This window comes from Phyllobates terribilis, unplaced genomic scaffold (genome assembly GCF_046119375.1).
Source record: "Phyllobates terribilis strain yellow unplaced genomic scaffold, ASM4611937v1 Scaffold_1__5_contigs__length_1240528914, whole genome shotgun sequence".
In the NCBI taxonomy this organism is placed as follows: Eukaryota; Metazoa; Chordata; class Amphibia; order Anura; family Dendrobatidae; genus Phyllobates; species Phyllobates terribilis.
The window spans coordinates 594,764,814-594,884,048 of NW_027362761.1; the positions used below are offsets into that span (position 1 = coordinate 594,764,814).

Genomic DNA, 119,235 nt, shown 5'->3' on the forward strand with positions numbered 1-119,235 from the left:
CACCATCGTATGCAAACCTCTTCCTTGGTGCATGGGAGAGGGTAATTTTTGGGGATGATGGTGTCCGGGGCGCAGACCAGGTCGTGGCATGGCTCAGGTATATTGATGATGTCTTATTTTTTTGGCGGGGTTCGGCGGAGGAGCTCGATGATTTCATGGGGCGGCTTAACACCAATGAGTGGGGTATCAAATTAACATATACTCACAGCCTTACACGCTTGGACTTCCTGGACGTCACTCTGGTGGTGGACTCACACTCCCTCATCCAGACTGACGTCTACAGGAAGCCCACGGCCGTGAACTCTTTGGTGCACGCTGCCTCTGGCCATACTCCTTCTACTATTAGGGCCGTCCCGGTCGGACAATTTCTCAGGATTAAGCGTATTTGCTCGACGGAGGCCAACTTTGAAAAGCAGGCGGCATTTTTGACACAACGCTTCAAACAGAGAGGCTATAGTAATCGCTGCATCGGCCGTGGCTATGGTAGGGCCCGTTGCACCCCCCGCAGTAGTCTATTATACCCCCCTCCGAGATCACCCTCCTCTGGGTTTCCTGAGAGGACCCGCTTCATTTCCACTTATAATCATGAGTGGGTTTCTATGAGGCGGGTCCTCTCACGACATTGGAATGTTCTTGGGGCGGAGCCCTCTCTGAGGGATGTGGTGGGACAATTTCCACTCATGACTGCCAGACGAGCTAGAAATTTGGGTGATCTGGTTACTTCAAGTCACTATGTCCCACCAGCACCTAACCATTTTGGGTCGCGCGGTCCTAGGGTTGGATCCTATCCATGTGGCCATTGCAGGGCTTGCGCTAATGTGCTTCGTTGTTCGTCTTTTATGAATTCAGATGGTTCCCGCACATACCGAATCCTCAGATATATTTCCTGTAGTACAACACACGTGGTTTACTATGCCACGTGTGGCTGTCAGAAGATCTACGTGGGTCTTACTACACGGGAATTGAGGATTCGGGTGCGGGAACATGTTCGGGACATTAGCGCAGCCAAATCTGTGTCGGACCCCCGAGAGCTCAGAACTTTACCACGACATTTTAAACAAGTTCATGATTGTGATCCACGCAGCCTGATGGTGCGTGGAATTGATGTGGTACATCTGGGCTCTCGGGGTGGTGACTACAAATTGTGCCTTTCACAAAAAGAGGCCAGATGGATTAGCACCCTGGATACCCTGGTACCGCGCGGCCTTAATGAAAATTTGAACTTTTCCTCATTTTTATGATTGGGCCCTCTGGCTTGGTGATGTTTTCCCTCAGTGCTGACTTTTTCTGATCTTCAGTCCGTGCTTCAGTTTTTAGCCTGTTTTTAAAAGTTTTGTTCTTAACCCGTTTGTTCTTTACTTTTCTAGATTCGTGGCTTCTAACTTATTATCTATGTGCACCTTATGGACCTCTCTTAACCTACTGTTCAAGATATCCTACAGCTGATAACTTGGAGCATCCCTCAAGAGCCCTTTGATGATTATCACCTTTCCTGTTTTTGTGGGAAATGGTTCTATGTTGACTTGTATCCATATATATATTTTGATTTATATATATTTATTTTTTGGGAATTTTTTTTTTTTTTTTAATTATTTATGTGATTGTATATGGATCCCTGCTATATTGATGCTCCTTTAAGTTGTCCTATTTATTTATTTTTTTTGTGACTGAGAGCATTCTGCCTTATGGGATGTTTATTACATTACTTAGTTATATGCTCTCTGTCCTTTGTTCGTATCTCCATCATTTACCTTCTTTCATATATTGGTGGTGCGCGTGTCCTCTGGTCCCTGGCCGTCCCGCGCCCGTGTCCGGCTGCCTTCTGTCCCTGGCGCGCTCGTGGGGGCGTTTCCTAGGCGCGCCCCCGGGCGCGCGCTCGGGACTTGGCGGCTGTGACGCGTGCGGCGGGGGGCGCGGCTCCGAGTACACGCGCCGCTTCACACCAATGGGCTTTGTCCCTACCCACCATGTGACTAGCGGTGGGCGTATATATTCAGGTCCTGTCGGGTACACTTTACAGCGCCTCTTGAAAAAGAAGAGCGAAACGCGCGTCGGGGCGCGCTTTCACTTGTAGCACCTTCTGTGGCTCCCCTGGCATCCTGCGGGCTCCCTGTCACCCGGGTTTTCTGCAACTGGGTGAGTGCTTTTATCCACTTCTTGGGTACTCTTTATACATTTATTCATCTAATATCATGGGCACAGGGTAGTTAGTACCTCTTATTCCGGCTCTGCATTTCCCCCTTTGTTACTATTTAACATTTTGCGATTTTTGCACATGATATTGTCTATTATGTCTATTTAAATGACTGGTGTCTTATAATGGGTGAATCTTTATATTAATGTACTGCTACCATTTGTGGTTATACATTTATAGAGTGTCCCTCTGTTTGTATATTGGATTATACCCTCTCTTCTTGGATTGCCCAGCAGTCTTATTGCCAGGAGTTGCCTTGTTTCTGGCACTGCTTTTCCTGATCCCCTTGCCTCGTTACTATTACTTTTTGTATTACCTTTTATCTCTGTGATGATGAATTATAAATAAAGATTCTATCCTTTTGCTATACTACTCTTGCTTTCTCCGGTTTTTCAATATTTGGACGAGAGCCAGACTTTATCTCCAGGACGGAATTGTGGAGGATCCAGGCGTTTCTTGTCAGAGTGTTTTTTCATCCGCTTGGACGACTGAAGGAATGCAGATCGGGTACTCTCTCAAATGGAGGAGAATTCACTAACGATAGATTCCGCAGCCGGATTGTCCACCGAGGTGGAGACGGGAAACGGGATCCGAGGATGCTGACCGAAGACTACAAAAAACGGGGATTTGGAGGAAGACTCGCTTTCGTGATTGTTGTAAGAGAACTCGGCCCATGGTAGGATATCCACCCAGTCCGAATGGTGGGCATTAACGAAGTGCCGGAGGTAACTGGTCAGGTTCTGATTGATCCGCTCCACTTGACCATTGGACTGTGGGTGGTAAGCGGAGAAGTCCAGAGTGACGTCAAGCAACTTACATGTGGCTCTCCAGAAGCGTGAGGTGAACTGAACCCCACGATCTGACACGATGTGGAGGGGCAGGCCATGGAGACGGAAGATGTGGCGGATAAAGTCTTTAGCCAGTTCGGGTGCAGACGGGAGGCCCGGCAGGGGAATGAAGTGCGCCATCTTGGAAAAGCGATCAGCGACCACCCAAATGACCGTACAACCGGCAGAGACAGGGAGATCCGTTATAAAATCCATAGCTATATGCTGCCATGGGGCAGCAGGTACTGGAAGAGGAAGGAGGCGACCGGCTGGCAGGTGTCTCGGAACTTTGTTGCGGGCGCAGGACACACAGGCTGAAACAAAGTCTATTACATCCTTGTGCAGGGTAGGCCACCAGTAATGCCGGGTAATGAGCTGGAGGGTCTTTTTCTGACCGGCGTGGCCAGCTAGCTTAGACGAGTGACCCCAGTGTAGGACCTTCTTCCGATCAGGTACTGTTACGAACGTCTTACCGGGAGGGAGACGATTTAGATTCACGGGAGCCACTTGCATTACTCTGGCGGGATCAATGATGTGCTTAGGTTCCTCCTCTAGATCAGATACCAGGAAGGATCGGGACAAGGCGTCAGCTTTGATGTTTTAGTCTGCTGGGCGAAAATGAAGAACAAAATCAAAGCGGGCAAAAAACAAGGACCACCGGGCTTGGCGCGGGTTAAGTCTCTGGGCGCTCTGAAGGTAAGCCAAGTTCTTGTGGTCCGTGTAAATTATTACCGGGTGAAGAGCCCCCTCGAGCAGGTAACGCCACTCCTCCAGTTAGCTTAATGGCTAACAATTCTCGGTCTCCAATAGAATAATTGCGCTCAGAAGAGGAGAAAAGTTTGGAGAAAAAAACGCAGGTTACCATTCTCCCGGAAGATGACTTTTGGGTTAGTACCGCCCCGGCTCCGGAGGAGGAAGCGTCAACTTCTAGGAAGAATTGTTTATTGCCGTCCGGACGATGCAGCACCGGGTTGGAGGAGAAAGCCTGTTTTAAGGAAATAAAGGCCTCCTCAGCTTCGGGTGGCCATCTTCTGGGATTAGTGCCCTTACGGGTGAGCGCAGAGATAGGGGCAGTCCGGGAAGAGAAGTGCGGTATGAAGAGGCGGTAATAGTTGGCGAAACCCAGGAACCGCTAAATAGCCTTCAACCCCTCTGGTCGGGGCCACTTCTGAATGGCAGACAGTTTCTCAGGATCCATTTGTAGGCCGGTCTGAGAAATTATGTAGCCCAGAAATGGAAGAGAGGTCTGCTCAAAGATGCACTTCTCATATTTAGCGTAGAGGTGGTTCTGCCTGAGCCTGAGCAGGACCTGACGAACATCCCTCCGGTGAGTAGGAAGATCCAGAGAGAAGACCACGATGTCGTCCAGGTACACCATCACGCAGGAGTAGAGAAGGACACGGAAGATGTCATTGACCAACTCTTGAAAGACGGCAGGAGCGTTACAGAGACCGAAGGGCATTACAAGGTACTCATAGTGGCCGTCCCGGGTGTTGAATGCCGTCTTCCACTCATCCCCCTGACGGATACGGACCAGGTTATACGCCCCACGGAGATCCAGTTTGGTGAAGATTCTAGCCCCCCTCAGACGGTCAAATAATTCAGGAATGAGTGGGAGGGGGTATTTATTCTTCACAGTAATCTGGTTAAGGCCTCTATAATCTATACATGGACGGAGTGAGCCGTCCTTCTTTTTGACGAAGAAGAAGCCTGCTCCCGCCGGGGAGGTAGATTTCCGGATAAATCCCCGGGCCAGATTCTCCTCAATATATTCTGACATGGACCGGGTCTCTGCAGCGGACAAAGGGTAGATACGCCCACGGGGAGGAGTAGAGCCGGGTATCAGATCGATTGGGCAGTCGTATGGTCTATGAGGGGGTAATGTCTCTGCTTCTTTTTTATTGAAGACATCCGCATAAGACCAATAGGGAACCGGTAGACCGGGTAGATTGACTGGGGTAGGAGAAGGACGAGCGGGATGAATGGGAACTAGACAAGTCTTATGGCAGTCCTGTCTCCAGCGAAGGACTTCTCCGGTCTGCCAGTCAAGCACGGGTGCATGTTTCTGGAGCCAAGGTAGACCTAGCAAGAGTGCGTGAGAGAGTCCAGGCAGAACATGAAAGGAAATGCTCTCAGAATGCAGCATTCCCACCTGTAGAGTTAAGAGATTCGGTGATGAGTTGGATGGGATGTGGTAAGAGGCCCCCATCCACGGCGGCGACAGATAAAGGTACGGCCAGAGGTTTGGTGGGAATGCGGTATTTCTCTACCAGGGATTGAGAGATTAGATTTCCAGCAGCTCCTGAGTCAAGTTGAGCCAGTTCGAAATAGCGGTTCTCTCCGCAGATGATAGAGACTGACAGCATCAGGGATGGAGAGGGTTTACTTTTGTCTAGGGCGACCTCTCTGAGCGATCCTAGACACAGGCGTTTCCCGACCTCTCTGGGCAGGAACGGATCCGGTGCTCCTTACTGCCACAGTAGAAGCAGCTCCCCTCAGCACGGCGTAAGTCTTGACGGGTTTTGACCATCTTGGTCTGGTCGACCTGCATAGGCTCAGGTGAGTGTGCCTGGGGAGTAACGGAGGGAGTGACGGGTTTCTGGAAAGTAGGGGCTAGACGTGGAAACCTCCTCTCACGGGTGACCTCTTTGGCGTGCTCCTGGAAACGGATGTCAATCCGGGTGGCAAGTGGTATTAAGTCGTCGAGAGTGGTAGGAATGTCCCGACCGGCGAGTTCATCTTTAATACGGCCGGACAGACCCTCCCAGAAGACAGAAACCAGGGCGTCGTTATCCCAGGCCAGCTCCGAAGCAAGGGTACGGAACCGTATGGCATATTGGCCCACGGTGAGATTCCCTTGATGGAGGAGTAGCAGAGACGATGCGGATGAGGTCTTCCGTCCGGGTTCGTCGAAGACTTTCCAGAAAGCCGTGAGAAAGGCTGGCAGGTCGGACACCAGGGGGTCTCCTCTCTCCCATAGAGGATTTAGCCAAGCCAGAGCCTCCCCCGTGAGGTGGGACATGATAAAGGCTACTTTGGACCGGTCGGATATAAACTGGTGGGACAAGAGTTCAAAGTGCAGGGTGCACTGGTTTATGAAGCCCCGAGCTTGAGCGGAGTCACCTCCGAAGCGAGGAGGTGCAGAAAGTCGGGGTCCGGGGCAGGATACCATGGTATTGGTGGGCAGCGGCGCTGCCGGGTTGCGAGTCATGACACTAGCGGTGGTTGCTGGTGGAGCAGTCAGAGTGTCCAGACGAGAGTTGACACTCCGCAGGTGACTCAGGATGGACTCCTGTTGGGACCTCTGACGGGACAGTTCATGACATAGGTCCGAGAGCGAGGGAGCTTGGGTGCCACCGGGTTCCATGGCCCGAGCAAACTGTAACGGGTCTGGGAGGCGGAACCTCTGAGCAACTATACAAGGGGGCGGTCCTTGTAAGGAAGCGGGTGGCTCCCAGGGAAGACGGGCAGGTAGTCACGGCAAGTGACAGGGACAGTCTCTGGGTGGAAGGGCAGGTAGTCACGGCAAGTGACAAGGACAGTCTCTGGGTAGAAGGGCAGGTAGTCACGGCAAGTGACAGGGACAGTCTCTGAGTAGAAGGACGGGTACTCACGGCAAGTGACAGGGACAGTCTCTGGGTAGAAGGACAGCAGGCAGGTGGCTGGTGAGCGCTCCCAGGTGAGCGGGCAAGAGTCTCTGGACGGGCAGGTGGTCACGGCAAGTGACGGCAGAGCCTCCGGGTAGGCTAGCAGGCAGGTAGCAGGTGAGCGCTCCCAGGTGAGCGGGCAAGAGTCTCTGGACAGGCAGGTGGTCACGGCAAGTGACGGCAGAGCCTCCAGGTAGGCTAGCAGGCGGGTAGCAGGTGAGCGCTCCCAGGTGAGCGGGCAAGAGTCTCTGGACAGGCGGGTGGTCACGGCAAGTGACGGCAGAGCCTCCAGGTAGGCTAGCAGGCAGGTAGCAGGTGAGCGCTCCCAGGTGAGCGGGCAAGAGTCTCTGGACAGGCGGGTGGTCACGGCAAGTGACGGCAGAGCCTCCAGGTAGGCTAGCAGGCAGGTAGCAGGTGAGCGCTCCCAGGTGAGCGGGCAGGCTGGTCCATAGACAGACTGACAGGTGTAGGAAGGCAGACCTTCGGACCGCAGGCTTGCAAGCAGGTAAGCGGATATCAAGCAGGTATCAGGCAGAAATCTGGCAGGTGACTGGCAGGTAACAAGCAGGAATCTGGCAGGTGACTGGCAGGTAACAAGCAGGAATCTGGCAGGTAACAAGCAGGAATCTGGCAGGTGACTGGCAGGTAACTGGTAACGGGACCTGAGAGCTGAAGTAGAGTGAAGGCTTTGCAACAACATTGCTCGGGCACCTCCATTTTGGAGGAGGTGCCTTATATATGGTGAAGTCCTCCGGCCATTGGCCGGGGACTCCTTAGGACGGCGCGCGCGGCCCCTTTAAGAGAGGGGGAGCTCGCGCGCCCTAAGCACCGTGGCCGGGAAGCAGCGCGCGCTGCCAGCAGAGCGGGAGGAAGATGCCGGACACGGAGCGGAGAGGTGAGGGGAACAGCGTCCCTGCCTAGCAGGAGGCAGGGACGCCGACGCTACAGTGTGGCTGGGGCTGTGGGGGCATTGTACATTGTGTGTGAGGGATGTGTTGACATTGTACAACAGACACAACAGAAAAAAAAATAGCGACTGAATATTTAACTCTGCTCATCCACACCCTAAGGGGAGGTAGGGTGAATGACTTCCCACTCGATCTCTATGCCATTCACACAAAACCACACCCTTTGTAGGTGAATTAACCCTCCCAACACATAACATGCTGGAGAATAGTTCATGGTTCAGTTCACACAGGCCATCAGCTGGAGTGACACATACCTCCCCTCGCATATAACACCAGTGACTCTGTCACAAGTATAACATGCCCAATTCTAACAGCGTGTATTATACGCACTGTCAGGATTTGGCTCTTCTTGCCGGTTCCAGCGGTCATCACATGATCACTCATATGCGATTTTCATACTTCCCAACTCTCTCAGTGAAGCAGGGGCTGTAGTATTTCACTGAACATTGAGTCACGAAAACCAGTTCATCGTTCCGTGACTAAGTATGCAAATCACATAAGTGGTTACATGACAACTCAAACCGCTTGAGCAAGGGGGTGGACAAATTGAATTCTTGCCCCGGAAAACCTAGATACACCTCTGATTAATGTGCTACTTTTTGGTGGTTGATACGAGAATGACAATAACAAATTAATTTCGATTTTTCAATGTTTTTATTAGAATACATGACTTTTTTTAAAATTTAAAAACTTTTTTTTACAATATTTATTGGTCCCACAAGGGGACTTGACAAGATCTGTTCCCATTAATAATATTCTGTAGTACAAATGCAGTATAGAGCATTACCCATCCTCTCAGTGTTGGGGTAGGTTCACACGACAGTTTTCTCCAAGTCTGAGAAAAGCAGTCCGATTATTCTCATCAATCAGTTTTTGTCAGACATGGGGAGAAAAAAGTTTCTCAACTTTCTCCATTTTGTTAGTCCGTGAAATTCGGACTGCATTAGGATGTCGTCTGAGAGCGGTCCAATTTTCATTCACTGACCCATAGACACTCGGTTCTAAATCGGACATGTCTGATTTTTTCCATGGCCCACTCGGTCCGAGGAGAAAATCGGACATAGAATATCATGGGACCAAGTGCTATTCGTGAAAACCATGGAGATGAAAATCGGTTGTGTGCACGAGACTATACAGGCTGCCTAACAAACCGTGCCTCAGCATAGTATATTAGGCTTTGATCTATGGCAGACCCGGAGGTCATCCTTAGGTCTCCAGTAGTCCTAGCAATCATTGGCTTTCTTAGCTCTGCGGAAAGCCAATGGAAAGATAAGAGGAATCGATCTCCTTCTGTCTCACTCTATTCTTGCTGTGATCACTTTAATTGCATCAAGTAAAATGTTAATTAAGCAAACACTGGCAGCACTCAAATTCCTGTTACATCTCTGCTAGGAGGAGGAATTAAAAGCTGCAAAGCAGTAATCACCCAAGGATCAGGATTCCTGAGTGAGTAATCACTGCCCTTTCACATCCTAATGGAAAGTGGCAAGTCTATAAGGACGTGAAAGGACAGTGCAGTGATGAGAAGTGGTTAATTGTTATAACTTCCTTCATTCTGAACATGAATATGGCTTCTCCCCAGTGTGAATTCTCAGATATTTAACAAACTGTGATTTATAAAACATTCTGGGCATGTATACGGCTCCTCCTCTGAGTTCTTTGATGCATCACCCTTTCTGTGCCTTAAAGCCCAATGAGACGAGTAGATAATTGTAATTGTGATTTACTATACGATAATCAGAAGTGAACTATCGTTTAAGTCGGTTAAAAATTTACATGTAACGATTATTGTGTACAAATAATTGCTTATTCTTTCGTCATTTACAGGTGTTGTTATGGAAACAACCTCCATCTCCATTGCATAATCAATGAGCGTAAAATTATCAATGATAAATCATAAAAGGTTGTCCCACGAACCAAAGGATATATTAATCAATAGATCTTGGAATAAAAATAAGTTCCACAGTTGGATGTGTTAAAAAAAATGTTCCTGTGCCGAGATAATCTGTAGCATTGTGTCTCGTCTCTGCCTTCTGCCGGGCAGAGACACCGTTCCCCTCACCGCTGTGGTCCTGGTTCGGCATCTTCCGGCTCCCGTCCTGCCGCTACTGTGGAGCGCACTGCACGCAGCTTCACGGGACTGTGCTTAGGGCGCTCGCGCGCTTCCTCCCTCTTAAAGTGGCCGCGTGTTCCGTCCTAAAAAGTCCCCACCCAATGGCCGGAGGACTTCCCCTATTGAAAGCACCTTCTCCAATATGGAGGTGCCTGTCCAAGGTTGTTGAACCATGAGCTAACACTTGCTCCAGCCCTCAGGTCCCGTTGCCTGTCAGTCCTGCCCGCCAGTCTTTCTGTCAGTCCAGCCCTCCAACCGGTCTAATAGTTCTGTCCTCCAGTCTGTCTACAGCCGTGCCCGCCAGCCTGCTTACCTGGAGCACCTGCCTCTTACCTGTCATGCCCGCTAGCCTGCTTACCTGGAGCACCTGCCTGTTACCTGTCGTGCCCGCCAGCCTGCCTACCTGGAACACTTGCCTGTTGCCAGCCTACCCGGAGCACCTGCCTGTTACCTGTCGAGCCCTCTGGCCTGCCTACCCAGAGCACCCGTCTGGCTATCTGCCGTACCAGCCTGCTCATCAACCCGGACCACCTGTCTGCCTTCCTGCCATGCTCATCCGCTGTACCTGTCATCTGACCCGTAGGAGCCACCTGCTCTCACATAAGGCCAGTCCCAGAGTGGCACCTGGTCCACCGGCTCGGTTCCTCACTGATTCACGGAGTCGACTGAGAAGCCATGTGACCCTCTGGTCCCTCCTTGCACCGAAGCACAGAGGTTCCACCACCCAGACTCGTAACAGTTTGCACAGGCCATGGAACCCAGTGGCCCCCAGGCTCCTTCGCTCTCTGACTTGTACCAGGAGGTCTCACGTCAGAGATCCCAAGAGGAGACTATCCTGTCCTACCTGCGGACTGTCAACTCCCGCCTGTAAACGATGTCCACTCCATCTGCGTCCGTCTCTAGCCGAGCGGCACCTGCTCCGGCGGCACCTCAACCCACTGGCGCTGTGGCACCCGGCTTTGGACCCCGGCTCTCTGCGTCTCCACGTTTTTGTGGTGACCCCATCTTCTGTCGGGGCTTCTTAAACCAGTGTACGCTGCACTTTGAACTGGCACATCAGTTCCCCTCCGACCGGGCCAAGGTGGCGTTCATCATGTCTCACTTCACTGGGGAGGCATTTGCATGGCTAAACCCTCTGTGGGAAAGAGGGGATCCCCTGGTGTCCGATCTTCTGGCTTTCCTTGCTGCCTTCCGGAAGGTCTTCGATGAGCCCGGACGAAAATCTTCTACTGCCTCCTCACTTCTCCGCCTCCGCCAAGAGAATCTCAACGTGGGCCAGTATGCCATACATTTCCGTAGCCTCACATCTGAGCTTGCCTGGAACAAAGAGGCCCTGATCTCCACCTTCTGGGAGGGTCCTTCCGGACGGATCAAGGATAAGCTAGCCGGTCGTGACATTCCTTCCACCCTGGACGACCTGGTGTCATTAGCTACCCGGATTGACATCCCTTTTTTGGAACCACTAAGGAGACTACCTGGGAGAGAAAATTTCCGCGTCTCGCTCCCGTATTCCAAAGTTCAGCCTCACAACCAGCAATTCCTGGGGCACGTTCCACAGAGCCTATGCAAATTGACAAAACCAAGATGGTCAAGTCTTGCCTGGAGACGTGCCGAGCCGAGGGGAGTTGCTGCTACTGTGGCAGTAAAGAGCATCTAATCCGTTCCTGCCCGGTGAAGTCGGGAAACTCCAGTGTCTAGGACCGATAGGAGAGGTCGTCCTAGGCAAGAGTAAATCCTCTCCGTCCTTGACTCTGTCTGTTTCTATTTCCAGTGGTGAGACCTGCTTCTTCGAGATTACCCATCGGATTCCGGAGCCGCTGGGAATCTCATTTCACAGGCTGTTGTGGAGAGGTATCAGATTCCTACCATACGTCTGGCTGAACCATTGGCGGTCCCTTCCATGGATGGCAGTCTTCTTCCAGAGACAATCCTGCTCGTCTCAAAGCCTGTAACCCTTCAGGTGGGAATGCTGCACTCGGAGATCTCCTTTCATGTGCTGTCCGGTCTCTCTCACTCCCTCCTGCTTGGTCTACCCTGGTTACAGAGACATGAACCCATCCTGAAGTAGAGATCTGGTGAAGTGCTCCATTGGGGTCAGGAATGCCATGAGTCCTGTCTGGTTCCGGTTCGTCCAGCTCGACCCCTGTATATTCCGGCTAATCTACCTGGTCAGCCGGCACCCTACTGGTCCTATGCGGACGTCTTCGACAAAAAGGAAGCAGAGACACTACCGCCTCATAGGCCGTATGATTGCCCTATCGACCTGGTACCTGGTGCTTCTCCTCCCCGCGGGAGTATCTACCCCTTGTCGTTGGCTGAGACCCGGGCTATGTCTGAGTACATAGAAGAGAATCTTGCTAGGGGATTCATCCAAAAATCCACCTCCTCGGCTGGAGCAGGATTCTTCTTGGTCAGGAAGACTGCTCTCTACATCCATGTATCGATTACAGGGGCCTTAACCAGATTACCATAAAAAATATGTACCCCTTGCCTCTCAACTCAGAGCTGTTCGACCGCCTTAAAGGCGCAAAGATCTTCACCAAGCTCTATCTTCGTGGGGCGTACAATTTAGTCCGGATCCGCGTGGAAGATGGCATTCAACACCAGGGACGGTCACTATGAATATCGCGTGATGCCCTTTGGTCTCTGTAATGCCCCAGCCATCTTCCAGGAGCTGGTTAACGACATCTTCCTTGATCTCCTGTATTCTTGCGTGGTGGTGTACCTAGACGATATCTTGGTCTTCTCTCCGGATCTGCCCTCACACCGGAGGGATGTTCATCAGGTTCTGCTAAGGCTCTGGAAGAATCGCCTATACGCAAAATTCGAGAAATGCCTCTTCGAGCAGACCTCTCGTCCATTCCTGGGCTATATTATCTCTGAGACTGGTCTGTGGATGGATCCCGAGAAGGTCTCTGCCGTCTTAAAGTGGCCCCGATCGGAGGGGTTGAAGGCGATTCAGCAATTCCTGGACTTCGCAAATTATTACCGCCTCTTCATCCCTAATTTCTCCTCCCAGACCGCTTCCATCTCCGCGCTCACCCATAAGGGAGCAAATCCCAGGGAATGGACTTCCGAAGCGGAGGATGCCTTAGTCTCCCTAAAACAAGCTTTTTCCTCCACTCCTGTACTGCACCGTCCGGATTGCAACAAGCAGTTCTTCCTGGAGGTTGATGCATCCTCCTCCGGAGCGGTGCTCACCCAGAAATCCCCGTCCGGGAGAATGGTAACCTGCGGCTTCTTCTCCAAGCTTTTCTCTTCGTCTGAGCGCAACTACTCCATAGGTGATCGTGAGCTGCAAGACATCAAATTAGCACTGGAGGAGTGGCGCTACCTGCTGGAGGGGGCTCTGCACCCGGTGGTCATCTACACTGACCACAAAAACCTTGCCTATCTACAGAACGCCCAAAGACTAAATCCACGTCAGGCCATGTGGTCTCTAATCTTTGCCCGATTCTGCTTCACTCTACATTACCGCCCGGTGGACAAGAACATTAAGGCTGATGCTTTATCCCGCTAGTTCCAGTCCACCGACCAAGAGGAGGAGCCTCTACATATCATCGACCCCTCCAAAGTAATGACTCTGGCTCCGTTTGACCTGTCTCATCTTCCACCAGGTAAGACCTTTTTAGCGCTTCCGGATCGAAAGAAGGTTCTATTCTGGGGCCATTCATCCAAACTAGCCGGTCATGCTGGTCAGAGGAAGACCCTTCTGCTCATCGCCCGACATTACTGGTGGTCTTCCCTGCGCAAGGATGTTGCGGACTTCGTCGCGGCTTGTTCCTCCTGTGCCCATAACAAGGTTCCCTTCCATCCGGCCGTCTCCTTCCTCTTCCCGTGCCTTCCGCTCCGTGGCAACACATTGCAATGGACTTCATTACGGATCACCCTGTTTCGGCCGGTTGTACATACATTTGGGTGGTCGCTGACCGTTTTTCTAAAATGGCCCACTTCATCCCTCTGCCTGGTCTTCCGTCTGCATCTGTGCTGGCTAAGGACTTCATCCATCACATCTTCCGTCTTCACAGCCTACCCCTCCACATTGTGTCTGATTGCTGGGTTCAGTTCACTTCTGGAGAGCTACGTGCAAGCTGCTGGATGTCTCCTTGGATTTCTCCTCTGCTTACCACCCTCAATCCAATGGTCAAGTGGAACGTATCAACCAGGTCTTTACCAGCTTTCTTTGGCACTTTGTCAATACTCATCATAACGATTGAGTTAAGCTCCTGTCCTGGGCCGAGTTCTCCTAGAACCATGAGAGCGAGCCTTCTTCTAAATCCCCGTTCTTTGTGGTCTACAGTCAACACCCCCGGATTCCGTTTCCCGTCTCTTCTTCAGTGGACAATCCTGCCCCGGAGTCTCTTGTCAGCAAATTTTTGGCTATTTGGGAAGACACTAGATCCGCACTTCTTCAATCCTCCGAGCAGATGAAGAGGCATGCTGATAAGAGACGTCTGGATCCGCCTCAGTTCCATCCGGGAGACAAGGTCTGGCTTTCCTCCAAATATATCAGTCTCAAGATACCTTCCTATAAGTTGGGTCTGCGGTTCATCGGTCCGTTCGAGGGTCTGAACCAAATCAATCCCGTGGCCTACAAGCTAAAACTCCCGGTCACCTTACAAATTCCCAACTCCTTTCATGTATCCGTCCTCAAACCTGTTGTTCTTTATTCCTTCTCTGACGATCCAGGTACCTCTCCAGCTCCAGTCTCCGCTGAGGACGTCTTTGAGGTACAAAACATTTAGGCCACCAAGAGGGTAAGAGTAAAGACTTTCTTTCTTGTGGATTGGAAGGGGTTTGGCCTGGAGGAGAGGTCTTGGGAACCCAGGGAGAACATTCATGCCCCTCATCTTCTTAAAAAATTTCTCACGGGCCTAAAGAAGAGGGGGCGTAAATGGGGGGTAATGCCGAGCAGAGACGCCGTTCCCCTCACCGCCGCGGTCGTGGACTGGCGTCTTCTGGCTCCCGTCTTGATGCTACTGTGGCACGCACTGTGTGCAGCTTCCCGGGCACTGTGCTTAGGGCGCACACACTCCCTCCCTCTTAAAGGGACTGCGCGCGCCGTCCTAAATAGTTCCCGGCCAATGGCCGCAGGACTTCCCCTTGTTAGAACCCTCCTGTCAGTTTTTTCTATTTTGCTGGTCACATTACTTTTTGCCTATATAATCCAGCTCCGCCCTCCTGGCCTTGCTGGACTTCAGTGTTACATTTACTCTTAAGCTAGCCAGGTGCTTTGTACCTTACTCTGTAGTTTACTTGGTCTTTGACCACTTGTACTTTTGTTTGTTTGTCTTTGCTCTGCTACAATTTCTGCTAGGAGGTGTCCAACTATATCCCAGTCCTTAGTTCTTGTAGGGACCCCTCCCTTATATCTATAGGTCTGTGTTCAGACTAGCCGAGGACTTAGGCGGGTCTGTTCACAAGGAACAGGTCCCCCGGTGCATCGTAGGGAATCAGCTTAGTCCTATTGTAGGGACAGTTTTCCTATCTTTCCTTAGTGTTTGTAGCAGTTCATAACACCCCTATTTAAAGCACCTCCTCCAATATGGGGGTGCCTGTGCAAGGTTGTTGTACCTTGTGCTAACACTTGCTCCAGCCCTCAGATCCCGCTGCCCGCCAGTCTTTCTGTCAGTCCAGCCCGCCAACCTAACAGATCTGTGCTCCAGTCTGTCTACAGCCGTGCCCACCAGCCTGCTTACCTGGAGCACCAGCCTGTTACCTGTCGAGCCCTCCGGCCTGCCAACCCGGAGCACCCGTCTGGCTATCTGCCATACCAGCCTGCTCATCAACCCGAACCACCTGTCTGCCTTCCTTCCATGGTCATCCGCTGTCCCGGTCAGTTCCTGTCATCTGACCAGTAGGAGTCACCTGCTCTGTTCTTCCCTGGTTCTCGGAGTCGACTGAGCCGCCGTGTGACCTTGGTCGGGCCATGTAGGCACTTACTCACGCCCCTCTGGTCCCTCCTTGCACCGAAGCACAGAGATTCCACCACCTGGACCCATAACATAATCTCATAAATGTACCCCTGCTATTTACTGTATAATGACTGTGTCTAAACGTGTAGGAACATGGTCTGATCATACCACAGCTCTTGGCAGAGGAGTAAATAAGAGTATACAGAGAGGACAGAATGGGTTTGTAGATTCTGCTTGTGAGGCAAAACATTTCCTTGCCTCATAGAAAGAATCACCTGGGATCCCATGTGTCATGATTCCACCATTCACTGTCCTGGATGCAGTGGGTGAAAGCTCAGCTGCCCTGTTAAATCAGGGTCGTGCGGAGCTGTAAGTATTGTGAATGACAGCTCATCCGTCCATTCTGAGGCTTTGGCATGTTGAGCTGTCAGTATTGTGACAGTCCAGCCGCTTAATCAGGGCAGGGTCGCAGTAGGTGTCTCCCATTTTGTGCAACTACCTGCATATTTAGATTGCTGTTAGTGTCTGATTATTGCTAGTCATAGCTTTAGCTTGGTGGTGTGTGTGCCTTGTTTTCCAGTGCGGTTTCTGATCTTTTGCTGCCCAACCTTGGACCTTGTCTTTGACCATCCATTTGCATAGTCCCTTTATCTTGATGAGCTACCTTCCTCGAATTCTGACCTTGAACTGTGACCAGACTACACCTTTGTCTTACCCCTCTGTTTATGATGAGCTCTCTATGTATTGGACATTGAACCTTTGGACAAACATGTCTCACGGCTTGTCCATGAGTAGTGACTCAGCCCCACACCCTGCTGTCTTGTCTATATACTCTGTATCTCTCTAGAGTAAAACATAAACATTACTTTAACCCTGTGGGAGTCCTTTGATGTTCAATCCTACTTGATTTAGAGCTATAATGTTTTCCACATTCTAAACTTGAAAGTGTTTTTCCCTTGTAAATTGATTGATGTTTAACAAGATCTGATCTAATAGTGAAACATTTTCCACATTCTAAACATGAAGCTGGCTTCCCTTTCTGTAAACGCTTTCGTGTCTAATAAGAGCTGATTTTTACTAAAAACATTTTCCACATTTAGGGCATGAAAATGGCTTTTACCCCGTGTGAATCCTTTGATGTCCAATGAGATTATTTTTCTGGTTGAAACATTTCCCACATTGTGAACATAAAAATTGTTTCTCCCCTGTGTGAATTCTTTGATGTCTAACCAAGTGAGATTTCTGTTCAAAACATTTCCCACATTCTGAACATGAATACAGCTTTCCTTATCTGTGAATTCTCTCATGTTTTACCAGATTTGATTTCTGGTTAAAGCATTTTCCACATTCCTCACATGAAAATGGCTTCTCCCCAGTGTGAATTCTCTGATGAGTAAGAAGATATTGTTTCACGGCAAAACATTTCCCACATTCTAAACATGAAAATGGCTTCTCCCCTGTGTGAATTCTCTGATGTTTTTTAATATTATGTTTCCGGGTAAAGCATTTTCCACATTTTGGGCATGAGTATGGCTTCTCCCCTGTGTGAATTCTCTGATGTGTAACAAGATCTGGTTTCCTGGTAAAACATTCTCCACATTCTGAACATGAAAATGGCTTCTCTCCTGTGTGAATTCTCTGATGATTAAGAAGAACATGTTTCACAAAAAAACATTTTCCACATTCTAAACATGAAAATGGCTTCTTCCCTGTGTGAATTATCTGATGTTTAACAAGCTGACGTTTGCTGGCAAAACATTTTCCACATTCTGAACAGGAAAATGGCTTCTCCCCTGTGTGAATTCTCTGATGTGTAACAAGATGTTGTTTTCTGGCAAAACATTTTCCACATTGGGAACATGAATACGGCTTGTTCCCTGTGTGAATTCTTTGATGTCCAATAAGAGTTATTTTTTGGTTAAAACATTTCCCACATTCTGAACATGAAAATGGCTTGTCCCCTGTGTGAATTCTCTGATGTGTAACAAGATATTGTTTCGTGGTAAAACATTTCCCACATTGTGAACATGAAAATGGCTTCTCTACTATGTGAATTCTCTGATGTCTAACGAGATATTTTTTCTTGGTAAAACATTTTCCACATTCTAAACATGAAAATGGCTTTTCCCCTATGGGAACTTTTTGACGTCCGTCACCCAGTCGGTCTTTTCTATTTTGCATTACAGTCTGTGATGAATCAGGAGATAGGATCTGTGTAAAAGGATCAGATGATACATTTTGGATATGAGGGGTGGAGGGTATATCTTCAATATTGGTATTCTCCTCATAGGCATATTGAATGATATTACAATCATCTGCATTAAAATGTGAAGATACCGAATGTTCCTCTGGGTTCCTGGTACAGTCATCTACAAAAATAAAACTAATTAGATTATCTTTTAGCAATATAACCTCCATAATTATATTGATGTTTTATGACATTATGAAGAAGAGATTTATAAAAAAAAATCACTTAACTGACTAAAATAATTGCAAAATTAATTGCAAAATGGATCACAATTTCAGAGCAGGGACCACTAGGTCACGATGTTACAGTTATCTTGTTCTGTGTTGAAGACATCTTCATGTCTCATATCGGTCACCGCTCTTTTCTAGTAAATTGTCCGGTAGAGAATCATAAGTGAACCTGTAGGTCAAAGCTGCTGGGGGCGTCCATCTCACACAATCCCTGTCATGTCTGCTACATTTACTTTAGCAGAGAGCATAGCAAAGGGGAGGAGAAGTATGGTCATGTACAAAGAAAACCGATCAAAGGATCTCACTGAGAAGCCCTGTGATGTACACACCTGGATAAAGGGTGTATAATGAAATGAATAGTCATGTGACTGGTAACACGGGCATATACAGTGGGTACGGGAAGCATTTAGACCCCTTTAAATTTGTCACTCTTTGTTTCATTGTAGCCATTTGGTAACTTCTAAAAAGTTAATTTTTTGCTCATTAAAGTACACTCTGCACCCCATCTTGACTGAAAAAAAGAGAAATGTAGAAATTTTTGCAAATTTAATAAAAAAGAAAAACTGAAATCTCACATGGTCATAAGTATTCAGACCCTTTACTCAGTATTGAGTAGAAGCCCCCTTTTGAGCTAGTACAGCTATGAGTGTGTATAATGAAAAGTATACACACGTGGTCAAAATTGTTGGTACCCCTCGTTTAATGAAAGAAAAAAACACAATAATCACAGAAATAACTTAAATCTGAGAAAAGTAATAAATTAAAAATCTATGAAAATGAACAACTGAAAGTCAGACATTAATTTTCAACCCTGCTTCCATAGAATTTTTTAAAAATTAAACTCATGAAATAGGCCTGGATTTTTATTTTTAAGCAATTTTTCCTTTATTTGGTGCTGGATTTTTTCTCTTTTTGATGTGTTCTGCTGTTGGGGAAACCGGCCCCGCTATATCCGAGCATCAGTCCTGGTACTTCATTTGTATAAGCGGGGACTTCATGGTGTGCTGCCAATCAGAGGTGGGGCAGGGTTATACAGAATATGAATATCATGAATACGCTGGACTACCTGGCAGCAGGTTTACTAGTCCTCTAGTGATAATCCCCGTGATATTATCAAAACTACAGCAAGCAGCCCAATAAGATACACATCATTGGAATCAGGGTCTCTGACTGTTATGGATATTTATTTTATTCTTAATTCTGAATTCTGTAAGATTGCATCAGCCTCGTGCTAAGAGTGTCTAGATGACATGCGCTATTTGTGTGTGTATTTTTAGTTCACTACCATGTACAAAATAACAGGGCCTATAAAAGCCCATGTTAGAGACAGGGGGGGTCTCTTTCCATTCCACAGGACACAGGACGAGAGGGTCTGTGTATAAACCAGCAGCTGATGTAGGCCCAAGGAAACACGTTCTTTACCCAGACACACGTGCTGGATCCCAGGAAAAGATAGGCGAATTTCAACTATTAAGCTAATTATGGACAAATGGACAAACACTCTATTACTATCTAATTATTGTATGTACCTTTTGCAATAATTCTTTTTAATGGACAATCCAAGAATAAATCGATACATTTTTTATAAGAAAATCTTGATATTGATACTTTGAGAAGTCCTCGATAGAGAAATATAATACAGAAAGAAGTATTAACATTGGCGAGCCTAGCCAGTCCTGATTTTTTGTGTATTTAAGTGAATTTCCTTCTTGAACAAAGGGGGGAGAGGAGAGGAGAGAAGAGACGAGCTGAACAGCTGTTGTTCACGTGTCAGGAAATCCACTAACTTTATCACAAGAATCAGAAAGAACCTACAGACTGAGGACTGATCTATTCTATAGATGGACTGACAGGCACCAGAGATACTACAAGGATCATGATCAGACGAACTGAGGATAGTACGTGCTGATCATCAGAAGCTAAGAAATCTGAAGGTAAGCAAAATATGGATATAATTTCTTCTTTTGTTAAACAAAGTAAGATTAACTTCAGAGTTAATGAACAAAATGACTTAGATGTTTTGTGGCTTAGTTTATATAGAGAATGTGAATTGCAGAATTTACAGTTAAATTCTAAGTTGGTATCTTTTCATACAATGAAAAAATTAGAAATATTCTACATTTTGTAGATTTATTTCATCGTCTGGTGCTTGAGAGGTCTAAGCAGGACAATAGTGTAGAAATAGTGTCAAAGAGTGATACTGATTCTGACTGTAATATGGAAATTGAGCAAGAAGTAAGACACGTGTCTGTAACTGAAGGTGACTTTGGGTCTGACGAAGAGATGGACATACAAAAACCTGAAAAGAGAGGAGACATGAGTGACATACGAGAAACTGACATATTAGGTGATTTGGGAGGAGACATGAGTGACGTAGGAGGAACGGACGTACAAGGGCCATTAAAAATAGCAGAAAATTCAGAAGCTAAAGAGACCCAACTTCAAATTAAAGTGAGGAAAAATTTGCTAAAATTATACAAAATCATGCCAAAATATGATGTCAAAATCCATGTCTGTAGATATTCAGAGATATTTGAGAGCTTTTCTGATAGGAGAGGAGTCAATTATTTAAAATGTGGATTCCTGTGACATTTTCCAGACGTCTAATTTTAATGCCCTGTGAAAATGATTCTCCTAATGAATGGAAAAATGATTCGGACAGATTAAAATATTTAATTTATTGTGCCACAAAGGATTTCCTCAACATAGATGATCTACAAAAATTAAGGATTGGTAGGAAAGAATGTACATATACATTCATGTCCATATTTGAACGGTTGTACAAAGTTCTCATCAAAAATGGAAAAATACAACAAATGATAACCACTTTTGTACAAAAATTCAAATTCTTAAATCCAGTATCTCGAGTTATTGCGTCACAAAAATTTCTCTATTTAAATGTGCGCAGTTGCTGGATTTTATTAGAAAACATGAGAATTGTGAAAAGAAAATAAATCGAGCTAAATTTATAAAACCAGAAAAGAAATCTTACCAAAAGCCAATATCAAACCTAGAATGAGTCATCCTCGAAATTAAATCTATGAAATACGCAGAAGATTTCATATATGTTATAAGCCATATCAGATGATTCAAAAGTCAATTTCTTCACAGAAAGAGTTAACACTCAGTCAGAACTGTGACTCTCTAAAAAGGAAAATGGCCGAAATTGAGGGCAGAGGCAGGTGAGACGACCAGCTGAGAGTGACATGGAAAGTGGACTGAAAAACAGTCAGTTATCTGAGCTTCTGAAGGATAGAAAAATGTTTTTTCTAAATAGGGCATTTCTGGAGATTTTTGACAGACGAAAGATTTGGTTTAGGGAGTGGCTAAGAAAAAACTGTAATTATATATTGTAGCAAAGTGTTATACAATGTATCAGTTATTTATAATCTTATACAGTAAAATTGTGTAGTTACATAGTATCTGCTAGTTCATATGGGTGTGTGTATATATATATATATATATATATATATATATATATATATATATATATATATATATATATACACACACACCCATATGAACTAGCATGTATATGTACAGTACAGACCAAAAGTTTGGACACACCTTCTCATTTAAAGATTCTTCTGTATTTTCATGACTTTGAAAATTGTACATTCACACTGAAGGCATCAAAACTATGAATTAACACATGTGGAATTATATACTTAACAAAAAAGAGTGAAACAACTGAAAATATGTCTTATATTCTAGGTTCTTCAAAACTAGCCACCTTTTGCTTTGATGACTGCTTTGCACACTCTTGGCATTCTCTTGATGAGCTTCAAGAGGAAGTCACTCGAAATGTTTTTTTTACATCACAGGTGTGCCCTGTCAGGTTTAATAAGTGGGATTTCTTGCCTTATAAATTGGGTTGGGACCATCAGTTGTGTTGTGCAGAAGTCTGGTGGATACACAGCTGATAGTCCTACTGAATAGACTGTTAGAATTTGTATTATGGCAAGAAAAAAGCAGCTAAGTAAAGAAAAACGAGTGCCCATCATTACTTTAAGAAATGAAGGTCAGTCAGTCCGAAAAATTGGGAAAACTTTGAAAGTGTCCCCAAGTGCAGTTGCAAAAACCATCAAGCGCTACAAAGAAACTGGCTCTCATGAGGACCAACCCAGGAAAGGAAGAACAAGAGTCACCTCTGCTTCTGAGGATAAGTTTATCCAAGTCACCAGCCTCAGAAATCACAGGTTAACAGCAGCGCAGATTAGAGACCAGGTCAATGCCACATAGAGTTCTAGCAGCAGACACATCTCTTCAACAACTGTTAAGAGGAGACTTTGTGCAGCAGGCCTTCATGGTAAAATAGCTGCTAGGAAACCACTGCTAAGGACAGGCAACAAGCAGAAGAGACTAGCTTGGGCTAAAGAACAAAAGGAATGGACATTAGACTAGTGGAAATCTGTGCTTTGGTCTGATGAGTCCTGTCATGAAACAACACCCACTTTTGGGTCAGACCTTGCAGCTCTCTGGCGCCCCCTTATCCTGCTGGTCCAACACGGTATCGACCGAGGATGAGCATGGGCACAGCTGCTCTAATTTATGTCGACTATTGTGGCACGTGATGTGACAGGACGTATATATACCACCAGTTCCTTCCAGGAACGTATATATACCTCCGATCAGCCACCCTCAAATCACAATATCACATAAATACTGGTATACTGCCACCACCGATCGCTTAACAGGTGGATCGGGTACCTGGTAGGTAACGTGAATTAGCGGGTGAGGAACGTGTTTGCTCGACATAGGACAAGAAGAACAAAGCTGGTAAATAATAATGATTTACTCCCAAAAGGGGGGCAGTGTTTACAAAATATATACAAGATATTATAAAAGAGACAATTTACATATATGCATAAACAGTTATTAAAATAAAAGGGATAAGTAATAGCAAAACCTGCTTCACAAGGTGATGGTCTCAGATTCTGTGTGTGTGTGTAGGGGGGGGGGACGGCTCCCCAGAAATTAGATGTGATTCTTCCACGCAGTGTGTAGGGCATGCGTCTGACGTCCCTGAGAAGAATGACTTGGAAAAAGGCCGTTCTGGTATTTAGCAAAGGGCCAAAACCTTAGGAGACACCCATGGTGTTTACCTCACACAGGGGCTCGGTTTTGTGAACCCACCCAGCTGCAGAAGACCTAAAACTCCTTCAGATTTCATATCTGGGTGTGGTCGGGTCTCACATCCAAGAAGGAGACATCATGTTTGCCGTCACCACTATTCATGAAGATGGATATCAAATATGAAATCTCTATGATGCTCAGAAGCTCAGAATCCATTTCCCCAGTTCCCGGTCGTTTCTCAGTTATGCAAGATATACTATTATAATGGGAAAAAGGTGAGCATTCCAAAAATGTGGTCCCTGTGTTTGTGACAGTCATGTGCATTATTAAAATCGACATTAAACGTTTGTAAAGCTAAACAATATAATTGGAGGGAAAAATTCAGGTTATACCAGTATACTTGCTCTGGGCTGAGGTTTTATGGCGTCATAAAAATTCCTGGGTTGGGGGAAGCTACAGTGAGTCCTATGTCTTACAAATGGACAGGGGGTGGAAATTTAGGACATCTCTCATTTTTAAAACTCGGACAAAAATACATTTTGCCTGACACCTCCCCCTTTTAGACTGCGCTATGGAGGTAGGACCTTCTGGTACTCCTCCAAGCGTATCTCTGGAGGCTCCCCTCGCCGGGAAAACCCATCGGCATTGCCATGCTCGCTGCCTTTGCGGTGTTGAACGGTAAAGTCGTACTGCTGGAGGGTGAGGCTCCAGCATAACAACCTTCCGTTGGCACCGGACATGGTGTGCAGCCAACTCAGGGGGTTGTGGTCAGTCACGACAGTGAAGGGGCGCCCGTACAAGTAAGGCTGTAAACGGTTGAGGGCCCATACAATGGCCAGGCACTCCTTCTCTATGGTGGAATAGGCCACTTCCCTCGGCAGCAGTTTCCGACTTAGGTACAACACGGGGTGTTCTTGGTTCCCCAAGTCGACCTGGCTGAGAATAGCACCGAGGCCAAACTCACTGGCGTCGGTCTGTACGAAGAGGGGCCGTGTGCCGTCGACCGCCTTTAGCACTGGAGATCTGCTCAAGGCAGTCTTCAAAGCCCGAAAGGCCACCTCGCATTTATCTGTCCATTTGACTGAATGGGGTAGGCTCCTCCTGGTGAGGTCTGTCAAGGGCTTCGCAAGGCTACTATAGTCTTGTACAAAGCGTCTATAGTACCCTGCGGTGCCCAAGAAGGACTCCACCTGCTTCTTGGTCCTGGGGGAGGGCCAGGACACGATAGCGTCCACTTTCCCAGGCTCTGGCTTCAGAGTACCCCCACCTACCCGGTGCCCCAGGTAGTGGACCTCGTTCATGCCCATCTGGCACTTTCCTGGCTTAATGATCAAGCCCGCCTGGTGAATGCACCCGAGCACCTGCTGCAGATGCTCGAGGTGATCCTCCCAGGTGGGACTGAAGACGGCAATATCATCCAGGTACGCCACTGCGTACCTCTCCAGTCCCTGGACCAGGTGGTTGACCATTCGCTGGAAAGTGGCAGGGGCATTTTTCATGCCAAAAGGCATGACCGTGGATTCATACAATCTGAAGGGGGTGATAAAGGCGGACTTCTCCTGGGCCCCGGGGCTCAAGGGAATCTGCCAATATCCTCGACTCAAATCCATAATAGAGAGACAGCTCGCACTGGCTAACCGCTCCAGCAGCTCCTCAATGCGTGGCATTGGTTGGGCATCAGAGGCTGTGATAGCGTTGAACTCCCTGTAGTCCACACAGAACCGGGTGGTCTGGTCCTTCTTTGGCACCAGGACTACAGGTGAGGCCCATGCGCTCTCGGACCGCTTAATCACCCCCAACTTCAGCATCTCCTCGACCTCCTGGCGCATGACATGCTGCACCTCGTCGGAGATTCGATAGGCTGTCCGCCGGAGTGGGGCATGATTCTCGGTGTCCACTTCATGGACCGCTGCCTCAGTCCTGCCAGGCATGTTGGTGAACACTGGTTGGAAGAGTTTCAGCACTGCTCGCAGCTGAGACCTCTGGTCTGTGGATAGCAAGGCGCTTATCTCTACAACCTCTAGGGACCCGCTGGCCTTCACTTGGGCGAGCATGTCCAAGAGGGGGTCATCCTCCCCAACCTCGGGCAGGTTGCAGACCGGTAGGACGCAGGTTCCACGTTCTTGATGAGCCTTCATCATATTAACATGAAACGCCTTCCGCCTACCCCGCTCATGGTCAAGTGTGATCACCTAGGTGACCGGGTTGAGCTGTTGGTGAATGACGTACGGGCCTTCCCAGGCCGCCTGAAGCTTGTCCTTTGGTACGGGGACCAGCACCCACACCTTCTGACCCACCTAGTAGGTCCGCTCTCGGGTGTTTTGGTCATACCAATGCTTCTGGTCAGCCTGGGCTTGCGCCATGTTGTCAAGCACCAACAGCTTCAAGGTCTGCATCTTGTCACGGAAGCGCATGACATACTCCACGATGGACACTCCTGGGGAGCTTGGCTCTTCTTCCCAGAATTCCCTTATCAACCCAAGGGGTCCTCAGACACGCCTGTCATACAGGAGCTCAAAGGGGAAGAACCCCATCGAGGCCTGTGGAACCTCTCTGTAAGCAAATAGCAGGTGTGGGAGAAAACGCTCCCAGTCGCGTCCCTGGGTCTCAACCAGCATTTTTAACATCTGTTTGAGGGTACCGTTGAATCGGTCACACAAACCATTGGTTTGGGGATGATACGCGCTCGATACCAGATGCTGCACCTGCATTTTCTTACATAGAGCCTCCATTAAGCGTGACATGAACTGGGTCCCCTGGTCGGTAAGCATCTCCCTGGGAAAGCCTACTCGCGAAAAGATGGCCAAGAGGGCGTCCGCCACGTTATCCGCCCTAATTGAGGACAGAGCTTTTGCCTCCGGATACCGGGTAGCATAGTCTACCACGGTAAGGATGAAATGTTTTCCAGAGCTGCTGGGTATGGCCAGTGGTCCCACAATGTCCACAGCAATCCTCTGGAAAGGCTCCTCTATCACTGGCAAAGAGATCAGGGGGGCTTTGGGGGCCGGCCCCGACTTTCCCACTCTTTGACACGTGGTACAGGAGCAACAGTAGTTCACCACATCTGTCCTCATTTTGGGCCAATAAAAGTGGTGAGACAGCCGGGCCTTGGTTTTGCTGACCCCCAAGTGTCCAGCGAGTGGAATTTCATGGGCGATCCGCAACAACTCATCCCTGAATTGGTAGGGGGCGACCAGCTGTCTTTCCCTCAGCCACTCCTGTTGGGGTGTATAGGGAACTGTCTCCCGGTACAACCTCCCTTGGTCCCAGAATACCCTCTCCTTATCCGACTCGGAGGTGGGTTTCTCAGCGAGGCTCCTTAACGTCTCCAGGCTAGCATCTGAGTGCAGAGCTGCCTGAAACTCCTGGCTGGAGGAAGCCAGAAGTGAGGTTAAGGCAACGTCCTCACGGGGACCGCCTCTGGGTCCATGGACCCTGTTATTCCTCTGTCCGAGGAGGGTCCAGAAGGCAGGGCGTTACTTGCGTTCTGGGCACTCTGACTGCGGGTAACAGCGGCTATATAGGCCGTCTCCCCGGGGAATAACACCGTCTCATTAGCCTGCGAGGCCATGAGAACTACTTCTCCATCATCGTCCATTACCTCAGGCACAGTGCTACGTATGGGACAGCGACTATCAGCCAGGTCACCTTCTGTTGTGACACTGGTCACTGGCACAGCACCACCTGCTTCATGGTCCTCGTGCCTCTCCCCATTACCCTTGGCACTGACATTTGCTCCTGCTAGGGAATCCTCAGCAACATCTCCCCGCAGAGTGACATGGCTGAGTTCTCCTGCACCTTCCAAGACATCCTCATCATCATCATCATCATCAGGTAAAGCATTGACATTCCCATTATCAGCATTAACCTTACCAACCATATCAGATCGGGGAGGGGTGTCAGGGACATAATAAGCAAACATCCTCCTCAAATCAGTTCCCAACAAAACATTTTCAGGTAGGTTGTCAGATACTCCCACTTCCTTCACCCCACTCCCCGCACCCCAATCAATAAAAACCAGGGCCATGGGCAAGGGGCATCGGACGCCCCCAATCCCGGTGACAGTCAGGGTCTTTCCTGAAATAAGTTCTTCAGTGGATACCAGTTCGGGTCGGATGAGGGTTCATTCGGCCCCATTGTCCTTGAGGACTATAGCGAGAGTGTTCCCCACCCTGACAGACTGCAAGTTTTCACAGGCCCTCCCAACTGGCCCACCCACCAAAAGAACTGATGCATTAGGCCCTGGGGCCTTGGATGGGGGGTTCTTCCTCTGCTTCTCTAGGCAAGTGGCGCTGAGATGACCAGTCTGGTTGCAGAAATAACACCTGCGGGCATCAGATGCAGGCAGGGCCTTGGTAACGGGAAAAAGGCCTCCGGAAGGTCGGCTGGCAGGGGCAGGGATGGTGGTTGATGGATTACCCCCTTTCCAGCTGGTGACGACCGACTTCCGCACCTCCGGTCTCCGGTTAGCCTCGTAGGTGTCTACGATCTGCGCTGCTTTATTGGCATCTGGTGGCTCCCGATCCATCACGAACTGCCGTACCTCAGTCGGACACAGATGCAGGAACTGGTCTTTCACCATCAGGTCCTTTAGCTGCTCAAAGGTGGTCGCTGACAGTCCTTGGATCCACTGCTCAAAGTTGGTTCGGAGCCAGTCTACCACATCGCTGTAGGTGTCATGTGGTCCACGTTGGAGGGCTCTGAACTTTTTCCAGTAAACCTCCGGAGTCAGCTGATACTTTTTTATCAGGGCGTGCTTGACGGCCTCATAGTCTCCATCTTGCTCTCGAGGGAGGGAAGCAAACACCTCCAAAGCTTTTCCTCGGAGTCCTGGGGTTAAATATTTTGCCCACTCGTCTGTTGGCAGCTGATACTGCCTGCAGGCCTTTTCAAAGCCTCGCAGAAATGTGTCCAAGTCCCCATCCTTTTCCATCACAGGGAAGTGCTCAGGATGAGGTTTAAATCAGTTGGCACTGTTGGACTCACGGGTCTGCGTAGAGGGCGACTCCTTCTGAATCCGGGCTAGCTCCAGCTGGTGTTGTCGGTCAGCAGCCTCTCGGTCAGCTTGGGCTTCTCGCTCCGCTTGGGCCTGTTGCTCTGCTCGCTCCTGGAATCTCAGGATCAGCTGCGGTCGTCCATCACGATAGTCTGCGGCGAGCTGCTCCAAGGCCATCTGCAGGTGGGGGTCCACACTACCCTGGTTGCGGGTATGGCTGGCAATCACAGGTGGGACCCCTGCAGCAGCGCCATCCGGGCCTTGGCTGGCCGCCCCATCATCAGTGCTCTGCTGTCGGACAGACTCTGCAGCACCTTGTAACAGTTCAGCAATCATTTGGACCTTGGTTTTGCCCGTGGGGTCAATCTGCCTCAACTCACAGAGAGCAGTGATAGTGTCCTTCGTCTGCTGGTGATACCAGGGCTCTCCACGTGTAGCCATTATTGCCAAATAAAAGATAGGATAGAAAAACAAGAGAAGGGTAGGGGCAACTGCTACACATACAGTAATGTCTCAGATCTAATAAACACGGAGTTCGATCTTCCAAAACTTTTGTGCAAGTTTTTAGTGAGAGGAATGATTGCTCAAACCAGATCACTAATGTCCTATGATCCCACCGCTTGCCACCAATTTGTCATGAAACAACACCCACTTTTGGGTCAGACCTTGCAGCTCTCTGGCACCCCCTTATTCTGCTGGTCCAACACGGTATCGAGGATGAGCAAGGGCGCAGCTGCTCTAATTTATGTCGACTATTGTGGCACGTGATGTGACAAGACGTATATATACCACCAGTTTCTTCCAGGAACGTATATATACCTCCGACCAGCCACCCTCAAACCACAATATCACATAAATACTGGTATACTGCCACCACCGATCGCTTAATAGGCGGATCGGGTACCTGGTAGGTAACGTGAATTAACGGATGAGGAACGTGTTTGCTCGACATGGGACAAGAAGAACGAAGCTGGAAAATAATAATGATTTACTCCCAAAAGGGGGGCAGTGTTTACAAAATATATACAAGATATTATAAAAGAGACAATTTACATATATGCATAAACAGTTATTAAAATAAAAGGGATAAGTAATAGCAAAACCTGCTTCACAAGGTGATGGTCTCAGATTCTGTGGGGGGAAAAGGCTCCCCGGAAATTAGATGTGATTCTTCCACGAAGTGTGTAGGGCATGCGTCTGACGTCCCTGAGAAGAATGACTTGGAAAAAGGCCATTCTGGTTTTTAGCAAAGGGCCAAAACCTTAGGAGACACCCATGGTGTTTACCTCACACAGGGGCTCGGTTTTGTGAACCCACCCAGCTGCAGAAGACCTAAAACTCCTTCAGATTTCATATCTGGGTGTGGGGGGGTCCCACATCCAAGAAGTAGACATCATGTTTGCCATCACCACTATTCATGAAGATGGATATCAAATATGAAATCTCTATGATGCTCAGAAGCTCAGAATCCATTTCCCCATTTCCCGGTCGTTTCTCAGTTATGCAAGATATACTATTATAATGGGAAAAAGGTGAGCATTCCAAAAATGTGGTCCCTGTGTTTGTGACAGTCATGTGCATTATTAAAATCGACATTAAACATTTGTAAAGCTAAACAATAGAATTGGAGGGAAAAATCCAGGGTATACTAGTATACTTGCTCTGGGCTGAGGTTTTATGGCGTCAAAAATTCCTGGGTTGGGGGAAGCTACAGTGAGTCCTATGTCTTACAAATGGACAGGGGGTGGAAATTTAGGACATCTCTCATTTTTAAAACTCGGACAAAAATACATTTTGCCTGACAAGTACAAATTTGAGAACTTTGGTTCCAACCACCGTGTCTTTGTGCAATGCAGAAAAGGTGAACGGATGGACTCTACATGTTTGGTTCCCACCGTGAAGCATGGAGGAGGAGGTGTGATGATGTGGGGGTGCTTTGCTGGTGACACTGTTGGGGATTTATTCAAAATTGAAGGCACACTGAACCAGCATGGCTACCACAGCATCTTGCAGTGGCATGCTATTCCATCCGGTTTGCGTTTAGTTGGACCATCATTTCTTTTTCAACAGGACAATGACCCTAAACACACCTCCAGGCTGTGTAAGGGCTATTTGACCAAGAGGGAGAGTGATGGGGTGCTAAGCCAGATGACCTGGCCTCCACAGTCACCAGACCTGAACCCAATTGAGATGGTTTGGGGTGAGCTGGACCGCAGAGTGAAGGCAAAAGGGCCAACAAGTGCTAAGCATCTCTGGGAACTCCTTCAAGATTGTTGGAAGACCATTTCCGGTGACTACCTCGTGAAGTTCATCAAGAGAATGCCAAGAGTGTGCAAAGCAGTCATCAAAGCAAAAGGTGGCTACTTTGAAGAACCTAGAATATAAGACATATTTTCAGTTGTTTCATACTTTTTTGTTAAGTATATAATTTCACATGTGTTAATTCATAGTTTTGATGCCTTCAGTGTGAATGTACAATTTTCAAAGTCATGAAAATACAGAAAAAGCTTTAAATGAGAAGGTGTGTCCAAACTTTTGGTCTGTACTGTATATATATGGTCACACTTGTATACAGTAGAGATTGTGCATAATTGTATTAATATATATATTCATAGTAATAATTAAAATATTAACTAATAAATTAGAACCTCATATATAAATTAAAGTAGCCACATTTTGAATTGCATTAGAAACAATATATGTATAAGATATTTAAATAATTATGTTTCAGTATGAATTTGATATTTAATATTATCTTTTATGTTTCCTTAGAGTTTTCATTCCAAAGCAGGATTTGATCAAACAACTCTAAAATGGATTTACTTCTTTATTCATACAGGAAGTTGGAAAAAAATAATAATATAACTAGTTGAACTATATTATGTGTAACACTTATTAATTATTTCTGTAATATTTTATAACTGAAGTAGCTTTACAGCATGACGTGTGACAGCTGCAGCCTTTGAACTTTGAGCAAATAGTATAGAATCCCATTCATTCTATTTTCAGCTGACGTAACTTAACACCTGATAGCCAGTAAAATATGAATCTAAGACATTTCTATTTTTGCAAGTCAAGAGTATTTTTTTTCAAGCGTCCTAAATTTCAGTGAATTATTCTCATATTACATTATATGTACTTGGGGAATATTCAAAGAAATATTAAGACATTAAATTTAATAGTTTACTACGCGCATTGATAAATTATACAAAAATTTTGGGTTAAATATATATGTATATATATATATATATATATATATACACACACATATATATATATATATATATATATATATTTCATATGTGGAAAGTTTGGGTTGAACAGATCTGAGAATGTCAGAGTGAATATGACAGATGAGTAAATGAACAGCTGCTAACTGTGACTGCGTGTGAGGCCTCATGTTTGGAGAGAAGAAAAAACAAAACCGTTTCTTTATGTGAGGTACACAAATATATTTAATTCTGAGAAAATTATGATACATAATTAAGTATTATCTACATTATATATATATTTCTATAGTAATTATGATTTCTTGATTTAGCTAATAGTGGATAAGGGCAACCACACATCAAAATGGTTTATAAAACAAATTTACATTTAGAATAATTTTTCCACATGATAATTTTATAATTATTCAAGGATATTACTTTTCTTTTAATGGTTACCTAAATAGGTACACACCTCTTCCGACAAATATATGCTACACATCAATATGAAATTTCTGCAAAATAGTTATACAAGAATAATTATTTTTAATTTGGTTCTGATCTTTACATAAATTATTTTATAAAATAATATTTTTTGGTATTAAGCGGGAAAATGTGTTTTTGATCCTGATTACATAATCACTTTTGATCAATACTTATTTTTCACACATTTTAATGAAGAAGAAATATTAATAAGGTACAATGGTATAATTAAGAAGGATATTACATGCAAGGTTGCATAATTGAATCATTTTTGGTAATACAAGGTTATGACAAATATGAAATCATCCAGATAATGGAAATATAAGTGTATTTTTATGAAGAATATACAGTTATATGAAAAAGTTTGGGCACCCCTATTAATCTTAAGCTTAATGTTTTATAAAAATTGGTGTTTTTGCAACAGATATTTCAGTTTGATATACCGTATGTAATAACTGTTGGACACAGTAATGTTTCTGCCTTGAAATGAGGTTTATTGTACTAACAGAAAATTTGCATTCTGCATTCAAACAAAATTTGACAGGTGCATAAGTATGGGCACCCTTATCATTTTCTTGTTTTAAATACTCCTACCTACTTTTTACTGACTTACTAAAGCACTTTTTTTTGTTTTGTAACCTCATTGAGCTTTGAACTTCATAGCCAGGTGTATGCAATCATGAGAAAAGCTACTTAAAGTGGCCACTTGCAAGTTGTTCTCCTGTTTGAATCTCCTCTGAAGAGTGGCATCATGGGCTCCTCAAAACAACTGTCAAATGATCTGAAAACAAAGATTATTCAACATAGTTGTTCAGGGGAAGGATACAAAAAGCTGTCTCAGAGATTTAACCTGTCAGTTTCCACTGTGAGGAACATAGTAAGGAAATGGAAAAACACAGGGACAGTTCTTGTTAACGCCAGAAGTGGCAGGCCAAGAAAAACATCAGAAAGGCAGAGAAGAAGAATGGTGAGATCAGTCAAGGACAATCCTCAGACCACCTCCAGAGAGCTGCAGCATCAACTTGCTGCAGATGGTGTCACTGTGCATCGGTCAACTATACAACGCACTTTGCACAAGGAGAAGCTGTATGGGAGAGTGATGCGAAAGAAGCTATTTCTGCAAGCACGCCACAAACAGAGTCGGCTGAGGTATGCAAAAGCACATTTGGAGAAGCCAATTTCTTTTTGGAAGAAGGTCCTGTGGACTGTTGAAACCAAGATTGAGTTGTTTGGTCATACAAAAAGGCGTTATGCACGGCGGCAAAAAAACACAGCATTCCAAGAAAAACACTTGCTACCCACAGTAAAATTTGGTGGAGGTTCCATCATGCTTTGGTGCTGTGTGGCCAATGCCGGCACCGGGAATCTTGTTAAAGTTGAGGGACGCATGGATTCCACTCAGTATCAGCAGATTCTTGACAAAAATGTTCAAGAATCAGTGATAAAGTTGAAGTTACGCAGGGGATGGATCTTTCAGCAAGACAATGATCCAAAACACCGCTCCAAATCTACTCAGGCATTCATGCAGAGGAACAATTACAATGTTCTGGAATGGCCATGCCAGTCCCCAGACCTGAATATCATTGAACATCTGTGGGATCATTTGAAGAGGGCTGTCCATGCTCGGCGACCATCAAACTTAACTGAACTGGAATTGTTTTGTAAAGAGGAATGGTCAAAAATAGCTTCATCCAGGATCCAGGAACTCATTAAAAGCTACAGGAAGCGACTAGAGGCTGTTATTTTTGCAAAAGGAGGATCTACTATATATTAATGTCCCTTTTCTGGTGAGGTGCCCATACTTATGCACCTGTCAAATTTTGTTTGAATGCAGATTGCACATTTTCTGTTAGTACAATAAACCTCATTTCAAGGCAGAAACATTACTGTGTCCAACAGTTATTACAAATATAAAACTGAAATAGCTGTTGCAAAAACACCAATTTTTATAAAACATTAAGCTTAAGATTAATAGGGGTGCCCAAACTTTTTCATATAACTGTACTTAGTCTGCATTTGTCATCAACATATAAAGGCCTTATTTTTATTCTCATTTTTACTCTTATTTTTCATTTTTTAACCCCTTTACCCCTGAGGGTGGTTTGCACGTTAACCCCTTAACAACATCTGACATACTAATACACGTCTGTGCCCTGGGACTTAAGAGCCAGACCCGTATTAGTACGTCATGGCGATCGCGCGCGCACACAGGCTGTGCGGGCGCGATCGCCGCCGGGTGTCAGCTGATTGTCACAGCTGACACCCGGTACTATGTGCAGGGAGCGGTCCTGCACCGCTCCCAGCACATTAACCCCCGCGATGCTGCGATCGAAGTCGATCGCAGCCGATCGCGGCGGCAAGGGGAGGTGATCGCCGATCCTCACCTCCTCTTCCGGCTTCCAGCGCAGTCTGCAAAGGCTTCCCGGGTGTTGCCATGACGACCCGATGTCGTCATGACAACATCCGGGTCACCAGACAGCAGGAAGATTGTTTGGACATGCGTAGTGCATCTCCAAACAATCTTCACACTGTGCACCGCTGACAGCCTGCATGGCATAGGGATGGTGCTGCATTCCTGTGCCATGCAGGCGATCAGAGAAAAAAAAGTGAAAGTCCCAGAGTGGGACAAAGTAATAAAGTATAAAAACTGTCTGAAAGTGGAAAAAAAAAAAAAAAATTGCAAAAATATAAAAAAAAAATAAAAAAAATAATCCACCAAAAATAAAATAAAAATATAATGTACCCATCAATAAATATTATTATAAAAAAAAAAAAAAAGACAATAAAAGTACACATATTTGGTATCGCCGCGTCCGGAACAACCTGACCTATAAAACTGTCCCACTAGTTAACCCCTTCAGTGAACACGGTAAAAAAAAAAAAAAAACGAAGCAAAAAACAATGCTTTATCACCATACCGCCAAACAAAAAGTGGAATAACACGCAATCAAAAAGACGCATATAAATAAAAATGGTACCGCTGAAAACGTCATCTCGTCCCGCAAAAAAACAAGCCGCCATACAGCTCCATCAGCCGAAAAATAAAAAAGTTATAGCTCTCAGAATAAAGCGATGCTAAAAAATATTTTTTTCTATAAAATAGCTTTTGTTGTGTATAAGCGCCAAAACATAGAAAAATGATACAAATGTGGTACCGCTGTAAACGTACTGACCCGAAGAATAAAGCTACCTCATCAATTTTACCACACACGGAACAGAATTAAAAAAAAAAAAAACAATTCCTGAATTGTTGGTTTTTGTTTATTCTGCCTCCCAAAAATCGGAATAGAAAGCGATCAAAATATGTCACGTGCCTGAAAATGGCACCAATAACAACGTCAAGTCATCCCGCAAAAAACAAGCTGTCACATGACTGTCTGCCAAAATCTGGAAAAATTATAGCTCTCAAAATATGGCGATGCAAAAACTAGATTTTACAAAAAATGAGTCTTTTAGTGTGTGACAGCTGTCAGTCATAAAAACCCCATATGATTCTGGCATTGCTGTAATCACACCGACCTGAAGAATAAAGTCGTCTAATCACTTATACCGCACAAGGAACGTCGTCAAAAATAAACTCTTGGGTTAGGATTGGGCTAGGGTTAGGGCTGGGTTTGGGGCTAGGGTTGTGCTGGGGCTAGGGTTGTGCTGGGGCTAGGGTTGTGCTGGGGCTAGGGTTGTGCTGGGGCTAGGGTTGTGCTGGGGCTAGGGTTGTGCTAGGGCTAGGGTTGTGCTAGGGCTAGGGTTGTGCTAGGGCTAGGGTTGTGCTAGGGTTAGGGCTGGGGTTGGGATTTTTTTCAAAAGTAAGAAAAAAAGATGACGATATGGCGACTAGTGTTGAGCGCAAGTGCTCGCTACTTGAGTTTGCATCGGGTGCTCTGGTATGCATTGAGTATCGTGGCTATTTGAGTGACATGCTCGAGTCTCTGCCCCATATGCTTCGCGGCCAAAAAAACTTTACGGGGATTGCCTGCCATGCACGAGCGATCCCCGCATGTTTTTTTTTGGGTGTCTAATAACCGTGAAACATGCGGAGCAGGGACTCGAGCATGTCACTCGAGCACACGCTGTACATGGTGCATACCTGAGTACCCGATGCAAACTCAAGTAGCGAGCACTTGCGCTCAAGAATAATGACAACTTATTCAATATGATGACCTAATGTAAACAAATTCTGTGCAGTACCCCTGGGTTCAAAATGTTCACTATACACCTTAATAAAATCCTTGAGGGGTATAGTTTCCAAAATGGGGACACTTGTGGGGGAGCTCCACTGTTTAGGCACATCACGGGCTCTCCAAACGCGACATGGTGTCCGCTAACAAATTGAATGGAAAATCGGCTCAAATTGTTAGCGGACGCCATGTTGCGTTTGGAGAGCCCCTGTGTGCCCAAACTTTGGAGCTCCCCCACAAGTGACCCCATTTTGGAAACAAGACCCCCCAAGGCACCTATCTAGATTCATAGTGAGCACTTGGAACCCCAGGTGCTTCACAAATTGATTCATAAAAATGAAAAAGTGGTTTTTTTTTTCACTTTTTCATTTTTACGAATCAATTTGTGAAGCACCTGGGGGTTCCAAGTGCTCACTATGCATCTAGATAGGTGCCTTGGGGGGTCTAGTTTCCAAAATGGGGTCACTTGTGGGGGAGCTCTAAAGTTTGGGCACACAGGGGCTCTCCAAACGCAACATGGTGTCCGCTAACAATTTGAGCCGACATTTTGTTAGCGGATATCATGTTGCATTTGGAGAGTCCCTGTGTGCCCAAACTTTGGAGCTCCCCCACAAGTGACCCCATTTTGGAAACTAGACCCCCCAAGGCACCTATCTAGATGCATAGTGAGCACTTGGAACCCCAGGTGCTTCACAAATTGATTCATAAAAATGAAAAAGTGTTTTTTTTTTCACTTTTTCATTTTTACGAATCAATTTGTGAAGCACCTGGGGGTTCCAAGTGCTCACTATGCATCTAGAAAGGTGCCTTGGGGGGTCTAGTTTCCAAAATGGGGTCACTTGTGGGGGAGCTCCAAAGTTTGGGCACACAGGGGCTCTCCAAACACAACATGGTGTCCGCTAATTATTCAAGCAAATTTTACAATCAAAATGTCAAATGGCGCTCCTTCCCTTCCGAGCCCTGCCGTGCGCCCAAACAGTGTTTTTTCCCCAAATATTGGGTATCTGCGTGCCCAGGGGAAATTGCACAACAAATTTTGGGGTCCATTTTTTCTTGTTACCCCTGTGAAAATAAAAAAAATTGGGTCTAAAGTAACATTTTTGTGAAAAAAGTTAAATGTTCATTTTTTTCTTCCACATTCAAAAAATTCCTGTGAAGCACCTGAAGGGTTAATAAAGTTCTTGAATGTGGTTTTGAGCACCTTGAGGGGTGCAGTTTTTAGAATGGTGTCACTTTTGGGTATTTTCTGTCATAAAGACCTCTCAAAGTGACTTCAAATGTGATGTGGTCCCTAAAAAAATGGTTTTGCAAATTTAATTGGAAAAATGAGAAATCGCTGGTCAACTTTTAACCCTTATAGCTCCCTAACAAAAAAAAATTTTGGTTCCAAAATTGTGCTGATGTAAAGTAGACATGTGGGAAATGTTATTTATTAACTCTTTTGTGTGACATATCTCTCTGATTTCAGGGCTTAAAAATTCAAATTTTGAAAATTGCAAAATTTTCAAAATTTTCGCCAAATTTCCGTTTTTTTCACAAATAAACGCAAGAGATATCGAAGAAATTTTTCCACAATCATGAAGTACAATATGTCACGAAAAAACAATCTCAGAATCAGGGGGATCCGTTGAAGCGTTCCAGAGTAATTACCTCATAAAGTGACAGTGGTCAGAATTGTAAAAATTGGCCTGGTCATTAACGTGCAAACCACCCTCGGGGCTTAAGGGGTTAATGACCAGGCCAATTTTTACAATTCTGACCACTGTCATTTTATGAGGTAATTAATCTGGAACGCTTCAATGGATCCCCCTGATTATGAGATTGTTTTTTGTGACATATTGTACTTCATGATTGTGGTAAAATTTCTTCAATATCATTTGCGTTTATTTGTGAAAAAAACGGAAATTTGGCAAAAATTTTGAAAATTTTGCAAGTTTCAAAATTTGAATTTTTATGCCCTTAAATCAGAGAGATATGTCACACAAAATACTTAATAAATAACATTTCCCACATGTTTACTTTACATCAGCACAATTTTGGAACCAAAATTTTTTTTGTTAGGGAGCTATAAGGGTTAAAAGTTGACCAGCGATTTCTCATTTTCCCAACAAAATTTACAAAACCATTTTTTTTAGGGACCACATCACATATGAAGTCACTTTGAGAGGTCTTTATGACAAAAAAATACCCAAAAGTGACACCATTCTAAAAACTGCACCCCTCAAGGTGCTCAAAACCACATTCAAGAACTGCTTCACAGGAATTTTTGGAATGTGGAAGAAAAAAATTAACATTTAACTTTTTTCACAAAAATGTTACTTTATACCCAATTTTTTTTATTTTCGCAGGGGTAACAAGAAAAAATAGACCCCAAAATTTGTTGTGCAATTTCCCCTGGGCACGCATATACCCCATATGTGGGGAAAAAACACTGCTTGGGCGCACGGCAGGGCTCGGAAGGGAAGGAGGGCCATTTGACCTTTTGATTGTAAAATTTGCTTGAATAATTAGCGGACGCCATGTTGTGTTTGGAGAGCCCCTGATGTGCCTAAACAGTGGAAACCCCCCACAAGTGACCCCGTTTTGGAAACTAGACCCCCAAAGGCACCTATCTAGATGCATAGTGAGAACTTGGAATCCCTAGGTGCTTCACAAATTGATTCGTAAAAATGAAAAAGTATTTTTTTTTTCCACTTTTTCATTTTTCCGAATCAATTTGTGAAGCACCTGAAGTTTCCAAGTGCTCACTATGCATCTAGATAGGTGCCTTGGGGGGTCTAGTTTCGAAAACGGGGTCACTTGTGGGGGAGCTCCAATGTTTAGGCACACAGGGGCTCTCCAAACGCAACATGGTGTCCGCTAACAAATTGAATGGAAAATCGGCTCAAATTATTAGGGGGCACCATGTTGCGTTTGGAGAGCCCTTGTGTTCCTAAACATTGGAGCTCCCCCACAAGTGACCCCATTTTGGAAACTAGACCCCCCAAGGCACCTATCTAGATGCATAGTGAGCAATTGGAACTCTCAAGTGCTTCACAAATTGATTCGTAAAAATTAAAAAGTGGAAAAAAAAAACTTTTTCATTTTTTGAGCGCAAGTGCTCGCTACTTGAGTTTGCATCGGGTACTCAGGTATGCACCATGTATCACGGGTGCTCAAGTGAAATGCTCGAGTCCCCGCCCGCATGTTTCACGGTTATTAGACACCCCCAAAAAAACATGCGGGGATCGCTTGTGCATGGCAGGTAATCTCCGCGAGGTTTTTTTGGCCGCGAAGCATATGGGGCGGAGACTCGAGCACCCGCGATACTTAGTGCATACCCGAGCACCCAATGTAAATTCAAGTAGCGAGCACTTGCATTCAACACTAGTTGCCATATCTTCATCTTTTTTTTTTTTTTTTCTTTTTTTTTACTTTTGAAAAAAAAAAAAAAAACCAACCCTAACATTAGCACAACCCCAGCCCTAGTGTTTATTTTTTACGCCGTTCCTAGTGCGGTATAAGTGATTAGACGAATTTATTCTTCGGGTCGGTGAAATTACAGCGATACCAGAATCATATCGGGTTTTTATGACTGACAGCTGTCACACACTAAAAGATGCATTTTTTTGTAAAATCTAGTTTTTGCATCGCCATATTTTGAGAGCTATAATTTTTCCATATTTTGGCCTACAGAGTCATGTGATGGCTTGTTTTTTGCGGGATGAGTTGACGTTTTTATTGGTGCCATTTTCAGGCACGTGACATTTTTTGATCGCTTTCTATTCCAGCTTTTGGGAGGAAGAATAAACAAAAACCAACAATTCAGGAATTGTTTTTTTACATTTTTTTATTCTACTCCGCGTGTGGTAAAATTGATAAGGTAGCTTTATTCTTCGGGTCAGTACGTTTACAGCGGTACCACATTTATATCGTATTTCTATGTTTTGGCGCTTTTACACAATAAAAGCTATTTTATAGAAAAAATTATTTTTTGCATTGCTTTATTCTGAGAGCTATAACTTTTTGATTTTTCGAATGATGGAGCTGTATGGCAGCTTGTTTTTTGCGGGACAAGATGACGTTTTCAGCGGTACCATTTATATTTGTCTTTTTGATCGCGTGTTATTCCATTTTTTGTTTGGCGGTATGGTGATAAAGCATTGTTTTTTGCTTCGTTTTTTAATTATTTTTTTTACCGTGTTCACTGAAGGGGTTAACTAGTGGAACAGTTTTATAGGCCAGGTAGTTACGGACGCGGTGATACCAAATATGTGTACTTTTATTGTTTGTTTGTTTTTTCATAATAATATTTATTGATGGGTACATTATATTTTTAGTGGATTATTTTTTTTCTTTTTTTTTTTTTTAATATTTTTACAATTTTTTTTCACTTTCAGAGAGTTTTTTTACTTTTTTACTTTGTCCCACTATGGGACTTTCACTTTTTTTATTCTGATCACCTGCATAGCATAGGGATGGAGCACCATCCCTGTGCTATGCAGGCAGTCAGCGCTGCACAGTGATAAGATTGTTTGGTCATGCACTGCGCATGACCAAACAATCTTCCTGCTGTCTGGTGACCCGGATGTTGTCATGACGACATTGGGTCGTCATGGCAACACCCGGGAAGCCACGGCAGACAGCGCTGGAGGCCGGAAGAGGAGGTGAGTATACCAATCACCTCCCCTTAGCCACCGCAATGCTGCGATTGACTTTGATCGCAGCATTGCGGGGGTTAATGTGCCGGGAGCGGTGCGGGACCGCTCCCTGCACATAGTACCGGGTGTTAGCTGTGACAATCAGCTGACACCCGGGGGCGATCACGCCCGCACAGCCTGTGTACGCGCGCGCGATCGCGATGACGTACTAATACGGGTCAGGCTCTTAAAGCCCAGGGCACAGACGCGTATTAATACGTCATGGGCTGTAAAGGGGTTAAATTTTACTTATTTTCTTATTTTTCCATTTTTCATTTTTCATTCTCAATTTTTGATTTTAGTTCAGTTCAATATCTCAATTGAGAAAACACAATAATATTTAATAAAGTAATGTCTAATACAAGAATATTGCTTCATTAAATATAATGATATGAATTAATATAAGAAAAATGTTTCAATTTTCTGAGTAAACACAACAATTTATTCATTAATTCATTTATATATTTATTCATTTTGGTTCATGAGTATACATTCTTTGGTATTATTGGTTTAATAAAGATATAAACACTTGTTGTTTCAAAACACACTGACACCTATGGGTTGGAAAAGGTAATTACACCTATGACATAAAAATATTCTATCACATGGAGACCTTCTACTATATAATTGGCTTATCCCGTCTGTCTGTCCAGGAAATCCAGAGTCGCTGATTGGTCCGGCCGCGGCCAATCAGCGACGTGGGATTTCAGAACAAGATGGCGGCATTTAGCGGCTCATCTGCCGCACGGAGGTAAGCCGCGATGCAGCCAGGAGATGACCGGCGCTAGCCTGTCATCTCCCGGCTGCTCGCAGCAGAAGTACCTGCACAGGCAGCGCCGCTCCCCGGTCCTCACTAACACAGTTCGCTGATTGGCGCCAAATTTAAACACCGCTCTGCTGATTGGTCGCGGCCGCCAGCTATATGATTGCTATGGTATGCTGTGATATTATAGGTTAGGAAAATTGCCAGATTTGGTATCAGATTAGGGAATGAAGACTTCAATCAAGACATTATGAATTCTATCTTAATAAAGACTTTTCTTATTTATAAATCAAAGATATTCTCAAAAGTTACACGAAGAAACAACCGATATCCCGAAATCTCAGAAGGTAAAGATGTTGTGAATGCTGAGTGTTATAATAGACTGTGTCAATTACAATTCTCACCACTGATCACCAGGACCGCAGAGGACGATGATCCTAAATAAACTGTGTTGTGTTCAAGTTTTCATCACGTTCCAGTGGTTTCTTATCACCTGTAACGCTTCAATGAAAGCTGGTGAACAGGTAATACCTGACATATGTGTCCTGTACATTAAGGACTGAGTACTGGTTATGGTGCTATATAAAGCAGGGAAGTGTCAAGTTAACCCTTGCTTTGCTGACCAAAGACATCACATCTGTTTCAAAAGTGACACAAGTCCAGTACGAACGACACGAAGGATTCCAGAATTATCCAAACACAATCCAACGTAAGTCCAGGTGACACTGCACAGATATTAAAGCTACATTTCATCCATGGACTTTGTTTTCTTATCAATTGACACACGTGATCTTTCTAATAGAGAGTACAGTTTATGGACTGCACAATAATGAATACAATTATGGACTGTACAACATCTACACGCTATAATGTATTTCAAAGGAGTTTTCATCTAAAGACTGTTATAAAAGAACCAAGAAGAAGACGAGACGAAGACCCGATGACATCAGATGATGATGATTGGACCTGGGATTACTTCGATTTAGATTTAGGGAAGTATAATTATACATGTTAAATGAATATTAGTCACGGCTTACCATAATATGAATTCACATCATAATATAACAATAATCCGATATTGATATCATTATTATTATGGAAATTAAATGATATTGCCAACAAGGAAGAAAAGGAAAATTATCCTGTTATCCTAATGAGGAACCTATCTTCTTTGAGGATTTCAGTTGATGTCTGTCATCCTCAAAAAGGGGGAATTGTTAAATATTAATTATGGATATTCATTTTTGGAGCATCAGCGTCTCTGCCCCCTGCCAGGCAGAGACGCCGTCCCTCTCACCCCCGCACTCCCCGCCCGGCGTCCTCCTGCGCTCCTCTTCCTGCTGCTGCCAATGCGCGGAGCTTCCCGGACACTGTGCTTAGGGCGCACGCTCCCTCTCTCTTAAAGGGGCCACGCGCGCCGTCCTAAGGAGTCCCCGGCCAATAGCCGGAGATCCTCACATATATAAGGCACCTCCTCCAAAATGGAGGTGCCCGAGCAATAGCTGTAGCACAGTATACTTACCTCTGCTTCAGCCCTCAGGTCCCGTTGCTAGCCTGACTACTAGTCCTGCCCGTCAGCCTGACTACTCTCCAGCCCGACAGTCTGTCTTCCGTTTAGTCCGCCAGTCTGTCTATGGGCTCTGCCCGCCTGCTTATCTGGAAGCACCTGCCTATTACCTGCCGTGCCTGCCAGCCCGCTTACCTGGAAGCACCTGCCTGTTACCTGCCAGCCCGCTTACCTGGAAGCACCTGCCTGTTACCTGCCAGTCCGCTTACCTGGAAGCACCTGCCTGTCACCTGCCAGCCTACCTGGAGGCTCCTGCCGTCACTTACCGTGACCACCTGCCAGCCTACCTAGAGACTCCTGCCATCACTTGCCGTGACCACCTGACAGCCTACCTAGAGACTCCTGTCAGCACTTGCCGTGCCTACCTGACAACCTACCTGGAGGCTTCTGCTTGTTATCTGCCGTACCTACCTGGAGGTTCCTGCTTGTTACCTGCCTTGTCTGCCAGTCCATCTACCCGGATCACTCGACAGCCTGCCTGCTGCGCCCCTCTGCAATACCGGTCAGTCCCTAATATCTGTACCGTGGGAGTCACCTGCTCCCTTACAAGGTCGTCCCCAGAGTAGCACCTGGTCCCTCTGCTCGGACCCTCCCTGGTCACGGAGTCGATTGAGCTGCCGTACGACCTTGGTCGCTTGGAGTTGATACCTAGTTACGCCCCTCTGGGTCCCTCCTTACACTGCAGCACAGAGGTACCACCATCCGGACTCGTGTAACAGTTTGCTCGGGCCATCGAACATGGTGGCCCCCAAGCCCCCTCGCTTACGGACCTGTACCAGGAGGTTTCTCGTCAGAGATCCCAACAGGAAACCATCCTGAACTACCTGCAGAATGTCAACTCCCATCTGGACACGCTGTCTGTCCCACCTGTATCCGCCTCGAGTCGTGCGACTCCCGCTCCGGCAGCGCCGCTGCCCACCAATGCCACGGCATCCAACCCAGGTCCCCGGCTTTCTGCGCCTCCTCGTTTTGGAGGTGAACCAGTCTCATGTCGGGGCTTTCTGAACCAGTGCACGCTGCACTTTGAACTTTTGGCACATCAATTTCCCTCCGACCGGGCCAAGGTGGCGTTCATCATGTCTCACCTCACCGGGGAAGCACTGGCATGGCTTAACCCCCTATGGGAGAGAGGGGATTCCCTGGTGTCTGATCTTCCGGCTTTCCTCTCTGCCTTCCGGAGGGTCTTCGATGAGCCCGGACGAAGAATTTCTACTGCCTCCTCATTGCTCCGTCTCCGCCAAGGGAGTCTCACCGTGGCCCAGTATGTCATACGGTTCCATACCCTCGCCTCTGAGCTTACCTGGGACAATGAGGTACTGCTGTCCACCTTTTGGGAGGGCCTTTCCGGCCGGATCAAGGACGAGCTAGCTGGTGGGGATGTCCCTACCACTCTGGGTGACCTGGTGTCGCTAGCTACCCGGATAGACATCCGTTTCCTGGAACGTGCTAAAGAGACTACCCAGTAGAGAAGATTTCCTCATCTTGCTCCTACTTTCCAGAGACTTGCCTCTCAAGCAGCAACTCCCCGGGCATGCTCGCCCGAACCTATGTAGGTCGACCAGACCAAGATGGTCAAATCTCGCCAAGAGTCACGCCGAGCCGAAGGGAGCTGTTTCTATTGTGGCAGTAAGGAGCACTTCATGCGTTCCTGATCGGAGAAGCCTGGAAACTCCAGTGTCTAGGACCGCTCGGAGAGGTTGTCCTAGGCAAAAGTAAACCCTCTCCGTCCCTGACTTTGTCTGTCTCTATATCCTGGGGAGATAACCGTTACTTTGAAATTGCTCACCTGGATTCTGGAGCTGCTGGAAACCTCCTTTCCCAGTCCCTGGTACAGAGATATCGGATTCCCACCAAACCTCTGGCTGCACCATTGGCAGTCGCCTCCGTGGATGGAAGACTCCTTCCGGTGACCATCCTGTTCGTCACAGAACCTATAACCCTGCAGGTGGGAATGCTGCACTCTGAGAGGATCTCCTTCCATGTGCTGTCCGCACTCTCTCACTCCCTATTGCTAGATCTACCCTGGATTCAGAGACATGAACCAATTCTGAACTGGCAATCCGGTGAAGTAGTCCGTTGGGGACAGGATTGCCATAGGACCTGCCTGGTTCCAGTTCGCCCGGCTCGTCCTCCACCTACCCCGGCTAATTTACCCGGTCTACGGGCACCTTACTGGTCCTATGCAGATGTCTTCGATAAAAAGGAAGCAGAGACACTGCCATCTCATAGGCCATATGATTGCCCGATCGACCTGGTACCCGGTGCCACTCCACCCCGTGGGTGTATTTACCCGTTGTCATCGGCCGAAACCCGGGCCATGTCAGAGTACATCGAGGAAAATCTGGCCAGGGGATTCATCCAGAAATCTACCTCCCCAGCTGGAGCCGGATTATTCTTCGTCAAGAAGAAAGATGGTTCATTAAGCCCCTGTATTGACTATAGAGGACTCAACCAAATCACGGTCAAAAACAAATACCCCCTGCCGCTCATCTCCGAGTTGTTTGACCGTCTTAAGGGTGATAGGATCTTTACCAAGCTGGATCTACGTGTGGCGTATAACCTGGTCCGGATCCGTCACGGAGAAGAGTGGAAGACGGCATTCAATACCCGGGACGGTCACCATGAATACCGTGTGATGCCCTTCGGCCTCTGCAATGCTCCCGCTGTCTTCCAAGAATTAGTCAACGACATCTTCCGTGACCTTCTTTACTCTTGCGTGGTGGTGTACCTGGACGACATCTTGGTCTTCTCTCCGGATCTTCCCACACACCGGAGGGATGTTCGTCAGGTCCTGCTTAGGCTCAGGCAGAATCACCTCTATGCAAAATTTGAGAAGTGCCTCTTCGAGCAGACCTCCCTTCCATTCCTGGGCTATGTTTTCTCCCAGACAGGTCTACGAATGGATCCCGAGAAACTCTCTGCTGTCCTAAAGTGGCCCCGTCCGGAGGGGTTGAAGGTGATTCAGCGATTCCTGGGCTTCGCCAACTACTATCATATCTTCATCCCGCACTTCTCTTCCCGGACTGCTCCCATCTCTGCGCTCACCCGTAAGGGAGCAAATCCCAAGGAATGGCCGCCCGAAGCTGAGGAGGCCTTCCTTTCCTTAAAGCAAGCCTTCTCCTCCGCCCCAGTGCTGCACTGTCTGGACTGCAACAAACAGTTCTTCCTGGAGGTTGATGCTTCCTCCTCAGGAGCCGGAGTGGTGCTCACCCAAAAATCTTTATCCGGGAGAATGGTAAACTGCGGCTTCTTCTCCAAACTCTTCTCCTCGTCTGAGCGCAACTACTCCATAGGAGACCGAGAACTGTTAGCCATTAAATTGGCGCTGGAGGAGTGGCGTTACTTGCTTGAAGGGGCTCTATACCCGGTGATCATCTATACGCTTCACAAATATGTAGCATATCTCCAGAATGCCCAAAGACTCAATCCGCGTCAGGCCCGGTGGTCTTTGTTCTTCGCACGCTTCGACTTTATCATACATTACCGCCCGGCGGACAAGAATGTTAAAGCCGACGCCTTGTTCCGGATCCTTCCTGTCCTCCGATCAAGAGGAGGAGCCTATGCACATCATTGACCCCTCCAAAGTGATGAATGTGGCCCCCTTGGATCTGACTCGTCTTCCACCCGGTAAGACGTTTGTAGCGGTTCCAGATCGTGAGAAGGTTCTTCACTGGGGTCATTCATCTAAACTAGCCGGCCATGCCGGTCAGAAGAAGACCTTCCTGCTCATTACCCGGCATTACTGGAGGCCTACCCTGCGCAAGGATGTGGTAGACTTCGATTCGGCCTGTTCGTCCTGTGCCCGCAACAAAGTTCCCAGACATCTTCCAGCCAGTCGCCTCCTGCCTCTTCCCGTACCTGCTGCCCCTTGGCAGCACATTGCCATGGACTTTATTACAGGTCTCCCTGTTTCTGCCGGTTATACAGTCATTTGGGTGGTCGCCAACCGCTTTTCAAAAATGGCCCACTTCATCCCTCTGCCTGGTCTCCCATCTTCATCAGAGCTGGCTAAGGACTTCATCCTTCACATCTTCCGTCTCCATGGCCTACCCCTCCACATTGTGTCGGATCGAGGGGTTCAGTTCACCTCACGCTTCTGGAGAGCTACTTGTAAGCTGCTTGATATCACCCTGGATTTCTCCTCCGCTTACCATCTACAGTCCAATGGCCAAGTGGAGCGTATCAACCAAATCCTTAAAAACTACCTCCGGTACTTTGTTAACGCTCACCATACCGATTGGGTGGAGCTCCTACAACAACCATGAGAGCGAATCTACTTCTAAATCCCCGTTCTTTGTGGTCTACGGTCAACTTCCCGGATTCCGTTTCCCATCTCCGCCTTGGTGGACAACCCTGCCGCAGAGTCTCTAGTCAGCGAATTCTCCACCATTTGGGGAAATACTAGGTCCGCACTTCTTCAGTCCTCCAAGCGCATGAAGAAACATGCTGACAAGAGACGTCTGGATCCGCCTCAATTCCGTCCGGGAGATAAAGTCTGGCTCTCTTCCAAACATGTCCGGCTCAAAATACCCTCCTATAAGTTGGGTCCTCGGTTCATCGGTCCATTTGAAGTCCTCAAACAAATCAACCCAGTGGCCTACAAGTTAAAACTCCCGGCCACCTTGCGGATTCCCAACTCCTTCCACGTATATCTCCTCAAACCAGTTGTGTTTAATTCTTTTTCCAACAATCTTGGTGCTTCCCCTGCTCCGGTTTCCGCTGAGGACGTTTTTGAGGTAGAGAACGTTCTGGCCACCAAGAGGGTAAGAGGAAAAACCTTTTTTCTGGTGGATTGGAAGGGGTTTGGCCCAGAGGAGAGAACTTGGGAATCCAGGGAGAACATTCATGCCCCGCTTCTCCTTAAAAAATTTCTTTCTGGCCTAAAAAAGAGGGGGCGTAAAGGGGGGGGGGGGGGTACTGTAGCTTCGGCGTCTCTGCCCCCTGCCAGGCAGAGACGCCATCCCTCTCACCTCCGCGCTCCCCGCCCGGCGTCCTCCGGCGCTCCTCTTCCTGCTACTGCCGGCGCGCGCAGCTTCCCGGGCACTGTGCTTAGGGCGCGCGCGCTCCCTCTCTCTTAAAGGGATTGCGTGCGCCGTACTAAGGAGTCCCCGGCCAATAGCCGGAGGTCCTCCCATATATAAGGCACCTCCTCCAAAATGGAGGTGCCCGAGCAATAGTTGTTGCACAGTATACTTACCTCTGCTTCAGCCCTCAGGTCCCGTTGCTAGCCTGACTACTAGTCCTGCCCGTCAGCCTGACTACTCTCCAGCCCGCCAGTCTGTCTTCCGTTCAGTCCGCCAGTCTGTCTATGGGCTCTGCCGGCCTGCTTACCTGGTAGCACCTGCCTGTTACCTGCCGTGCCTGCCAGCCCGCTTACCTGGAAGCACCTGCCTGTTACCTGCCGTGCCTGCCAGCCCGCTTACCTGGAAGCACCTGCCTGTTACCTGCCAGCCCGCTTACCTGGAAGCACCTGCCTGTTACCTGCTTGTCACCTGCCAGCCTACCTTGAGGCTCCTGCCGTCACTGTTATGAACTGCTACAAGCACTAAGGAAAGATAGGAAAACTGTCCCTACAATAGGACTAAGCTGATTCCCTACGATGCAGCGGGGGACCTGTTCCTTGTGAACAGACCCACCTAAGTCCTCGGCTAGTCTGAACGCAGACCTATAGATATAAGGGAGGGGTCCCTACAAGAACTAAGGACTGGGATATAGTTGGACACCTCCTAGCAGAAATTGTAGCAGAGCAAAGACAAATAAACAAAAAGTACTAGTGGTCAAAAGACCAAACAAACTACAGAGTAAGGTACAAGGCACCTGGTTAGCTTAAGAGTAAATGTAACACTGGAGTCCAGCAAGGCCAGGAGGGCGGAGCTGGATTATATAGACAAAAAGTCATGTGACCAACAAAATAGAAAAAGAACTAACAGGAGGGTTCTAACAGTACCCCCTCTTCTATGAGGATCCTCCGGATCCTCCAGGCCCAGGTCTATCAGGAAACCTCCTGTGAAACGCTCCAACAAGTCTAGGAGCAGAGACATCATCCGCCTTTACCCAGGAGTTACCCTCGGGACCGAAACCTTTCCAAGCGACGAGATACTGCAATTTCCCTCTATGCCATCTAGAATTAAGAATGCAAGAAATTTCATATTCACAGTCTTCCACCACCGGAGGAACTGTGACACTGGCATCCCTATCCGAAACATCAGCTTTTTTCAATAAGGAAACATGAAACACCGGATTAATCTTCCAGGAGGTGGGAACCTCCAACCTAACAGCAGATTGGTTAACTACCTAAAGTACCTTAAACGGCCCTACAAATTTCGGGCCCAATTTCTTAGAAGGAATCCTCAACCGCAGATTCTTAGAGGACAACCAAACCATGTCACCAACCGTAAACAAAACCTCTTGACTTTTCCTGTCAAAGTACCTCTTGGACTTTTTGTTAGCCTCTTGAAGGTTACAACGTACATCAGTCCAAACTCTCTCCAAATCACCGGAAAAATTCTCCTTCTCCGGCACAGCAGATACCAATTTGGAGAATGACCCAAAAGACGGATGTCTCCCAGTACAACAAAAAAAAGGAGAACACCCAGCAGAAGAGGATGTATGGTTGTTAAGAGCAAATTCAGCCAGTGGCAGAAACTCAGACCACCCCTCTTGATTGTCAGCCACAAAACAACGCAAAAACTGTTCAACATCTTTGTTTCTTTCTGTCTGTCCATTAGACTCAGGATGATATCCAGATGAAAATGACAAATGAACTCCCAACCTGTCACAAAAGGCACGCCAAAAACAAGCCACGAACTGAGGTCCCCTATCGGAAACAATGTCAGTAGGAACGCCATGGAGTCTGACAATTTCCTTAACAAAAGCCTTAGAGAGGGTCTTAGCGCAGGGCAGTTTGATGAAGGGAACCAAGTGACACATCTTGCTAAAACGGTCCACGACCACCCAGATGACCGTGAAACCCTCAGAGGCAGGAAGGTCAGTAATAAAATCCATAGCAAGATGCGTCCAATGTGCACTAGGAACCTCCAGAGGGCAAAGCAACCCCGCAGCAGGAGCATGTGAAGCCTTTGACCTAGCACACACCGTACATTGACGCACCCACTTAATGACTTCCTTCTGCCACCCAGGCCACCAAAAACTGCGGCCTACAAGTCTCTTAGTCTCCGAAATACCTGGATGACCTGCCAACCGAGACTCATGACACTCCACAAACAAATCTCTCCTAAAGTTCCTAGGCACAAACAACCTCCAATGGGGAGTGTTAGATGGGGCATCCTCCTGGGCTTTCAGAATCCCATCTTCCAAAACATAGTCCAATGCTGCTATCACAACACCTTCCTGTAAAATGCTCTCCTCCTCTTCGGTACCAACCATGGGAGAAAAACTGCGAGATAAAGCATCAGCTTTTACATTCTTGGTACCCGGGATGTAAGTAACAGAAAAATTAAACCGCGAAAAAAAAAGTGCCCACCTAGCCTGACGGGCATTCAAGCGCTTGGCAGCATCAAGATAGATCAGATTCTTATGATCAGTGAAAACCTGAATGGGAAATTTAGCACCTTCCAAGAGATGACGACAATGTTCAAATGCGAGTTTAATCGCCAGCAATTCCCGATTACCGACATCGTAATTAAGTTCGGTCTCAGAAATTTTTTTTTAAAAAAAAGCACAGGGATGTACTCCATCCTTGTTTTCCTGAGACAAAACAGCACCGACCTCCCACCGAAGAAGCATCAACCTCAACCAAAAAAGACTTAGTCTCATCAGGCTGCATAAGGATGGGGATAGAACTGAACCTCTACTTGAGATACACAAAAGCTTCAATGGCCTCAGTAGTCCACTGGACCGTATTCGCACCTTTCCTGGTGAGATCGGTCAGCGGCTTAACAATTATAGAAAAATTCTTAATGAATTTTCTGCAATAATTGGCGAAACCCAAAAATCTCTGTATCGATTTCAAACCAATAGGCCTAGGCCATTCCTGCACCGCGTGAACCTTCACCGGGTCCATCTCAAAGCCCTCGCTGGAGATAATGTAGCTCAGAAAACTAATTCTCTGCACAGCGAACTCACATTTCTCCAGCTTAGCAAAAAGTGAATTGTCACTTAACAACTGCAATACCTCACGTACGCTCTGCCAATGAGACTCCAGATCCGGCGAATAAATTTAAATGTCATCCAAATACACCACCACATTCTTACCGATCAACGGTCTTTGGATGTCATTAATAAGGTTCTGAAAAAACGCTGGTGCGTTGGTAAGACCAAAAGGCATAACCAGATTCTCAAAATGACCCACCGGAGTGTTAAAAGCAGTTTTCCACTCATCACCTTATTTCATACGTAACAAATTGTATGCCCCCCGGAGATCAATTTTAGAGAACCACTTGGCCCCCACTAACTGGTTGAACAAGTCAGGAATTAATGGCAGTGGGTAGGAATTGCGTACTGTAATTTTATTAATTTTGCGAAAATCCAGACATGGACGTAAACCGCCGTCCTTTTTTTTTTACAAAAAAAAATCCAACAGCCACAGGTGACTTAGAAGGTCAAATGTGACCGGCGGCCAAGCTTGTCTGTATGTATTCCTCCAAGGCCTTTCTCTCAAGGATAGTAAGATTAAATAAGCGACTCTTGGGAAGAGTTGCTCCAGTGACAAACTCAATAGTACAATTATAGTCCCTATGAGGAGGCAAAACTTGCGACTCCTCCTCAGAAAAAACCTTCCAAAAATCCTGACTAGGTACAGGTAATTCCCCTCTTTCCACAGCAGCAATGCGACCGTTACAACATTTATCATAACACTTAGGACTCCAAGACTTAATTTCATTGGTAGACCAGTCCAGTACAGGATTGTGCAATTTTAACCAAGGTAACCCCAAAACCACTGGAGAAGGCAAATTATTTAATACCGCCAAATCCAAATTCTCTTGGTGAATACCATTAATGGTGAGGGGAAATTCTAAAACCTTGTAATACATTTCAAGGGAGAGCCATCAACAGTAACCACAGAAATAGGAGATGACAAAAGTTTGGATTCTAATTAAAATTTTTCCAAAAATCCCTCATCAATCACATTGAGTGTAGAACCACAATCAACAAATACCCGAAATTCAATCAACTCCTCCTGGAATGAGGTGCTTCCAGAAAGAAATACTCCTTTTGAGTTTAAACAAGCTATACGGGCGTAACTGACGTCTTTTTTTTTTCTTTGTTCAAACGAAGCACACAGTTCTTAATAAAATGGTCAGATTTACCGCAATAAAAACATAATCCTTTAGCAAACCTGCCGTCTTTTTCCTGAGAGTGGGGTGACATCGCCCCAATCTCCATCGGTTCTCCACCTTTCGAGCAGACCCTCTGAAAACTAGGAGCTGCCATAGCAGTAGATTTCTCTTCATTAATCCTCCTGTCCACACGTATAGCTAATTGCATTGCCTCCTGCAAGGTTCCAGGTTTTGGGAAGGCAATCAGCAGATCCTTAACCCTTTCACCTAGACCAGCAAGAAACAGACATTTTAATGCCGAGTCATTCCATTCCACTTCAGCCGACCATCTTCTGAAGTATGTACAATAATTTTCCACATCACCTGATCCCTGCTTCAAACGTCTTAATTCAGTTTCAGCAGATGAGACTCGATCAGGATCATCATACAACCCCATAGCAGAAAAAAAATCTTCCACAGATCTAAAACACGGATCATTAGGTTATAGAGAAAAGGCCCATCCCTGTGGTTCTTTGCGCAAAAGTGACATTATAAACCCAATGCGCTGTGATTCATTCCCCGAGGATCTGGGTCTTAAACGAAAATATAATAAACAAGCGTTTTTAAAGGAAAAAAAATCTTGCTGTTTACCATAAAAAAAATCTGGCAGTCCTACCTTCGGTTCGACAAAATGCGCTCCAGGACAGCTACTCACGTGTTGCTGGAGCTCGGCCACCTCCAAAGACAGTCCCTGCAGGCGTTGAGCCAACTCCTGAACCGACACCATGCTGAAATCAGGATTTCTTTCCTTAGAGAGTTTAATTTTTGGGCTGGACTTACTGTTATGAACTGCTACAAGCACTAAGGAAAGATAGGAAAACTGTCCCTACAATAGGACTAAGCTGATTCCCTACGATGCAGCGGGGGACCTGTTTCTTGTGAACAGACCCGCCTAAGTCCTCGGCTAGTCTGAACGCAGACCTATAGATATAAGGGAGGGATCCCTACAAGAACTAAGGACTGGGATATAGTTGGACACCTCCTAGCAGAAATTGTAGCAGAGCAAAGACAAACAAACAAAAAGTACTAGTGCTCAAAAGACCAAGCAAACTACAGAGTAAGGTACAAGGCACCTGGCTAGCTTAAGAGTAAATGTAACACTGGAGTCCAGCAAGGCCAGGAGGGCGGAGCTGGATTATATAGACAAAAAGTCATGTGACCAACAAAATAGAAAAAGAACTAACAGGAGGGTTCTAACAGTCACTTGCCGTGACCACCTGCCAGCCTACCTAGAGACTCCTGCCGTCACTTGCCGTGACCACCTGACAGCCTACCTGGAGACTCCTGCCAGCACTTGCCGTGCCTACCTGACAGCCCACCTGGAGGCTTCTGCTTGTTATCTGCCTACCTACCTGGAGGTTCCTGCTTGTTACCTGCCTTGTCTGCCGGTCCATCTACCCGGATCACTCGTCAGCCTGCCTGCTGCGCCCCTCTGCAATACCGGTCAGTCCCTACTATCTGTACTGTGGGAGTCACCTGCTCCCTTACAAGGTCATCCCCAGAGTAGCACCTGGTCCCTCTGCTCGGACCCTCCCTGGTCACGGAGTCGATTGAGCCGCCGTACGACCTTGGTCGCTTCGAGTTGATACCTAGTTACGCCCCTCTGGGTCCCTCCTTGCACCGCAGCACAGAGGTTCCACCATCCGGACTCGTGTAACAATTTTATTCTGAATTCTGTAAGATTGCATCAGCCTTGTGCTAAGGGTGTCTAGATGACATGCGCTATTTGTGTGTGTATTTTTAGTTCACTACCATATACAAAATAACAGGGCCTATAAAAGCCCATGTTAGAGACAGGGGGGGGGGGTCTCTTGCCATTCCACAGGACAAGGGTCTGTGTGTAAACCAGCAGCTGATGTAGGCCCAAGGATACACGTTCTTTACCCGGACACATGTGCTGGATCCCAGGAAAAGATGGGTGAATTTCAATTATTAAGCTAATTATGGACAAATGGACAATCACTCTATTACTATCTAATTATTGTATGTACCTTTTGCAATAATTCTTTTTAATGGACAATCCAAAAATAAATCGATACATTTTTTTTATAAGAAAATCTTGATATTGATACTTTGAGAAGTCCTCGATAGAGAAAAATAATACAGAAAGAAGTATTATTTAACACTGACCCCTGTGATAAGCTGCACTGCTGATCAGGTGGGAAAGGCCTAATGACAGATTCCCTTTAAACTAAACTAGTAAGGCTTAGTGCCCACGATGCAGAAACTTTCCTGAGCATTTCTGCACCTCCTTGGCAGAAAAACGCATGCGTTTATTACATGTGCTTTTGATGAGTATTTGATGCGCTTTTGCATGCGTTTTTCCAATGCATTGTATAGGCAAATACGCATGCAGAAACGCACCGGAATTGGTCATGTCCGTATTTTTTCTGCAAGTAAAATCTGCGCAGAAAAAATCCGGACCATGTGCACAGAACTTGCAGAATGTCATAGGAAGTCAAGGGAAAAGGTATGAAATGCGTTTCTGAAGCGTTTACAAGCTGCAAATAAACACCGAAAACACAAGACTAAAAAGTGAATAATAATAATAGTTAAATTAATTAAACAAATGTAAATATATACATACATACACTTATGTTATATATCTATATATGTGTCTCTCTCACTACATAAATATATATGGATATCTATATATATATATATATATATAGATATATATAGATATATATAGATATACAGTACCGACCAAAAGTTTGGACACACTTTCTCATTTAAAGATTTTTCTGGATTTTCATGACTATGAAAATTGTACATTCACACTGAAGGCATCAAAACTATGAATTAACACATGTGGAATTATATACTTAACAAAAAGTGTGAAACAACTGAAAATATGTCTTATATTCTAGGTTCTTCAAAGTTGCCACCTTTTTGCTTTGATGACTGCTTTGCACACTCTTGGCATTCTCTTGATGAGCTTCAAGAGGTAGTCACCGGAAATGGTTTTCACTTCACAGGTGTGCCCTGTCAGGTTTAATAAGTGGGATTTCTTGCCTTACAAAATGTGGTTTGGACCATCAGTTGTGTTGTGCAGAAGTCAGGTGGATACACAGCTGATAGTCCTACTGAATAGACTGTTGTATTATGGCAAGAAAAAAGCAGCTAAGTAAAGAAAAATGAGTGGCCATCATTACTTTAAGAAATGAAGGTCAGTCAGTCCGAAAAATTGGGAAAACTTTGAAAGTGTCCCCCAGTGCAGTTGCAAATGTGGCGCCCCTGAAGGGTTCAGTCGCCACAGGGGTACTGCACCTCATAAAGAGGTATGGTATCGACTCCTTCAGGTAAGGATGGAGCATCACACAGGACCCCACCTTCACACCTAACACTACACCACTCCAGTCCTGTAGGGGACCAGATAGCACCAGGGTGCTGCCCCGGGCCGGGATAGTGGAGATGGGGGGAACCAAAAGTGAGGGGGAACCATGTAGTGGGTGAGGGTGGAGGAAACACTTGCAGGAAGCACATAGCATTCATATAAAATAGCCAGCCATCTTAAGTTCAAGGTCCTTTGATTGTGAGGTCTTCAGCTGGGGCCCAGCAAGTGTCTGAAGCTGGCTGAAGAGTCACGGTCCTCGTTCTCCGGCCTTGAGGCGAGGAGCAGGCAGAGATAACTAGAGCACTCTGTCCTAGTCAAGGTCCTGAACTAAGAAGGCCTTGGAGGGGAGCTGAGGAGAGAGGCTCCACAGGCGAAAGGATCCCAGGGGGATACGGATGGAGCGGAGTCGCCACCTGTATTCTTCACTCTGGCCTAGTCAGAGGGATTCCTGCCGCAAAAGGAGTGACCGGCCCCCGATATCTGACTTTGTACTTCACGTCACTGTTAGAGAAGCCTGGGGGCTTAGTGGATCCCAGGAGGGACACTTAAAGCGGGAGAAGAGAGGAAGGAGAGGAACACACTGACGGGGTCTTGATAGATGCTCTTGATCCACCTGGAGAGTGCTGAACCCCTTCCTGGTGGCCGCAGTGCGCCGCGTGTAGCAGAGAGAAGCTTTGCGGCTGAAGTGCACATAAAGTGAGTAAAGGTTTGGAAGACTTCACCTACTGCCTCAGTTTTTCTTTATTGAGCGGCACTGCACCCACCATACCTCCACACAGTACATCCGGTCTCTGCCCTGAGGCCCAGCTCCACCTGTGGGGAGCGATACCAACACGGCTGCCATAACACCGGTCTCAGAGGACTGCAGCAGCGCTGGTGGCCTTCACCAGAAACCACAGGTGGCGTAGTCGAACTTTACCACTCAAATAAGCCCATCTTTTTATGTGACAACCCTGGGCACGGACCGGGTCACGGCCACGACGACACATCACACTACCACCCTACATTGACCCGGCTCCGGGTGAAAGACTTTGTCCCTCTTTTACAAGTCTGAGCTCAGGGGGGGCGTCATACAAAAACCATCAAGCACTACAAAGAAACTGGCTCACATGAGGACCGCCCCAGGAAAGGAAGACCAAGAGTCACCTCTGCTTCTGAGGATAAGTTTATCCGAGTCACCAGCCTCAGAAATCGCAGGTTAACAGCAGCTCAGATTAGAGACCAGGTCAATGCCACACAGAGTTCTAGCAGCAGACACATCTCTTCAACAACTGATAAGAGGAGACTTTGTGCAGCCGGCCTTCATGGTTAAATAGCTGCTAGGAAACCACTGCTAAGGACAGGCAACAAGCAGAAGAGACTGGTTTGGGCTAAAGAACACAAGGAATGGACATTAGACCAGTGGATATCTGTGCTTTGTTCTGATGAGTCCAAATTTGAGATCTTTGGTTCCAACCACCGTGTCTTTGTGTGACGCAGAAAAGGTGAACGGATGGACTCTACCAGCCTGGTTCCTACCGTGAAGCATGGAGGAGGTGTGATGGTGCTTTGCTGGTGACACTGTTGGGGATTTATTCAAAATTGACGGCATACTGAACCAGCATGGCTACCACAGCATCTTGCAGTGGCATGCTATTCCATCCGGTTTGCATTTTGTTGGACCATCATTTATTTTTCAACAAGACAATGACACCAAACACACCTCCAGGCTGTGTAAGGGCTATTTGACCAAGGACGACAGTGATGGGGTGCTACGCCAGATGACCTGGCCTCCACAGTCACCAGACCTGAACCCAATCGAGATGGTTTGGGGTGAGCTGGACTGCAGAGTGAAGGCAAAAGGGCCAACAAGTGCTAAGTATCTCTGGGAACTCCTTCAAGATTGTTGGAAGACCATTTCCGGTGACTATCTCTTGAAGCTCATCAAGAGAATGCCAAGAGTGTGCAAAGCAGTCATCAAAGTGTTATTTCATAGTTTGATGCCTTCAGTGTGAATGTACAATTTCCATAGTCAAGAAAATACAGAAAAATCTTTAAATGAGAAGGTGTGTCCAAACTTTTGGTCTGTACTGTACACCACAGCTCACCTCAACACATCTCCATCGATGGAAAGATAAAAAAGTTATGAGGCACAAATAATGGTGAAAAAAATCAAAGTTTGGTGTCACCGCATTCACACTGAGCGGAGAATCCTGGCACCAGGTTATTTTACATAACAACAACACTCAAAAAATAATGGCGGAATTGTGTTTTTTTTACTATTAAATCCAAGTAACATTGGGTCCTTATGATTACAGCAATGTCAAATATATACAGATATTATTAGTTTATTATCGGTTTTACAACTTTTCCACAAAAATTCCAAATTTTATGGAAAGAAAATACTTAGTTCCAAGAGGCCGTATTGTCAGATTATTCTTATTCCGGATGATTCATAATTTCTGATTTAACCCTTTTGGGGGCAGCTATAGATAAGTGTGACGATACAGAGTAAAATCTTAATTATCCAGACGATTAGATTTGGTAATCCAAGAGAAATACATTATTGTGTTTAATTAGAGATTGCTGGCTGTGTTTTACTAATGTTCTGCTTGCTCATCAGTTTATGTACACTAATTTAACTTGTAAAGTGTCCAGCATTCCACTAATCTCATTACTATCTAAGCAGCCTATAGCTATTTTTCAAAAATCGTCTAGGTTCATTGTGAAAGTGTTGAAAGAAGATCCCGTGGGGCCTTCACCACAGGGAGTCTGACATGTAGACCCAGGTGATGAGGTCAAGCTGAGAAAGATACCTCCACTAATGCACACTTAGCTTTGAGTGGGCTCAGCCTAGATAAGCAGATAGTACATGTATTTTTTGTAGCAGTGAGTCTTGAGACAGAGATTCAGAAAGAATGAGAGACATCCTTCAAGACAGCAGATGGATTGCATGGTTTAAACCAAACAGACACAGATTTGTATTCTACATGATTCTAGTCTAAAGGTGTCACTGTTACGGATCCGGGTGGTGGAACCTCTGTGCTGCGGTGCAAGGAGGGACCAGAGGGGCGTGACTAAGTATCTACTCGGCCTGACCAAGGTCGCACGGCGACTCAGTCGACTCCGTGAACCAGGGAGGGACCGAGCAGAGGGACCAGGTGCCACTTGTATGAGAGCAGGTGACTCCCACGGGTCAGAAGGCAGGAACTGCCCGGTACAGCGGATGAGCACGGCAGGCAGGCTGACGGGTGGTCAGGGTAGACAAGCAGGTTGATTCGGCTGATAGCCAGACGGGTGCTCCGGGTAGGCAAGATGATGGGCAAAACAGGTAACTGGCAGGTGCTTTCAGGTAAACAGGCAGGCGGGCACGGCAGGTAACAGGCAAGGGCTTCCAAGTAAGCAGGCTGGCGGGCACGGCAGGTAACAGGCAGGTGTTTCCAGGTAAGTGGGCGGGCTGAGCCCATAGACACACTGACGGACTGGACTGTAGGGCTTGATAGTAGTTAGACTAGCGGACTGGAGAACAGACTGGAGGACAGGACTGACTTGCAGAGGACCTGAGGGCTGAAGCGAAGTAAGTATAACAGAGCAACAACCTTGCACGGGCACCTCCATATTGGAGGACGTGCCTTTCATAGAGAAAGTCCTCCGGCCATTGGCCGGGGACTTTTTAGGACGGCGTGTGCGGCCCCTTTAAGAGGGAGTGAGCGCGCGCACCCTAAGAACAGTGCCAGGGAAGCTGCGTGCACCAGCAGCAGCAGGGAGGCCGGAAGACGCCGGAGCAGGACCGCGGCGGTAAGGGGGACGGCGTCTCTGCCTGGCAGGAGGCAGAGGCGCTGATGTTACAGTTGGCCCTGACTGGAAAGATTCGGAACTGCTCCATTAACCATCAGACAGCCCATGGATACTTTTGGGGAGACCAGGAGAGGACAAAGAAGTCACCTGGTCCCATGGATATGTTGATTTGGGGTTTCTAGGAGGGACCCACCGGTCGCCTAGAACCCATGGAGACATTTGGAGTTGCCAGGAGGAACTCACCGGTCGCCTGGCCCCATGGTAACTCTCGGAGAGGCCCGGTGGGGACTCTAGACTCTCCAGACCTTGTACCTCGAAGGACTGTTAGCTTCCTAAGTGTCAGGCAAAATGTATTTTTGTCCTAGTTTTAAAAATGAGAGTTGTCTTAAATCTCCACCCCCTGCTCATTTAGAAGGGTCCTACATAGAACTCACTCTTGCTTTCCCCAAACAAGGAATTTTTATTACCGCCATAAAACCTCAGCCAGAGCAAGCATACTGGTGTAAACTGGAAATTCCCTCCAATATCCTATTGTCTAACTGTACAAATGTTTAATGTCGATTAAACCCGGGAAATGGGTTCTGAGCGTCATAGAGATATCATATTTGATATCCATCTTCATGAATATTGGTGACGGCAAACATGATGTCTCCATCTTGGATGTGGGACCCCCCCCATACCAAGATATGAAATCTGAAGGATTTTTATGTCTTATGCAGCTGGGTGGGTTCACAAAACCGAGCCCCCGTGTGAGGTAAACAACATGGGTGTCTGTTAGGTTTTTGGCCCCTTACTAAAAACCAAAACGGCCATTTTACTTCATTCTTACCCCGGAACGTTAGACGCATGCAATCCTCGCTGCGTGGAGGAATCACACCTAATTTCTGGGGATCCGTCCCCCCCCAGAATCTGAGACCATCACCTCGTGGCTCAAGTTTTGCTATTATTTACCCCTTTTATTTTAATAACTGTTTTATGCATATATGTAAATTGTCTCTTTTATAATATCTTGTATATCTTTTGTAAACACTGCCCCCTTTTGGGAGTAAATCATTATTATTTACCAGCTTCGTCCTTCTTGTCCTATGTCGAGCAAACACGTTCCTCACCCGCTAATTCACGTTACCTAACTGGTACCCGATCCACCTGTTAAGCGATCGGTGGTGGCAGTAAACCATTATTTATGTGATATTGTGGTTTGAGGGTGGCTGGACGGAGGTATATATACGTTCCTGGAAGGAACTGGTGGTATATATACGTCCTGTCACATTACGTGCCACAATAGTCAACAGAAATTAGAGCAGCTGCGCCCGTGCTTATCCTCGGTCAATACCGAGTTTGACCAGCAGGATAAGGGGGCGCCAGAGGGCTGCAAGGTCTACCCAAGTGTGTTTTCGTGACACTAAGCTTGCCGCTACCTCCTCTCTGTGGGTGCCCGCCAGAGGCGGGGGGCCACTGGTTAAGGTAGTTGGCCCTGGAAGTCTCCAAAGTCGCAGCCATTCTATCCCAGGCAGGCGGAGAAGGAAGGGTGAAACTGTGTAATGTTGTATCATCTTTGGTATTTGCTGGAACTGTTCTGTTTGTTTATTGTCGGTTTTGTGGGTCAATAAAGACGGATTTTGGTAAGACCTTACCTGTAAAATCCTTTTCAGCGAAGGAAGGAAGGGAGACACAGATCCATTACTAGTGGGTAGACGGAGCCCCATAGGATAGTTCACCTCAGATTAGAAAAAAGTGACGACCGGCCCCTCCAGCTTAGACTCCTCCTACTCCCATGTTCTTCAGTCCGTACACAAGCTAAGGAAGAGCAGACAACACCAGCGGAACAACACAACCCCTTCCGAAAATTCAGAAATGAGAGAGAACAGGTTATGCATAGAACAGAAAAAACACACAGTCCCAGGCACTACTCACTGGACCTGACAACTGCGATGAGCTGGCAATGCTGGAACAGAGTCCTAGCGCGCCGACCCCCGCCCAGATGACCGCCATCAGAGAGGAGTCGCTCCGCATCTAGAAAAACAATAATGCACTTCTGCCATGGGAGGGTGCTGTGTCTCCCTTCCTTCCTTCGCTGAAAAGGATTTTACAGGTAAGGTCTTACCAAAATCCGTCTTTCAGCAGCAGAAGGGAAGGAAGGGAGACACAGATCCATTACTAGTGGGACGTCCCAAAGCAGTCCAGAACTCAAGGGTGGGAAACAGTGGCAGAATCGCCAACACCCCAACAACATAGTCAAGCGCGCAACAAGCGCCAAAAACTAGATAAAGAGATAACCTAAACCACCGCCGCCTGCAGGACCCTGCGTCCCAAGGCCGCATCGGCGGAAACACTCACGTCCACTTTATAAAATTTAGTAAAAGTGTGAACGGAGCGCCAGGTAGCCGCCCGGCAGAGCTGAGCTGCCGAGGCTCCCTGATGAAAAGCCCACGATGAACCAACAGCTCTCGTGGAATGAGCTCGAACCTTAACCGGACAAGGCTCGCCCTTGAGCCGGTACGCCTCCAGGATAGCCGAACGTATCCACCGAGCTATAGTGTCCTTGGAAGCCAGCTGACCACGCCGACGACCAGCAGGAATCACAAAAAGAGAGTCCGACTTCCGAAACCCTTGCGTGATTGAAAGATAGAACTTCAAAGCCCGCACCTAATCCAACAAGTGCAAGGCTCGCTCCTTTGGACTTTTCGGATTCGGACAGAGGGAGGGCAACACGATGTCCTGATTGACGTGGAAATGCAACACCACCTTAGGCAGAAAATCGCCACGGGTACGAAGCACCACGCGATCCGGGTGGAACTCCAGAAAAGGAGACGAGCAAGACAGTGCCGCCAACTCAGAAACCCTTCTCAAGGAGGTGACCGCCACCAGGAAGGCCACCTTCCAAGAAAGCAAGTAAAGCGTAGCTGAATCCATAGGCTCAAACGGCCCATGCTGAAGAGCCTCCAAGACTAGATTGAGCCGCCAAGGAGCTACAAACGCCCTCCGAGGGGAAACTGACGTGCAACCCCGCGAAAAACGAGCGCACATCCCTGCGCGAGGCAATAGCCTTCCGAAAAAGCACGGATAGTGCAGATACCTGACCCCGTAAGGTACCAACCGCCAGACCCTTGGCCAAACCGCATTGCAGAAAAGTCAAGAAGCTGGGAATGGAAAAAACCCTCGGGTTCCTTGACTATCCAGAACACCATGAATAGAAGGCCTCTCAAGTTTTGTGATAAATCCTAGTCGTAGCCGGACCTCTGGCCGCCCGCAAGGTGGCAATGACCTCGGCCGAAAACCCACGACGGGTCAATATTTCGGTCTCAAGAGCCACGCCGTCAAACGAAGCGACTTCAGGTCCGGATGACGAATGGGCCCTTGTGTTAACAGGTCCGGGCGAAGAGGCAGTGGAAACGGAGGCGTCGCCAGAAGAGACACCAGCGTTGAATACCACGTCCTCCGCGGCCAATCCGGCGCCACCAAAATTGCCGGAATTCGTTCGAGTTTGATCCGCCGGATCACCAGAGGAAGTAAGGATACCGGCGGAAACACGTAGATCAGCTTGAACTGGTCCCACGGGGCCACTAGAGCATCTTCCGCCACAGCCTCTGGGTCCCTGTACCTGGACATGAACGTCGGAATCCTGGCGTTCAGCCTGGATGCCATCAAGTCCACCTGGGGAGTCCCCCAACGGGAGCACAGCAGTGCAAAAACATCCGGATGAAGACTCCATTCTCCGGGATCCACCTGCTCGCGACTGAGGAAGTCCGCCGTGATATTCAGCACTCCTAGGATGTGAATCGCGGAGATGGCTGGAACCCTGGACTCGGCCCATACCAGGATCCGCGAGACCTCCATCATGAGTCTGGAACTCCTCGTCCCGCCCTGATGGTTGATATACGCGACCGCTGTCGCATTGTCCGTCTGAATCCGGACCGGCAGACCGCTCAAGGGGACTGTCCAATGTCGGAGGCAGAGAAAAATCGCTCTCAACTCCAGGATGTTGATCGGCAGAGACGACTCCTCTGACGACCAGACCCCCTGAACCCAGAGATCGTTCCAAACCCCACCCCCAGCCAGTCAGGCTGGCATCGGTGGTAATGACCGACCACCGTGGGAGGAGGAAGGATTTCCCCAGGGATAAAGCCTCCGGACGTAACCACCATCCAAGAGACTCTCGCACCCTGCGGGAGATACTGACACAGCGATCTAGCGAAGCCGGCGATCGATCCCAACAGGTCAGAATACGATTTTGGAGACCCTGGGAATGAAAGTGTGCAAACGGTACCGCCTCCATTGCCGCCACCATCAGACCCAGAAGGCGCATACACTTCCGAAGGGACATCGCCATCGCCGACCTCATATCCTGGACATGGTGACGAAGGTTCGCTTGTTTGTGCGGAGGCAGGGACACCACTGCCCGTACCGTGTCGAAATGCATCCCCAAGAACAGAATTGACTGCGACGGCTCCAATGACGACTTCTTCCAATTGACCAGCCACCCGAAGTCCTCCAGGTGCTGAAGGGAGAGATCGCGAGCTGTCACCGCCTCCTCCGCTGTGGGCGACACAATTAACAAGGTCGTCCAGGTAGAGGAAAATCGTAACTCCTTGCCTTCGAAGGAGCGCCATGAGTGGCGCCAGAATTTTTGTAAAATCCCTGGGCGCCGAGGCCAACCCGAATGGTAGGGCCACAAACTGGTAATGGGCCTGACCTATGGTGAAACGCAGGAAGCGCTGGTGAGCCCTGCCGATAGGGACATGCAAATAGGCGTCGCGGATGTCGATTGACACCAAGAAATTGTACTGCGACAGGGCCGCCACGACAGAGCGAAGAGACTCCATACGGAATTTCCGGGTCCGGACATGAACATTCAATTCTTTGAGGTCCAGAATGGGGCGAAACCTGTCCTCCTTTTCGGGGGACCACAAAAAGGTTGGAGTAAAACCCCCTTCCCCGGTCCTCCGGCGGAACCGGAACCACCACACCCTGCTGCAGAAGAGAGTCGACCTCCCGCAGCAGTGCGGCAGCCAGCTTGGGCTCGGATGGGATGCGAGACTGACGAAACCTGTCCCGGGGTCGAGAATGAAACTCTATGAAATAGCCTGCCGACATAACCCGCGTCACCCAGGCGTCCGAAACGTGGGCCGCCCAAATCGACCCGAACTAAAGCAGATGACCTCCCACCCGAGAGCCCTCGAGAGGGTACCTGGCGTCAGTCCGCCTTAGCGGGCTTTTTGTCAACCTCCCGTTTGTCCTGACAGAAATGTTGTTTCCAGGGTGTACGGGATTTCTGGGTGGTCTTCTTTCCCATCTCCAAGAGGGCTGACCGAACCATCCCCTGGGCCGAAAGGGCTGACGACCACTACCGGCACTTGACTTGCCAGACGTAGAAGCCGCTGCTTTCCGCTGCAGCAAAGCCGAATCCTTGGCCTTGGCCTTAGCAATCAGCTCCTTGAGGTCCGAACCAAAAAGCTGACCGCCCTTGTATGCCAGACTCAACAAACCTTGTTTGGATACCGCGTCTCCAGTCCACTGTTTAAGCCACAGTGCTCTTCTGACTGTGACGGCCGAGGATTGAGCCCTGGACAGAACCGAAGTAGTATCCAGCACTGCGTCCCTGCCATATCGGGCCGCCTCTTCCAACAGCTGGAAGAGCCTTTCCACCTGAGACAGCGGAGTCCCATCTTGCCACGCAGTCCGCAGCTGATCCAACCACCGCAGAGAAGCCTCACCAGCCCACATGGCCCCCAAGGCCGCTCGGAATCCATGACCCGCGGCCTCATAGATAGACTTCGCCGCTAACTCCGTCCTTCTGTCCAGCGGGTCCTGTAGACTCGCCTTCCCTTTAACAGGAAGCAAAGAGGATTTGCTCAGCTGAGACAATGGCACGTCCACTTCAGGCGAGGGGACCCAATTAGCGATCGTCTCCGAGGAGCAGGGGTACAGGGCATCAAAAAACCGCATCCCCTGGAAGCGTTTGTCCGGACACAGGCGTTCTTTCTCCACCTCCTCATTAAGTTCATCGTGCGCCGGCAGCGTCGAACGAGCCCAACGCGACTCCTGATACAGCCGGGCCGACTTGCCAGGGCGCCTCGTCACCTCTTTAGACAGCTGTAACGCTTCCCGCATAGCCCCAATAAAAGCGTCCACGCGGCCCGAAAGCGAAGCGGAGCAACCCTGCCGATCCTCTTCATCAGAATCGGAAATCTCACCATCAGAGTCTGTCGGTGATTCCGAAACCTCCGACGCACTGCGCGGAGGAGACGGCGCCACCACAGGCCTGTGGCGCTTCTTGCCTCATGACGTCGTTTGGGACTTAGCTGATACCCAATGACCCAGGAGGTCAGACAGACTGTCAATGGAGCGAGCGAGCGCCTCCACTTTAACATCACTGAGACCCCCGACCAGAGTCGAACCTGACGCTGAAGACCCCGGCGTATCGGATAGGCGTGACCAATCCTGAAGCGGACCAGGAGAGAGGTCCGCGCCCCCTGGTCCCTGATCCGACATGCCCCCACACAGTTGCGAGCGTCGCGGATAAGGAGGTAATAACCCCTTACAATGGGTACAGTAACCGAGGAAGTGTGATCCTGCTAACACAGCCTGTTCCTCGCAAATAAATCACCAAGCACTGAAGGGTTAAAGCTCCTCCAGAGGGAGAGAGCTATCCCAGCTGCCTGCGGAGCAAAAGTTAACCTAACAGACTAGGGAGATGCGCACTCTGATCCCAGAAGCATGCACTCCAGAACAGGTTAACTGCCTTGATGAGGCCAGACCCCTCAGAAGGGGTTAATGCTGCTGACCACACAATACCCCTTTGCCTTAAAGGAACAGAGGTGTGCGAGTCCCAGAGCCTCCTCAGCAGGGAGATAGCAGCGCCGGATATAGCACACCCTGTCTGCCTTAACAGGCCAGCAGTAAGGTGCTCTGCGCTGCAATAGTGAGCAAACGGAACCTTCTGCCTTAAAAAGCAGAAGTGACTCACCAGCTGGCCACGATGACTGCTCTTCTCAGGGGAGGTGTAGGGAGCGGGGAGCAGGGAAAAGGAGGCGCTGCACATGGTAATGAACGCCGGCCGAAGGACCCGGGAGAAGAAGAAGGGGCTGGATCAGCTCCAGCGAGCGCTTTTTGTCTGAGGATAAGTGACAGGAGCAGAGAAGCGCGAAGCCACGCCCCCCCGCCGTTCAAACACTAACGGAGCCCGCGCTTCCCCGTCCCTGCTCCCCTGCTAGCAGAGACCTCTCCAAACACCGTATGCAGCGGTGATATCCTGTAACGGACACAACTGAAGTCACCACATGTACAGTAAGAGCAGCTGCCGCAGCAGCCGCTACAGCACTCAGAACTGATGAGCACTTACCCAGCTGAGCGCCACAGGGACCCCCAGGGATGTGTGGCGCCGTGGCCCTTTGCTCCCCCTCACGGCGGAGAGCGCAGGGACCCCAAGAAGTGGTGTCTCTGCCAGGGAGCGCCCTGTATCCCCCGGGGCCGGCAGGCTTCTGTGGGGACCTCCTTAGGGGGTACGCAGATCCGCCAGGGGAGAGTCAGGGGTCCCAGCAGCGCCGAGACCCCCTGAGACCTCTAGACCACGGGGAGTCCAGGTCTCCGGGAATGTAAAATAAAAAATTCTTCTGAGGAGCTGCAAAGGCAGCGACTATCCTCTGCGACCTCAAATTTAAAACTGAAGAACATGGGAGTAGGAGGAGCCTAAGCTGGAGGGGCCGGTCGTCACTTTTTCTAATCTGAGGTGAACTATCCTGTGGGGCTCCGCCTACCCACTAGAAATGGATCTGTGTCTCCCTTCCTTCCCTTCTGCTGCTGAAAGTATTGCCACGCTGTTTTACCATCACCCTGCATTGTCTGAGTAGTGTTATGCCCACGGAAGACCCCAGGTCTTCACAATGAGTAACTTATTTATTTTTTGGAAAAGGAACTGTCAAAATAATGTATACATTTTTATTATCTGGGTTACACTATATAGGTGTCTTTTTTTTTCTTTCACAAAGCAAATCCAAGTTTTGTAAAAATAAAAAGGTTTTAACTGTTTTTTATCAGTGTGCACATTCATTTTTTGAAACGAAAAACATTAATTATTTGCATTCATGGGACTCAAGGGTGTCAGAGAAAGTCTCCTCCATTACCTAACCACCTGGTGCCCATGGTTATTACTAAAACGCAGTATCTTAGGGGTAAAGACTAAGATCAGAGTTATCTCCACTCCCAATAACTATGGCCGGAGCCAGTCTGTCAGTCGGGGTTATTTGGGGGGATGTCTCCATTTTCTGTATTCTATCACCAAACACGGACATGAGATTAATTGGAGCTAATGGTTACTGAGTCACAAATTAGGCAAATACTTTTCTTCATCAGAACTGACATCAGATGATGAAGAAATCGGCCGCTCACATGAGTATAATTCATCTCCAGCTGTATATTATCATCCATATTGTCAGGGTCTTAAAGCGACGACACCGGGAAGATCACACAATATCTCGCCATCACTGTGTCAGGATTTCGTTAGCGATTCGCGAGCACACGATCCAGACTACTCACTACTTAGGTATTGGCAAGTGACCAGTGAGCGTATGGCATCACACCTCCAGATTCCAACGCATGGAATATGTGTCTACGCCCCCGTAGGTCACTGTCAGCTTCACGATAGCCCAATTATTAATATTAGTCGCTGCCACCACTGGCCGAGTTTGAAATATAATACAGGCCTGATCGGACGCCTGCGTTCTGGTAGCGTATGGCTTCGGGGGAGGGAATGATTACAGAGCAAAAGAAACAGGACTATGAAATTTTATATTTAATCCAAAAGGGAGGCAGTGTTATGAAAAATATGCAAGATTTTACAAAAGGGGACAATTCAATACAGAATAGTCAGTTACATAAAGTAAACAGGATTACAGAAGAAACTTACTATAGAGATCGCAGGGATGAATCAGTATAGCTGGAAGAGGGGCTCTGTTGGATATAGTACCTATAACCCCCTGGCAAAGAATGATGATCCATCCTCAGTGGATTCTTTTTATGCCGAAGGGAGAGACCGGCCCACACACCCCCTGGGATGACATAACATGGGATGGGCTCCATCCCTCACATTTTATTAAGATATCTGTTTTTTGGGATAACTTATCGCTGGTCGATCCCAGAAGCCCAAAAGTGGTACCATATTTCCTATTATGATTTTACCTTTCCTTAGAGACCACGCATGATATAGCTGTGATTCATTATTTGGTACTTTTGCGCCACAGCTCCCTGGAGTGGCTTACAGCTCTGGAAAAATAAGCAAATTGGTCCTCAGCTGACCCTGCCACTAAAAATATGGGTCCCACCATTATCGTATGTATGGAACTTTAGTTATTCCATATTTCGTTTAGGCTTCGAAGAGTCTGGGGGCTTTTGTTAAACTCTCTTTGAAGTCCTGAAAATGAAATTTCAACAGGCATCTGTAGATTTATCGCAAGCCTGCATCTAATTGTCTCTTGCCTTTGCCAGGGAAAATCTACTCGCATTTTAAGTAGGTTGGTGGCACCACTCTTGCCAGCATTTGTTTACAAGGCCTTACTCATGTGTGTGTTAATTGGGTTTTTGTGCTGAGATTTACATGGGGACAGCTCTTGTACTGACAAATGGTTGATTGCTAGCTCTTGCCTTGTGACAAAAGGTAGATAAGGGAGAGGTGAGAGGGGCTTCAGGGGAAGAAAGAATATGTCCAATATTTCTCAATATTTTCCTGACACATATTATAAATGCACGACCTGTGACATCACATATAACAGGATCACATTATTATCAATTCAGATTGTGGCTGAACAGTGAATATTCATCTAAAGCTCCTCACCTGGGCGGTTATCTGTAGGAGTCTCCTCTTTACACCGCTGATCGCCCCTCACATTTCTCTCTGGAGCATTAATATTGTTTAGATCTTTATCCGGATCCAAAAGCTGCAAAACAAATATTGTTAAAGTCCCCGATGATTGGAGAAGTCACCGGGAATGATGGTGAGAAGATCCGGACATGTCTGTGGTCAGCTGTGATCCTGCCGTCTCCACCACTCTCATTACACAAGTATAAAACATCTAATACTGGAGGAGAAGACAAGACTGAACACAAGGAGGTCACAGCCGGCTACACATCATAGGGGAGATCTCCATCTACCTGATGGTCCTGTGCAGGAGGAGGAGAGGGACATCTCTCTGGGGTTGTCCTCTTACTGGAGAGACCTGCAGGAGACACAGACAGGACTGACATCATTATTACATACAGAGAATTAAAGGCCGCGTGGATTTAGTCCTGTTATTACCTGGTGATGTGCGGGGCCGGAGCTCCTCCATCATCACCTCCTTGTACCGATCCTCGTGTCCTTCTAGATACTCCCACTCCTCCATGGAGAAATAGACGGTGACATCCTGACACCTTATAGAAACCTGACACACACATACAATGATACCGTCATCACCCAGAATCCTCCAGTGCTGTCCTGTATAATGTCCCAGCAGTGTCACCTCTCCAGTCAGCAACTCAATCATCTTGTGGGTGAGTTCTAGGATCTTCTGGTCATTGATGTCCTCATGTATCCGGGGGTGAGGTGGAGGCCCCGGGATTGGGCTCAGGGTTCCTCCTCGTCCTCCAGACACAGAGGCCTGACAGCAATCACTAGAGGTCTTCTTCACTACTGTGTAATCCTGAGTGTGGAGACATTAATAATATCACTACAGACATTTCCAGAGTCCATCTCCTCTCTGATCATATCATATGTTATTCCCATAGATAATGATGTCATGTGATGACATCAGAAGCTCTCACCTCTCCGGTAAGATGGAATATTATCTCTACAGCGAGGTTTAATATCTTCTCCCCCATCTGGTCTCTGTCCTTATTCATCCTTGACGAGTCAGTCGGGAAAGTCATTTCATATAGAATTTATTCCTTTTTTGAAGGAACCTAAATAGAAATTAGACGAGACGATATAAAAATTATATTAATTGCTATGCACACGCCCGGACTGACTGGCGTGTGCATGATTAGTGATCCCACTGTGCCATGAACCGGGGAGCGCCTGGGGGGGCGTAACTAAGTATCAACCCGATCCGACCAAGGTCGCACGGCGGTTCAGTCGACTCCGTGCACCAGGGAGGAACCGAGCAGAGGGACCAGGTTCTACTCCTACGTCAGACCCCGGACACGGCTGTTGACCCACACCGGTGAATGCAGGAACAGGCAGGTTAGGCTGGCTTACAGACAGGTGGGTATTGGTAAGCACGGCTGGTATGCAGACAGGGCAGTACTGGCAAGCACGGCTGGAGTGCAGACAGGGGGGTACTGGCAAGCACGGCTGGAGTGCAGACAGGGAGGTACTGGCAGGCACGACTGGAGTGCGGACAGGGAGGTACTAGCAGGTTGGAGCGCAGGCTGGATAGGGTCTAGTACAGACTGGGATTCAGGAACAGAACCGCAGATGCTGTAGACAAGCAGAGCAGAGCGAAACCGCAGGTGCGGTGGCCAAGGCATAGCAGAGCAAAACCGCCGGAGCGGCGGACAAAGCAGAGCAGAGAGGAACCGCCGGAGCGGTGGGCAAGGCAGAACCGCTGGTGCGGTGAGCAAGCAGAGCGAAACCGCAGGTGCGGTGAACAAGGCAGAGCAGAGAGGAACCGCCGAAGCGGTGGACAAGGCAGACCAGAGAGGAACCGCCGGAGCAGTGGACAAGGCTGACCAGAGAGGAACCGCTGGAGCAGTGGACAAGGCTGACCAGAGAGGAACCGCTGGAGCGGTGGACAAGGCAGACCAGAGAGGAACCGCCGGAGCGGTGAGCAAGCAGAGCAGGGCGAAACCGCAGGTGCGGTGGACAGGGCCGAGAGGACAGGGCTCTGTTCACATGGAACAGACTGGAAGGGACAAGCAGAACCAGATACACACAAGGTACTTACAATGAAGTAGTGAGTGGACTCTAAACTCACAGACAGAAGTACAGAGACAACGAGTTGGAGTTAGGTGCAGGTTCAGACACTGCAGGAAAAGGGAAGGTACGGACATAGAGACAAACAGGTAACAGGCTAGGAGACAGTTCAGACAGGGACTGACACTGCAACGAGATACAGCCCCCAGAGATGGCGGAAACAGACAAGAAGTCACAGGTAACAGGTCTGGGAATGCAGCCCCCAGAAATGGCGGAAACAGACAAGAAGTCACAGGTAACAAGTCTGGGAATGCAGCCCCCAGAATGGCGGAAACAGACAAGAGGTAGAACTGGACCTGGCAACTTCAGAGTCAAAAGAGCACACTGAAAGTTAGTGTAGTCCACCCTTCAGGGTGGAGTGGGTTTAAATATCCAATGACTCACAGCAATAGGCTGGGGAAGCATTAGGAGTGTGCCCACAGCAGCTATAAGAAACAGGAAGTAACCGGGCCACCGCCCAAAGCAGTCAGACCAGAAGCATGCACACAGTATGAACAGGAGCAAGGTTTGCAGACTGGCCTGAAGGGTAAGATTGCGATCTTGCATAGTGGGAGGTGGTGCACTATGCAAGCACGCCACCAGGGATGTTACATTAATGTTATGTCAGTAGGTTACATCTGCACATGATGGCTGCAGCCAATTACTGGGACTGGGTGGAGTGCTGATATCAGTATGTACTGCGAAATACCATCAATGGCAACAATGGTCATGTGACATACATAAAAACGTTAAAAAAATTATACTTAACCCCTTTACCCCCGAAGGCTGTTTGCACGTTAATAACCAGGCCAATTTATAAAATTCTGACCACTGTCATTTTATGAGGTAATTACTCTGGAATGCTTCAACGGATCCCCCTGATTCTGAGACTCTTTTTTGTGACATATTGTACTTCATAATAGTGGTAATAATTATTTGATATGACTTGCGTTTATTAGTGAAAAATCAGAAATCTGGCGAAAATTTAGCAATTTTCAAGCTTTGAATTTTTATGCCCTTAAATCAGAGAGATATGTCACACAAAATAGTTAATAAAAACATTTCTCACATGTCTACTTTATATCAGAACAATTTTGGAGCCAATTTTTTTTTTGTTATGAAGTTATAAAGGTTAAAAGTTGACCAGCGATTTCTAATTTTTCCAACAAATTTACAAAACAATTTTTTTAGTGACCATAACACATTTGACTTTGAGGGGTCTATATGACCCTAAATACCCAAAGATGACACCATTCTAAAAACTACACCCCTCAAGGTGCTCAAAACCACATTCAAGAAGTTTATTAACCCTTCAGGTGCTCCACAGGAATTTTTGGAATGTGGAAGAAAACAATGAACATTTAACTTTTTTTCACAAAAATGTTACTCTAGACCCAATTTTTTTTTATTTTTGCAAGGGTAACAGGAAAAAAATGGACCTCAAAATTACTTGTGCTATTTCTTCTGAACATGCAGATACTGCATATATGGGGAAAACCACTGTTTGGGTGCACAGCAGTGCTCGGAAGGGAAGAAGGACTGTTTAACTTTTTCAACGCAAAACTTGCGTGTGTTTGGAGAGCCCGTGATGTGCCTAAACAGTGCAAAACCCCCATAAGTGACCCCATTTTGGAAAATAGACCCCTTAGAACTTATCTAGATGTGTGGTGACCACTTTGAACCCCCAAGTGCTTCACAAATGCTTAGAAAGTACAGCCATGAAAATACAAAAAATCACTTTTTCTCCATAAAAATGATCTTTTTTATTTTCACTAGGGTAACAGGAGAAATTGGACCCCAAAAGTTGTTGTGCAATTAATCCTGAGTAGGCTGATACAACATATGTGAGAGAAAACTACTGTTTGGGCGCACCTCAGGGCTCGGAAGGGAAGGAGTGACGCTTTGGAATGTAGACTTTGATAGCATGGTCTGTGGACGTCATGCCCTGTTTGCAGAGCCCCTGATGTGCCTAAACAGTGGAAATGTCCAATAAGTGCCCCTTTTTGGAAATTAGACCCCTAATGAATTTATCTAGATGTGTGGTGAGCACCTTGAACCCCCAGGTGCTTCACAGAAAATTATAACGTTGACTTGTGAAAATAAAAAAAATTAAATTTTTTCCACAAAAATGTTATTTTAGACAAAATAAAATTATTTTCACAAGGGTAACAGGAGAAAGTGGACCCCAAAATCTGTTGTGCAATTTCTACTGAACACACAGATAACCCATATGTGGTCGAAAACTACTTTTGAGGCACAGTGCAAAGCTCAGAAGGGAAGAAGCGCCATATTGGAGTTCATATTTTGCTGGGCTGGTTTGACGGTGCCAAGTCACATTAGCAGAGTCCATAAGGTGCCAGAACAGCAGAACCTCCCATAAAAGACCCCATTTTACACCTCTAAATGAATTCATCTAGGGGTGCAGTGAGCATGTTGACATCATATGTGCCTCACAGAATTTTAGGCGGTAAAGAAAGAATAATTCAATTTTTACCATCAAAGTTTTGTCTTAGCCCCAGATTTTACATTTTCACACTGGGAAATGGGTAAAAATGACAACAAAATTTGTCACACAAATTTGTCGAGGCTTTCTTTTTTCACCACCATTATCTGCAGCACTCCGGTTGTGTTTCACCTGTACTCTGGTAAGATTTTGGGACTTATTGAATTTAGTTATGGCATTATGTGCACCTTTACCTTGTGGATTATGGCCCCAGCTTACTTAGTCTTAAGGACCATTTTAGCAGATTACCTTCCCCTGGCTGACTCACCCTTATGCTCTGCAGCTGCCTGGCACACTTCACTTTTTTCGTCCATTTATTCTATGATAAATGAGTGTTATGTATTATGTATATTTATACTCTAATAAAAATTACAATTTTATGCTATTCAAACTCTGATCCTCTTTTTTTCTAGAATTTTTGCTGAATGTAGAAATACCCCATATGTGGTTGTACAATACTGCTTAACCACATGGTGAGACTCGGGAGGGACGGAGCGCTATTTGCCTCTTGGAGCGCAGATTTTCCTAGAATAGAATGTATACTCCAAATACACAGCTCCTAAGTGCTAGAAGAGCAGAATCCCCCTTCAAGTGACCCCATTTTGGAAATTACACCCCTTTGGGAATTTATCTGCAGGTGTGGTGAGGATTTTAACTACATGGGTGTTTTCCAGAAACAAGCAGCAGTGGATGCTGCTGTGTTAAAATTGCAAATTGCCATTGTAGTGATCAGTACGTTATGCCCAGCTCGTGCTTCTGGACGCATGCAACTGTAAATCATGTGGGCCTATTGCCTATTGTCCTGTAGCCCAACCCAGCCACGTCTACAATTTTGTCTCTGGTGTCCTTAGACAGCTCTTTGGTCTTGGCCATGGTGGAGAGGTTGGAGTGTGATTGATTGAGTGTGTGGAAAGGTGTTTTTTATACAGGTAACGAGTTCAAAGAAGTGCAATTAATACAGGTAATGAGTGCAGAGTAGGAGGGCTTCTTAAAGAAAAACTAATAGGTCTGTGAGAGCCAGAATGCTTACTGGTTGGTAGGTGATCAAATAGTTATTTCATGCAATAAAATGCAATTTAAATATTTAAAAATCATACAATATGATTTTCTGTTTTTTATTGTTAGACTCTGTCTTTCACAGTTGAAATGACCTACGATAAAAATTACAGACCTCTCCATTCTTTGAAGGTGGGAAAACTTGCAAAATCGGCAGTGTATCAAATACTTATTTTCCCCACTGTACTTAAATCACTATGTACAGACAAAGGAAGCATCTTATTCATTTAATAATCTACCAAGTTCATTGTTATATAAATTTGTAATTGAGGATAATGTCACATTTGCATGTAGCCAAAAAGTGGGGCCCTGGAGTTGGTTACTGGTTGGCCCTTGGCACCCCAGTCCGACACTGCGGCTACATGCAAGTGGAGATAAGTCAGAGGGTTGGTCGCTCATCTGGGCAGGTTGTGTGAGGCACATTTCTGTGGAAAAGTTAGATGGATTCCAATATGGCTGCTGCTTCGGCAGTTGTGCTCACACCAAATAGATTAAGGACATAATAAGTGAAAGAGAAGAGAGTGCGGTGGATCCGGGGCGCTGCCGCTGACAAAGGTGATTCCAGGCGCTAAGTGTAAAAAACTCCCAGTTTATTCATGCAGCGCATTTCGGAGTAGATTCTATTCCTTCCTCAAGCATATGTCTGAAAAAGGAGTAGAATCTACTCTCAAACGTGTTGTATGAATACACTGGGATTTTTTTACACTCCGAGACAGTGAGGGGGATCATATGCGAAGGACGGTATGTATCCCCCAGGATGCGCATAGAGGATTATTGAATCCGCTGGAGTGCATTGCAGTCACAGATATAGCTGTGGTTGCAGTCCAACATAAAAGTAAGTTTGGACTTGGTCAATATATTTGACCAAGTTGGATTGAAGAAAACCCGACATGGGCTTTTATTTTTGGAGTGATCTACAGAATAGTAGTGGGGCGCATCACTTACTCCAGCCCAGGTCTTATAAGTGGCTCATGGCCACAATTCTTCATTTAAACCTGCAGCAAAGGTTTGAGTGTGTCAGTGTTGGGAATGCTAGCAGCAGAGTTGGAAGCTCTGCAATGCAATGTACCTGATGCAACCCAAGTGACACGGTGGTGCTGTCATCCACTGCAACGGGTTTGGAAGCGGACTGTTTTGACGACTTGGCTGTGATCTGGAGGATACCGTTTGCCTTTAATTTTTGAGTTTTGGAAAATAAAGACATTTAAGTTGAACTTTCCTGGGTCACTGCCTTATTACCGCACTGTGTGAATACCGCTGCACTACATATGGTAGAGAATGCAGGCAGTGTGAATTGAGTCATACTCCGAAAGCTGCATGTCGGTGATTAAGCCGACAACGCTACAACTCAAGCCAGCTGACAAAATGGCATAACTGCTAAGGCAACTTGTCCTCACTCAGCGGCAACAGCAGGAGCAGTTCCAGCAGTTGTGCACTAACAACCTGATTGTGCAACAGATTGCGGCTCTGCGAGAAACGTCCCCACCGTCGACCCCAGTTCGTCATGAGGCCCTGTTCAAAGTCCGGTCAACATGGAGGAAGTGAAGTCTGGAGGACGACATGGAAGCCATCCTCACCATCTATGAACGCACCACGGGTCGGGAGAACTTGCCAAATTCCCAGTGGGCTGAAGTAGTGGCCCCATTCCTGATGGGAGACGCCAAGAAAGCCTACTTTGACCACAGATGGGAGGATGCCCAGGACTATGGGAAGCTGAAAGGTGAGATCCTTGCCCGACTGGGGGTTATTACATATCAGTAAAGCCAACGTGTGTTTCAATGGACCTTACTGAAGCCCCGACACGCCAGGTTTCAGGCGTATGACTTGCTGCAGCTAGTCAAAAGATGGCTCCAGCCTGAGACCTTGACTCCATCCCAGATGGTAGAGAGGGTGGTGGTCGACCGTCTTGTGGCAACCCTGCCAGCAGCTATACAGCTTTGGGAGGGTCAAGGGGACCAGGGACCTCTAGACCAGGTAGTTAGCCTGATTGAGTGGTACACGGTCACTCATGACTTCATAAGAGACTCTGCCCCTTTGCGGCTAGCACGCTGGCCCTTGCAAGCAAAAGAGTCTGGGAAAGGGACACAACCCGTTGCTGAGGTCAGTCAGGACCGATCCCGTACTGAGGGGGTACACCGGGGTGAGGGTGGCAGGAGACCAGTTCCCCCTAAACTGGTCTCATGGACTAGCTGTTCTTCCACTATCCGATGCTGGCAGTGCCAAGGGCCAGGACATGTGGCTGCCAACTGCAGCCTAACGACTGAACCCATGGATTGCAGGTTTTCTTGCCGGCTATCAATGTATGCCCAGGCCGAATACACTGCGGACCCATCGGGTGAACCACATCTGTGCCAGGTGCGTGTCAACTGACACCGGGCAGAGGCTCTCTTGGGCTCGGAGAGCCTAGTGAAACTCGTCCATGGGTTACTGATCTCTGGGTTAGAACCCCCTGGGGGAAAAGTTTGTGTCGTCTGTATACATGGTGAACTGAAGTATCTGAAAGTAAAGGTTACCTTTTCCACACCGTGTGAAGAAGTTAAACACGTGGTTGGGGTAGTAAAAACCCTTCCTTACGGGACTGTGCTGGGAATAGACTTGCCCCTATTTCGGTCTGTGTGGGAGAGTAAAATGAACCCTCCCAGGTAGTGATGGGCAAACCCGAACACTAAAGTTAAGGGTCTGTACCGAACATCTACTGTTCCGGCAAGCAACCCGAACACGGACTTCCTCAGGAAGTCCGTGTTACTGTTTGGGTTTGGGTGTTTCCCGCACTGTCACGTGCGTGACAGCATAGGAAACACAGGCTCTGATCAGCGGTAATAGAGTTACCGCGGTCAGAGTGCTGTGGGACCATGCTGACAGGTGTCAGCATGATCCCTCAGCTGTGACAGTGACCCGCGGTAAATAGCTCACCACAGGTCATATGCGCTGGTTGATGGGGCTACTACCACCATCAGCCGGCGCCTGCTGTTGTAGGAAATAGGGAGCACAGACACCGCTGGATAGGAGCAGTAGTCTCTCATCCGCTGGTGCCTGTGCTGAAAGTAAAAAAAAAAAGTTAAAATTAATAAAAAAAATTCAAATAAAAAAAAAAACACATTATATTCACCTGCACCTTGTCCCCAATGTTCTCATCCCCTGCAAAAAATAAAAAAACACCATATACTCACCTTACACCTAGTCCCCAAAGCCCATGATCACCTGCAATAAAGGTAAAATAAACCAACCACATCCTCACCTGTCCGCGTTAGTCCATGACGATCTCATGAATAGAACGGCCACATTGTGAAATGTGACCACTCTATTCAGCAGCCAGCGATACACTGACAAGAGCGCGATCGCTCCATTCAGTGTACTGCCTGAGCTGAGGTGATTGAGGTCAGACGACTTCATCATGAACTCGTGTGCCCTCACTTATGGCTGTACTGCTGCGTGGGAATTTCCGCAGTAGTGCTATGAGGTCACACCAGTTCATCAGCTGATGAACGTGTGTGAAATCTCTGCCAGCAGCCCAGCCTGTACACTGACACAAGAGTAATTTCACTCCTGTGTCAGTGTATAGCCTGCTGATGTGACTGTCCTTGAGGTGACCCGGATCGCCGTGGGACAATCTGGAGAGTCTTCGCGTCAGAGAGGTGAGGGATATGTTTTTTTTTGCTTTGTTAATTAAGAATCAAATAAATTTGTGTGTGCTTTTTATTTCAAATGCAGGACTTTTTTTCTGGTCGTGTTTTTATTTCTCCAATTTACTATAGAATAAGTAATGGGGGCATCTTATAGACGCCGCTCCATTACTAACCTAGGCTTCATATCAGACGACAATACAAGGCTGACATGAACCCCAACCCCTATTAACCCACTCGCCACCGCTACATGGCAGTGGTAAAAGCGGAGGCTAAGCGCCAGATTTGGTACATCTTATGGATGCGCCATTTCTGGGACTGCTGAGGGGTGATATTATTAGCCTCAGAGGGGGCTAGTATCCATGGCTCCTTCCCTGGCTATTAATATCAGCCCACAGCTGTCTGTTTAGCCTTTTCTAGTTAGATTTTATAAGGGGATCCTACGTCAATTTTTTTCTAGGTCCCCAGTAAACTATGTATCTATTATCCATCTATCTATTAATCTATCTATCTAGCAGTCTGTCTATCATCCATATATCTATTACTTATCTATCTATATAACTATGCATCCATCTACCGATAGATAATAGTTAGATATATAGATACATTGATAAATAGATATATTATTAGATATATGGATAAATATATATATAGATAAATAGATAGAAAGATGGATAGATTTATAATAGATAAATAATAGATAAATAGATAGAATGATAGATAATTAGATAGGTAGATACACGTGGTCAAAACTGTTGGTACCCCTCGTTTATTGAAAGAAAAACCCACAATGGTCACAGAAATAACTTGAATCTGACAAAAGTAATAAATTAAAAATCTATGAAAATGAACAAATGAAAGTCAGACATTGCTTTTCTGCTTCCACAGTATTTTTAAAAAAAAATTAAACTCATGAAATCGGCCTGGACAGACATGATGGTTCTTCTTAACTTAATATTTTGTTGAACAACCTTTTGAGGCAATCACTGCAATCAAACGATTCCTGTAACTGTCCATGAGACTTCTGCACCTCTCGACAGGTATTTTGGTCCACTGCTCATGAGCAAACTGCTCCAGTTGTTTGAAGGTCGCCTTTTTCAGACTCCATGTTTCAGCTCTTTCCAAAGATGCTCAATAGGATTTAGGTCAGGGCTCATAGAAGGCCACTTCTGAGTAGTCTAATGTTTAACTCTTAGCCATTCTTGGGTGTTTTTAGCTGTGTGTTTTGGGTCATTATCCTATTGCAAGACCCATGAACTGCGACTGAGACCAAGCTTTCTGACACTGGGCAGCACATTTCTCTCTAGAATCCCTTGATAGTCTTGAGATTTCATTGTACCCTGCACAGATTCAAGACACCCAGTGCCAGATGCAGCAAAGCAGCCCCATAACAAAACAGAGCCTCCTCCATGTTTCTCAGTAGGGACAGTGTAATTTTCTTGATATGCTTCATTTTTCCGTCTGTGAACATAGAGCTGATGTGCCTTGCCAAAAACTTCCATTTTTGTCTCATCTGTCCATAGGACATTCTCCCAGAAGCTTTGTGGCTTGTCAACATGTAGTTTGGCAAATACCAGTCTGGCTTTTTTATGATTTTTTTCAACAATAGTGTTCTCCTTGGTCGTCTCCCATGAAGTCCACTTTGGATCAAACAACGACGGATGGTGGGATCAGACAATGATGTTCCTTGAGCTTAAAGTTCACCTTTAATCTCTTTAGAAGTTATCCTGGGCTCTTTTGTTACCATTCGTATTATCCGTCTCTTTGATTTGTCATCAATTTTCCTCCTGCGGCCATGTCCATGGAGGTTGGCTACAGTCCCATGGATCTTACATTTCTGAATAATATGTGCAACTGTAGTCACAGGAACATCAAGCTGCTTGGAGATGGTCTTATAACCTTTACCTTAACATAATTGTCTATAATTTTCTTTCTACTCTCCTGAGGCAACTTTTTCCTTTGCTTGCTCTGGTCATGTTGAGTATGGTACACACCATGTCACCAAACAGCACAGTGAGTATCTATAACCCTATATACAGGCCCACTGACTGAATACAAGACTGTAGACACCTGTGATGCTAATTAGTGGACACAACTTGATTTCACATGTCCCTTTTGTCACATTATTTTCAGGGGTACCGTCATTTCTGTCTAGGCATGAAATGATCTCGATGGTCCAGATGGATGGAGTGGAGGATGGCTGGTTGATGGACACCCCATGCAAACACGGCTACGGCGCCAACAAGGAGGAGGTGGAGTAATGTTTTGTGCTGGAATCATGGGGAGAGAGATTGTCGGCCCTTTTAGGATCCCTGAAGGGGTAAAGATGAACTCCATAATGTATGTTGAGTTTCTCAAACAGCACTTCCTTCCATGGTTCAAGAAGAAGAACCGTGCATTCCACAGCAAGATCATTTTCATGCATGATAATGCCCCGTCTCATGCTGCACATAACACATCTGCATCTCTGGCTGCTGTGGGCATAAAAGGGGACAAACTTATGGTGTGGCACCCATGCTCCCCTGACCTCAACCCCATTGAGAACCTCTGGAGCATCATCAAAAGGAGTGTCTATGATGGCGGGAGGCAGTTCACATCTAAGCAACGGCTCTGGGAGGGTATTCTGTCCTCATGCAAAACAATTGAAGCAGAAACCATCAAAAACCTGACAAATTCAATGGACGAGAGAGTTCAGAAGCTCCTTTCGAACAAGCGGTCCTATGTGCAAATGTAACATCACCTAGAATAAAGTTTTGAGTTGAAAACTGTTTGATTTCAGTTTGTAATAACCTGCTAATGCTTATAATTTCAAAAATGACCATTTTTTTATTCTTTATTAAAATGAAAAGGTTGAAAACTCTGCTGTGCATAATAATTTGGAACATGCATTTTGAGTGCAGTTTGAGTTTTTTATTTTTTTAAAAATATACTGTTACCATAGGCAGTTTGTACAAAAACCTTTCAATTGTACTCTAATAGTTATTTGACTGGAAAATTACAATGACTGCAATTCATATAGGTAATTTGGGAAAATCTGAGAAAATATTATTTGCATAATAATTTGGAACACAGTGTAATGATGGCCACTCATTTTTCTTTACTTAGCTGCTTTTTTCTTGCCATAATACAAATTCTAACAGTCTATTCAGTAGGACTATCAGCTGTGTATCCACCTGACTTCTGCACAACACAACTGATGGTCCCAGCCCCATTTATAAGGCAAGAAATCCCACTTATTAAACCTGACAGGGCACACCTGTGAAGTGAAAACCATTTCCGGTGACTACCTCTTGAAGCTCATCAAGCAAATGCCAAGAGTGTGCAAAGCAGTCATTAAAGCAAAAGGTGGTTACTTTGAAGAACCTAGAATATAAGACATATTTTCAGTTGTTTGACACTTTTTTGTTAAGTATATAATTCCACATGTGTTAATTCATAGTTTTGATGCCTTCAGTGTGAATGTACAATTTTCAAAGTCATGAAAATACAGAAAAATCTTTAAATGAGAAGGTGTGTCCAAACTTTTGGTCTGTACTGTATATGGATAGATAGATAGATATATGGAGAGCGAGATATATAGATAATAGATCGATAGATATATGGATACATAGATTTATAGATAGGTAGATAATAGATATATGGATATATAGATATTTGATAGATAATAGATATATGGATAGACAGATAGATAGATAAATAGATATAAGGATAGATAGATTACAGATATATGGATAGCTAGATATATGGATAGCTAGATATATGGATAGCTAGATATATAGATAATAGATAGATATACATATGTGAGATTTTGTATATCAGTGCTTTGCGTGTGTACCTTACTGTTCATGTAATTTATTAATAAATGATTTCATTTCTGGGAAAAAAAGGCATGGGGTCCCCTGTAATTTTATTAACCAGCAGAGAAAAAGCGGACAGCTGGGGCTGACGTTTTTAGCCTGGGAAGGGGGTAACACCCATGGAGCTTCCCAGGCTACTAATATCAGCCCCCAGCTGTATACTTAGCCTTTACTGGCTATTAAAATGGGGGACTCCCCCAAAAAATTGACTTGGGGTCCCCTGTTTTAACAGCCAGCAAAGTCTTGGCAGACAGCTGGGGACTGATATTAATAGCCTAGGAAGGGGCCATGATTATTGGCCCCCTCCGAGGCTAGAAACAGGACCTCTCAGCCGCCCCAGAAATAGCGTATCCATAAGATGGATATCTATCCATCCATATATATATATTTATTGATGTATTATCTATCTAATTATCTATTAATCTATCTATCCATATATCTATCTGTGAAGAATATTCTAGAATAATCACATGTGCCCCGGTTGTCAAGTCTCCAGGCCTCTTGAATTCCTTTGCAGCCAGCAAAAGGGGGTGAGAAATCCCCCTCCCCTGGCAGCTGTGAGCTGAGCTGACAGACAGGCTCCCTTTGTTTGTTCTCAACATGTGCTATGTTGTGTAAGGTTGTTTACTTCAATACTGAGCTGTGGAAGAATTATATGTCCCAGCTCTTCACAAAAGCTCGGCCACCTCTAGAGACAATCCCTGCAGGCGCTGAGCCAAATCTTGGAAGAGAATCCATTCTAATCCCCAGAATTCTTTCCTTGAAGTTTTTTTAGTTTTGGCTGGACTTACTGTTATGATCTGATACAAGAACTAAGGAAAGAAAGGGAATCTGTCCCCACAATAAGACTAAGCTGAGACCTATAGAATAAAGGGAGGGGTCCCTAAAAGAACTAGGGACTGGGACAAAATTGGACACCTCCTAGCAGAAGTTGTAGCGGAGCAAAAAGACAAACAGACAAAAAGTACTTAGAGGTCCAAAGGACCAAACAAACTAGAGAGATTGGTACAAAAGCACCTGGCTAGATAGAGAGTCAAAGTAACACAGAAGTCCAGCAAAGCCAGAAGGGCGGAGCTGGAATAAATAGGCAGCAGGTCACGTGACCACAAAATAGAAAAAACTAACAGGAAGGTTCTAACAGTTGGAGATTGTAACGGGTCTGGGAGGCGGAACCTCTGAGCAACTTATACAAGGGGGCGGTCCTTGTAAGGAAGCGGGTGGCGACCAGGGAAGACAGGCAGGTAGTCACAGCAGGTGACCGGGACAGTCTCTGGGTAAACGGGCAGGAGGTCACGGCAAGTGACCGGGACAGTCTCTGGGTAAACGGGCAGGAGGTCACAACAAGTGATCGGGGCAGTCTTTGGGTGAACGGGCAGGAGGTCACGGCAAGTGACCGGGACAGTCTCTGGGTAAACGGGCATGAGGTCACGGCAAGTGACCGGGACAGTCTCTGGGTAAAGGGTAGGTACGACCTGTGACGGCTGAGCCTTCAGGTAGGCTAGCAGGCAGATGTGTGCTTCCAGGTGAGCAGGCGAGAGTTTCTGGATAAGCAGGTGGTCACAGCATGTGACGGCGGAGCCTCCAGGTAGGCTAACAGGCAGGTAGCAGATGAGCGCTCCCAGGTGAGCGGGCAAGAGTCTCTGGACTGGCAGGTGGTCACAGCACGTGACGGCGGAGCCTCCAGGTAGGCTGACAGGCAGGTAGCAGATGAGCGCTCCCAGGTGAGCGGGCAAGAGTCTCTGGACTGGCAGGTGGTCACAGCACGTGACGGCGGAGCCTCCAGGTAGGCTAGCAGACAGGTAGCAGGTGAGCGCTCCCAGGTGAGCGGGCAAGCTGGTCCATAGACAGACTGACAGGGGTCGGAAGGCAGACCGTCGGACCTCAGGCTAGCAAGCAGGTAAGAGGATAACAGGCAGGAATCAGACCGCAAACTGGCAGGAAACTGGCAGGTAACTGGAAACGGGACCTGAGGGCTGAAGCAGAGTAGTGAACAGTGCAACAACATTGCTCGGGCACCTCCATTTTGGAGGAGGTGCCTTATATATGGTGAAGTCCTCCGGCCATTGGCCGGGGACTACTTAGGATGGCGTGCGCGGCCTCTTTAAGAGGGGAGGAGCGCGCGCGCTCGCGCCCTAAGCACCGTGGCCGGGAAGGAGCGCGTGCTGCCAGCAGAGCGGGAGGAAGACGCCCGGCTCGGAGCGGAGAGGTGAGGGGAACAGCGTCCCTGCCTAGCAGGAGGCAGGGACGCCGACGCTACAGTACCCCCCCCTTTAGGCCCCCCCTTTTTTAGGCCAGACAGAAATTTAGCAAGGATGAGAGGGGCATGGATGTTCTCCCGGGGCTCCCACGTTCTCTCTTTAGGACCAAACCCCTTCCAATCTACTAGAAAAAAAGGTCTTTCCTCTTACCCTTTTGGTGGCCAGAATGTTCTCTACCTCAAACTCGTTTTCAGCGGAAACCGGAGCAGGAGGCGTACCTGTAGACTTGGAAAAAGAGTTAAGTACCACGGGTTTGAGGAGAGATACATGGAAGGAGTTAGGGATCCGCAAGTTGGCCGGGAGTTTCAATTTATAGGCCACCGGGTTGATCTGACTGATGACCTCCAGAGGACCGATGAACCGAGGCCCTAACTTATAGGAAGGAATCTTGAGCCGGACATACTTGGACGAGAGCCAGACTTTATCCCCAGGACGGAATTGAGGAGGATCCAGACGTTTTTTGTCAGCGTGTCTTTTCATACGCTCGGACGACTGAAGGAGTGCGGACCGGGTACTCTCCCACATGGAGGAAAATTTGTTAACAAGAGATTCCGCAGCCGGATTATCCACCGAGGTGGAGACGGGAAATGGGATCCGAGGATGCTGACCGAAGACTACAAAAAACGGGGATTTGGAGGAAGATTCTCTCTCGTGATTGTTGTAAGAGAATTCGGCCCATGGCAGGAGATCCACCCAGTCAGAATGGTGGGCATTTACAAAGTGCCGGAGGTAACTGGTCAGGATCTGATTGATCCGCTCCACTTGACCATTAGACTGAGGGTGGTAAGCGGAGGAGAAGTCCAGGGTGACGTCTAGCAGTTTACAAGTGGCTCTCCAGAAGCGTGAGGTGAACTGTACCCCATGATCCGACACGATGTGGAGGGGCAGGCCATGAAGGCGGAAGATGTGGTGGATAAAGTCTTTAGCCAGCTCGGGTGCAGATGGGAGGCCTGGCAGGGGAACGAAATGAGCCATCTTGGAAAAGCGGTCAGCGACCACCCAAATGACCGTACAACCGGCAGAGACGGGGAGATCGGTTATGAAGTCCATAGCTATATGCTGCCAGGGGGCAGCAGGTACTGGCAGAGGAAGGAGGCGACCGGCTGGCAGGTGTCTCGGAACCTTGTTGCGGGCGCAGGACACACAGGCAGAAACAAAGTCTATTACGTCCTTGTGCAGGGTAGGCCACCAGTAGTGCCGGGTAATAAGCTGGAGGGTCTTTTTCTGACCGGCGTGGCCAGCTAGTTTAGACGAGTGACCCCAGTGTAGGATCTTCTCCCGATCAGGTACCGAAATCAGACACCAGAAAGGATCGGGACAAGGCGTCCGCTTTGATGTTTTTGTCAGCCGGGCGAAAATGAAGAACAAAATCAAAGCGAGCAAAAAACAAGGACCACCGGGCTTGGCGCGGGTTAAGTCTCTGGGCATGCTGGAGGTAAGCCAAGTTCTTGTGGTCAGTGTAAATTATTACCGGGTGAAGAGCCCCCTCGAGCAGGTAACGCCACTCCTCCAATGCCAGCTTGATGGCCAATAACTCTCGGTCTCCTATGGAATAGTTGCGCTCAGAAGAGGAGAAGAGTTTGGAGAAGAAGCCACAAGTTACCATTCTCCCGGAAGATGATTTTTGGGTAAGTACCGCTCCGGCTCCAGAGGAGGAGGCGTCAACTTCCAGGAAGAACTGCTTGTTGCCGTCCGGGCGATGCAGCACCGGGGCGGAAGAGAAGGCCTGTTTTAAGGAAAGAAAGGCCTCCTCTGCTTCGGGCGGCCACTCTCTGGGATTAGTGCCCTTACGGGTGAGCGCGGAAATTGGGGCAGTCCGGGAAGAGAAGTGCGGTATGAAGAGACGGTAGTAGTTGGCGAAGCCCAGGAACCGCTGAATAGCCTTCAACCCCTCCGGTCGAGGCCACTTCTCGATGGCAGACAGTTTCTCATGATCCATTCGTAGGCCGGTCTGAGAAATTATGTAGCCCAAAAACGGAAGCGAGGTCTGCTCAAAGAGGCACTTCTCATATTTAGCGAAGAGGTGGTTCTGCCTGAGCCTGAGCAGGACCTGACGAACATCCCTCCGGTGAGTCTGGAGATCCAGAGAGAAGACCAAGATGTCGTCCAGGTACACCACTACGCAGGAGTAGAGAAGGTCCCGGAAGATATCATTGACCAACTCTTGAAAGACGGCGGGAGCGTTACAAAGACCAAAGGGCATTACCAGATATTCATAGTGGCCGTCCCGGGTGTTGAATGCAGTCTTCCATTCATCCCCCTGACGGATACGGACCAGGTTGTACGCCCCACGGAGGTCCAGCTTGGTGAAGATTCTAGCCCCCCTCAGACGATCAAATAATTCCGGAATGAGCGGAAGGGGGTACTTATTCTTCACCGTGATCTGGTTAAGGCCTCTATAGTCTATACAGGGACGGAGAGAGCCGTCCTTCTTTTTAACGAAAAAGAAGCCTGCTCCCGCCGGGGAGGTAGATTTCCGGATAAATCCCCGGGCCAGATTCTCCTCAATATATTCGGACATAGACCGGGTCTCAGCAGCGGACAACGGGTAAATACGCGCACGGGGAGGAGTAGTACCGGGTAACAGGTCGATAGGACAGTCGTATGGTCTATGAGGGGGTAATGTCTCTGCCTCCTTTTTATTAAAGACATTAGCATATGACCAATAAGGAATCGGAAGTCCAGGTAGATTAGTTGGGGTAGGAGAAGGACGGACGGGATGAACGGGAACCAAACAAGTCTTATGGCAGTCCTGTCCCCAGCGAAGGACTTCTCCGGTCTGCCAGTCAAGCACGGGTGCATGTTTCTGGAGCCAAGGTAGGCCTAGTAAGAGGGCGTGAGAGAGTCCAGGCAGAACATGAAAGGAGATGCTCTCAGAATGCAGCATTCCCACCTGCAGAGTAATGGATTCGGTGATGAGTTGGATGGGACGTGGTAAGAGGCCCCCATCCACGGCAGCGACAGATAAGGGTACAGCCAGAGGTTTGGTGGGAATGCGGTATTTTTCTACCAGGGACAGTGAAATAAGATTCCCGGCTGCTCCAGAGTCAAGTTGGGCTAGTTCGAAATAACGGTTCTCCCCGCAGATGATTGAGACTGACAGCAGCAGAGATGGAGAGGGTTTATTCTTGTCTAGGACGACCTCTCTGAGCGCTCCTAGACACAGGCGTTTCCCGACCTCTCCGGGCAGGTACGGATCCGGTGCTCCTTACTGCCACAGTAGAAGCAGCTCCCCTCGGCACGGCGTAAGTCTTGACGGGTTTTGACCATCTGGGTCTGGTCGACCTGCATAGGCTCAGGAGAGTGTGCCTGGGGAGTAACGGAGGGAGTGACGGGTTTCTGGAAGGTAGGAGCTAGACGTGGAAACCTCCTCTCACGGGTGACCTCTTTGGCGCGCTCCTGGAACCGTAGGTCAATCCGGGTGGCAAGAGTTATTAAGTCGTCGAGAGTGGTAGGAACGTCCCGACCGGCGAGTTCATCTTTAATACGGCCGGACAGACCCTCCCAGAAGACAGATACCAGAGCGTCGTTATCCCAGGCCAGCTCTGAGGCAAGGGTACGGAACCGTATGGCATATTGGCCCACGGTGAGACTTCCCTGACGGAGGCGTAGCAGAGACGAAGCGGATGAGGTCTTCCGTCCGGGTTCATCGAAGACTTTCCGGAAAGCCGTGAGAAAGGCTGACAAGTCGGCCACCAGGGGGTCTCCTCTCTCCCATAGAGGATTTAGCCAAGCCAGAGCCTCCCCCGTGAGGTGGGACATGATAAAGGCCACTTTGGACCGGTCGGAGATAAACTGGTGGGACAAGAGTTCAAAGTGCAGGGTTCACTGGTTTATGAAGCCCCGAGCTTGGGCGGAGTCACCTCCGAAGCGAGGAGGTGCGGAAAGCCGGGGTCCAGGACAGGATACCATGGTGTTGGTGGGCAGCGGCGCTGCCGGGTTGCGAGTCATGACACTAGCGGTGGTTGCTGGTGGAGCAGTCAGTGTGTCCAGGCGGGAGTTGACATTCCGCAGGTGACTCAGGATGGACTCCTGTTGGGACCTCTGACGGGACAGTTCATGACATAGGTCCGAGAGCGAGGGAGCTTGGGTGCCACCGGGTTCCATGGCCCGAGCAAACTGTAATGGGTCTGGGAGGCGGAACCTCTGAGCAACTTATACAAGGGGGCGGTCCTTGTAAGGAAGCGGGTGGCGACTAGGGAAGACAGGCAGGTAGTCACAGCAGGTGACCGGGACAGTCTCTGGGTAAATGGGCAGGAGGTCACAGCAAGTGACCGGGGCAGTCTTTGGGTAAACAGGCAGGAGGTCACGGCAAGTGACCGGGACAGTCTCTGGGTAAACGGGCAGGAGGTCACGGCAAGTGACCGGGACAGTCTCTGGGTAAAGGGTAGGTACGACCTGTGACGGCTGAGCCTCCAGGTAGGCTAGCAGGCAGATGGCAGATGTGTGCTCCCAGGTGAGAGTCTCTGGATAAGCAGGTGGTCACAGCATGTGACGGCGGAGCCTCCAGGTAGGCTAACAGGCAGGTAGCAGATGAGCGCTCCCAGGTGAGCGGGCAAGAGTCTCTGGACTGGCAGGTGGTCACAGCACGTGACGGCAGAGCCTCCAGGTAGGCTAACAGGCAGGTAGCAGATTAGCGCTCCCAGGTGAGCGGGCAAGAGTCTCTGGACTGGCAGGTGGTCACAGCACGTGACGGCGGAGCCTCCAGGTAGGCTAGCAGACAGGTAGCAGGTGAGCGCTCCCAGGTGAGCGGGCAAGCTGGTCCATAGACAGACTGACAGGGGTCGGAAGGCAGACCGTCGGACCTCAGGCTAGCAAGCAGGTAAGCGGATAACAGGCAGGAATCAGACCGCAAACTGGCAGGAAACTGGCAGGTAACTGGAAACGGGACCTGAGGGCTGAAGCAGAGTAGTGAACAGTGCAACAACATTGCTCGGGCACCTCCATTTTGGAGGAGGTGCCTTATATATGGTGAAGTCCTCCGGCCATTGGCCGGGGACTCCTTAGGACGGCGCGCGCGGCCCCTTTAAGAGGGGGGGAGCCCTAAGCACCGTGGCCGGGAAGGAGCGCGTGCTGCCAGCAGAGCGGGAGGAAGACGCCGGGCTCGGAGCGGAGAGGTGAGGGGAACAGCGTCCCTGCCTAGCAGGAGGCAGGGACGCCGACGCTACAGAGATCTCTACGTTTGGCATTGCAAACAGCTTCTTAGGTGAGAGGCTGTCTTTAGGATCTAGCAGCTACCTCCCTCTGCTAATTAGCTCTCTGGCCTGGGTGTATAAATACCTGGTATGTCTGAGAGGGAGTTGCTGGCTATATTCTGTTCTACTTGTGAGGCCTAGCAGGAGCTGTACTTCGTCCTCTCTGGAGCTTGAGGCCGTGTGCATATTTGGAGTTCATCTAAAGCAGTGTTTCCCAAACTCCAGTCCTCATGATCCCAACAGGTCATGTTTTCAGGATTTCCAAAGTATTGCACAGGTGAGAGAATTCCTGATGCCTTATGATACTTCTATCACCTGTGCAATACTAAGGAAATGCTGAAATCATGATCTGTGGGAGCCGTGAGGACTGGAGTTTGGGAAATACTGATTTAAAGCCAAGCTATTTTCCCCTGTTTTGTCTACCCTTGTTGTCTATAGAGTGCTAGTGCTCATCTCTTTCCATCCCTAGCTGTAGCCGTACACCAAGGAAAGTAGGGCGGGGCACGCGTCGGTGATTGCTGAAGAGGCAATATAGGGACGGTAGTTGAGACTGGGCGACACTAGACCAGGCTAGGAGGTCTCCACTTCCCCCTTTCCCTAGTGTCTGGGCTCCTTTCCCTTTTCTCTCTATGTTGTACTAGTCTAGTCTTCCCCACACCTGGCGTGACAGAGACAAGCCATGAAGGATTTCATTGCGCAAAGTCTGGAGAAGGGACACATTAGGCCGTCATGTTCGCGTGTGGCGGCAGGGTTCTTCTTTGTGAAAAAAGATGGCGGTCTACGTCCCTGTTTAGATTTCCGCGAATTAAATCAAATTACCATCTGAGATCCATACCCTCTTCCTCTGATTCCTGATTTGTTCAGCCAGGTTGTAGGAGCTAAGGTATTCCCCAAGTTGGATTTAAGGTGAGCCTACAATCTGGTTAGAATCAGAGAAGGGGACGAATGGAAAACAGCGTTCAGTACCCGTGAAAGGCATTTTGAGAGTCTGGTTATGCCTTTCAGTTTGACCAAGGCACCTGTGGTATTCCAGCATTTTATAAATTATATTTTCCATCATTTGGTGAGGAGGTTTCTGGTGGTCTATCTGTACGATATTTTTATCTACTCCCCTGATTTTGAGACACATCAGGGGAATGTTCAACAGGTGCTCCAGATATTAAGGGATAACAAACTTTATGCTAAACTAAAAAAATGTATTTTCGCTGTTCAGGAGGTTCCGTTTTTCGGGTATTTGTTGTCATCTTCAGGTTTTCGGATGGATCTGGAGAAGATCCGTGCAGTTGTTGAGTGGGACCGTCCCGAGAACCTGAAGGCTCTACGTTTTTTTGGGCTTTACTAATTTTTACCGGAAATTCATCCAAAATTGTGAAACCCCTTTCTGACATGACGAAGAAGGGGTCATACTTTTCCAAATGGTTGGATGCCTCCCTCCAGGCTTTTTCTTACTTAAAGATTTTGGCATTGCACCTATACTCAGTAAACTCGGTTTCCCAAACCTTTATTGTGGAGGTTGATGTGTCGGATGTGGGGGTTGGGGCTGTTTTCTCTCGGGGTCCGTCCCCTGGTAAATGGCGTCCATGCGCCTTCTTTTCTAAAAAATTGTCTTCGGCTGAGAGAAATTATGACGTGGGTAATAGGGAACTTTTGTCAATCAAATTGGTGTTCGATGAATGGCGACATTGGTTGGAGGGGGCTGTTCATCCTATTACTGACCATAAGAACCTGTCATATCTCCAGTCAGATAAACGTCTCAACCCCAGAAAAGCCAGATGGTCCCTGTTTTTTACTAGGTTCAATTTTGATGTCACTTTTCGTCCAGGGGTCAAAAATGTCAAGGCTGATGCATTGTCCCGGAGCTTCCCTGGTGGCGATAACCATAAGAACCCTGCCCCAATATTACAGAAGGGCAGGTTTCTCATGGTCACCGCCACCAGTGAAGCTCCGGGACAAAGCATCAGCCTTGACATGTTTGATCGGTGTCTGGAGGCCACTCATAGAGGGGTGAGTACTGTCAGGAGTGTGTGAAAAGTGATAGACAGTCCCCCTGCAGTTGGTTGCAGGGGATCTCTTTGATTGGCAATACAGACACATTCTTAGAAGCTGTGTATCTAGGACCCAGTGGTTACCTTCCTCTTGCTAATCAACACCCCGGCCTGGGTGTATAAATACCTGCTTTTTGCTAGAGGGAGGTGCCGGCAACACTCACATGACCCCTCGTGAAGGCTTGATTACTTCTTCCTCTCTGGAGCTAAGAGGACGTGTGTTCATCTCTCTGAAAGTTGACTAAAGTTGTCTGTAGTCGATCGACTAGCACTCGCTCCCCCTTGCCTAGCCAGGGCCAAATGCCAGGGAAAGACAGGGCTAGGTTTCTGTGCGGCGATTGGTGTGGAACCATATAGGGACGTTTAGGGGAGAGAGGATGATATAAGGTCAGCCTAGGAGGTCTCCACTACCCCCTTTCCCTAGAGTCTAGGTCCCATTTTCCGCTTCCCTTTGTGTTGTAGTTAGTCTTTCCCACACTTTACGTGACAACTGCTTGTCCGGATCGTGTGCACATACCCTAACCCTTGGATGACCGTCGGATCAGGGATGAGTATTTTCGCTGCGTCCAAAATGCCGCACTTGTTTTGTCAGTACATGTGGATCCACCGCATGTAATGACATTTCTATCGGTCAAAATGTGCAGCGGAGACTTGCGTCTGCGCTACAGAAATTGACATGCTGTGGGTGAGTTCACGCAGCGTGAAAAAAAAAACAAGCACAGTGGGCATGGGATTTCTTATAAATTAAATAAAATGAAGAATTAAATAAAAAAAATGGTGTGGGCTCCAGTGTCATTTTCATAACCAGCACAGGGAAAGCTGACCACTGGGGGCTGATATTACTAGCTAGGGAGGGGGCCATTAGCCAAAGACGTTTATTAATAACAGCCCACAGCTGTTTGCTTAGCCTTTACTGGCTAGATTACAGGGGGACCCCAGAAAAAAAATGATGTAGGGTTCCCCTATAAAATCTAACCAGCAAAGGCTAAACCGACAGATGTGAGCTGATATTGATAGCCAGGGAAGGAGCCATGGATACTAGCCCCCTCCGAGGCCAATAATATCAGCTCTCAGCGGACCCAGAGATGGCACTTACCCTCGCTCTTCCCACTGCCGTGTAGTGGTAGCGAGTGGGGTAACAGGGTCGGTGTTCACATCAGCCTTGTTTTGGCGGCTGATGTGAAGCCCAGGTTAGTAATGGAGGGTGACTATAAGACGCCCTTATTACTAACCGCATAGCAAAGAGTTTCAAAGCTTTTTCAATAGACACCACCAGAATATAATCTTTTAATGAAATAAAAATTTATTTATTACACGACCAGTCACTGAATCTGATTCGATCTTCTGTAAAAAAAAACAAAAATAAAAAAACAACCATATCCCTCACCTGTCCGCTGTCATGATGTAATCAGAGTGTCCCAAGGCTATCCGGGTCACTTCTACAGCAGTCACATCAATCACTGATGTGACGGCTGTAGAAGACAGCACTATACACTGACAGGAGTGGTTACACTCCTGTCAGTGTACATCGCTGTGCTGCAGGGGTCAGGTCACTGGAGTTCAAAGAGCTGATGATCAGCAGAGAGGTCCAGTGATCTGACGTACAGTAATGCTGAGTAGGAAAATTCCCACACAGCACTATGTGGCAAGTCAGGTCCCAGAGCTCTCAGCTGTTCATCAGCTGTTTGCACTCTGGTGACCTGAGCCAGCAGCTTCTCGCAATACACTGTGGGAGCCATAGTGCTCCTGTCAGTGTATGACGTGACCCTGCTATCCGGCAGTCAATCTCCAATTTTTTTATTTTTTACAGGGAACGAGAACATCGGAGTCAAGGTGCAGGTAAGTGTGTAGGTTAGTAAGTGTGATTATTTTTATTTAAATATTTATTTTAACTTTTTTTTTTACACTTTCACTTTTCACCCCACAGGAGGCACAGTCCAGGATGTATAACAGGTCATCCAGGGTGAGACAGTTCAACCCAGGAGATCGAGTACTTGTGCTAGTGCCCACAGTGGAGAGCAAGTTCATGACGTGGTAGAGAAAGCTGGGGAAGTCAACTATAAAATCCACCAAACCGGGGAAGACGAAGCCGTACCAAATTGACCATGTTAACCTGATTAAATCGTGGCAGTACAGAGAACACGTGTAAGCTCCTTGCCTGGTAGCCAAGTCTGACGTTAACACGGAAGATGTTACGGCGTCAGGCACCTTGTCCTGCTCACAGAAAAAGCGAAGTCGGGAGCTGTTGCAGCGAAATAAAGAATTGTTTTCAGAGTTGCCAGGACTCACTCAAGTCATAGAGCATGAGGTACTCATAGAGACTCATGTTCGCGGCAACCTAAAACCGTATCGGATACTAGAGGCCCGCAGAGAAATGATCTCAAAATAGGTGAAGTGAATGCTTAACCGGGGAGTTATTGAAGAGTCCAAGAGTGGCTGGTCCAATCCCATAGTCTTAGTGCCGAAACCAGATGGAGAACGGAGGTTTTGCAATGACTATAGGAAGCTGAACGAGGTCCCAAAGTTCGATACCTACCCAATAACTAGGGTAGATGAGCTTATTGAAAGGCTAGGAACTGTTCGGTACATTACCACCCTTGACCTCACCAAAGGACACTTGCAAATTCCCCTGTCTAAAGAGGCCAAGGAAAAGACGGCCTTCTCAATGCCAAACGGATGTTATCAGTACGTCAGGATGCAGTTTGGGTTGCATGCAGCTCCAGCCACTTTCCAGAGAGCCATGGACCGGATCTTAGCACCCCACAAAAAGTATGCAGCGGCCTACCTACATGACATCGTCATATTCAGCCAGGACTGGGAAAGTATTCTTGCCAAAGTTCAAGCTCTAAGAAAAGCGGGCTTTACCATCAGCCCGAAGAAATGTGCTATGGGGATGGAGGAAGCCAAGTATCTGGGCTACATGGTTGGTGGAGGGGAAATAAAACCACAAATAAATTAGGTTGAGGTGATCCAGAACTGGCCACAGCCCCTCTCGAAGAAGAAAGTCAGGGCATTTCTAGCCATCGTGGGCTACTATGGAAGATTTGTCCATAATTTTGCCCTGATAGTAGCCCCACTGACGGATCTTCTGAAAAGGACAAAGTCGGCTATGGCGGCTTACCAGGAACTAAAACTTACTATCTGCAAACAGCAAGTCTTGGTGGCACCCAACTTCTCCAAAGAATTTGTGGTCCAGACAGATGCATCAGATGTCGGGCTGGGAGCAGTCTTGTCCCAGGAGATTAACGGAGAGGAACACCCTATAATGTACCTCAGTCGGAAACTGTACACGTGCGAGAAGAATTACTCCATAGTGGAAAAAGAATGCTTAGCCATCAAGCGGGTGTTGAACACTCGGATGTATTACCTGTTAGGTAGAAGGTTCAGGTTGTTGTTGGACCATGCCCCACTGAGGTGGATGCGAAAAAAGGGGAACAATGCCCGAGCAACTAGGTGGTTCCTAGCCCTACAAGATTTTAGTTTCCAGGTGGAGCATAGGCCTGGGGAACAACATGGGAATGCTGATGCCCCATGAAGGGTCTATTGTATGCTGGCAGAAGATGCGAAGCCCCCGGCTTTGGGCAGAGCGAGTGTATGTAAGATTGCAGCAGGACAAGTCGTGGACGGGAGGTAGGTGTCTTCGAGATGCCAAACCTTGGCGATGTAGGACTCAGGAAAGCAGGATGCAGCACACATAGTGCTGAGAAGTGTTTAATGTGCCCAGATTATGGGGCCGGGTTTTACGAGCAGCTGAAAGAGCAGGGGGGGCGGAATCATCTGCTCCCTTACCTCCAGTCCAGGTCTTGGAAGGGCTGATCTAAGACAACTGTGCCTGTCTCAGTCAGTCTGTGTGTTTTGCAAGGTAAAGAAGCCTTGCATGTGCTGCTCAGACTCTGCTGAAGGCAGTGAAAGGAAACAGCTGAGGCCGTGCTGCATATGGACTGGTTATACTGAGTTTTGTTTTGCTATGCCTTTTTTTTGTGCAGGGAAAAGGCTGTTTTGTGTTTGACTCCTGAGCGGTTTATGGAAGCAAAATGAGCCAACCTGGATTTTTAATGAAAACGCTTTGTGTGCCTACCGCAACCGCAGCCAAGTGAGTACAAAACCCTTCGATATCATATACAGTGGGTACGGAAAGTATTCAGACCCCTTTAAATTTTTCACTCTTTGTTTCATTGCAGCCATTTGGTAAATTCTAAAAAGTGGATTTTTTTCTCATTAAAGTACACTCTGCACCCCATCTGAAAAAAAAACAGAAATGTAGAAATTTTTGCAAATTTATTAAAAAAGAAAAACTGAAATATCACATGGTCATAAGTATTTAGACCCTTTGCTCAGACACTGATATTTAAGTCACATGCTGACCATTTCCTTGTGATCCTCCTTGACATCGTTCAACTCCTTCATTGGAATCCAGCTGTGTTTAATTAAACTCATAGGACTTAATTTGGAAAGGCACACACCTGTCTACATAAGACCTCACAGCTCACAGTGCATGTCAGACCAAATGAGAATCATGAGCTCAAAGGAACTGCCCAAGGAGCTCAGAGACAGAATTGTGGCAAGGCACAGATCTGGCCAAGATTACAAAAGAATTTCTGCATTACTCAAGGTTCCTAAGAGCACAGTGGCCTCCATAATCCTTAAATGGAAGAAGTTTGGGACCACCAGAAGTCTTCCTAGACCTGGCAGTCCAGCCAAACTGAGCAATCATGTGAGAAGAGCCTTGGTGAGAGAGGTAAAGAAGAACCCCAAGATCACTGTGGCTGAACTCCAGATATGCAGTAGGGAGATGGGAGAAAGTTCTACAAAGTCAACTATCACTGCAGCTCTCCACCAGTCGGGCCTTTATGGCAGAGTAGCCCAACAGAAGCCTCTCCTCAGTGCAAGACATATGAAAGCCTGAATAGTTTGCTCAAAAACATATGAAGGACTCCCAGACAATGAGAAATAAGATTCTCTAGTCTGATGACACAAAGATAGAACTTTTTGGTGATAATTCTAAGTGGTATGTGTGGAGAAAACTAGGCACTGCTCATCACCTGCCCAATACAATCCCAACAGTAAAACATGGTGGTGGCAGCATCATGCTATGGGGGTGTTTTTCAGCTGCAGAGACAGGACGACTGGTTGCAATTGAAGGAAACATGAATGCGGCCAAGTACAGAGATATCCTGGATGAAAACCTCTTCCAGAGTGTTCTGGTCCTCAGGCTTGGCCGAAGGCTCACCTTCCAACAAGACAATGACCCTAAGCACACAGCTAAAATAACAAAGGAGTGGCTTCAGAACAACTCTGGGACCATTCTTGACTGGCCCAGCCAGAGCCCTGACCTAAACCCAATTGAGCATCTCTCGAGAGACCTGTAAATGGCTGTCCACCAACGTTCACCATCCAACTTGACGGAACTGGAGAGGATCTGCAAGGAAGAATAGCAGAGGATCCCCAAATCCAGGTGTGAAAAACTTGTTGCATCATTCCCAAGAAGACTCATTGCTGTACTAGCTCAAAAGGGTGCTTCTACTCAATACTGAGCAAAGGGTCTGAATACTTATGACCATGTGATATTTCAGTTTTTCTTTTTTTAATAAATTTGCAAATAATTTTACATTTCTGCTTTTTTTCAGTCAAGATGGGGTGCAGAGTGTACTTTAATGAGAAAAAAAATGAACTTTTTTAGAATTTACCAAATGGCTGCAATGAAACAGAGTGAAAAATTTAAAGGGGTCTGAATAGTTTCCGTACCCACTGTATGTATGTGTATATATACTGTATATCAGACTCACCTGAGCTCTCAGAGACAGACACGGGAAACACTTGGGGTGAAAGTCTGCGGCTGGTTTATTACTTCATGAGCCCGCAAACAAAATAAACATGGCCTTTCCGGCAAAATGGCAAAACAAAAGATAACTTATGGCACAGTAGCACAGTCCATATACTTGTGGTAGCACTTTTCCATAGCCTTTGCTACCAGTAACATGGAAGCCCCCTATATTTCCATTGACTAATGACGGACCTTAGTGGGGACTTGCTTTTCTTGTGTCTTAAGTTGAAGCTTTTATTGGGAACATTTTGGATTACATTTAACCTGCGCTCTACTCTGAGCACATACATCGGGGTTTACATATAAAGACTCACTCACATTAGCGTATAAAAAATAGCTCTCATATTACTACTAAAAAGTTGGATGAGTGAAATCCATATGTTACAACTTATGTTATGCGAGTAAAAAAAAAATAATGATGTAGGGTTCCCCATATTTTTCATAGCCAGCCAAGGTCAAGCAGACAGTTGTGGTCTGATATTATCAGGCAGGGAAGGGCCTAGTTTGGTCTCATCTAACCAGAGCACCTTCTTCCACACATGTGGAAGAAGGTGCTCTGGTCAGATCAGACCAAATGCAAAACTGTGTTGTCTGTGATGGAAAACTAACACTGCACATCACCCTGAAAACACCATCCCCACCATCACATATGGTGAATGGCAGCATCTAGTTGTAGTGCAACTTTGTGTTTCTTTAGCGTCTTCTCTGGGGCCTTGCACTTTTAATCCTCCCTCATAGTTGCTGTCAATTAGAGCTCTACAGCTTCTGGGAGGGAGGAGTGAAAGTGAACAACCCCATAGAATACCCTAAAGAAATGCCCAGTTGCACTAGAACCAGAGGTTACACATACTCCTATGTTCTTCATCCCACAACCCCAAACAGTTATTCAACACTTTTAACTGCCTCCTCGGCCCACCATTGCTCCTTCCAACCTCCGTCATCTGTGAAATGTGTGGCAAAATCTTCTGCAAAAACAAAAAAACAAATCAGACAAGTCTTTACTAATCAACCACCACATCCCTTCCATATAATAGATCAATGCCCTTCCCCCATAACCTTCCTCCCCACCATCACTGAAGGAGAGCTTACTCATCTCCCCAAATAACACCGCACCACTTGTGCACTTGATTTTCTCTTCAAAGACCTTGCCCTCTCCTGGATCTCCTCATATATCACTAACCACACATTTTGCGTCTCCCATTCCCACACTGCCTTCTCATGCCCCCTCTCTCTGTTGATGTCCCTCAAAGCTCTGTCTAGGGACCCCTACTGTTTTCCATCTATACCTTTTGGCCTGGGACAACTTATAAAGTCCAATACCATCTATACGCTGATGATCTACCTCTCTGGCCCAGACATCACCTCTCTGCTGTCTAGAATCCCAGAGTGTCTGTTTGCCATATTCTCCTTCAATAGATCTTGGAAGAAGAAGAATTTTCACAACTGGATGTGTTTAAATAAAATGTTCCTGTGCTGAGATAATCTTATAAATGTGCCCCTGCTGCTGTGTCTGACTGTACAGGAACATGGTCTGATTGTACCACATCTCTTGGGCAGGGGAGGAAGCAAAAGAATATACAGATATCACAGCTGATTCTTTTTCTGAGGTAAAACATTTCACTGCCTGTTTTTAAACAATGTTTCACTTCAAAGAAAGAATCAGCTGTGATCCTGTGCTGTAATATCTGTATATTCTTTTGCTTCCTCCCCTGCCCAGGAGCTGTGGTATGATCAAATCGTGTTCTCTACACCAGTGATTTTCAACCAGTGTTCCGCGGCAGACACATGGTCGGGTGTGCCGCGGTGAAAGTTCCCCAAACTATGGTGCCCCCTGTGTTTTGTTTCCCGGCAATGCGCTCGATGCGCAGTCACGCCTTCTTACAATGTAGGAGACGTGTACAATAACACATGCGAAGGCTTTGAACCTCGCGCGACTTAATGACGTCACCGAGGCCAGCGCGTCATCCTGAGAGCGGAGAGACTCTCGCATTTGCTTGCTGCCAAGGTAATGCCCGCCAATAATGCTGACTATATGAGCTTTTGCCTGAGTATATGAACTGTTGGCAGAATACTCAGCATATGAGCTGGTACTTTTAGTACTCCAGCAGTATACTGCATATAACAATGAGAAATGTAAAATGAGAAATACTATAGTCATGACGCTGGAGTACTACAAGTACCAGCTCATATGCTGAGTATATGAGCTGGCACTTGTACTCTGGCCTCATGGCCATAGTACTTCTCATTGTACCCCTTTATATTGCAGTATATGAGCCACATAATAATCAGCACCATATACTGTGGCGCTGTACAGTGCACATCACCACAGTATATGATGCTGATAATCATGTGCTCATATACGTGGGACTGTATTTATGAGGTTACATGGGATTGAATATATGAGGGGGTTATCCTTTTTTATTTCACTTTTTTAAAATAAATTTATTGAAAGGACCTCTGCCAGGCATATTTCACTCTTGAGGGCTAAAAAAGTAGCTCTTGTGGTGGTAAGAAGCTGATTTAAAACCCCCAAGAGTGAACTCCGTGAGAGTTGTATGTATGGAATAATAAATGATATTAGTACCGTTCTTCAGCAGTCATGTCCTGCTTGAATTGACTCTAGTGGCGTAGCACTTGGCAGCCGGCTCTATTCTACTTATAGAGAAAGCTGAGTGCTACGTCACTAGTGTCAATTCAAGCAGGAAATGCAGACCGTAGTAATATAAGTTATTATCACACACATACAGCTCTCGCGAAGTTCACTCTTGGGGGGTTTAAATCAGCTTCTTGTCACCACGAGAGCTGCTTTTTAAGCCCTCAGGAATGAAATATGCCTAGCAGAGGTCCTTTAAGTGTGGCAGATAATGTAATACTCTTCTATTTTAGTGTGTGGCTGCGCACACTATCTCAGCAGTGATGGAGAAGTATTTGAGAATGGAAAAGGCAAATGCCGAACAGGACCTTGGACACAATTCTAACCCAAATAAAGGCCCTAGTATGAGAGTTCGACAAAAGAAAAAAGACAAGACGGTGAGCTCAAGGCAATACAGTGAAAGCTATCTTTCATTTGGATTTACTTCCACTGGGGATGCGACAGCACCAACACCACTGTGCTTGGTGTGTGGTGAGAAGCTTTCAAATAGCGCTATGGTGCCAAGCAAACTTAAACGCCATCTCCAAACGAAACACCCTTCCGTTCAAAATAAACTGATGGAGTATTTTGTACGCTTACGTACAAACAATGAGAAAGGGGCAACTTTTTTGAGAAAAAGCACAAAGGTAAATGAGAGAGTCCACAAAGCTAGCTACCTTGTTGCTGAACTCATAGCTAAATCAAAAAAGTCCCACACTGTGGCAGAAACATTAATACTACCAGCTTGTAAAGCTATTGTAAATGAGATGCTTGGCCCTGAAGCAGCTAAAGAGATAGCTAAAGTGCCTCTCTCTGATAACACAATTGCCAGACGGATTGATGACTTGTCTGCGGACATTGAAACAGTTGTTTTGGAAAAGGTGTGCATCAGTAAGAAATTTGCCTTGCAACTTGATGAGTCGACGGATATCAGTGGACATTGTCAGTTGTTGGCCAATGTGCGTTTTGTGGATGGTGAAGCCATTAGAGAAAACTTCCTATTTTGCAAGGCACTGACAGAAAAATCAACAGGAGAGGCAATATTCCAAGTCACATCAGAATATCTTGATAAAAGTGGACTTACATGGGAAAACTGCACAGGTGTCTGCACTGATGGAGCCGCAGCCATGGTCGGGCGCATCAAAGGCTTTGTAAGTAGGGTTAAAGAAAGAAACCCAGATGTTCTTGCTACCCACTGTTTCTTGCACCGTGAGGCCCTCATTGCAAAGACCTTACCAGCAGATCTAGCTCCTGTGTTGGATGATGTTGTGCGCATAGTGAAGTTTGTGAAGACGCGACCTTTGAGATGTCGCTTATTTGCATCTTTGTGTACAGAAATGGGAGCGGAACATAAAATCTTATTGCTCCACACGGAGGTCAGGTGGCTGTCACGCGGCAAAGTGCTGGCCCGTGTGTATGAGTTGCGAGAGGAACTTAAAATATTTCTTACAAACGAGAGGTCCGATTATTCAAAGCTGCTTGCAAGTGATGAGTGGTGTGCAAAGCTGGCATACCTGGCTGATATATTTCAATATCTGAATGAACTAAACACACGGATGCAAGGTCGAAATGAAAACCTGCTTACAAACACTGATAAAATGAACGGATTCCGTTTAAAGGTGCAGTTCTGGCAACAACATGTGCAGGGTGGCAACCTTCAGATGTTCCCACTCACCGAGAAACTGCATGATGACAATACTGCTGCAATGTGCGAAGCGATTGGCAGACATTTGAAAACTCTTGAGGAGAAGTTATCGTTCTATTTCTCTTCAGCCTTCACAGAATGCCTTGACTGGGTTAGGGACCCATACAGCTCATTATCCGTTGCTGGAAAGGACATGACTTTAAAGGAGCAAGAGGAACTCGTTGAACTGAAGCAAGATCGCGGTTTAAAGCTAAAGTTTGCTGATCTTCCTTTGGACAGTTTTTGGTTATCTGTTGCCAAGGAGTTCCCCATTCTGGCCAACAAAGCTATTTTGACATTGCTCCCATTTTCAACCACATATCTATGTGAGCTGGGCTTCTCAAGCTTGACTGCGATAAAAACTAAAAACAGGGAGAAACTGATAACTGTTGAGGAAGAGCTTCGTGTGTGTCTTTCCACCATTCCTGCCAGGATATCCCTTTTGTGTTTATCGAAACAGGCCCAGGTTTCACACTGAGTGAGTAAAACAAATTTAGAATCTATATTATTAACTATATGTATAATATGACTGTTTTAGTGTCATTTTGTGCTATTTTGGTTGGTGGTGTGCCCCAGGATTTTCTAAGTATAAAAAGTGTGCCGCGGCTCACAAAAGGTTGAAAATCACTGCTCTACACGGTCAGACACAACCATTAACCCCTTTAAAGCCCATGACGTATTAATACGCGTCTGCGCCATGGGCTTTAAGAGCCTGACCCGTATTAGTACGTCATCGCGATCGCGCGCGCAGACAGGCTGTGCGGGCGTGATCGCCGCCGGGTGTCAGCTGATTGTCACAGCTGACACCCGGTACTACGTGCAAGGAGCGGTCCCGCACCGCTCCCAGCACATTAACCCCCGCAATGCTGCGATCGAAGTCGATCGCAGCATTGCGGTGGCAAGGGGAGGTGATCGGTATACTCACCTCCTCTTCCGGCCTCCAGCGCTGTCTGCCGCGGCTTCCCGGGTGTTGCCATGACGACCCGATGTCGTCATGACAATATCCGGGTCACCAGACAGCAGGAAGATTGTTTGGACATGCGCAGTGCATCTCCAAACTATCTTCTCCCTGTCCAGCGCTGACTGCCTGCATGGCACAGGGATGGTGCTGCATTCCTGTGACATGCAGGCGATCAGAATAAAAAAAGTGAAAGTCCCATAGTGGGACAAAGTAAAAAAGTAAAACAAAACTCCCAGAAAGTGAAAAAAAAAATAAAAAAAATAATTCACTAAAAATAAAAATATAATGTAGCCATCAATAAATATTATTATGAAAAAAAAAACCAACAAACAATAAAAGTACACATATTTGGTATCGCCGCGTCCGTAAAGAACTGGCCTATAAAACTGTTCCACTAGTTAACCCCTTCAGTGAACACGGTAAATAATAAAAATAAAAAACAAAGCAAAAAACAATGCTTTATCATCATACCGCCAAACAAAAAATGGAATAACACGCGATCAAAAAGACGAATATAAATAAAAATGGTACCGCTGAAAACGTCATCTCATCCCGCAAAAAACAAGCTGCCATACAGCTACAACAACAGAAAAATCAAAAAGTTACAGCTCTCAGAATAAAGCGATGCAAAAAAATATTTTTTTCTATAAAATAGCTTTTATTGTGTAAAAGCGCCAAAACATAAAAAACAATATAAATATGGTACCGCTGTAAATGTACTGACCCGAAGAATAAAGCTGCCTTATCAATTTTACCACACCCGGAGCAGAATAAAAAAATGTAAAAAAACACAATTCCTGAATTGTTGGTTTTTGTTTATTCTGCCTCCCAAAAGCTGGAATAGAAAGCGATCAAAAAATGTCACATGCCTGAAAATGGCACCAATAAAAAGGTCAACTCATCCCACAAAAAACAAGCCGTCACATGACTCCATCAGCCAAAATATGGCGATGCAAAAACTAGATTTTACAAAATATGTGTCTTTTAGTGTGTGACAGCTGTCAATCATAAAAACCCGATATGAATCTGGTATCGCTGTAATCGCACCGACCCGAAGAATAAAGTAATCTCATCACTTATACCGCACGAGGAACTGCGTAAAAAATAAACGCTAGGGCTGGGGTTGTGCTAATATTAGGGTTGGGGTTGTTTTTTTTTTTTTTTCAAAAGTAAAAAAAAAAAAAAATGATGATATGGCAACTAGTGTTGAACGCAAGTGCTCGCTTCTTGAGTTTGCAACGGGTGCTCGGGTATGCACTGAGTATCGCGGGTGCTTGAGTCTCCGCCCCATATGTTTCGCGGCCAAAAAAAACTCGCGGGGATTGCCTGCCATGTACGAGCGATCCCCGCATGTTTTTTTTGGGGTGTCTAATAACCGTGAAACATGCGGACGGGGATTCGAGCATTTCACTTGAGCACCCGTGAAATTCTGTCTCGTACCTCTGGGTTCAAAATGTTCACTATACCCCTTAATAAAATCCTTGAGGGGTAAAGTTTCCAAAATGGGGTCACTTGTGGGGGAGCTCCACTGTTTAGGCACATCAGGGGCTCTCCAAACGCGACATGGTGTCCGCTAACAAATTGAATGGAAAATCGGCTCAAATTGTTAGCGGACACCATGTTGCGTTTGGAGAGCCCCTGTGTGCCTAAACATTGGAGTTCCCCCAGAAGTGACCCCATTTTGGAAACTAGACCAACCAAGGCAGCTATCTAGATGCATAGTGAGCACTTGGAACCCCCAGGTGCTTCACAAATTGATTTGTAAAAATGAAAAAGTATTTTTTTTTCCACTTTTTCATTTTTACGAATCAATTTGTGAAGCACCTGGGGGTTCCAAGTTCTCACTATGCATCTAGATAGGTGCCTTGGGGGGTCTAGTTTCCAAAATGGGGTCACTTGTGGGGGGTTTCCACTGTTTAGGCACATCAGGGGCTCTCCAAACGCAACATGGCGCCCGCTAATTATTCAAGCAAATTTTACAATCAAAAAGTCAAATGGCGCTTCTTCCCTTCCGAGGCCTGCTGATGGTCCCAATCCCACTTATAAGGCAAGAAATCCCACTTATTAAACCTGACAGGGCACACCTGTGAAGTGAAAACCATTTCCGGTGACTACCTCTTGAAGCTCATCAAGAGAATGCCAAGAGTGTGCAAAGCATCAAAGCAAAAGGAGGCTACTTTGAAGAACCTAGAATATAAGACATATTTTCAGTTGTTTGACACTTTTTTGTTAAGTATATAATTCCACATGTGTTAATTCATAGTTTTGACGCCTTCAGTGTGAATGTACAATTTTCAAAGTCATGAAAATACAGAAAAATCTTTAAATGAGGTTTGTCCAAACTTTTGGTATGTACTGTATATATATATATATATATATATATATATATATATATATATATATATATATATATATATATAATGTCAAAATCAGACCCTTTTATCACTGTTAAACAATAATTACGGATATTCATTTTATTAATTCTGAACCATTGTAGATTGTAAGCTCTTAGGAGCAGGGTCGTCATTATTTTTGCTGTAATTATTGTATTATCTTTAGCTATGTTACTTATGACTGTTGTACATGAACCTGTGAATTGTTAAGCGCTGCGGAATATGATGGCGCTATATAAATAAAGATTATTATTAACCATACATTGTATAATATTGCATCAGCCATCATGCTAGGGTTTCTAGATGACATGCGCTATTTGTGTATTTTTAGTTCAGTGCCATAAGCAGAAGAACAGCTGGTATGACCGGCCTATAAAAGCCCATGTTAGAGACAGGGGGGCGCGCTTGCCATTTCACAGGACGAGAATCTATGTGTGAAGAAAACAGCTGCTGATATAGGCCCAAGGAGACACGTCCTTTACCCGGACACATGGTGTCATCCTGACACACGTGCTGGACACAGACAGAGGTAGTCTACCATTCAGGATCCCAGGGAAAGATGGGTGAATCTCAACTATTAAGCTAATCATGGATAAATGGACAATTACTTTGTAACTATCTATTTTATGTAACTATTGCAATGATTTTTTTTAATGGACAATCCAAGAATAAATCAATACGTTTTTTACAATTAGTCCTCGATAGAAAAAATATACAGAAATAAGTATTTTTTTACAATCTCCAATCAAAAGAAATATTAGAAATATACACGTATGTGGTATCACCTCATGTATAAAAGTCTGATCTGTCATAATATAAGAGTAATTAAGCCAATCAGTAAACGCCGTAACAAGAAAGAGAAGAATGGAAACATCAGAACTGCAGCAACTCTACAATAAGAAACAATCAAAACGTTTTATCTTCTCCCAAACGGTATCAATAAAAGCATCGAGTCAGGGGGCAAAAAACAATCCCTCACAGCCCGATCCACCGATGAATGCGAACGCCACGGGTCTCTGACACAATGCTGGCGCATTGCTGTATATAGCACGAGAGGTCGGAGGATCACAGGTTCAGGTCCCCTAAGGGGACTAACAAATACCGTGAAAAAAGTGAAAAAAAAAAAAAAAATTATATAAAAAAAAAAATTTAACTCACCAGCTTCTCTCCATTAAAAATTAAGAAATAATAAAAAAAAACTTATAATACAGATATTTGGGATCACTGTGTTCATAAAGCTCCAATCAAAATATAAAATAAATGAATGTGATCAGTAAATGGTGGAGAGGGAAAAATGTCAGAATTGTGGGTTTTTTTGGCAGCCAGAACATAAGAAAATGTAATAAGAGGCGATGAGAACATGGCGACTGCCCCAAAGAGACCCCAATAAAAGCATCGAGTCAGGGGGCGAAACACCAGAGCCAGGATGGCTATAGGGAGGGAGAAACAACAGCGTTATGGAAGAAGGGAGGAAAGCAGTAGAGGAGCGAAGACAAAGAGGGTCAGGAAGGGGTTAAACGCTACAACTTATCCCGCAAAGAAAACCTTCACCGTCTTTCAGCCCAAAACCGGCCCCAAAGGGGTTAATGAGCCGGAGCTGAGGAGACACACACGCACATACCTGCACTGCAGCGACTAGATCGGAGCGGAGGATTGGAGGGGGTGACGTCACCGGAAGGGGCGGGGCCTCCTCAGTCCAGTGAGGACCCGATGGCGGGAAGCAGCGCTTGTCTCTGTGCTGAGGAGAGGACGGAGCAGCTGCAGATGGAGCTGTGTGCAGATGGGCTGAGGATGAGGGTCCTGTATGGGGGCTGCACAGGGAAATGGCCGCTGCTGCTTGTATAAGGCTGCTTATGGGGGAGGCATTCACAGGAAAAGGGTTTATGATATTTGAGTGGGGCTGCATGGGAGGGGGACGAGGGTGATGAGGAGGGGCTGTGAGGAGGGGGACGAGGGTGATGATGAGGGGCTGTGAGGAGGGGGACGAGGGTGATGAAGAGGGGCTGTGAGGAGGGGGACGAGGGTGATGAGGAGGGGCTGTGAGGAGGGGGATGATCAGTTGTAGAAGTAATATGGGATGAAACATTTTTTTTTTTTTACAGATTTTTATGCTGAGGGTCTGACTGCAGGAGCCCCCACTGATCCGGACGGGTTCTGGCAGAGGTCATACTACATATTTTACAGAGGGGTAAAACATACTCCTCTTAGCAATTTTGAGGAATATTTTTAGCTAAGAAGGAGGACATCATTTGCAGTAATTCAAATCTGTATACATAGATGGGTGTACATTAGACCTGGACAAAGTGCAGCGCGCAGGCCACGTCCGGCCCTTTGGCTGCTTAGTTCGTGGACTGAGGCAGCTAAAGGGCTGAAAATAGTGGCCCACGGGCTGCACCATGCGTCCACTCTGCCCCCTCTCGGAGTCCAAAGATACCAACCGTCCACAAATTCCAGGGCAGTCTATAAAAATATGGCAATTTTTTTTCCCAGTCTGTAAATAAAAATTAAGGTGGCCCTGTCGGCGCCCCAATGTATGATGGAGGAGGTGGCCCTGCCGGCGTCCCAATGTATGATGGAGGAGGCGGCCCTGCCGGCGTCCCAATGTATGATGGAGGAGGCGGCCCTGCCGGCGTCCCAATGTATGATGGAGGAGGCGGCCCTGCCGGCGTCCCAATGTATGATGGAGGAGGCGGCCCTGCCGGCGTCCCAATGTATGATGGAGGAGGCGTCCCAATGTATGATGGAGGAGGCGGCCCAATGTATGATGGAGGAGGCGGCCCTACCGGCGTCCCACTGTATGATGGAGGAGGCGGCCCAACTGACATGAATATATTGGAGGAGAGGGAGCCTCTGTCTCCTCCCACTATTCAGCACAAGCAACTGTGACAGCAGACATGAGGATGTCACTACAGTCATGGCCAAAAGTTTTGAGAATGACACCAAAATTATATTTTCACATGATCTGCTGGCCTCTGGTTTTTATTAGTGTTTGTCTGATGTTTATATCACATACAGAAATATAATTGCAATCATATTATGAGTACCAATAGGTTATATTGACAGAATGAGTTAATGCAGCAAGTCAATATTTGCAGTGTTGCCCCTTCTTCTTCAAGACCTCTGTAATTCTCCCTGGCATGCTCTCAATCAACTTTTGGACCAAATCCTGACTGATAGCAGTCCATTCTTGCATAATCAATGCTTGCATTTTGCCAGAATTTGTTTTTGTTTGTCCACCCGTCTCTTGATGATTGACCACAAGTTCTCAATGGGATTAAGATCTGGGGAGTTTCCAGGCCATGGACCCAAAATCTCTATGTTTTGTTCCATGAGCCATTTAGTTATCACCTTTGCTTTATGGCAAGGTGCTCCATCATGCTGGAAAAGGCATTGTTGGGTGCCAAACTGCTCTTGGGCGGTTGGGAGAAGTTGCTCTTGGAGGACATTCTGGTACCATTCATTATTCATGGCTGTGTTTTTAGGCAAGACTGTGAGTGAGCCGATTCCCTTGGCTGAGAAGCAACCCCACACATGAATGGTTTCAGGATGCTTTACAGTTGGCATGAGACAAGAGTGGTGGTAGCGCTCACCTCTTCTTCTCCGAATAAGCTGTTTTCCAGACGTCCCAAACAATCGAAAAGGGGATTCATCAGAGAAAATTACTTTGCCCCAGTCCTCAGCAGTCCACTCCCTGTACCTTTTGCAGAATATCAGTTGGTCCCTGGTGTTTTTTCTGGAGAAGTGGCTTCTTTGCTGCCCTCCTTGAAACCAGCCTTTGCTCAAAAAGTCTCCGCCTCACAGTGCGTGCAGAAGCACTCACACCAGCCTGCTGCCATTCCTGAGCAAGCTCGGCACTGCTGGTAGTCCGATCCCGCAGCTGAAACAGTTTTAAGATATGGTCCTGGCGCTTGCTGGTCTTTCTTGGGCGCCCTGGAGCCTTTTTGACAACAATGGTAGCTCTCTCCTTGAAGTTCTTGATGATGCGATAGATTGTAGACTGAGGTGCAATCTTTGTAGCTGCGATACTCTTCCCTGTTAGGCCATTTTTGTGCAGTGCAATGATGGCTGCACGTGTTTCTTTAGAGATAACCATGGTTAACTGAAGAGAAACAATGATACCAAGAACCAGCCTCCTTTTAAAGTGTCCAGTGATGTCATTCTTACTTAATCATGACTGATTGATCGCCAGCCCTGTCCTCATCAACACCCACACCTGTGTTAATGGATCAATCACTAAAACGATGTTAGCTGCTCCTTTTAAGGCAGGACTGCAATGATGTTGAAATGTGTTTTGGGGGTTAAAGTTCATTTTCTGGGCAAATATTGACTTTGCAAGTACAGTAATTGCTGTTAAGCTGATCACTCTTTGACATTCAGGAGTATATGCAAATTGCCATTGCAAAAAATGAAGCAGTAAACTTTGGAAAAATTACTATTTGTCTCATTCTCAATACTTTTGGCCATGACTGTACATCTCGTCTGTTGTGCAGAACATCAGTGCACAGAGGAAACAAAGAACCAGAGTGCCGGGGGAATGGGAGCAAGGTATTTTTTTGTGGGTGTAAATGTGTGGGGTCTCATCAGTATATAGGTGGTCTGTGTGTGGGAGCTTATGTTATATAGGGGGGTTGTGGTGGATCATATTGTGTATAGAGGCCATTATACCATGTGTTGGGCCCTGTGAGAGCAGTCCTGCCGTGTGTGGCTGGCTGTGAGGACCATCCTGTGTGTGGGGGGGACTTTGAGGACCATCATTACTATCTGGGGGGGGGATATGGGTGCTATCCCTGTGTTTAGGGGGCTGTGATGACCATCAAACCATGTGTATGGGTTGGGGGGGGGTGTCTGTGAGATTCGTCATACTGTCTGTGGAGCCATCAAATTATATTGGGGAGCTGTGAGGACATCATACTGTGTTGCAGGGCTGTGGGGGCATCGTAATGTGTGTGGCTGGGGCTGTGGGGGCATTTACATTGTGTGGGAGGGATGTGGTGACATTGTACAACAGACACAATAGAAAAAAAAATAGCGACTGAGTATTTAACTCTGCTCATCCACACCCTGAGGGGAGGTAGAGTGAATGACTTCCCACCCGATCTCTATGCCATTCACACAAAACCACACCCTTTGTAGGTGAATTAACCCCTCAACACATAACAAGCTGGAGAATAGTTCATGGTTCAGTTCACACAGGCCAGCAGCCGGAGTGACACATACCTCCCCTTGCATATAACACTAGTGACTCTGTCACAAGTATAACATGCCCAATTCTAACAGCGTGTATTATACGCACTGTCAGGATTTGGCTCTTCTTGCCGGTTCCAGCGGTCATCACATGATCACTCATATGCGATTTTCATACTTCCCAACTCTCTCAGTGAAGCAGGGGCTGTAGTATTTCACTGAACATTGAGTCACGAAAACCAGTTCATTGTCCCGTGACTGTAAGTATGCAAATCACATAAGTGGTTACATGACAACTCAAACCGCTTGAGCAGGGGGGTGGACAAATTGAATTCTTGCCCCGGAAAACCTAGATACACCTCTGATTAATGTGCTACTTTTTGTTGGTTGATACGAGAATGACAATAACAAATCCATTTCGATTTTTCAATGTTTTTATTAGAATACGTGACTTATTTTTAAATTTAAAAACATTTTTTTTTACAATATTTATTGGTCCCACAAGGGGACTTGAAGACAAGATCTGTTCCCATTAATAATATTCTGTAGTACAAATGCAGTATAGAGCATTAACCATCTTCTCAGGGTTAGGGTAGGTTCACACGACAGTTTTCTCCACATCTGAGAAAAACAGTCCGATTATTCTCATCAGACTCTGATCAATCAGTTTTTGTCAGACATGGGGAGAAAAAAGTTTCTCAACTTTCTCCATTTTGTTAGTCCGTGAAATTCGGACTGCACTAGGATGTCGTCTGAGAGCGGTCCAATTTTCATTCACTGACCCATAGACACTCGATTCAAAATCGGACATGTCTGATTTTTTCCATGGCCCACTCGGTCCGAGGAGAAAATCGGACATAGAATATCAAGGGACCAAGTGCTATTCGTGAAAACCATGGAGATGAAAATCGGTTGTGTGCACGAGACTATACAGGCTGCCTAACAAACCATGCCCCAGCATAGTATATTAGGCTTTGATCTATGGCAGACCCGGAGGTCATCCTTAGGTCTCCAGTAGTCCTAGCAATCATTGGCTTTCTTAAGGCCCTGTCACACATAACGAGATCGCTAGCGAGATCGTTGATACGTCACGGGTTTTGTGACGCAATAGCGACATCGCTAGCGATCTCGTTACGTTTGACAGGTAGCAACGATCAGGCCCCTGCTGTGAGATCGTTGATCGTTACAAAGCTTCCTGGACCATTCCTGGGTTGTTGCGCTCCCGCTGGGCAGTGTGCATCGCTGTATTTGACACCTAACCAACGACCTCGTTAGCGATTCAGAGCTGAGACACATAGGCGTGCATAAATTGGACTTTTCCGCGCCCCTCGTCCCCGAGTGGAGGTCGCTATAGCGTTCTCATTTCCGGCCGCGCATAAAGAAGGCATCAGAATAGCGATTCCATCCTTTGTTTCTGACCTCGTGCTGGATTGCAGATCCTAGCAGAATTCTTCGGGCTGTTAATATTCGATCATTCGACTAGTCCTGATTTTTGCGGATCATTGTAGTGTTCTCCGGCTGTGACTCCACTTTGAAGAAATCAGGCATCTTTAGCGAGGTAGGTATTATTTGGGGTCTCAAATGAGTTTCCATTTTTTATTCATTTATAGGACATCTACCAATTATCTGCTATCATTGCTTTTCAGGGAGGGGGGGCTTGGCTTCTGTCTGTATATATTTGCTTTTGCATGGGCACATATTTTAGGGGTCTCGTGCACACACACTCACACAGCACGTTTTCTTACACGCTGTCCTGGCCAACTGCTTCAGAGTTTTTTTGGCTCACTCACTAACAGAATGGAACATGGTTTTCCATGATATTTTTTATATACAGTTTCAATACTTGTGTTAATTGTTTTGTTGAAAGTGTTCTCATCTTTTCATTTTATGTTTGCAGTTTGCACATCATGGACGACGGGCAGTGTGCTATTGTGGTTGCTGCATTGCTGGTTGAGGAAGCTCGGCGTCAAGATGTGGCAAGGGAGCTGCAGAGGCGTTCCAAACGAAAGCGTCGCATGTGGACCAGAGAGTGGCTGCAGAAGAGGTCTGAATTGTCCCACATGCAACTTGTAAGAGAGCTTCAGGAGAAGAATCCTCATGAATTCCGCAACTATCTGAGGATGTCAGAGGAATCATTTAAATTGTTACTGGAAAGAGTTACGCCACGTATTCAACGGAAGGATACAGCGATGCGTGCTGCCATTCTGGCAGATGAAAGATTGGCAGTCACACTGAGATTCCTGGCCACCGGACGCTCACTCCAAGACTTGCATTTTTCTGCAGCCATTTCAAGGCCCATGCTCAGCGTTCTAATTACAGAGACATGTAATGCGATTTACCACAGTCTACGTAGTTACATACAGTTTCCCAACACGGAGGAGGAATGGAAAAAGATTGCCTCTGATTTTGAGCAGCTGTGGCAGTTCCCTAACTGTGGTGGGGCTTTGGACGGGAAACATGTCCGAATCACTCAGCCACCAAATAGCGGATACTATTTTTATAATTATAAGGGCTATTTCAGCATCATCATGATGACCCTTGTTAACGCCAATTACGAATTTATAAATGTAGATGTTGGCATGAACAGCAGGGTTTCTGATGGTGGTGTTTTAGAGCACACACTTTTTGGAGAGCGATTGGACAACTGTGACCTACACTTGCCTCCCAACCCAGAGATACAGGTAACCTTAATTTTGTTTTTGTCGGCGATGAAGCCTTCCCACTTCATCCCAATCTTATTAAACCGTTCCTCCAAAAAAGTCTTACACAGGAAAGAAGAATTTTCAATTATCGTTTGTCAAGGGCACGTCGTGTTGTAGAAAATGCCTTCGGTATCATGGCCAACCGCTTCAGAGTTTTTCATACGCCAATTAACATGAAGCTTACATCATTAGACTCTGTTGTTTTGGCCTGTTGCACGCTTCACAACTTTCTTCGTCGACGTGATGCAATTACGTACTGTCCGCCTGGCTTCGTGGACTCTGTGGACCTAGCCAATGGGGAAGTAGAGCTCGGTGAATGGCATGCAAACGATCCTTCAATTACAGGCCTTCAACCAGTGGGATATGGCAGAAACACCCATGATGCGAAGACCTGCCGCGACAACTACTGCCAGTATTTTAACGGTCCTGGTGCTGTTCCTCGGCAGCATCAGAACTTATAGTGGGTAACTACTGACAATTATATACTACTTTCAGTTTTGTAATGATTTGTCTAATAAACTGTGTTTTTCCTTGCAAAACCTTTGTTTCTCATTGTTTCAGTAGTAAGGGCCCGTATATACATACGTGTACTCCAGGGGCATACATAGGAATCATGGGACCCCATAGCAGAAGTTCTAATTGGGGACCCCCCAAAAATAAAAAATGTAAATAATTGTTGGGGGCACAGAAGAGCAGATCTCACAACTTTCCAGCCTTTGCATAGCAATTTTCTTCCTTGCTAAACTCCTAGATTCCTCTTTCATAGCCCCATAAAATGTGATGCCAACAAAAGTGTCCCCCTTAACACAGTATGATACCCCGATGGTGAATTCCTCCTCATTAGCCTCCACATGCACAGTGTAATGACCCTAGTCTCAGGGCTGTGGAGTCGGAGTGGGACTCGGTATAAAATGGACCGACTCCTAAAATATATAATAAATTGGGTACAGTAGTTCAAAGCAGTTTGTGTGGAATATTTTTTTCAAAAGAATTAGGGAAAGTTATGAAATGTCATATAAATGTTCTATTCCTGATCGGGTCTGGACTATTAGCGAAGATGAATCTGTGCTGCAGTAAATTTTGCACTTACACATGAGCCGTGTAAGAGGGAGTCGGTGTCATGGAAATGGAGGAGTCGGAGGTTTGGCTTACTTACTCCACAGCCCTGCCTACTGTACCCCACCTCAACTCCCAGGGCAAAGTATGGTGACCCCAACACAGTATAATCCACCAACTGTGACCCCCACACAGCCTTCCATGCAGTATAGTGGGCCTACATACAGTATAATGGCCCCCACACCTCTCCACTGAGTATAATGCACTCTCCATGGTCCTCCATACAGTATAATGCACTCCCCATGGTCCTCCATACAGTATAATGCACTCGCTATGGTCCGCCACGCAGTATAATGAAGCCCCCCCATAGGGTAAAAGGCAGCCCCCAGCATAGGGTAAAAGGCAGCCCCAGTCCTCCAGTATTATCAGTACTCACTGATTTACAAAAATAAATAGTTACCGCTCCTCGTTCCCCGCTGATTCAGTCTCTGCAGCACATCTCTCTCAACACCACAGCAGCTGCCAGCTCCACTGTCTGACACAGCGTGGCGCGTCATCACGCCACTGAGTCAGAAGCTGAGGAGCAATGATGGGAGATGGAGTGTCACATGACGTTCCCTCCTCCATCATTGCTTTCAACCAGGGCCGACTCCAGGTTTTTGTGGGTCCCGGGCGAAAGAATCTCAGTGGCCCCTTTAATACATACACCATTCATGATGCACAGATACGGCGGAGAAATGTAGGTATACAACACAGGGCCCAGGCTGTCCCCTCATCCTTCATATATGCAGACATGCACGTACACACACACAGTATGCAGACACGCACATACACAGATACGTACATATTTGAACATGACGCGCCCCCTGGGCAGTGTGTGCGGGGAACCTGGAACAGGGCTTTTGTAGGATGGGGGGGGGTTGTAGTCACCGTGGCGGCGACCTGGTCCGTGCCCAGGGTAGTCAAACCAGTGGCAGTATATTTGTTTATAGGTGTTTATTATTAATCGTCCGCTCCACTGTTTGATTAATCGCTGCCCACCGGCACTGTACTCAGGAATGGCCGCGCACAGTGTGCTGTGCAGCTGTGTCTTGTAGTAATGACGCAGCAGGGGCGACACAAGCACATTTAAAGGTGCAGTGTCGCCCCTGCCATCATTACTACAAGACACAGCCGCACAGCGTGCCGCCATGTCTGAACACAGTGGCGGAGGGTGGCGGCAATCAAACAGCGGAGCGGGGGTGCAGAAGGGGGGCGACTGCTATGGGGTCCGGCGGCTCATGGGCCCCATAGCAGTTGCGCGGTCTGCCGCCAATGGCGGTACGCCACTGGTGTACTCATATGTATACAGATACATCCATATACACATACATATTCAGATACATAAAAATCTACACACATATATATATACAGATACTTCCATATACATATACATAGTCACAGACACACAAGTATGCATACCTATCTAAAATATAGATATATATCCATACCTAAAACCACCAACAGACCAGTCTTCCCGTGTGACCGGAGACGCTGCATCAATAATGCATCATTTGTAAAACGCAGCAGCGTCTCCAGTTTGACGGAGATACTATAATTCATGCCGCTGCCTTCGCGCGCGCAGTAGCGTCCTCTAATAAGCCGCGCGCCATTATGGAGACGTTGATGCGTCGTGGGCGTTCTTTACGGCGATAATGCGTCGTGGGCGTGGTTTACGATGTAGTTGCGGCCTACCTTATCAGGAGAGGTGGCAAAATGGCAGCAAGGAGGAGAGCAACTCCATGGGGGGATGTTGAGGTGCGCTACCTCATAGCACAGCTGGATTCTGGGGATTATGAATGCCTTGAGCACTCAGAACACCCAGTGCTCCATAAACAGGCGGTGCTGCAAAGGATCAGTCGGGGCCTGGCCCGAAGGTTCGGGGTTGAGCGCTCCGCTACCCAGATCCGAAAAAAGCTGGCAGATCTGAGGTACAGATCAATTGACCGCCTTTCCAGCATCCGGTCACAGACCCAGTCCCATCATGGTGAGTGGTGTTAATCAGGGGCGTACATATGAACCATGGGGCCACAAAGCAGAAGTTCTTATTGGGCCCCCCTCCAAAAAAAAATTTAAATAATTGTCGGGGTCACAGAAGAGCAGATCTCACAACTTTACATAGTAATTTTCCTCCTGCTGAAGTCCTAGATTCCTTTTGCATTGCCCCATAAAGTATGATGCCAATAAAAGTGCCCCCAAACACAGTATGATACCCCCATGGTGAATTAATCCACATGCACAGTATGATAACCCTAATGTACACCACCTCAACTCCCAGGGCAAAGTATGCTGACCCCAACTGTCAGGGCCGGCGTCAGTACCTGGCCTACCCGGGTAAGTGCCGGGGCCCTGGACCATCACAGGGGCCCACTCGTTATCGTGGCCCGGGCCGCTTCCCCGGCATCTGTGCAGGTCCGCCGATGCTGTCTGAGCCCTGCCCTCCTTCATGCAGCAGCAGTGTCCGGTCGTTGTGCTGCTGCTGCTCCACCAATCAGGCCCCGTGCTGTCACTTTCCAGACATGGCGTGTGTGTGTGCGTATGTGTGGCGTGTTTGTGTGCGTACCTGTGAAAAAATGAATAAAATAACAAAGATTATATTTACCTTCCGGCGGTCCCCGCAGCGCTTCTCCTCCTTTGCCGGCACATCGCGTTGCTCTGTAGGACCTGCGCTGACGTCACAGTCATGTGACGGCAGGTCCTAGTGCAGTGTCCCGCGATCAGCTGGCAGCCAGGACAGGAGAGCGGCAAGACTGCGGGGGCCATCGGGGGGTAAGTCTAGTTTGTTGTTTATTTATTAACATTCTTTCGGTCACACTATATAAATCCATGCCGATTGCATGGATTTATATTGTTTGACCTAGTTGTCAAGCACTTTCCAAGTGATGCTAAAATCGCGTGGAAAGCGCTTGTCAACCCGCATGCAGAAATGCATGCAAAGACGCCTCACAAACGCTTCAGCCTGGCGAGAAAACCGCATGTAAAATCCGGGGCCTCCCTTCATCAGGGCCCCTCTCGGGGCCTCCCTTCATCGGGGTCCCCTCCTGCACCCCCCCTCTCCGCAGCTTGATTGCCACCGCCGGCACGATCTTCGGGCATGGCCGCGCTCAGTGCGCTATAAGGCTGTGTCTGCTAGTAATGACGGTAGGGGCGACAAGCACAATTAAAGACGCAGTGTCACCCCTGCCGTGTCATTACTACAACACACAGCCGCACAGCGTACTGCGCGCGGCCATGCCGCAAGACAGTGCCTGTGGGTGGCAATCAAGCTGCGGAGCTAGGAGTGCAGGAGGGGGGGCGAATACTATGGGCCCCCCCCAGCTCACGGATCCCATAGCAGTCGCGTGGTCTGCCGCCACAGGTGTTAACATAGGTTAGCACAGTATATGGCGGCACATTGGTTACAACTGTAATTACAGTGCAGGAACTTTAGTATGTAATAACTTATTTTTTCTCCAGCACCTGCAGACCCAGAGCCCCAGCAGGAGTCACCTACAGCATCACTCCATGAAATGGGTGCAGTTTTGTCTTCCGGTAATTCTTTCACATAAAATAAGGTGCATACGACTTGGAAAGTATAGGGCTGTCATGTACTATGAAGTGTTGTGTCTTTCCCTAGCCGGTGATGCCAGAGGATCCGGGTGGTCCTTAAGCTCATCATCACCCAAGCAAAACGAAAACCGTAAGTGTTAAATAACAAACATGTACCTGTTAATTAGATGAATGTACAGAATTATTAGTCTTAAGTTTTACCATTCCCTCCGTAGAAATCCCTACATTAGACGACCTCCTGGCGTCACAGAGGAGGATGATGGCGTCACACAGGAGGATGATGGCGTCACTGACTAAAACTGTCAAACAGCACAAAGTGATGCTGGCAACGTATGTGGGGCCCAACAGCGGCGCGGCAGCCACTATTTTTTTTTTTTTATGTTGTTATATTTGTTTTCTTGTTATAAAAAAATGTTAAAGTTTATATCCGCTGTTGTGTACGCTTTGTTAAAAACAAATAACATGTTTCATCACTCACACCCATTATATCTATGCATCTGTATAGATGCACCCAGCAGGGGTGGATTAAGAGTAGCCAGGGCCCCAGGCAGTTCTTTAGGTGTGGACCCCCCCCAGGTACCCGATGTATCACGTGACATGTCACATGACACCCTTTGATAGATCATGTGATAGGTCATGTGAGCAACACACAGATGTTCTGATCACATCTATAGACAGAGAATGGTGAGGTTGAATAAGTGTGGCGTCGCAGTTCATGCATGCGCAGGTGCGAAATCCAGCGCCACACTCCTCCAGCCAGTTCGAGGATGCGCTGCAAGGGAGAGGGGAAAAGGCTAGTAGGAGTGTTTTTTTTTTTGTATGGATAGAAGAACAGCAGAACAGGCAGGATGGGGAATATATACCAGGATGGGGAAGCATATAGCAGGATTGGGGAATATATACCAGCAGGTCTGTGGAGTTAGAGAAGGTGCTTATTTTAGTGGAATTGGTATAAAATGGACCGACTCGTAAAATATATAATAAATTGGGTACAATAGTTCAATGCAGTTTGTGAGTAATATTTTTTAATAAGAATTTTGGAAAGTTATGAAATGTCCTATAAATGTCTGTCCTATTCCTGATCTAAGGGTCCGGACTTTTAGCTGAGATGAATCTGTGCTACAGGAAATTTATCCCTTACACATGAGCCATGTATGAGGGAGTCGGAGTCATGGAAATTGAAGAGTCCGAGTCGGCGGTTTGGCTTACCGACTCCACAGCCCTGTATACCAGGATGGGAGAGCATATACCAGGATGGGGGGGACTGGGAGC

The 119,235-nt window shown here is 46.9% G+C and overlaps 1 protein-coding gene across 1 annotated transcript; it reads right to left on the reverse strand.

Moving 5' to 3' along the window:
- Positions 1-8,336: 8,336 nt before the first annotated feature.
- LOC141272081 (uncharacterized) lies at positions 8,337-107,317 on the reverse strand. Its single transcript, XM_073682391.1, has 6 exons — positions 107,055-107,317; positions 70,274-70,411; positions 69,771-70,152; positions 69,626-69,690; positions 69,309-69,411; positions 8,337-18,033 (listed from the first exon to the last, which is right to left on the reverse strand). Exons 2-6 carry the CDS (start codon positions 70,376-70,378, stop codon positions 16,952-16,954), a joined length of 1,737 nt encoding a protein of 578 aa, XP_073538492.1. The 5' UTR covers positions 70,379-70,411; positions 107,055-107,317; the 3' UTR covers positions 8,337-16,951.
- Positions 107,318-119,235: the final 11,918 nt, after the last annotated feature.

Coding starts and splice junctions, on each gene's coding strand:
- LOC141272081 (XM_073682391.1), bottom strand. CDS start 70,378: ATGACTTTCCCGACTGACTCGTCAAGGATGAATAAGGACAGAGACCAG. Junction 69,691..69,770: donor CCGGCCCCGCACATCACCAG/GTAATAACAGGA, acceptor TGTCTCCTGCAG/GTCTCTCCAGTAAGAGGACA. Junction 69,412..69,625: donor CTCCTGCACAGGACCATCAG/GTAGATGGAGAT, acceptor TTTGTTTTGCAG/CTTTTGGATCCGGATAAAGA.